At 46.5% G+C, this 113,030-nt stretch overlaps 6 protein-coding genes across 21 annotated transcripts; 3 read left to right on the forward strand and 3 right to left on the reverse strand.

Annotated features, from left to right (window-relative positions):
- Positions 1–8,090: 8,090 nt before the first annotated feature.
- LOC121145264 (dynein heavy chain domain-containing protein 1-like) lies at positions 8,091–18,490 on the reverse strand. Its single transcript, XM_040963994.1, has 7 exons — positions 18,209–18,490; positions 17,877–18,120; positions 14,199–14,356; positions 13,208–13,333; positions 12,840–13,116; positions 8,813–8,940; positions 8,091–8,711 (listed from the first exon to the last, which is right to left on the reverse strand). The coding sequence occupies exons 1-7, from the start codon at positions 18,488–18,490 to the stop codon at positions 8,328–8,330; spliced, it is 1,599 nt and encodes a 532-aa protein (XP_040819928.1). The 3' UTR covers positions 8,091–8,327.
- A 6,922-nt stretch (positions 18,491–25,412) lies between these two features.
- On the reverse strand, positions 25,413–49,485 carry DNHD1 (dynein heavy chain domain 1). The gene is made up of 8 exons (XM_040964311.1): positions 49,412–49,485; positions 48,333–49,176; positions 44,629–44,802; positions 39,029–39,232; positions 38,840–38,950; positions 36,766–36,922; positions 25,828–26,082; positions 25,413–25,722 (listed from the first exon to the last, which is right to left on the reverse strand). The coding sequence occupies exons 1-8, from the start codon at positions 49,476–49,478 to the stop codon at positions 25,567–25,569; spliced, it is 1,968 nt and encodes a 655-aa protein (XP_040820245.1). The 5' UTR covers positions 49,479–49,485; the 3' UTR covers positions 25,413–25,566.
- An 11,999-nt stretch (positions 49,486–61,484) lies between these two features.
- TIMM10B (translocase of inner mitochondrial membrane 10B) lies at positions 61,485–62,325 on the reverse strand. 3 transcript variants are annotated; one of them, XM_040963950.1, is made up of 3 exons: positions 62,242–62,325; positions 61,978–62,073; positions 61,485–61,800 (listed from the first exon to the last, which is right to left on the reverse strand). In XM_040963950.1, the coding sequence occupies exons 1-3, from the start codon at positions 62,278–62,280 to the stop codon at positions 61,624–61,626; spliced, it is 312 nt and encodes a 103-aa protein (XP_040819884.1). In that variant the 5' UTR covers positions 62,281–62,325; the 3' UTR covers positions 61,485–61,623. The 3 variants fall into 3 exon arrangements, with proteins under 3 accessions (XP_040819884.1, XP_040819885.1, XP_040819886.1); XM_040963951.1 differs by having other exon boundaries at positions 61,960–62,073; XM_040963952.1 differs by lacking the exon at positions 61,978–62,073 and having other exon boundaries at positions 62,242–62,280.
- A 59-nt stretch (positions 62,326–62,384) lies between these two features.
- ARFIP2 (ADP ribosylation factor interacting protein 2) lies at positions 62,385–67,316 on the forward strand. Of its 12 annotated transcripts, none has more exons than XM_040964230.1 (8): positions 62,478–62,578; positions 63,357–63,497; positions 63,750–63,846; positions 64,578–64,696; positions 64,873–65,094; positions 65,637–65,794; positions 65,921–66,095; positions 66,542–67,316. In XM_040964230.1, exons 2-8 carry the CDS (start codon positions 63,399–63,401, stop codon positions 66,695–66,697), a joined length of 1,026 nt encoding a protein of 341 aa, XP_040820164.1. In that variant the 5' UTR covers positions 62,478–62,578; positions 63,357–63,398; the 3' UTR covers positions 66,698–67,316. The 12 variants fall into 12 exon arrangements, with proteins under 12 accessions (XP_040820174.1, XP_040820164.1, XP_040820169.1 ...); XM_040964235.1 differs by having other exon boundaries at positions 66,548–67,316; XM_040964236.1 differs by having other exon boundaries at positions 65,637–65,779.
- Positions 67,317–69,464: 2,148 nt separating this feature from the next.
- On the forward strand, positions 69,465–92,465 carry TRIM3 (tripartite motif containing 3). Of its 3 annotated transcripts, none has more exons than XM_040964161.1 (12): positions 69,465–69,831; positions 78,564–78,729; positions 83,966–84,197; positions 84,420–84,571; positions 84,739–84,919; positions 85,168–85,900; positions 85,995–86,098; positions 89,824–89,991; positions 90,227–90,395; positions 90,609–90,679; positions 91,646–91,786; positions 91,882–92,465. In XM_040964161.1, exons 2-12 carry the CDS (start codon positions 78,599–78,601, stop codon positions 92,032–92,034), a joined length of 2,235 nt encoding a protein of 744 aa, XP_040820095.1. In that variant the 5' UTR covers positions 69,465–69,831; positions 78,564–78,598; the 3' UTR covers positions 92,035–92,465. The 3 variants fall into 3 exon arrangements, with proteins under 3 accessions (XP_040820095.1, XP_040820093.1, XP_040820094.1); XM_040964159.1 differs by having other exon boundaries at positions 69,465–69,657; XM_040964160.1 differs by having other exon boundaries at positions 69,465–69,631.
- Positions 92,466–101,379: 8,914 nt separating this feature from the next.
- Positions 101,380–109,605, forward strand: HPX (hemopexin). The gene is made up of 10 exons (XM_040964164.1): positions 101,380–101,492; positions 101,626–101,690; positions 101,779–101,850; positions 102,024–102,145; positions 103,801–103,951; positions 104,621–104,833; positions 105,087–105,203; positions 108,763–108,893; positions 108,977–109,139; positions 109,275–109,605. The coding sequence occupies exons 1-10, from the start codon at positions 101,416–101,418 to the stop codon at positions 109,532–109,534; spliced, it is 1,371 nt and encodes a 456-aa protein (XP_040820098.1). The 5' UTR covers positions 101,380–101,415; the 3' UTR covers positions 109,535–109,605.
- Positions 109,606–113,030: the final 3,425 nt, after the last annotated feature.

Here is a 113,030-nt window from a genome sequence, read left to right on the forward strand (position 1 = left end):
AGATGCGGGCCAGGTTGGTGACTTCAGCCACGCCTGGGCACACAGCCTGCTGCCCATGTACTTGCAGCAGAGAGTTGGCACCCTGTCGGCTGAGGAATTGGAGCGTTGCAGGCACCAGAACTTCAGCTAGGCGGTTGAGTTCAGTGATAGTCTTGAGCTGCAGACGGTACTCATGGGGCAGAGTGGCCATGAGGACAGTAAGCATGGACTGCCAAGTCTGCTCCCCACCACACCAGACTAGAGCACAACGGCCCACCAACGTAGGGGACATTCCTGATGTGTCTGCCAGTTCCATCAAGAGAAAGGTGCCTGGAGGTCGTGCCATCTGCTGGCCATTGGGGAGGCTAAGCTGGGGAGGGTCACTCAGGAGGCAAGTGATGGAGTCCAGCCAAGCAGCGCTGGAGGCCCCATCACACACTATCCAGTGCTGGATCCCTTTTGATTCCTCAGTCTTCCCTGTTGCAGTTAGGCTATTATACTGAGGAGTCATTCGAAGTAGTCTGGGGAAGACACCAGGATGCCAGCAAGGGCCCTCTAGCCATCCCAGGAACTCTTGGGAGCTGAGCACACTGGGGTACAAGTGGGTAATTTCCACAGATTGACAGCCCTGGGTTGCGGCGTTCTGTGTGGCTGTTAGCCGATTCTGGATCTTCAATAAGCTTTGCCAACAAGTTGTCTTGCCACTACCAGCAGGACCCAACAGCAAAATGCCTGAAGACCGGTTCAGGGCTTGGCTCAGCTGATCTAAGGATGCCAGAGTGTCAGGGCCAGGATTCAGACCTACCTGTCGCAGTTCCTCCACCATTAATGGTTTTATCAGCCTGTGAGCCACAGGCTCTGCCTGAACTTGGCTGGCATTAGGGAAAAGCCCGTGGAGCAGCTGTTGGAGGTTGTGCAGGCGAGCCCCATCAAGGATGTTGAAGAGTGGTGAACGCAACAGGGCATGCAGCAGGGCGGCCTCCTCAATGGCAGCTAGGCTTTGGGGCTGCTGGGACTGGAGTTCCACCTTGGACACATTTAGTGTTTGAATTGTGTCTTCTAATATTTGCTTGAGCAATGGCAAGCGGCCTGGCAGGGACCCAGACACAAGCTCACGCTCTAAAGAGAAGAATTTGGATAGGCGGGTAGCCATGCGGGAGGCATCCCGCAGCCCTGCACCCAGCAGTGTCAGCTCCGCCACTTGCTGTAGGTCTGGCAGTGCCAATGAAACAGGTCGTAGTAACAGGTGCAGGTTGGCAGGCACAGCAGGGCCTATGGTACGCAAGGCCAGAAGACAGCCATAGCCAAGGCATACAGACACATGGTGTTTCTCAAAGAAGCCACTGCCAAGTAGCTGGGGCTGGGTGGGGTCTATGGTCCCAATGTTTCGGGAGACCTCCTGGTAGAGAGGGGCATAGAGGTGGTGCAGTTCAGCCAGGCGCTGGCCCAAGGCAGAAAGCAAGCCAGGGGGCAGATGGTGAACTGCCTCCAACAGCAGCCAGGCACCACCCTGCAGGGCACCATTAAGGTAGTTGCTCAGGCATCGGGCCTCTATCTGAGGCAAGCAAGGCATCATCACCAGCTGGCGGCCCAGGACCCATGCTAAACCATTCACCAGAGCTGTCTTGCCCACACCTTCAGGGCCTACTAGGGTGCCACAAGCCACCTCCTCCAAGGCCAGTAACAGAACCAACACTGGCCGCTCAGGCAGCAGGATAGGTAGTGGTTCTAGTCTGGGACCTAGGTATTCATAATTGTACAGGAAGGACCGTCCTAGTACATCTACCCAACATGCAGGTGGTGACATAGAGAACTCTGGAGATGCAATAGTCTTAAGATTCTCCAGGGGGCTTTTGGGGATCAAGTGAGGTGAACCCAGTTGATACTTGAGTTGGCGGACCCAGTGGAAATCTGTTGGGTCACTTACTTGATGCTGTTCAAAGAGCTGTGCTATATCCCGGTGAGTCACTGCCATGACCAGCAGGGCACTAAGCAGGCTGGTCTGGCGGGGAGAGAGCAGGGGTTGTCCACCCTGGGAACCCCTCTGGGCCCGTAAAAATTGCACCAGTACTTCAAGCTTGTGCATATGCTCAGGGACTATGGCCAGGAGCCCACCCTCCAGCAGAGCCTCTTCCATCTCAGCCCACCACACCACCTTTTCTGCTATCAGCACGCACTGCCATGGGAAAGTCTGGACTAAATCTAGCCAGTGATGGATATACAGTTGTTGTGACAACTGGCTTTTTGGGTGCACCTTCTTGAAGGATTTGCCTAGGGATGGGCCATGAGCCAGGCGGGTGGCCACACAGTCCTGCAATGTATGCACCAGTGCCAAGCGCAGACACTTCTCCAGAGAGGCCAGCCACTTGGGAAGATCTAGATGTAGCCTAAGGGGCTTGCGCAACTTCACCTGCTCCCCACTGTCCCCTAGCACAGCAAACGCTTCTACCTGAGACTGTGTGCCTGGGCTTAACTCCTCATCGCCCGTAATTTTCTCTTCGGTTGAACTGGACCTGAGGCTCACAGCACGTACATGAGGAAAGCAGCGTTGTACCCACAGCTGGGTCTCGAAGGATTCTATAGGGGCAGCCAACAGGGCCACCAGCTCACTGTCACTGAGGAAGAAGAGGCGGGGGAAGTGAGCACACACTTCATACAGCACATTCTCCAGAGCCATGATGATACCCTCCAGCTCCATTGACCCAGTTTGCAGCAGTTGCTGCAGCTGCTGGCCTTGAAAGTGAGGGCTCCTCCTGGCACTGGGCACAATCAGTGACATCACCATGGGGTCAGCGACAGAGATGAACATCAAGGTTCGATACTGATCATCCATGGTCTTGAAACGAGAGTGCTGTGTCAAGGGAAGGGAGTAACAGTGAGGACCAACTGGAAGGGGCATTTCTGACTCTCTACCCTGAGGCCCACTGTTCAGGAGCACCTCGTCCCCCTCCCCTACCAGCTCAGCATTTGGAAACTGGATCTTCATTTCATGCAGAACTTTATGCAGAAAAATCCACTTCTGCTGGAAAGTCACCCACACATCCAGCAGGGCATCTGGGTAAACAGCCAGAAAAACACCAAAGGGCAATGCTAGGATTCTATTTTCTGCAAATGGTGGTCATGTGGTGGGGTTGGGGGGTGCATGGGGTATGGGTGAAATAATTCTGCTTCTGCCCTCTCAGGTACCCCACCTGTCCAACCAAAAATCAGCAAGACCCAGAGACTTTGTTAGGGGAAATAAAACTTTCACTTTAAATAAAGATGTGGCCACCTCATCCCAAGAAACAGTTCTGAAGGAGGTCCTCATTCTATCGTTCATATCTTGGTCCACTTAACTTTTACCTCTTACTCCCCAGATCTCATTCCCTCTGGGCCAACCTGCCTCAGGGTCCAGCCAAGTCACAAGCCTGCACTCACCCAAGTTATGCATGTTGGTCAGCCACTCCAAAGCCATTCTGTGTAAGTCTCCTGACTTTTGGGTGGCCAGGATGTTGAGCAATGTCTGGAGACATTCTTGGATGGAATCCTGTAGGCTTCTGTAGCCTAAGGAAGAAAAGGTTGAGTTGGCCATCAGATGGGACAAGGGCAGGGACCAGGAAAGAAAAGAACATGCCAGGGTGATTTTCCAGGGGAGGCAATTACACCATGATCCCAATTCCCTTTCTGTCATTGAGGACTGTACTGGAAAACAAAGTATAACCAGGAGAGCACAGTGGTGTCAAAAAGAAGTAGTTATGAGGAGGGCTTATGGTCAGCTGATTTCTCCAGCTAGATGCTAAGCATCCACTTAGTGCCACATGTATTCTTTGAAGAGCCACAACCACCAGCCTGGGCAGAAGATCCAGTGACTCCAGGTGCCTTTAAAATATTTCTGTAACAAGGATGCTCATTATGGAATGAAAGTATCTCCTGGTAGGAAAGCTGAGATTCACATTTTCTCTAATGGTCACATCAGTTGGCTCCCTGGTGCTGCTTCAAGATGTGTTCCACCACGCTACGGGAGGCTAGGACTGAAAGTGAAGTAGGAACATTAATTAGGGTGGAAATGAGAGAAAAAAGAATCCTGCTGTGCAGAAAATTCTCAATGCTTTGTCTTCGGAAAGAAAGAACTTCTCTAAAGAAACAGTGTTGGAGAAATATTTTCAGTTCCTCTGTCTAACCCCTTTACTTGCTCCTCCCCAAGAAAGGAGGTAAAAGACCCATCTCTTTTGCTCTAAGAAGTGTGAAGCAAGCAATAGTTCTCCACACAGTTCTCTAGGTAAGTACACTTTAAATTTCTTCTGCATATCCACACAGATTTCAAGATCTAAACTGATTTGGGGGGGAGGCTGTGAAGAGTTATTGCGAGGTCTCACTGGATGCTTGATCTAACTCCAAACTGACACCATAGTCTCTTCAAGCACAGTTTCTTGGAGATAATAACTATGATAGTGTATTTTTCTCTTCATCTATCTCCTCGTTCTGATTTGATTAAGAATCTAAGAGGGACAATTAATGATCAGTAGATATCTTCATTTCGGCAGAAACCTGCCCTCCTGGGGCAAAAAGTAAATACATAAGAAGTTTTATCATCTTGGGCTCATCTGGTAGACAAAGCCACTGAGTTCATGGTGTATGGCTGCCACAAAATGCAGTCTTTGGCTAACATGCCTGAATTTGACAAAAAAAAAAAAAAAGTTCGGTACAGAGAAAAGAGAGAACCCAGAGGGAGAATCCCTATCATACATGTGGTTGGTGCAAATGTCAGCTTGAAGGCAGAAGGGAAAACTGGAAGGGAGCGAAGGTGGGGAAGAACTGTGAACACGTCAGTAAAGACGTGGAGGATCCAGACTGGTGGATGAAGTTATGCCCAAAGACAGCAAAAACTGTCTGGGACCTGTTCTCTGCACTATGAATTCATACGTGTTACTTTTAGAAGAAGATGAATCTGAATACGGTGTAGAAAAGTGTTGAAAGTTAATTAGAAGCAATTCTGAAAAAAAAAAAAAACCAACAGAAATAGGGTTAGAGATGGCCAAAAGGAACTGCCTAAACTGTGCTCATAAAAATGTGGGAAGATATTGAGTTTTGGGTTATGGTGAAATGTTAACCAAAGACATTCAGATTTGTATCTGTCAGTCAACATCAGAAGAAATCTTAGGAATCCTTAATTAGAGAGAAATGAGTAAGGAGTCTGGGTGCCATTTATCAATGTGTTCCAAATGCTCGGGGAAGGCATCCTTAACAAAATATTGAACCCGACAAAAGGTGAAAAACATGAAGAGTTTGTGAGGTAAGGACTAACCATGCCAGCATACAAAGGACACACATTCTCCTCCCAGCAGAAGATGAACCAGTTGCACATCTTGCTCAGTTGGACTCCTATGCAGCTTGTACGTAGTGTGTGTCCACCCACTTTTTTCTTTCCCCCAATGTTATCATCCTAGTCTAGGACACTGTGACTTTTCATTCGCATTACACTATCTCTTAACTGACCTTCCAGTTCCCATTCTTTGTCTCCCTTCAATCTATCTCCATATTGAAACCAAGGTGATAGAGTTAATGAAAATCTGGTGTCATCCATCTCCTTAGAAAACATGTCAAGGCTATCCACTGTTTTCATGTCATTGAGTAAATTCCTAATTAAGCACAGAAGACATCCCATGTTCTCATCTCTACAGCTTCATTTACACCAATTCCTCTTCCATTACTCTCTGGGCTTGAGCTACAGCAAACTGAGTTCTTTTAGTAAAAGCTCTTCATTCTTACCATAAAACAGACTAATGCCCAAAAAACTCAAACCCACTGACAGAAACATTTAGCTTCTATGAGTTGAATTATGTGCCCACAAAAGACACAGTGTGTTTGAAAATCAATTTATATGAGTTATAATTGTACAGAAATTAATCTAATATTGTATTAACCATTGAAATAAGAGACAAGGATTGCTGTTTCTATGACAACTATGCAGGGTTTTGATAAAGGTGAGCTGATAAAAATATGCTATTAGGTTTAGGAAAGTCAACTTAAAAAAATAGTAAATAAAATTTGAGGGGTTGGCGAGGTAGTTCACCAGGCTAATCCTCCACGTGCAGGGCCCATGTATTCAATGAGCACTGGTTTGGCTCCTGGCTACTCTACTTCTGATCCAGCTCCCTGCTTATGTACTGGGAAAGCAAAAGAGAATGGCCCAAAGCCTTCAGTCCCTGCACCCATGTGTGAAACTCAGATGGAAGCTCTTGGCTCTCGGCTTTGGATTCGCTCAGCTTTGGCTATGGTGGCCATTTGGGGAGTGAATCAAAAAATGGAAGTTCGTTCTCTATCTCTCCTTCTCTCTATAAATCTGTTTTTCAAATAAAAATAAATGAAACTTTAAAAAAGTGGAGAACATTTCTGGCCCCAGGTAACTTTACATGTGTCTGTGTTGCTGTCCAACTTTGCAAAGAGTCCAAGTAGAAATAACAGATGCTGCATTAACACAAGAAAGGCAAAGAGGAACTATTAATGGACCCCAAATCAAAGAACTCTTATTCTTAGTTTAACAATTTAACAAATAAATGTATATGCTTATGGTTTAATCTAAAATAAAATTTGGGGCTATATATGCATCAACTTTTGTGATTTTATTATTTACTATCCTTGGACTCATTGCTTTGATTTCTGTGTCACACAAGACACTTTCTTCTCTGTTATTGAGTCCCCAACCTTATTGTCTTGGACGGTTGTACATACAAGTGTGCTGTTTTCTGTCTGGCATGTCCATCTTACCTTGCAAGCAAGGCAAACTTCTACCTATGTAGTCAGCATGAGGCCTCTGCCAAAAAGGTTTCTCTGATTCTCCCTGGTTCCTTGAGCTACTTCTCCTACCCTCATTAAAGTATTCCAACATTCACATACACTACTTTCTGTCCCTCACTGGTCAGGATCGGTGCCTATAAAACTCATGGTCTCTTGTATTTGGTACAGAAGAGGCAGGGACGGTGAATTTCAGGAGAGAATAAATAAATGAATGAATAATGCATAAAATCAGACAGCACAGGGCATTATAGAAGACAGAGTATGGAAAGGTAGAGAGAAGGGACTAAGAGGAATTTCTGAGGACAACCAGGAAGGGAAAGACCTTGACTGGAAGAGGTAGATATTGGGTGGGAAGAGTGGGGTTTGTATGGGGCAGGCTTCTGAGGTTAAGGAACTCATGGAAAACACTTCAGGGCTTGGTGGAGGTGATGCATAAAAATGGCCACTACTATGGGGTGTTCACTGGGTCACAAGGGCGGGATCTCACCTGACAGGACAAAGGTGCCACTATCCTTGTCCATGACCTCCAACTGGGAACTGTAGACCGCCTGCCTCTTGGAGTGCTCTGAGACTGGGGGCTTGTAGGGCACATGCAGGATGAAGTTGAGAAGGCGTAGCTGGCGCGTTTCCCAGTGGCGCTGTACCCGCTGTAGGCTCTCTTGGGCTTGAATTCGTTCATTTTCAGTTTGCCATACCTGGAATAGCTGGGTCTCAGCAACCAGGGCTGAGTAATGGCCCAGGAGATAACTTAGGAGCTGAAGCTTGGATGCTGAGTCTGAGATAGATGTCCAGGGCCATGGCTCAGGGGAGCGGAGGTGTCCGAGAAGAAGGGCAATGAGATCATCAGGATCCATACAGTTCACATCAGCAGCATCTAACTAAAGCCTCCGCCTTGAGACCATCCTTTTTTGCAAGACATTAGTTCAAAAGTCAGCATGTGGTTTTTTGGGACAGAGTGAGTGTTAGGGACAAGGATCATTGTGTGCTCACACTGTGAGACCGCTATTCTTCATCTTCCCTGGGGCGCTGGGGAGGGGTATTATCTTAATTACAGAGTCTGGAACCACTCATCATTCTTTACTGGAGACTTAAGGAGACAGGTCCTACCCCCCAGTCTGCAATGTCACACCCTCATTTTCTCACATGCCAATATCCACTGCCTCCTTAATTCAAGGAACTCCTGGGCCTGGTTTTATTATCAGTCATAGGCATGGCCCCCTCTTCCTCCTTCTACCCTTCCCTACCTTCTATCAGTCCCACCTGATAAATTCGATCTGTATATTCCAGCAATGGACAAGAGAGCAACTGGCCCAATGTAATGAGTTCCATACTCTGGACGCTGCCCAGTCCCAATGCTGGAGGTAGAACAGACAAGTCAGAATAACATGTTGTTTGCATGACAGTCCAGCCCATATTCCAGAGCTCAGTTCCCCCTGGAGCCCAGAGCCCAAATCTAGGACCCAGGGCCCATTCAAGCTTAAATCAGACTTCACACTACAGTTGTCAGAATACAACACAAAGCTGAGAACTCAGAATGCTCAACTGAAAACTCAGATGCTGGAGAATGCAGCTCAAGTCCAGCCCCTAACAGCAGAGAAGACCTGACACAGAGATGAAAAAGGCTGGTCCCTGTGGGAGAAAGTTATGGCATGTGGGGAAGGGGAAGGAACAACCAGAAGGGAGAGTGTTTCCAGCGGTAGTTGGGAATGGAGCTGTCCTTCCCCTTCCCTTCCTCTCTGACTCTCGGCAAACACACCTCGGAGAAGGGATTGGTAGCTGATGCTCTGCAGTGGGAGGCTGCTCAGCTTGAGGAGCAGTGGCAGGTAGCTGCGAAACTCTTCCAGCATGCGCATGCAGCGCTGCAGCACTGGGCTGTGCATCCCCAGGGTTGTGCTCATCCGTGCTGCCTCTGTCAGCCAGCCTTCTGTCTTCTCCTGGGCCATCGCCAGATTGAACTGCAGGGCAAAGGGTCCACTGTCAGCTTGAGATCCTTCCTCCCCTCCCCCTCCGCAATCCCCCACCCCCAGGAAAGAGCTCCAATGAAGTTTACCAGTACCTTAGCAAAAGCCATGCACTTCCACTCACTGATATTCTCAGAGATGACCCGGTACAGGTGCCAGATGCGCTGCTGCTGCACGATTGGACGGGTCCCACAAATGGGCAAAGGTAAAGGCTTCTCATCCCCTATGAAACAAACCTGACTGAGACCTGGGCTCAGCTCCCTGTTAAAGTACTTGGGAAAACAGTGGAAGACGACTCACTGCTTGGGCCCCTGCACTAACATGGGAGATGACCCAGATGGGGTTCCTGGGTCTTGACCTTGGCCTAGCCCAGCCTCTGCCTCATTCCAGCCATCTGGGGAATGAACTAGTGGAAGGAAGCTCTCTCTCTGTCTACCTCTCTGTAACTTTGCCTTTTAAATAAAGAAATCTTTTTCCAAAAGCTAAATTTTTAAAAAGATCTATTTATTTTTATTGGAATGGCAGATCTACAGAGAGAAGATATATAGAGAAATATCGTCTGTCTGCTGGTTCACTCCTCAAGTGGCCACAATGGCTGAAGAGTCCCAAGGCTTCAGGCCATCCTCTTCTGCTTTCCCAGGCCACAATCAGGGAGCTGGATGGGAAGCGGTGTGGCTGGGGCGTGAACTCATATGGAATCCTAGCACATGTACTGAACCATTGCACCAGTCCCAAAATATCAGGCCACATTCAAGGATATTACTATATGCCTGTCATTTTCATTCACCTGAATTCCAGTCTAGTCTCTTGAGTGACGTTAATTTTGATTACCTGGTCTGATTTTCCCACTAGCTAACTGATGTCTTTTTTTGCTTCCTTGTAACTAAGAAGTAATTTCTAAAGAAAGATTGTCCCGGATAGCACCAACATTCTGCTCCTCACTAAGTTTGTTCCATGTATTGGTGATTTTGACCTGATTCAAAGTTTGGACCTGATCCAAAATTTACTATGATGGCTATAAAAAAACTTTTTCTCTTCATCCCTCCCCCTACATTTAACATTCAGCCCTTGGCATTCCACTGAAAGCACAAGTTTTCACTTCTCTCTTATTAATTTATTTTTTTATTATTACTATGGCTGATAAATTCCTGGTTGGAATTTTTTCCTTTGTTTGTTTCTTTATTTTTTTTTTAACCGCACCTACCTTGGTATTCAAGTTATCCTAGATTTGGCCAGTTACCATTCCTTACATATCCTTGTGACATACTTCTTTCATCTTTTAAAGATTAATATTCCTTTACTTTCTGGCATTAAAGAAGAAACCTCTTGACTCATCTTGCACTTACTTTACCACAGCTCTAGCAGCATCCATTTATCAGAGGAATTTTGGTTCCTTGTACTAAGAAATGGTCTAGAAACCATGATCTGAGCTTAATGTGGCTTATTGCTGGGGCCAGTGTGGTGGTGTTGCACACAAATCCTCTACTTGCAATGTCAGCATCCCATACGGGCACTCGTTTGTGTCCCAGCTGCTCCACTTCTGATCCAGCTCCCTGCTTATGACCTGGTAAATCATCAGAGGAACGTCTGAGTCTTTGGACCCATACACCTTTGTGGGAGACCTGGAGGTGGCTCCTGGATCCCACATTTGGATTGTCTCAGATCCAGCCACTGAGGTAATTTGGGGAGTGAACCAACAGATAGTATATCCCTCTCTCTCCATCTCTTGTCTCTGTAACTCAGCTTTTCAAACAAAAATGAGTCTCTTACCCCTCTCTCTTTTTTATGTGGCTTCTTGCTACTGGGGATATTTTTGCTTCTTGTCTCTTTAATTTTTTAAAAAGATTTTCATTTTTTTTAAAGATTTATTTTTACTATTTTCTATTGGAAAGGCAGATATACAGAGAGGAGAGACAGAGAGGAAGATCTTCCGTCCGATGATTCACTCCCCAAGTGAGCACAATGGGCCGATGCTATGCCAATCCGAAGCCAGGAGCCTCTTCCGGGTCTCCCACATGGGTGCAGGGTCCCAAAGCCTTGGGCCGTCCTCGACTGCCTTCCCAGGCCACAGGCAGGGAGCTGGAAGGGAAGCGGGGCTGCCGGGATTAGAACCGGCGCCCATATGGGATCCCGGGCATGCAAGGGGAGGACTTAACCACTTGCGCCACCGCGCCGGGCCCGATTTTCATTTTTTGAAAAACAGAACTACAGAGAGAGGAGGAGAAATTGAGAGAGAGACTCTTCCACCTGCTGGTTCACTTCCTAAACAGCTGCAATGGCCAGGGCTGGGTCAGGCCAAGCCAAGAGATTGGAGCCTCTTTTGAGGTCTTTCCACGGATGCAGGAGTCCAAGCAGTTAGGCTATCCTCCACTGCCCGCCTCCTCAGGCACACCAGCAGGAAGCTGGATGGGAAGTGAAGCAGCCATGACTCAAACCAGCATCCACAGGGAATGTCCGCATTGCAGGCAGAGGCCTAGCCTGATATGCAACAACACTGTTACTACTTACCCTCTTCAGGAGAGAGAGAGAGAGAGATGCTTGCAAATGTATACATAAATGTATATTTCCAGGCATACACACATGCCTTAAAACACAATGGAAAAATGCCAGAGTAAATACCATAGAAAATGGAAGCTTGTTAGACAAGCTACAGATTCTTTTCCAGAACTTTGAGGGGAAAACACGAGCGATGATAGAGAAGACAAAAAAAGTTGAGAGAAAACCCAGTGAATCTATAGTTCATGTCAGAATACTGGAAGAAGAACAGAGAATACATAAAAGTCACTATCAAACAGTGGGTAAGATTAACTAGAAAAGAAAAAAATTTGATTTTAGTCTTGTCCAAAGTGCTAAGTATTAGAAAAAATGATACAATAGAAAAAAGTGTGTCTCCAGAATTCAATACTCAGATATAAAGACGTTAGAAAGCTCTAAGATGGTAACACCTCTAACTCCCTCTTAGAAAATAAAGTACTCAAAGAAATACTCTAGCTATTTGAATAAGGAATAAAAATAGTGAAAGCACGTACTTGAGAAAATGGTTGTAAATAAACAACTGGTACACCTCATATATCAAATTAGTTGCTAACATGATTATAAAATAAAGCAAATGTAAAACTAAAGAGTAAAACAGAAGATATACAATGAAAAATAAGGCACAGTAATTAGTCATTTGGATCTAAAATCCCTGATAACGTTAACAAAATCTGGGGGTTTGCTAAGGAGATAGGGATGGAGGAAGGAGGGAAGATCAATACTGGAAGCCTACAACCATGTGGTGCAACTTCCTTCCTCTGGCTATCACAAACATTGCCAACCCCTTGTAGGAAAGCCCAAGTCTATGGTTCATGTTCCTTAAGGTATCAACAACAACAACAAAAAAAAAAAAAAAGAGAGAGAGAGAGAGAGAAATCTTGACATGAAAACAGATCCAGTTTCCATTCCACCTAGCCATCCAGTAAAATGGTCCTGGGATTGGCAACATCCACAGGCAGATGGCAGTAGTTGGTATTTGGCCAAAGGGCAATTCAGATACAATGTGATGACATTTGAGAAAAGAAACTTGAGCTTACTAAGCTGTTTACGTGAAGTAAGGGAACCAGGCTAGCTATGCTACTGTACACAAGAGCTCAGATCAACAGTCCTGGCCTCTTCCTGAGGTGCAGTGAGCCCCTCAGAGCCCTCTTTACTCCTCATTGACTAGAGACAGTGGCTGCTGGGGCACTGAGCTCTACTCTTGTTTGGGGTTTTTGCCTGGTATAGTACTGTACTGAACAGAGCAACATAAAGATTAAGTTCTATATGAGGGCATCCTTACCTTTCCCTTGCACAGCTTTTAACCCCTGACTCCATCATATTCTAATGAAACATCCACTACTTGCCTTTCTTCCTGCACTGAGAAATCCCTCCACCTTTGTCCTAAACACAGCCTTTATCCTAAGCACAATATCTGACATATCCAGTATATGAAGACGTTGACTTACAATCTGCTTTTTTAAGAGACCAACAGAGGCATTATAGTCCTAAAACTTGTTTAGGATTGTGTGAGAACACAGTTCCAAGCAGAACCTCAGTGGGAGCATCTACCACCGGAGGATGGTGGAGAGGGCAGTGGTCTGGTACCAGTGAAGGCGGTGTAGGCGTAGTGCAGTTCATTGAGATGACTGACGGTGCTCTGGAATCGACGTTCCAGGGCGATGAGCTGCCGTTCAGTGCTCCTCTGCTCTTGCGTAGGGTCCATGAAAGGACCAGACAAAGCTTTTTCAATCAGGTTCTCCAGCTCTGCCAGCGCTGCAGCCATCAGCTGCTGCAGCTTGGGCACAATGACATGTCGCTTGCTAAGCAGGAACTCTGAGGCCTGGCTTTTTTCAGACTGAAATGACTCCCACACACTTAGAAGCTGTGGAGAAAGCAGAAGGCAGCAGAATAAATGTAGCTGTAAGAACAAGGGGACAGGGATGGCTGATCAATTCCCTGAATGGACCTCTCACCGAATTCTCCAGGGCCTCACTCTCAGCAGTAAAGAGGCTGAAGTGGATGCGGATGAGTTCATGGAGGGACTGGATGTATTCCACTCGCTCCTCCAAGTGAACGTACTGTTCATTGGCTTCATTCAGCTGCAGGGACAAAGCAGAACAGCACCCTGACAACCTAGCACATCTCTCTGGTGTTATCCCTTAAGGGCAGTGCCTCCCTTCTGGAACTGAGGGTCCAGACCCAGCTACAGCGTTTTCGTTGTTGTTGCTGCTGGGTTTTTTTTTTTTTTCTTAAGGTTTCTTTATTTTTATTTGAAAGGCAGATTTACAGAGAAGAGACAAAGATTTTCCATCCACTGGTTCACTCCCCAAGTGAATGCAATGCTGAGAGCTGAGCCGATCCGAAGCCAGGAGCCAGGAGTTTCTTCCAGGTTTTTCCACAAGGTTCTGGTCCATCCTCTACTGCTCTACCGGGACACAAACTGGGAGCTGGATGGGAAGTGGAGCAGCTAGAATATGAACCGGCACCCATATGGGATCCTGGTGCATATAAAGTGAGGATTTAGCAACTAGGCTATTGCACTGAGCCCAGCTACAGCATTTTAACTAGCTAAGATCAGGATCAAACTAGGAGTGGCTCCCCCTCTGGTCCTGCCTTTTTTTTTTTTTTTAAAAAAAAAGAAGATCTAGTACTCACTGGCCAGAATATTATCCTGAAGATGTGTCAATCTAACCTGTCTGTCACCAACAGGAAAACCACATCTTGCAAAGGAGGACTCTATCTCTCCCATCATATCAACTCTCCTCCCCTGACACCCTGCTGGATGAAGAAACTGGGGGCCATATGAACAGGGCAGGAATTTAAAAGGGCGAATCACTTATGTGAACACAGCTTAAGAGCATCCAGTCCCATTGAGAGCTGGACAGAAATCTGAAGACAATGTTCTGAGCTTCTGGGTAGGATTGGCCCTGGATAAGCTGGGAGGGATTGGTGAGGACAACCCACCTTTTGGGAGCACTGTGCAATGGTGTGAATGTCGGAGTTGATGGTTTGGAAGACCTGTATGAAATTTGTGAGCTCTGTCATGAGTTGCTGACTGCGGCTCCAGCACTCATTCTGCACCTGTGCAAAAATGTCCTTCCTCATGTGGTCTAGTTTGGATTCTAGAAATAACAGAAACAAGTGTTAGGGGACACATGAGAAAGAAAAGATGCTAAGGGCAGCATTGTGGGTCTAAAGTGAGAATGTGCTAAAGGGAAAGCCAGACCATGAATTCATTCTCTCTCTCACTAAACACTTACTTGACTTCCTCTGCTCGATGTCTAACAAGGTAATGTGTACTGGGTCTATGTTCTGTACCAGTAGACAAGAGCGAATGGAGGGAAAGTTTCCCAACCCTCAGAAGCTCACAGTAAATAGGATGGTACAGACAAATGGACAATCATACATTCTCTGTGTGTGTGTCCAAGAGCACTCGCACTGGAGGGGGCCTTAAGAGCCTGGGGAAAACTGCCTCAGAGAGGAAGAGATTGGAAGGCAGAGAAGCTGTTTGGATAACACTTTGAATAGATGAAAACATGTGTAGCTGCTATCATTGTGGTATAGAAAGTTAAACCAGCACTTGCGACATCTACATCTCCAGTTCAAGCACTGTTTCTGCATCCTAGCTGCTCCACTATTAATCCATCTTCCTGACAATGCATCTGTCAAATCAGTGCAGAAGGCCTAGATGCTGAGGCCCTGTTACCCACACAAGGCAGACTCAGATGGAGCTCCAGACTTTCGGCTTTGGCCCGGTCCAGGCCTGCCATTGTGGCCATTTGGGGAGTGAACCAGTTGACAGAAAATCTCTCTTTCTTGTTCTCTTCTTCCCTTTTTTTCTCTCTCTCTCTCCCCCTCCCTCTCTTCTCTCTTTTTCTCTGCTTTTCAAATAAATAAAGCAAAATTGCTTTAAAACTATGTGCACAGGCATGGAAATGGATATGTTCATGAAGAACAGATACCCTATCAGAGATGAGAGTGCTCTGCTGACTTTTTTTTAAGATTTATTTTTTATTGAAAAGTCAGATATACAAAGATGAGAAGAGACAGAGAGGAAGATCTTCCATCCACTAATTTACTCCCCAAGTGCCCTCAACGGCCAGAGCTGAGCCAACCCAAAGTCAGGAGCCTGGAGCTTCCTCTGGGTCTCCCATGCGGGTACAGGGTCCCAAGGCTTTATGCCATCCTTAACTGCTTTCCCAGGCCACAAGCAGGGAGCTGGATGGGAAGTGGGGCCACTGGGATTCTGGCACATGCAAGGTGAGGACTTTAGCCACTAAGTTACTGTGCCAGGCCCTCTGCTTACTCTGTTGTAGAAATTAGTAGAAGAGGCATCAAGCGGATTCAATCTGACATTTTTATTTTTGAAGATTTATTTATTTTTATTGGAAAGGCAGATTTGCAGAGAGAACGAGAGACAGAGACAAAGATCTTTCATCTGCTGGTTCATTCCCTAGATCACCACAATGACTATAGCTTAGCTAATTCAAAGTCAGGAGCCAGGAACTTCTTCTGGGAGCAGGATCCCAAGGCTTTGGGCCATCCTCCACTGCTTTCCCAGGCCACAAGTAGGGAGCTGGATGGGAAGTAGAGCAGCTGGGACGTAAATCGGTATTCATATGAGATCCAGGCATGTGCAAGCTGAGGATTTAGCCACTGAGCCATTATGCTGGTCCCTGCCTTTTGTTTGTAATGGTTAAAGGGCAGAAGCCTCAGGAGGATGTGAGGTCTGAATATATTCTTGGAAGCTGTCCTTTTATCAGGGGGCAGAAATCATACCGATATGATACTTCATCAAACCTCTGATTAATTGTAAGGAGCACCATTACTCCATATACAACTGGAAAAAAAAAAGGTGATGCCATCTGAACTCAGACATGTCATCAATCCGAAGAGAGTTCTTAAGTTCAGAGATATTACAAGCAAAATATTATTTATAAGATCTAAATATTAGTTGGAATACAGTATACTACCAAATGGAATAGAGAATATGTATTACACAACAGATAATGCTTTTGGGTACTTACATTAACACACATTATTCTCACAAATTTCCTTTGAGATAAATAATATTGCTGCCCTTACTTTGTATAAGTAGATTAAGGTTCATAGAGTTCACATAACTTAATGAATGCTACACTTTGGTGGATCAAGGATGCAAACTCAGGCAGTCTGTTCCGCCCCACTGCAGCTTAAGCTATAAACATAGACATTAAAATACACAGTTAAACTTTAAGAGGTCCCAAAGAGCGCAAGGAGTAAATGCCCCAAAAAGAGAGTATCTAAAAAGCTCACTGAAAGTATGTGTTATGAAAAAGCTATACATGGATTTCAAATTGATTTTAACAATAAGATTGTCCTTGAATTCTTCCATTTCCCATGGACTTTTTCAAGTCTCCCCTCCCTACACACACACACACACACACACACACACACAAAAGTGAGCGTGCGCACACACAATGTTATATGAAAAGTAAGTCGGCCTAACCCCTATTAGCATCTCCGCAACTGAAAAGTGAAACAAACAATGCCTGGACGGATGATCATGGCATTCTGTGTATGGTCCTTTCAGAGCCTTGGAGGAAGTAACAGAGAACGGGGTACCAACAGCTGAAACTGAAAAAATTCTATTGAGGGAACCTATCAGGATTGAACAGAACACAAAGATGTGTACCTGTTCTTTCTCAAATGACCCCTCTAGAAGTGAGGCCATTACCGCTGTTTTGGGAGCAGTTAAGCCAGATAAGAGTGCAACAGCGACACCATATGGCACAAAAAATGCAATGGAAGGGAAGCTGAAGATGGATGGGAAAATAGACTTGAGAGAATATTAGGAAGCAGAAGATTGAAAAGGATTTGCGGTGGGCTGGATAGAGTTAGGGACAGAGACTGGATGGAGGATTCACCAAAAGCCCAAGAGTCTTCCATGCCAGGAGCCATGGCAGCACAGAGTCAGTAAAGGAAGCCCCTTTGGCCTGCCACTAGGCCAAAGGCACACACCTCAGGCTGCACCAGCCCAGGACCCATCAGCAGCAGAAGGCAGCCAACTGGTCAGAGTGCCCTCGACCTCAGAAGCAAGCAAAGAGCTCAGACACAGGGGCCTTCTCTAGTGCCAGGCCCTTTGGGAAGGAAAATGGAATAGGAGGACACTGGAGAATAAGAAATCAGAAGCATAAATTTATAACTGACCAAATACTCAAAATAGACCGAGCTAGACCAAACATAGCTGCTTTAATCCAGAAAGTTATGTTCATCTTTCACCACCTGCCGACAGTAATTTTTCACACATGCAATTTCTGGTGTAATTTCTCATTCTGTTGCATGAGAATCTCTGCAAAGAGACTGAGCTCAGTATCCCTAGGAGCTGTTGCATTTGGTTTTAATTACTTCTATTTTACAGGAATAGGAAACGCCAGGCCATAGGAACAGGATGCCTAAGGAATATAGGGAATAAGCAGATTCAACCAGACAGGGTGTCTCCTTAGGAATTATCCCCTTTGTTGGAAAATAGAAGAGCTGTGACCTGGGGGCTTTGGGAGGTCCAACAGGGTCCAACAGGGCCCAAGAGGACATTCCAGGCTGGGTAGATTGGCACAACAAAGAAGGAAGGAAAAAGAGCACTGAAAGATGAATGGCACTTACTTAACTCTTCCTGCACATCATTGCAGCTCAGCAGCAGCAGCTTGCCTTTTGTGAGCAATTCGACAGGCATCGTGGAGACACGGGCCTGCCACGCGTTCAGGTGACTCACCAGCATCACATAATTCTTGACAGGACAGTCTTTCATGCCCTCCAGTTTCTGAGGTCCCCAGGCTTGTACAAACTCATAAATATCTGTTATCCAGTGATGCTCCTTGCAGAATTCCTGCACCTCCCACAGCATGCCCTGAGAGGAGAAAAGGTGCTAGCACTGGAGGTGGACATCTGTGATGGGAGTTGGTAGGCAGCATCCCTGCCTTCACCTCTGCTCTTACCTCCAGCAGTGCCTGCTGCGTAGCCAGTGCCTGCTGGATTCCACGATTGTTGTCCAGGTCCTCCTGTAGCTGCTTATAATTGGTGGGCCAATAATGGCCCCGAAGCTTGCACCCACGGACTACCAAATTATCATTAATTGAGTGAGCTTTCCACGGCCACACCAATCCTACATTTGGGCCACAAAAGATGCGTACTGCATCGCTGGGCTGGCTCTGGAACTTGGGTACCAGAAATTCTGTATCTTCCTCCTCCTCTTCTTCTTCTAGTGGAACAAATGCCATGATTGTCCATGAGCTTCTTCCAAAGTGCACATGCAAGTTTCATCTTACACACACATACAGCCCCACATGCACAAGGGAGTTCCCACACATATCTATATCACAACCATACACCAGACCCATGGAGGCTTAGGGGTTTCGATGCAGAAAGCATCATCTTCTGTAGCTGGCATATGCAGGAAGAGAAGTGAGAATTCTTACAAAATCTTAACTGAACTGTAGAATGATCAGAGAGCTGAAAAATAAAGAAAAAAACTAGACTGGGCAACTAGGACACTGTGCTGCCTGGCACACTGGGATGTCACTGCCACACTATCAGTGACAAACCACACTGTCTCTGCTGTCATCTGCACAATGACTAGGATGTGCTCCACCTCCATCCCCCACCCTCAACTCCAAACTCAAGTCTCATGTAGATCTGACGGGTGCAGCATAGATTGCACACGACACCCAGCTGCAGGGGGTACCAGGCCAATATCATTTACAGCAGAACACAGTAGGAGGTAGGAAATTTTATTGACATGACCAATTCTCAGAATCTGCCTGAAGAAATACCCTTGAACCTGGCCTGAAATATTTAGGAATTGGTTCAGTGTCACTTTGTTTTTGTGTTAAAACGTTGCACAGAGATGTTGAGAAATCATATCCACATTACTCTACACCATATGGCTTTGCCAGGGCTCAGACCTCTGATCCCTCCTCCATGTCACAGGACATCTCACCCAGATTTCCGACTCTAGGTATCATCACTCTTTTGCTCTTAAATTTATCAGCTGTTCATATTCCATGTTGAATTTTAATTCCAGTTAAAAAAAAACTGCCTACTCCGCATGTCTACTTGTATTTATGCTATGCTCTCAGATTCAACAGGGCCCAAAATTGGCTCTGATTTCCCTCTCCCTACCCCATCTTTGCCTTTTATTCCTTCTTGTCTTCTAACTTCAGTAAGTGGGAACTCCATTCTTCCAGTCAAAACCCATTTGAAAAAGTTACGGGGGCAGGAGAGAGATATCTTCCATCTACTAGCTCACTCCCCAAAGAGCCACAGATGCTTCAACTGAGCCAACGTGAAGCCAGATGCCAGGAGTTTCTACCAGATCTCCCACATAGCTACAGGGTCCAAGGATTTCAGCCATCATCTGCTGTTTCCCCAGGTCATAAGCAGAGAACTGGATTAGAAGTGGAGCAGCTTGGACACAAACCAGTGCTATATGCGATGCCAGCATCACAGGGAGAAGCTTAATCTACCATGCCACGGCACTGACCCCTTAAAATCTTTTTTTAAAAAGAGGTTTACTTATTTTTTTTTCATCCATTCATTCAAAAGTCAGAGTTACAGAGGAATAGAGAGATCTTCCATCTCCAGATTTACTCCCTAGACAGCCACAATGGCTAGCGCTGGCCCAAGTCAAAGCCAGGAGCCAGGAGCTACTTCAAGGTCTCCCACGTTGAGTGGCAGGCATCTAAGCAACTGAGTTATCCTTCACTGCCTTTCCCAGGCATCAAGCCATTAAAGGGAGCTGAATTGGAAGTGTAGCAACCAGGTCATGAATCTACACCCATATGGGATGTCAGTTTTGCAGCTGGTTGGTTTATCCGCTATACCATATACCTCTGGTCAAAATGTTTATTAGTCATCTTTCAATACTTTTTCACACATAAGACACCCAGTCATGACAAAATCACCCTAACTCTACATTTGAACTATATCCAGAATCCAATTAATTCTTACCACATCTATGAGTACCTTGCTTCCCCCCCCGCCCAGCCCAAACCACCATCATCTCTCCACTGTGTTACTACAATAACCTTCTAACTTTTGTCCCCACTTTGTCCCTTGCCTTTAAAGCTATAATCTCTGTTCCACACACGAACAAGAGGGGCAGGTATTGTGCAACAGTTAAGATACTGCTTGGCACATGAACAACCTATGTCAGGGTGTCCAGGTGCAAGTCCTTCTTTGTTTCTGACCCAGCTGCCTGATAATGTGCACCCTGGAAGACATCAGCTGATCGATTAGCTTGGTTCCTACCACCCACGTGAGAGACCCAAACAGCATTCCAGGCTCCTGACTTTGGCTTGGTCTGGTCTCACTGTTACAAGTATTTGGGGAGTGAACCAACAGACAGAAGACCTCTCTTTGTTGTTCTGACTCTTAAGTAAATAAAAAACCTAACAGAACAATCCATTAAAAATGCCTGAATTGATTCTGAGATGATGGTAGTGGCAGCACAGTTTTGAAATACCCCCCAAACTCCCATTAGATAGCAAAGCCAAAAACCCGATGATAGTGTTTTCACCAAAACAGGGACAGAAATCACTGCAAGTCCTAAACTCTAACCACCTCCAGCCTCCAGCTCCGTGATCAGTATTTATGAGACAGGGAGAAGAGGGAAGTGAGGCACTGAACAGATCTAATAACAAATAGCCAAAGGTTTTTACCATAAAGTGGAGGGCTTGTGTGCGCAGGGCAGGCAGAAGCAGAAGGGGTATTATCTGTTCCAGTAGCGGGTGAGGTAAGGTCTGCAGGAGCTTAGGCACTCTTTGTTCTATGAACTCTTGATACCAACAAGGAGCCCTATTGGGGCAAAGCCTGACACTTAGAAAATACTGCTAACAAGTGAAGGCTCAGTAGCATGGAAGCAACAGAGACAAAGAAAAGACCCAGATGAAGCTGGAGGAAGGACAGAAGCCAGGACAACCCGACCAACTAGCCACAGTTTCTTCACCAGCGCAGAAAAACAATGGAGAGCAAACCTGGGAGGTCAGACACTATTTGGAGTGGCCTTCTTTGGAAAGCTAAGAAAAGCTTTTTTTCTTGCTGTTGTTGTTTTGTTTTACAATACAAACAACTGAAAGAAGAGAAATGGAGAATGACTGCTAATATTATTTCCAGGACTAATGTGATAGCTCAAATGGCTAATCTTCTACTTCCAAGCGCCAGGATCCCATACAGGCACCAGTTAGTCTTGGCTGCTCCACTTCCCATCCAGCTCCCTGCTTGTGGTCTGGGAAAGCAGTTGAAGATGGATCAAAGCCTGGGGAACCAGTACCTACATGGGAGACCTGGAAGAAGCTCCTGGCTCCTGGCTCCAGATCGTCTCACCTCTGGCCATCTGGAGAGTGAACCAGCATGAGAGAACTTTCTGTCTTCTTCTCTCTGTAAAGCTGCCTTTTCAACAACAATGAAAAGTAAAAATAAATAATTTTTCCCTAGGTGATGAAAATGTTCTTAATATGATTGTAGTGATGGTCATGCAACTTTGAAAGCAGACAAAAAATTGGATTGTATATTTTAGAAAGTGAATTGTGTGATTTAAAATAAATTGTATGATTCAAAATAAACAATTATTTTGCCTATATTTAATTAGAACTACATTCTAATTAAAGCTATTTCTTAAAAAATGCAAAAACTGTCTTGAGAAGAAAAAAATATCTAAAAGTCCCTTTTGAAAGAATATTATTGAGAATCATGCCCTGGAATGTTAAATATGAAGGCATAATTTATTCAAATCATTGGACTTAAAAAATAAAGACTCTAGGCAAAAAAAATAGTAACTTTGTAAGGAAAGCAAAATTAAATTATCATTAGACTTTTTGATAGTAAATCAAAACTCCCAAAGAAAATGGGGTAACATACTCAAGATAGACAAAGAAAAATGCACGAGTCAATTACTCCAAATCTGGCTACACTAAACTCTCAGAAGGTGCAAATTATTATCGACATAGAAGAGCTTAAGAATTCTGGTTGCATAAGTCCTTGCTGAGGAACCTACTACTAGAGAATGAACTTAGGAGAAACAAAAGTAATAGAAAGTCATCAGCATAAAGACAGAGGTGAGCTTAAACAATGTTACCTGCAGAACTAAGCTTAAAGGAGAGCTGGAAGGGAAAAGAGTGGTACGAGATGACTTTGTAGAGAAGGCCCAGGCCTCTCTTGCGTGCCAAGTGGAGGCAGCCTATCTGAAGAATGGAACCCAGCCATGTTGGTTGGCTGCACAGCTGCTTTGCCCTGGATCCTGTGCCTGTGATGGTAGAGCCCATCTTCCACAAATGGCCATCAGCCATTTGACTTCCAGTCTTTCTTGCAGCTAAAGGTAGCCGCTCAATCTAGATTTTTGACAATAAGGTGTAAAAGTGAGTACGCTAGGAAGTTTAAGAAAAAAAAAAAATTTCCTTTCCTGGTCGAAAAAAATATTAGGGTCAGGAATAGAGTTTTTGATTAACCTTCCTCTTCTTTACTCCATGATTTTGACTGAATATCAGCTGCTGGGGAGTGCAGCCATGTCTTGCAACTATGAGACAAAGACAGGGCATGAAAAAGCACTGCATGCAGCCTCCGCCACCATACACATCCTCCTCAGAGGACTTACTCTTTCCTGAAGGTAAAAGCAAGAACGAGGAGGCGTGGCTTAGATGTCACTGTTACGCAGCAAACCAATCTTGGTAGCACCTCCCTCATTCTCTCTTTTATTGTTTAAGCCACTGTGGCTGAATCCAGCCCTACCTACCAATTTCTTGTTAATACGAGTCAATAATAAGTTCATTTTTTTGCTTACTCATTTCTGAGTTACGAATATGGAATCCAAAACCAACCCACATACTTGGGCCTAAGGGATACATAGATTAAAGCGTAAGTATAGCAAAAGAAATGCAACATTCTGCACCACACATGCCTTTCCAACAGGATCTGTCATTATCTCTAGCTACAACAAGTTAATTTGCACCATGACTCATTCTCCTTGCCATAGTTTATATGTCTGTAATTCAATCTGCAGGAAAGGCTGAATCAGTCACTACCCTAGTCTTGAGAATGTGAAATAAAGCAATCTCACATACAGGAAAACACAACTGAACGAACATGCAGAGTAAAGGAAAGGAGTTGGTGTCATAAAGCATTTCAAGTCATTTAAAAGAAGTTATAAAGGAGAAGACAGTACAAAGGAAACACAATGACCTCAAGAGCCAGGTTCTTGGGAAGATGCAGAGAACAGAGATGGAAGAACCGCGGTAACTTAAGAAGTGGAAACTCGTGCAGCTGGCATTGTGGCATAGCAGCTTAACCACTGGCTGAAGCCTTAGCTGTTCCACTTTCTTCTTCTTTTTAATGTGGGTCCTTCTTTTTAAATTTTTATTTATTTTTATTGGAAAGGCAGGTTTACAGAGAAGGAGAGACAGAAACAAAGATCTTCCATCCACCTAGTCACTCCCAAAGTGGCTGCAATGACCAGAGCTAATCTGATCTGAAGCCAGGAGCTTCTTTCAAGTCCTCCACACGGGCATAGAGTCCCCAGGCTTTAGGCCGTCCTCCATTGCTTTCCCAGGCCACAAGCAGGGAGCTGGAAGAGAAATGGAGCAGGCAGGATATAAACCAGTACCCATATGGGACCCCAGCACATGCAAGATGAGGACTTTCGCCACTAGGCTACTACGCTGGGCCCAAATTGGTCAGCTTTCAATTTCGCTCCCAGAAAATGTGCTCGGGAAAGTAGCAGAAGATAACCAGGTGTTTGAGCCCTGCACCCATGTGGGAAATTCAGATGCAGCTCCGGGCTCCTGGCTTTGGCCTGGCCCACTCCCAGTCACTCAGATCATTTGGGCAGTGAACCAGCAGATGGAGGATCACTCTTTCTCTCTGTAACTGTGTTTCAAATCCATGAAATAATTTTTTAAGAGAGAAAGAAGGAAAGAAAGAGAGAAAGAAAGAAAGAAAGAAGAAGGAAGAAAGAGAAATGGGAGCTCTTTTTTACTTTTTAGCTTTGATTTGATTTGTTTTTGATGCACCTAATGCACCTGCTTCATTTCTGCTTTTGAATTCAACAACTTTCAGTTTGAAAGCTCCAAAATACAAGACAAGATTTAAAAACACGACTCAAGGTGCCAAGATCAATGACACCACTTAGGCAGTATGATGAGACACAAAGTCAATTCAAGTGTGATTTCAAGCAATAGAAAGAAAAGTGATTCTATATTAAGGCAAATCGGTAAAAGACATATCCAACAAAATGAAGCAGAAATCACCAACACATTCAAGGCCAAAATAAGAGTGAAATGAAGTTCCTTATGATAACATATTTTTTGCCTACTAAATCAAAGAAACATAAGCTATATCTCATTTCTGAGGGATTTGGGGTTTCAGTTTAAATATATATAAATTATATGTTAAATCAAATATGAATTATATTTACATATCTATCAATCTCAGTAGAATGCATTTAAACTTCCAGAGTTGCACTTTTAAGTATCAATCCAAACTTTGAAAAGGCTAGAAGAAACAGAACTCTTTACTACCAGCTTCCTTGAAAGTGTGAATCAGATGTTTCACACCGAGCAAAGCTCCTGTCAGCCACCATACAGCTCTCCATCGCTTCACAGGTCCTTAAAGTGGCAAGGGAGAAAACCCTCTCCCTCCTTTTCAACTGTAAACTGACTCGCTGCCACACTGCTTCCCTCTGCACTTCCTCTTCCTGGTGTACCGTTCATACTTTACATTTTCAACAGAATTTCTATGACACAAGCAGGGGGAAAAAAGACTGGGGTAAAGCAAATATTCAGCAAGTAGAGTCCCTCAAACTATTGAAGATTAGCCATCGGATTCAACAGTAGACAAATGAAATCATGACACTGAAGGAAGAAAAACCTCACCGAGTTGCAGATGAACCAGGGAAAAGACAACATGTCTACACTCTTCTACATCGCGTCACGGCACACACATACACATGACTGTGAATCAGTGAGCAATAGCACTCCCACCACTCACAGCCCCAACACACCGTGTGCAATACTCAAGTTCCAGCTGCTACATTCCAGCCCAGGGTTTGACTCTACGGCTGGGACCTGCTGCTGGCTTCTCATGTCATTCACACTCTACACACATTCTTCCCCCTTCCTAGTCTTGCCAAGGTCTCCTTAAATACCTCCAGAAGGCAGAGAATCTTTGGGAGTCTTCAGGTCTTTAGTCTTGATCACCTTCAGGGAAAAGAAGGGGTGCAAGTGAGAGGATACCAAGCATGTCAAACTGGGCCAACAGCTTCTCATTACTCAGAGATTAGGAACTGGGAATTTCTCCAGCTTGTCCCCTATCCAGCACACAATACCTGCAGAGCAGAGGCCTTGATAGAGTGTAGACCCTCAGTTAGAATCCGGATCATATTTTCACCACAAGGCACATGAGACAGCTGGCCGCGATCATTAAAGACAAGTTGGGACAGGAGAAAGGGTTTCTGCCTTGGAGCCTATCAAAGAAGGGTGGGAAGAGATTGTGGGACAGACTTCGGTGTATACCCTTAATTTGTTCCTTGAATGCCACCCACATCTACACACCCCACCCACCACCTTACTTGCAGGATGTTGGACACAAAAGAAGTAATCTCATCTTCCAAGATAGAAACAAGGCTCTGACAAATCAGGTAGTTGACCAAACGGGCAAACTTTCCCATTTGCAGCAACCAGATCTCTGCTTGTTTCAGCTTCTTCTCCAGCTGTTGGCGCTGTACCCTCTGAAGGTAGATGGAGCCTTGGCCTATCCGGATCCGGTTGCAGTTCTGCACTCGCTCCTGCAGGCCCTGTTGCATGTGGTACGTGTCATCATGAACCTGTTGGTGTAGAGAGCAGGAGCTCATTGGAGACAGAGGATGGAGAGTAGACCAGCCCTACTCCCTGATCTGTACAAACTTCCAGGCCCTGGAGCCTGGAGTCTTAACCTAGATAAACACATGGTGAGGGCTCCTTCTAACCCTAGAAACATTCAAATGACTAAAGAGATGCAAAATAGAGAACTTACATTGAGAGCTCACAATATGCTAATGTGAGAGGTTAGGCCTGCTTATTGGATAGACTGCATATATTACAATACAAACCCCTTGGCAGGGGAGTTCTGCCACAACTTACTGCGTCTTTGTATTGTCTTATACAGCACATGGGATGGGTTTATAAGTAAAAACTTATAAAATAATGTATTACTTTACATTGAAAGGGTCTACTGAGTGCCAATCACAATGAAAATGACCCAAACAATAATAATCATTGTTCTAAAATATAAGCAATATATATTTTAAAACATTATCATTAGGATCAATAACTTATAAATAATCAAAAAATTTAAACTGGGAGTTCTGTATCTAGTGACAGTATAATCAAGGTTTAAGGATGAACATACATATTTTTATATATAAAAAGATCCAGAAAATTTATAATGTACACATTCTTCCTGAAAAAGCAAAATAAGAGGACATCTTCTATTTGTTAGTTCATATCCTGAGCCATCATGTGCTGCTTCCCAGGAAGCTGGACATGCAAACATGACTCTACCCTAAGCACTCCAATTCTGGTTGGGGGTATCCCAGCAACAGCTTAACCTGCAGTGCTGCAAAGTCTAGCCTAGCACATTTGGAGGTAAAAGAACTTGATGCCTATTACTTATTCTCAAGCAATCAAAAAAAAGTGTGCATGTTCAAAAACAAAGAGAAGGGGCAAAAATGGGCAAGTAAATGTGATAAAATAATAATCTGGATAAGATTTAATAGGGGTTTCTCATACTACCTTTTCATCTTTTTTTGATTTTAGAGAATTATTAATTTTTATTGGAAAGGCAGATTTACATTGAAAAAGAGAGACAGAGACCAAGATCTTCCATCTGTTGGTGCACTCTGCAAGTGGTTGCAATAGCCAGAGCTGAGCTGATCCAAAGTAGGATCCAGGAGCTTCTTCTGGGTCTCCCGTGGTGGTGCAGGGTCCCAGGGCTTTAGGCTGTCCCTTACTGCTTTCCCCGGCCACAAGCAGGGAGCTGGATGGAAGTGGAGCAGCTGGGACACAAACCAGTGTTCATATGGAATCCCAGCATGTACAAGGCCAAGATTTAGCCATTGCGCTGTTGCAACAAGCCCTTTCCTTTCCTAATTAGTTTGAAATTACAACAAATTATAGAAGAAAGGAAGAAAGGGAGGGAGGTAGGAAGGAAGAGAAGTAATTTATTCTAGTCATTTTAAGGTAGTCTAAAACTGAAAATTGCCACATTAATGGAAAAAAAAAAACTCACATCCACTTAAATAGAAGCAGAAAAAATTGTTAAGACAAAATTCAACATCCATTCATGATAAAAAAAAAAAACCTTTTAGCAAATGCATGAAAGGTATTACCAAACACCCACAATCAATGTCACATTTCTGATGTTTCAAATGTATTCTAGTTCTTGGTAATATCACATTTTAATGGGCAGCAAAAGCTTTTAATCATCACAATTTACAAGCTTGGTTCCGAGATAATTTTTTAGTTACCAGCTGCTGATTGATTACTGATTTCATCCCCCACACTTTCTTCCTACACGTGTTCCTTTGATGTGACTGTCAAGACGCACAGGTTCCATCCTGTTCCATACAGCTGTGTACAAAGTGACTCCATAGGTTGCATTTGTCTTTTCATTTGCAATGGTGTTTCCGTTACTAAAAATTAGCTTTAATAAAGATAAATGTGGGCCTGGCACAGTGGTCTAGTGGCTAAAGCCCTCACTTTGAATGTGCCAGGATCCTATATGGGCACCAGTTTTAATCCCAGCAGTCCCGTTTCCCAGCCAGTTCCCTGCTTGTAGCCTGAGAAATCAGTCAAGGATTACCCAAGGTCTTGGGACCCTGTACCCAGAAGAGTTCCTGACTCCTGGCTTCAGATCGGCACAGCTCCACCCATTGGAGAGTAAATTATCAGACAGAAGACCTTCCTTTCTGTCTTTCCTCCTTGCTAAATATATCTGACTTTATAGTAAAAATAAATAAATCTTTAAAAAATAAACAAAAGTTCATTGGTTTTTATAGTTTATCATTTTCACAGTTTTAAAAAGATACTCCTCTGAGTCTTTTAAAAAAAGATTTAATTTAATTTATTTATTTTATTGAAAAGTCAGATATACAGAGAGGAGCAATAGAGAAAGGAAAATCCTCCATCTGCTGATCCACTCCTCAAGTGGCTGCAATGGACAGAGCTACGCTGATCTGAAGCCAGAAACCAGGAGCCTCTTTCAGGTCTCCCACATGGGTGCAGGGTCCCAAGGCTTTGGGCCATCCTCAACTGCTTTCCCAGGCCACAAGTAGGGAGCTGGATGGCAAGTGGAGTAGTTGAAACATGAACCAGCACCCATATGGGATCCTGGTGCAGTCACGTGAGGTCTTTAGCTCCTAGGGTACTACATCAGGACCTGAATCTTGAGGTAATAAAAATGTCATTTTATTTTCTGGAAAATTTTGTTTCCTTTTACATTCATATCTTTTATTCATCATGTCTTTTTGTGTTTGGTGTAGCAAACATGAAACAATGTTTTTTAAAACCATTTACAATAGCAACAAAACTCACCAAATACATAGTAGCAAATCTAATGAAATGTGTTCAAGACTGCTACAGGAAACCTATACAATCTTGTAAAGCCAAAATTAAAAACCGCAAAAACAGATGAAGACATTAGTATCAATATATTATGAGATTAAACACTAAGCCATTCATTTTACCTAAATTCAACTAGAGAATCAAAATAAGTCCAATAAAAGCCCTAGTTGGTTATTTTATGGAAATTAACCAACTTATTCAAAACTTCAATGGAAACTTGAGTAACTTAAAATGCCAAGGCAATCCTGAAGAACAGAAAAAGCACAAGATTCATGACACCAGTTATTAATCTATTATAAATCTATAATAAACAAGACAGTGTATCATTGAAAACAAGACAGATAAACAAAATAAAGGAACAGAATACGGAAATAGAACCCACAAATATATAATTACTTAAGAAAGTGTCAGTATTACTTTTAAAAAGACTTATTTATTTTTACTTAAAAGGCAGATTTTAAACAGAATGAGAGACAGACAGAGGTCTTCCATTCATTGATTCACTCCCCAAATGGCCACAATGGCCAACGATGCGTTAACCCAAAGCCAGAATCCAGGAGCTTCCTCCTGGTCTCTCATGTGGGTGCAGGGACTCAAGGACTTGGGTCATCCTCCGGTGTTTTCCCAGGCCACAAGCAGAGAGCTAGATTGCAACTGGAGTAGCTGGGATATGAACCAGCCCAAATGGAATGTTGGGACCAGCAGCCCAATTATCATGCTTTACCACCACACCAGCCCCAAGATAATTATTAAGAGGGAATGAATAGGAAAATAAATCAAATAGAATAGGTAAAAATTAAGTAAAATGGATCATAGGCCTGAATTTTAAAGATAGTCAGAAAAAAATCTACCCCAACTGTAGACAGTGGCCTAGATTGTTGCACTGTACCTAGGCAAGTGTTACACCACTAGGAGAAAGCTAGCTAATATTTAGCGGGCATCCTGGGCCTGGTTAATGTGCGCCAGCATAGATGCCTATTCTATTGCTTTTTTTAAAAAAGATATGTGGGGGAGGCAGATGCCACACGACAACAAATAGGGTCTGTGGACCCACAGTCCAGTATGTGTGGTCCTTGAGTAGGCAGGCAGGTCCCCAGGTTTGCAGAGCACACTGCCAGAGGACCAGGCATAGGAGGCTGTGGATTGCTCAGGAAAGCAGGCCGGGAGATGTGTGGGAGGGAGGACTGCTGAGGGAGAATGTGACAGGTGAGGAGTGACTTCTGGGGGACTTCCACCAACCTGGTTACTACACTTGCAGGTAAATGAGGCGGCTGAGACAAGATGGTATAGAGGAGGGAAACTGGAGGACCTTTGGGGGCCAAATCAATGCACCCTCCCACGTGGGAAACCTGAGCTGGGATTGTTGGTATCAATTATCACCTATCAGCACACAAGAAAGCCATAGTTGTGGGGCCTGCTTGGCAGGGCTTGTCGGTAGTACCTGCCAGTGTACATTGATTGGGGTAGGGGGTTGACCATGTTAGGCTGGACCATGATACTAACCAACTCATGAAACAACTGCACCTGGGAGCAGATTATGATGGGGGGACCATAGGCTCACCCCATGGGACTTCTATACTGATTGGTTTGCTTGAGGGCTGGGAGTGGTAACGGGCTGAGCTAGGCATGACCACAGAACTTAAACACTCATGGGCACTGAGGCTGGGAATAGGCCAGGCTGGTCCAGGTTGCAGCACCAGGAAACTCACCTAAAAATTGCATGTAGGGCAGCAGGCCAGGCCACAAATCCACCAGCACACACAAAGGCCAACACTAAGGAGTATAATGCTGGATGAGGGCCTAGGACCATCTGGCAAGTGTGAGATCTGAGTCTGGGAGTGGGCTGGGTGGGGGAACTTTGGGAACTCCCCTGATGAGGCATAGCTCCTTAGGGTGAGCATGTGAGTCGGGACTGGGTATTGGTCAGGCTGGCCAGGGCTGCCTCACTTGTTGGCAGATGTGTGGGTTGGCTCTGTAGGGGGTAGAATAGTCAGGACCAGGCCAAACTATAGCACACTGGCATGTGCAGGAGCCAGGATGGGATGTGGGCCATGCTGAGCTAGGCTAGGCTATCACACCTACTGGTACTGGTTTGCATGAAAGCCAGGAATGTGGGAGGAAGGCTAGGCAGGGCTAGGCTGCAGCACCCACCAGCAAGAGTTGGGACTGGGGGCAAGCCAGGCCAGGCCAGGCCAGGCTACAGCATCAGATGGCAAGGGCCAAGCTGAGTGATAGGTTATGCCAAACTAGGTTGGAACAATCATTGGCATACACGAGATCTGTGGCTGCTTACTCACTTGGTCAGAGAGCTAAGGGGATGTCCTTACTGGGCTGCAGTTCCCACTACTGAGTGTGATAGCTGGAATCGGGGTGGCAGACTAGGCTGGACATGACTGTAGTGTCCCTTGGCATGGGTGTGGACTGGGACTGGGGTGTGCCAGACTGAATTAGGCTCCAACATCCGCTGGTGCTCACAAGAGTCAAGGTAGATGTAGGACAGGCTGGGCTAGGTCTCTGTACCTGCAGAACCACATGAAATCAGGGTCTGGGGGTGAACCAGGTGTGGCTGGGCTACAATACCTAACAGTAAGTGCCAGAAAAGGTATAAGCCAATTGGGTAAGGCCTCTGTTCCTCCTAGGACAGGAGGTAGACCAAGTCAGTCTGGGCCAAGGCCCCACCTGTGTGCACAAGATTTATGATGGGGAGGGCCTGGAGGCATGGCCTAGCGGCTAAAGTCCTCGCCTTGGGATCCCATATGGGCGCCGCTGGGATCCCATATAGGCACCAGTTCTAATCCTGGTGGCTCCACTTCCCATCCAGCTCCCTGCTTGTGGCCTGGGAAAGCAGTCGAGGATGGCCCAAAGCTTTGGGACCCTGCACCCGTGTGGGAGATCCGGAAGAAGTTCCTGGATCCTGGCTTCGGATCAGCATAGCATCGGCCGTTGCGCTCACTTGGGGAGTAAATCATCAGACGGAAAATCTTCCTCTCTGTCTCTCCTCCTTTCTGTATATCTGACTTTCCAATAAATAAATAAATCTTTTTTAAAAAATAAAAGATTTATGATGGGGAGATGTCATGATAGAGGAGCTTAGGGAACTCCTGTGTCAGGAAGCAGTCCCTGCAGGAGAGTACAAGAACTAAGATTGGGGGCAGCCCAGACCAAACCAGGTTACAGTACACAATGGCATATGTGTGGGTCAGGTCTGCGGGTGGGCCAGGTAGGGTCAGTTCACAGCGCCCACTGTAAATACCAACTCAGGGTCCAAGAGAGGCCAGGTTAGACCACAATGCCAGCTAGTTCACATTAGGGCTAGGACTAGGAGCTAGCTGGGCTGGGCTAGGCTGCAGCACCTGCCAGCATGAACTGGAACTGTAGACAGGTCGGACTGAGTCAGGTTCCAGCACTCTCTGGTGCATGCCAAGGTGAGGCAAACCATGACAGAACCCAGGGGCCAGGAGTTCATCCAGATCCTGCCTGGTTTAGCCCTGGCCATTGTGGCCACTTGGGAAGTATACCAGCAGATGGAAGATCTTTCTCTCTATCCCTTTTTCCCCACCTCTTTAACTCTCGCTTTCAAATAAAAAAAAATCTTAAAAAGAAAAGAGAAGAAAAGAAGCAGATATTCTAGTGTCCCAATTAACAGGGTTTTAGGAGCTTTTTCAGGAAAAAGAGAACAAAACTGCACTTTTCTGATAATTTCACAACCTCCAACAAATTAATAAGAAGCAAGACAACTCAACTAAAAATGAACAGGGACCTCGGGTATTTTATAGTACAGGATATATCTAGTATGTCCAAGGATACTTCAAAAAGTTCATGGAAAATGTGCATTATCTTTTCCATAACACATTTTATTTATAAGGCAGAGAGACAGAGTCGACAGACAGACAGACAAAGAGAGTATCCACCTGCTTCTTCATTCAAGCATTCCAGCATTGAAGCTGGAAATTCATTGTAGGTCTCTCATCTGGGTGGCAGAGAACAGCTACTGGGGTATCACCTGCTACCCTGCTAAGCAGGAAGCTGGAATCAGGAGCACGGCCAGGACTCAACATTATAGAAAGCCATCGCAAGCAGTCACTTAACTGCTAGAACACACGCACATTCCCCTTATCATCTTATAACTCCATTTTCCACAAAATTGTCTTAAGATTCACATTTTTTAAAAGATTTATTTATTTATTGGAAAGTCAGATATACAGAAAGGAGGAGAGACAGAGAGGAAGATCTTCCATCCAATGATTCACTCCCTAAGTGGGCGCAACGGCCGATGCTATGCTGATCCGAAGCCAGGATCCAGGAACTTCTTCCGGATCTCCCACGTGGGTGCAGGGTCCCATAGCTTTGGGCCATCCTCGACTGCTTTCCCAGGCCACAAGCGGGGAGCTGGATGGGAAGTGGAGCTGCCGGGATTAGAACCGGCACCCATATGGGATCCCGGCCAAGGTGAGGACTTTAGCCGCTAGGCCATGCCGCCGGACCCAAGATTCATATTTTTTAATTGGAAAGTCAGATATACAGAGAGAAGGAGAGACAGAAAGATCTTACATCTGCTGGTTCACTTCCCAAGTGACTACAACAGCCAGAGCTGAGCTAATCCAAAGCCAGGAGCCAGGAGTCTTCTCCAGGCCTCCCACACAGGTGCAGGTGCTCAAGGCTTGGGTCCATCCTCTATTGCTTTTCCCGATCATAAGCAGGGAGCTGGATGGGAAGGGAGACAGCCGGAATACAAACCAGTGTCCACATGGGATCTTGGCACATGCAAGGTGAGGACTTTAGCCACTAGGCTACCACATCAGGTCCTCCATAAACTTTTTGAAGCTTTCTGATTTATAAGAAAAGATGTTTAACATCATAAAAATACAAACTAAAATTACCTTGAGATACTACTGTATATCTGTCAGTCTGGACAACACTTAAAATCCTGATAATACAAAGTGTTGATGAGAATATGATGGGAATATAAACGAGTACAACCACTTTAGAAGACTTTTTGGCACTACAAAACACATATGTACTCTCTAATCCAGAAATTCAATTCTTAGAATATATATGACAAAGAACTAACTATTTATGGTCAACAAAAGACATGTACAAGAATTTTCATAGCAGCATTATCCACAATAGAGAAAGCTGTATTTAACTCAGATGCTAACCAATAGGAGGATAAATATATAAATTATGGTATATTCACACATAGCAATGAAATTGAGGCTCAAAGCAGTACCTTGAATACAAATGCTAGACAGCATTAGGCCCCAGTGCTAATCTCCCTCCCTAGGCTTAACATATCTTTGTCTTGCTTTTTGATCGCACTAAACTAGCTCACTAATTGAAGGAGTTATACAGTCTGCTCTATATAGGAGGTTCCAGTCACAATACTCACGAGGTAGTTTGCTTTTCAATAGATAGCACCCTTATGAGTGGAATTGTTTCGAGGGGTTTATTTAAGGGACATTCAGGTCTGAGCAGGGATAACTGCAGACCTCATGGCCATGATAAAAAATCTCCCGAAGAGCAGAGCATTGTTGACACATTAGGAGCCTGGACACAGACAGACATGTACTGGACCAAATAACCACTGTAACTTCCACCAGTCCCTTATTCCCTGGGTAGAGGCCAACATAACCGCTGTCTCTATCCTTTAGTCTTCTTATTCCTGACTCTCCCCTGTAGCTTTCTCAAACACCCTAACACATCCTCATTTAGCAGGATGATAGCTCTAGACACGAGTCTGTTACCTCTATATCCATCATTAGGCTAAACCTTCTTTCCTTTATCCTCAGTCTTTGATTTAGCACCATTGACAAGGACTGAGAATTAGTAGCAGCAACACAAAGGAGTGAAATCAATGCTACCTAAAATATTATGGGTCAATCTCACAAACATCATGTTGACAGAAAATGTCAGACAAGCAACAACATTTAGTGTTCAATTCTGTTTAGATGAAATTTAAAGTCAAACAAAATTAATCTTTGGTTAAAGTGACTGTTACCTTTGTGGTGTTATTAACAAGAAAAGCCCCAAGAAACTTGCTGAGGTGCTGGAAATATTCTCTGTTGATCAGGATATGGTTATATGGATACAAATGATGTACATGGATGTACAGATGCATGAAACATGCAGAGCCACTGGTAAGTTTGAAGGCTGAAACTGTGGAGCTACTACTGAACATCTTTCTACATACTGTTCTAGATTCCTGGTGTACTTCAGAAGGGAAAACAAAGATGTCCACCATCATAGAGGCTAGATTCTATCATGGAAAGATAACTTAAAAACACCAGATTATATGGCATTTTAGAAAATGAGAAGAAATATAGGAGCCAGTGGAGTAGCATGCTAGTCCTCTGCCTATGCCACTGGCCTCCCATATGGGCACTGGCTCATGTCCCAGCTACTCCACTTCTGATCCAGCTCCCTGCTAATGGCCTGGAAAAGCAGCAGAGGATGACCCAAGGCATTGGGTCCCTGAACCCAAGTTGGAGACCTGGAAGAAGCTCCTGGCTTCCAGCTCTGGCTGTTGTGGCCATCTGGGGAGTGAACCAATAGATAGAAGATCTCTCTCTCTGCCTTTCTCTCTCTCTGTCTTTATCTCTGTGTAGCTCCTTCCCTCTCTGTAATTCTTTCAAGTAAAATAAACACATTAAAAAATTTTTTATTACAAAGTCAAATATACAGACAGGAGGAGAGACAGAGAGGAAGATCTTCAGTCCAATGATTCGGACCTGATTCTTCCAGGTCTCCCACATGGGTGCTGGGTCCCAAGGCTTTGGGCCGTCCTCAACTGATTTCCCAGGCTACAAGCAGGGAGCTAGATGGGAAGTGGAGCTGCTGGGATTAGAACCGGCGCCCATGCGGGATCCTGGCACATTCAAGGTGAGGACTTCAGCCACTAGGCCACTGCGCCAGGCCCAATAAATATATTTTTTAAAGTGGTAGGAAATCTAGAAACAGATAAATGCTATTCTACTCTAAAACAGAATAAGATAAGGAAAATAGACAATTCTGGAAAGAAAACAGTATCTAATTATTTAAAATTCTTTTAAAGTGTTTTTCTTATAGACTTTATAAATATTTAAGATTCTGAGCAAAAGCAATCCTTAATAGACACTGCTTCCTCCTAGGAACAGAAATATTCTGCAGTCAAGGTTATCTTTGAGACTGCAAAATTCTGTCTTTGGTAATTAACCATCACTGATAAAGTTTAGAACAACACACAGAACCCCAAACCTGGAGCAAGCCAGACAATGTGGTCCTCCTTCACATTTGTTCTTACTTTTCATGAAATCTGAGTTATCCCTTTTTCCTACATTTGGACTATCTACATATGGTGACAGCTACATTCATGTGTGACATTCAGTCCCACCTGACAACAAATCATGGTTGTTTTAACAGACCACAAGCAAAAGACAAGTACATACTAGGGTCTCCCAAGGTTGCAGGCAGAGGACATGGGCCACAGATGTGACGTAGGCATAACTAGAAAGGACCATCATTGCAGCCTTCTCCCAACCAAAGTGACCTACCAATGGTGTAAGACAGGTATAAAGAGAAGCCTAGAAGCATGAGAGATCAGGATTCCATTTCTTAAATTCCCTCATGCCCTAATTCTCTAATGTCAGCACAAGTGAATAACAAAATAGACATTATTAGGTTTCTTCTCCTCCCTGCTCTCAGGGCAGGACAAACCCTTAGGGAATGTTTGAGACAGAGCCTCTGTTCTCTCGTCATAGATACATCCACTACAAAGCAGAGGTGCTGTTGTTGGGCAGGACAATGGCTTTTATCCAGGTACAGAGTCCAGGTCACACAGGGGATCCCAGGAGGGACACAACTGAAATTAAGCCTGGGTTCTAGGGAGCTCCGCTTGGAAGAAAAGTTCACAGTACACCAAAGCCTCTTACCAGATGAAGAACAGATGTACAAAGCTTCAGGCAGTGGCACAGCAGCCGGACAGCCTTGTGGTTCTGCTTGGCCAGAGCTTTCTGCAGGTCGATGAGCTCATAGGACGTATCTGGCTCCTGAGGTAGCCAGGACACAGAGCGTAGCTCCTGTAAAAGCCTAGGATTGAGGGCAAAGTTGGTCAGAGCTGGAATCCCAGCCCTGCTAAACTTCATTTATGATTTGTACTTCCTTGAGACCAGCTCACCTCAGTTTGGGCCAATGTTCAGAAAGATTTTGGTATTCCCAGCGACCAACTTCACCCCTTGACATTTCTCTGGAAGAGTCTGAGTCTAAAAAGTCATCAGCTGGGGAACTCTTCTGGAGAGGCTCAGGATATGTGCTAGAGTTTATACCTAGATACCCCTCTGCCACAAGGAGCCAAATCGGTCCTAAGGACTGACTTAGCGAGGGACAAAGTACAGGGGCCTCTTTCTTGGAATAGAGAAAACTGAAGACCACTAAAAACCTAAATAGGTGAGTTCTAAGGTCAGAGATAATAAGACTGCAACTTCTAAGGGCTGACCATCACTAAGGAAGCCTTCTGTTTTCCACAACGCTCACCTCTCATGAAAAAAAGATGAAAAATTCCCCAATAAGATCACTACAAGACACTGAATATCATACTTTGTATTTACAATCCCGTGTAATTCCCATTTCAGTTGTGTAGAAAAATCTTTATTGTGTTTTGCAGATCAGGAAACTGAGGTTTTGTAGCATAGTCCCTTGCTGATACACAGTGTCTAACTTCGGATATGTCCATCCTCCAAAACTTTGCCACCCCTGCCATCAATCTAGGAGACCGAGAAAAAGCTCTAGGCTCCTGGCTTTAGCCTGGCCCTGCCCTGGCCACTGCAGCCATCGGGGGAGTGAAGGGCTCTCTCTGAGTGGAAGATTCTCTCTCCCTTATTCTTACAAATAAATCAATATTCTTTAATAGGCTTATTCATTTGAAAAGCAAAGTTTCACACACAGAGAGAGATCTTCCATCTCTGGTTCACTTTCCAAATGGTCACAATGGCCAGAGCTAGGTCAGTCTGAAGCATGAAGCCAGAGGCCAGGAATTTCTTCCAGGCCTTTTATGCTTCCATGTGGGTGCAGGGACGCAAGTATTTGGGCCATCATTTCTATTTTCCCAGGCACATCAGTAGGAAACTGGGCTGGAAGCAGAGTAGCCAGGTCATGAATTGGCACCTGCATGGGATGCCAGCACTGCAGAATGCATCTTTATCTATCACATCATAGCACTAGCCCAATAAATACATCTTATTTTAAATTTAAAAAATTTTATTTTTAATTTTGTTTGCATAGTTAAGAAAATCTTTAAAAATAAATACTTGAGTCAACTAGTGAAAACTAAGAAATTTCACAACAAAATATAGGCTTTTAGGAAATCCTGAAAAATAAAACCATTAACTGTACTGGAGCAATATTCCCAAATGGCAACAAGTGGTTGAAAATGAGCATAAACTGTCCTCTTCAGATGCAATCTCCACACTACATTCTCTATGCTCCCTAACATCTCGCACCTAACTACTACGTTACTTTACTACATCCCGATTATGTCACTTGCAAATCCCAACATAGAACATACCTGTTGGTGCAGAGAAAGCCAGGAAGCACTGAAAAACAGGACTAATCAATCTGCCCTCCCTCCCCTTCCTGCCATTCAAGAATCCAAATAATATCACAGAAAGAGAAGAGAATTTGGGTTAAGATGCCTGAATTAGAACTCCAAACTTGGCAATTATGTTCTGGAGCATGGTGGTATACAAAAATGTTTAATCACATTGAGATATATTTGGAAACTATAATTCAGGGAAAAACAAGTTATTTAACAACATATAAATTAGGATCATATTTTGTCTTTGTAACAGGAAAATGCTAGAAGACAAAATTTTCATAGCAGTTATTCAGATCAGAATATTTCTCTTTATGGTGTGTTTGCATTGGCCATCTTTTCTACAATGAATAGGCTGTAACCTTAGGTAAATTAGCTTTAAAACATGGATGTCAGTCATGTTTTTAAGACCTAACCTGTTAATGTGGAGCAGCCCAGCACCAAAATGGGGCACAGCTGAGAGCAGATGATCCCCAATGACATTCTGGAGTTGATGCAGCTGCTGTAACCTCACATTCTTCTTCCAGCTACAAATGAAAGATCAGGGATCATACACTGCTTCTCCAGCCCAGTTCCACCCCAGATCACATCCCATCCTGACTCACCTGGCAAAGGCCTTACGTAAGAGACAATACTTAAAGAATGGAATGAACTGGAGCTGTTGCCAGAGAACAGAGTGGCGGTGCCAGGTACCCAGGGTCATTGTTTCACTGCCCTCCTCAGGGTGTATATGCAGGATCCCAAAGGGGGAGAAGATGTAGTGCTCAGGATTCACCTTGCTTGGTGGCACTACCTTCAGGTTGTAGGGCCTTTAAAAAAAAAAACTTTGATCAGTGGGAAACGTGGCAACTCGCACAGACTTCAAGAAGGGGTAACACAAGGATGGCAGATGTTGGGAAAAGAGGCAGAAAGGAAAGCAGAAGAAGGTGAAAAGAGGGGAAAGAGAGCAGAGCAATTTTCAGACTAGAAAGATGGAACATATAAACTGAAGTCAGTGATAGCTGGAAACACAGAAAAAGGCACCTGTCTAGCTCCAAGAAATTCTTCTATCCAGACCCTGACATCTTACATTTCATTAAATATAAGGCTATATGAAAACACTTAGTTTTAGGGAAAAAAGCAAGATTAAAAACTGCTTCCAATATGATACTTGATCCTTTTGTAAGATGCAGCACAATATCAGAGATGTTGAAATGTTAAAAAAAATGCTCATTTTAAAAACAATAAGATACATATACAACTAGGAGCTACAACAACGGGCACAGATCATCAGAGAATATTGTTTGAAGCAACCGAGTTTGGAAAAAAAGCAAGGGAGAGTGTAGAAAACCATAAACAGGCAAAAAACAAATGAAAACTGAAACCTAGCATCCTAGCATGCCAGCCAAGTAACTGCAGGGCAATCTTAAAGTCCAAACAGACCTTGGCCACTCCACCTTCAGAAAAATGCACCTGGACCCTGCATCAAAAGCAATTTACATGTAGCTATAGAATAGCTGTATCTAATTCCAGCAGACCAGTTAATAGAATGCTATACTTGATAACATTTAGTAAATAATTTATTTTTATTTTATAGTTTTCATAACTGATCTAGTCATCTTTTTAAAATATGCAGTTATTTATTTGAAACACAGAGTTACAGAGACTGTGGGAGACAGACATAGATCTTCCATATGCTGGTTCATTCAGCAAATGGCTACAATAGACAGAATTGGGCCAGGCCAAGATCAGGAGCAAGGAATTCCATCTGGGTCTCCCAGATGGGTACAGGGGCTTGAGAAATTGGGCTTTTTCACTGCTTTCCCAGGTATGTCAGCAGGGTGCTGGATGGGAATTGAGTAGCTAGAACTGGGATGGATGTCCACATGGGCTACTGTATTGCTAGTAGCAGCTGAATGAGCTGTACTCCAACACCAGGCCCCAGAACCTGTACTATTTTTTAGGCATTGTATAGATTTTTGAAATCTGTGTCCTAGGTTCTATGTCTATAATGCCTAAGAGGTAAAATGTTTCTCCTCTTCCTCTCATCTTTCTCAACTTTCTGGAGTATATGTTTAATCAAGTGATTTAAGACTTAGATAGGGTCCAGCTCTGTGGTGCAACATGCTCCTTGCTAATGTAGCTTGGAAGCACTGGAGAATGACCTGACTGTTTGGGCCCCTGCATTCACATGGGAAACCTGAGAAAAGCTCCTGGTTTCTATATTCAACCTGGCCAGCCCTGCCATTACACTCATCTAGGTATGACTTAGTGCATGGCAGAACTCTGGCCCTCCCTCTTCTCTGTAACTCTAACCTTCAAAATGGAGAAATAACTCGTTTTTAAAAAAATTTGCCCTGATAGAATTCTCATTCCCCTGGAAAAGAAAAAAAAAATGATAAGCATAATAGATGTTAGGGATGAGGGAAAAGAGCAGGAAAAGGGAGACTGCATGTGCCACAGGAGAAAAAAGTACAGTCTTTTAAAAAAATTCTTTATTTTTCATGATACAATTCCTTAGTCTCAGAGTTCCCTTCCACATTTAAATGGGGTGGTAAAGATAGAAAACTGAGCAAAGCCTCTTAGGGGCTGAATGAATAAATTTCCCCTTAAAGTGAATCAAAATCCAGGACAAACACACAGATTTTTAAGATAAGTCTAGGGCCCAGCAAGAGTGTAGCAGTTGAAGTCCTCATCTTGAACGCGCCAGGATCCCATGGGATGCTGGTTTTAATCCCGGCAGCTCTGCTTCCCATCCAGCTCCCTACCTGTGCCTGGGAAAACAGTCGAGGACGGCCCAAAGCTTTGGGAACCTGCACCTGCATGGGAGACCTGGAAGAGGCTCTGGGCTCCTGGCTTCAGATTGGCTCAGCTCAGGCTGTTGTGGCCACTTGGGGAGCAAACCATTGGATAGAAGATCTTCCTCTCTGTCTCTCCTCCTCTCTGTATATTTGCCTTTCCAATAAAAATAAACAAATCTAAAAAATTTTAAAGATAACATACAATAAGTCTAAATCTATTTTTAAAGGATTGATTTCTTTTCATTGCAAAAATATTTTCAGACAGAAGAAGAAACAGCAGAGATCTTCCATTAGCTGGTTCACCTCCCAAGTAGCCACAACAGCCAGAGCTGAGCTGATCTGAAGTTGGAAGCCAGGAGCTTTTCTGGGTCTCCTGCATGGGTACAGAGTCCCAATGACTTGGGCCATCCTTTACTGCATTCCCAGAGCAATAGCAGGGAGTTGGATGGCAGGTGACGCAGCTGGGAGATGAACTGGTGCTTATATGAGATGCCAGCGCTTGCAGGCAAAGGATCAGCCAGTAAAGCCATCACGTCAGTCCAAGTCTAAACATATTTTTATAAAGTCCATAGCATGGCAAATAAAACGAAGCCACAAGTGACAGGGTTCTCCTTCTACTCATGTTGCAAAGCTAAGCTAAATATCTGGGTAAAATGTAAAGTCTCCGCTTGAACATCTCAGAGAACCCACACATAAAATCCTCTGAGTTTTAGGTTGGAATCTTAAATGGTTACAACACAAAAACAATGTAGGGGCCAGAGTGGTGACTCAACAGTTAATCCTCTACCTTGCAGTGCTGGCATCCCATATGGGTGTTGGATAGGCTGCTCTGTTTCCTATCCAACTCCCTGCTTATGACCTGGGACAGCACTGCCTCAAGTATTTGGGCCCTTGTACCCTCATGCAAGACATGAAAGAAATGCCTGGCTTCCAGCTATCAGCTCAGCTCCAGTCTCTGCAGCAATTTTGGGAGTGAATCAGCGAATGGAAGACCTCTCTGTCTCTCCTTCTTTCTGTAAATCTGCCTTTCAAATAAAACTAAATAATTTTTTAAAAAGAGTAATGTAGAATCCAAAATAAACCTTTCCCTTAGGTAGAATCTGAATTGAAATTTGCCCGTTTGGTTCCCTGAATCTGTAAAAAGCTTGGTTCCTCTTCTCGGTCTTTCAGGAACGTGTAGTAAAATTGACATACATCTACCTCTACTAGAATTGACAAGTACTTTAGTTTGGCAAAGTGTCAACTCAGTCCTCTGGGCTTCCTTCCTCAGTAGATCTGTCAAGCTCTAATCACAGGCCCAGTACTTAGTCTGTTCCCTTTGAGTTCTTATGTTTCTTTCTTCTTTATAGGTCTTGTCATTTTTTATTGTAATGCATCTCTATTATAATTGATGCTGATAAACTAAAGCCTAAGCTTGTCATGTGCTTTCTGTAACTCTGACACTATATCGTGGACATCCATCCCACACTGTTATCATTGCTATTGTTATTGCTCTGAGGATCAACTGTAACAGACTCTAGCTATCAGTAGTTAAGTCATCACATTCAACCTGAAGTGATGCAGCTACATGTTGTGTATCACCAGAATCCTATTGCCCATTAGCAAGCAACTTAATATTATTCAAAGCCAAAGGCACTACCAAACCAACATGAGAATCTCCCATTTGGGGATTGTTTCCTGGGCCCTCTTACGATACCCAATACTGCATGTGGGGTCTACTCAGGAAGACAGGAATCACTGCAGACATTTCAACAAAGTAAATTTCATAAAGTGTTTTGATTTGGTTTGTTTTGCTTTAAAAAAAAGTCTTGGGGTTGACAATATAGCTCAAGTGGCTGATCCTCTAACCTGCAAGCACCTACATCACATATGGGTGCCAAACCATGTTCTGGCTGCTCCACTTCCCATACAGCTCCCTGTTTGTGGTCTAGAAAGCAGTGGAGGATGACCCAAAGCCTTGGGACCCTGCACTGTGATGCTGGCATCCCATATGACCACTGGTTCTAGACCCAGCTGTTCCATTTCTGATTCAGTTCCTCCTAGCATACTACTTAAGGGAGTAGGGGACAGAGCAATACATAGGCTCCTGTCACCCGCACGGGAGCTCTGAGTGGAGCTTCTAGGATCCTGGCTTCAGTCTGGCCAGCTACTGCAGCCATTTGGGGATTGAATTAATGGATTGAAAATATCTCTTTCCCTCTCCTTCTCTCCCTCTCTTCCTCTCTGTTAACTCCGCATTTCAAATAAAAATAAATAAATCTTTCTAAAAGTTTATTAACTTCTCCATACTTAGTCTCCACATCTCATATGAATGAAAATAACAGCACCTACTGGTAGGAGAGGATTAAATAACACAGCACATTGTCAATAACAAATGCCTGGTAAGTAAAATAATGTGGCTGATGGGAATCATTAGTATTATTTCTGGGAAGAGTAAGATTTGAAACAATTTTAAAAACAGGAGACAGTGAGCAGCCAGTGCTATAGCCCAATGGGTTAATCTTCTACCTGCTAAACACAGCATCCCACATGGGCACTAGTTTGTACCCCAGCTGCTCTACTTCCCATCCAGCTCCCTGCTTGTGGCCTGGGAAAGCAGTAGAGGATGGTCCAAAGCCTTGGGATCCTGCACTGTGAGGAAGACCTGGAGGAAAGTCCTTGCTCCTAGATTCAGATTGGCTCAGCTCAGGCCACTGTGGCCATTTGGGAAGTGAACCAGCAAATGAAAGATCTTTCTCTCTTTCACTGTCTCATATATATATATATATACACACACACATATATGGCATTTATATTAAATATATATATAATTCATATGAGATGTGTAGAGTAAGTATGGAGAGGTTAAATAACACATATAAATATAAATTATATATATTATATATATACACATATACATGAGAGGTTAAATAACACACACATATAAATTATATATATATTATATACAAACCCACACATATACATGAGTGACAGTGAAATAAATGCACCTTGAGTCATATGGGAGAAAATTTGCTTTTAAAATCTTATAGATAAATGTAGGACCAGGAGGTAGATGTTATACGTAGATTTTCAGTCAGCCTAATGAATAGAAAAATAAGCTTCCCCAGCACTGCAAAGACTGAAACACCTGATTCTTGCACGAGAGTTAGAAGAAATAACCATTAAATCCCTCTGAGACTATTACTAAATGTTTCCATCATTGTAAAACAGAGGAAAAAGTATGAAAAGGGTGACTAAGCCAAAAGGCTATGAGAGCAAAGGGAAGCAAAAAGGAGGTGGGGAGCAGAGGAGAATGGTGTGGGTAATGGAAGACAGGGGAGGATTCGGTGGAGAAAGGACTGGGGGTGGGGATGGAGAGGGAGCGCTATCACGGAAGGAAATCGGGGAGTGGGAGACACAGAAGAGGCCTGGACACAGGCTCTTACCTAAAGTAGCGGCTGGGTGCCACATTAAGATAGAGGAAATGGATCTTCTTCAGATATTTCTCTGTCTTTAGAATGTTTACCACTTCTCTGCCCTGGGCAGAAACCTTAGGTAGATAACCAGTGGTTTTTTTGGTGAAGGTCTTCTTCATAGGGACTTTATGGACTGGCTGAGACCTATATGACAATAGGAGGGAAAAGGCAGAGCAAAGAGGTCAGGTAGCTAGAGATGGGTCTTGCCATGTAGAACAGTGAAGGAAGGGGCTAGATCAAATCCCCGAGAGGATTCAGTGAGGCTTTGTCAGAGTTTGTCTATTACTTAATCCAAAGATGTCACAAAATGAGCAAATACAGTCCACTAAACAACAGTTAGGTGATTGTATTATGTGGACAAATGCAAGAACATCTCTTTTTCTGATAAATGAATCATTCTGGATTTATTGTGATTACTCTGAAGTCAGTAATGCATAATACTCCACACAAGTAATAGGAAGATTTTGTTTTTCTAACTTACTAGTCCTGAATTTTTCCTTTAAACCTTCTTAACTTTCTAGATCTGATTTTGTATCTTTGCTCTCATTTTACCTGGCTTCCAACTCTACGTTCTCCCCAAATCATGTTTGCTCCCATGATAATTTTTGTTCTGCTCCCATAATCATGCAAACTCTTTGCTTCATATCATTTCCTTTCCAGTGAAGATCCAATGGTGCATTCTTCAAATCTCCTAACCGTATACTATAACTCTCATCTTCTTACTCTCCCACCACAGCAAACTTGGCAGGAAAAGTATAAGAATCCAGAAGATGAATATTTTTGCTTGGAATGATCTCACAGCACACACGTGCTAGCAATAATTTAATTTAGACTTAACCAAAGTATAATTGATTGATCCAAACTTAGATCAACAGGATAAGTTATCCTTGAGATAACAGTGCAATCCTATTCTAGAGTTCATATCAACAATCAGATTTATTATGGCTTTGATGTTGAATCAAAGTGTATCTTAAGTGGTATAACAATCATTATGGGTCTATTTCCTCAATAGGGTCCCTCATATCACAGAACTAGGAATACTGGCTCCTTTGTCAGTCCTTGTCCAATCGCAGCCGGGGGCTTAATCTGTTCTGATGACTTAGTGCAAGTTCCCAGGAAACTACCCTGCTCAAGTCCCTAGCTTGTCCCTATCAAGCTCCTAGATTAATATTGTTCTCTGCTTGCTTCCCTGTTCAGGGAAATTCACATGCTAAGTCATGACCTAACTCATTCAATTATAGTTGCTTTCCCACATCATTATCTGACCCTCAGTTTGAGCGGTAAGGGTATGCATTCTTTTCTACAAAGCTAATTCCTCCCTCTGTCTCTGAAACCCTTGACCTCCCTCTAAGATGTATTTTTAATCTCCTTACCTTAATGTGCTTATTTGTTCAGTCTACAGATAATTATTTATCTAGTACCTACTTTTGAAGCACTGCCTCGAGGGCTGTAAACATTTCCCTATCTTTAAGACAGTCCCAAAAAAAGGAGCCCAAAAAAGGCACCAAAATGCTTTCAAGCTACTGTCTCACTATCTCTTTCCCTTTCCATTCCTGAATGTATTATAAGGGGCTTCCTCTCCACAAAACTAATGAATCTGCTCTCACCAACCATTTCCTTGTTACTAACTCATGATCTTTTAAGACACTTGCATACAACATCACTTGTTTCCTTCTCTTTTAAATTCTTATTTCATCTCCTAAACAAAAGATAAATTGCTAACCTAATCTTGATCCAAACTCCTCCAATAGGCTTCCTCCTAAGCATACAACACACACACACACACACACACACACACACACACACACACACACACACACACCAGGGAAATAGCCAGGCCACCAGGTAGTGTTATTTTACAGAATTTATTAAAATTTGCAATTATATGTTCCTTGCATCAATTAATTCATATATCCTTACTTACAAAGTCACAAATTGAGGAATTAGCTGGTTCTGGAGAACTTAACAGGAAATGATTCATATTCAAATTTACTACTTTTTAAAAAAGATTTATTTATTTTTATTGGAAAGTCAGATATACAGAAAGGAGGAGAAAAAGAGAGAGGAAGATCTTCCATCTGCTGACTCACTCCCAAAGTGTCCAGAATGGACGAAGCTGAGCTTACCTGAAGCCAGGAGCCAGGAGCTTCTTTCCGGGTCTCCCACACAGATGCACAAGGCTCTGGGCCATCCTCAACTGCTTTCCCAGGCCACAAGCAGAAAGCTGGATGAGCAGCAGGGCAGCCAGGACTAGTACTAGTGCTGTTACGGGATCCCAGCACATGTAAGGCAAGGAATTTAGCCACTAGGCTACTGTGCGGAGCCCAGATTTACTACTATTTTCAAAGAGGGCAGAGAACAGATCAGTCCATTATCATTTCAATTAAGTTCCCTCAGGAAAGGAAGCTGCATGCGGAGTAAAAAGTAACTTTGAAAAAGTAGGCGCAGCATTTTGGTGTATCATATTAAGCTGCTGCCTGTGACACTGGCATTCCAAAAGGACATGGTTCAAGTCTTGGATGCTCTACCTCCAAACCAACTCTGCTAATGCCCTGGGAATAGCAGTGGAAAATAGGCCAAGTGTTTTGAGCTCTTGCCATTCACTTGGGAAACATGGAAGAAGATCCTGACTCTTGCCTTTGGCCTGGCATGGCTCAGCCCTGATTGTTGTGGGCATCTGGGAAGTGAACCAGTAGATGCAAAATTGAGCTCTCTTTTTCTTTGACTTTCAAATAAATAAATCTTAAGCAAAAGGAAAAGTATTGCCTAGTGTTCACTCCAGGAACCTGACTATCAGGAAGGACTCCAAAGCTTTCAGGGAAAACTTCACCCAGTCATAACTTTGGAACAAAAATTGAGGGAGCTAAGTTGGATTAAAGGTAAAACCAGCCTTTTCCCTAGACAGCAAATATGCCTTAGACAAGCTACAAAGCATCCAGAAAATCATGCCACAGGGTGAAGGAAACCCCAACATTAAAGAACTCTCAGGACAGGAGGCCTCCATAGGCATTCTGACATCCTAAAGAGAGTAACAGCTGTTAACTCTGCTTTTCAAATAAATATTTAAAAAGAAAGAAAACTATTGGATTCGAAAGAGATGTTACCCAGCAGCATTGCCTACTCAACTCTGCCCTGGAGCTAAATTCGCTCAGATGTGTGAGCAGCACCCAGACAGGCGCTCACCACCCCTGTACCAGCCTGTAGGATACACTGCAGGTGGGCAACAGGCACTCACCACCCCTGTACCGGCCTGTAGGATACACTGCAGGTGGGCAACAGGCACTCACCACCCCTGTACCAGCCTGTAGGATACACTGCAAGGTGGGCAGAGAGGCAAGACTCTAGTGATTATGAATGCATGAGAAAGAGAACTAAAGAGGCTTCTGGCATTATCTGAGAAAGAAGTGTGCTAACTGTCGAATGTCAAGTTGTTTTCTGAAACTGTGGCTTCTTCATGGCTGATTTTTTATTTTCCTCAATTTCTGCATTCACCTATGGGGATTCACAGTGAAACACTGGGTTTATTTTGAAGACAAAAAGGAAAAAAACAGCAGCCTCACAGGAGCTCAGCACGTGGTCAGGTGAAGCCCTCTAATCAATAAGGAACTGACTCCAGAGGCACCACAAACAGGCTCTGATCTCTGCTCAAAACCCCAGGCAAGCCCCTCACTCACCTCTTGTCTCTTCCTTCAGCAGGCTCTCCCACTGCTCTGTTGGTATCAACCTTTTCATACTGTATGGGGATGTCCGTTGCCAGTGCCAAGGGCAGGAGACCAAGACCATCCATCCAATGGGCCTCTTCTAGGGCCACCTCAGCACCAACGATGCCCAAGCAGTGCTGAAGTTCAGGTAAAGTCAGTGGTCGCAGCCAGGTGGCCAACTTGTCCCTTACTTGCTGCCCACCCCATCGGGCCTGCACCAAAGGGCAGACTGGGCAGGGGTGCTTATGATAGAACTTCTTTCGGGGGCCACAGTCAACATGGGAGGCACTGTCTAACAAAGAGTAGTCTGGGGGAAAGGCCTGATCTATGGCAGTTAGCAGGTCTAGCTGGAGGTGGCACTGGACCCAGGGTGCCCAGCAGTACAGCTGCTCCAGGAAGGGCAGTAAATCCAGGTGACCAACAAGTAACTCACGGTACGGAGGCAGCAGACCCAGTACTGCATGCAGGTAGCGCCAAGCTGCGGGGCTGCGGTCCTGAAGCGTGGCTGAGAACAGAGCTTTGAGCTCAGCTAGCAGGAGTTCCAGTACTGTGGGCTGCTCTGTCTCAGGCACCGCCTGGAGGAACTGCCTCTGTTTTTTCTGGCGAGCCTCGGGCTGCTCTTTGCTGCGCAGGACACATATGGACTGCCAAGACTCAATGGCATCGGATAATGTTTCACCAGGAGACGTACCTACCCACTCCTCCTCCTTGACCAAGAGGAGCTGGGCTTGCAACTGCTGCCGAAGTGACCTTGCCCACAGTTCAGGATTCAACTGCCAGTTCCAGGCTCTCGCCGGCCGAGCCTCACCTGCGGAACCTGGCCCAAGAGAGGAATAGGAGAAGGGCTCTCGGGCTTTGGGCAAGGGGCCGGCGGAGTCCACCAGCTTTGTGGGGGAACAGCGAGGAAGGGACTGAAGGGAGATGGCTGCAAGTGCAGGGCAGAGCCAGACCAGCAGAGGGCTTTTCCTGAGAGTCCTCTCCAGAGCCCCTCGCAGAAGCAGCAGCCCCAGGTCTGAGGCAGGGACCCCCTTCCAGGACCCAGCTCCCCTCACCTGGCTCCAGGGGGACAGGAGGCACGGGAAGGGAAGACAGCCTGGTCTGCTGCTGCTGAGGTTGCATAGTGAGGGAGTGCCTGCTGGAGAAGTGAAGGAACTCAGACTTGGGTGTTAAACACAGGCTCACACACACACAGGCACATGAAAACACACACACACACACACACACACACACACACCTGTAGTCAGTGGAACAAGCAAACTGGCACCCCGACAGGACCGGGAGAACCCAGTGAACCTCACTCAGTATGAGGGCAGGCAATCCGCCTGAAGTGGGGGGAACCGAGGAAGCCGCAAAACTCAGTCCCGTGACGTCTTCGCCCACAGGCTGAGGAGGTCTGCAGGACAGAAATTGGAGGGGGCGGCTCAGCTGAAGAACCCCTCGGTGGGGAAGCTGGGTGGGGGACGCCGCCGAGGGGAAGAAGGGACAAAGGAGCCGGCTGAGGAGCGGGGAGGAGGCGGCCCCGAGGGGGAGGGGCCTTCCTAAAGGGCAGAGCTGGTCCTGGGGCACAAAAGAAGGCGGATCCTGAGCACAGGTCCCCCTCGCACCTCCCGGCTGTTAGAACGGTTACCACACGCTCACAGGCCCGAGCCTCGGCAGCTCCAAGGGGGCGGGGCCAGGCCGAGCGTGGGCGGGGCCAGCCCGGGATCCCCGCCAGGAGGGGCGGGGCCCGCGCCCACCCTGAGGAGCTGCCAGCCGGGGGAGACTGGCGGAGGACCTAGGGGTGCGGAGGACCTGGGGGTGCGTGAGGTCCAGGGACTTAGCAATCCTGACAGGGGATCGGGGAGAGCAGCTGTCATCCCGGTACTTCGTTTTTCCTTGAGTCGAAGTTAAATCCAGTATTCCACCCCGCACCATCCCACCTCCTAAGATGAGGTCTGAGGAACACAAAACCCTTCATCTCAAGAAACTCAAAATAGGGGAATGAGGGTATGTGGGAGGAGTGTGACTGATTTTCAAATTTTAGCTGAATAATTAAAACAAACAACTCGTTCAGGCTTATCTCTCCTCAGAAATCTTGATTTGTATATCCCACTGTGTACTTGATGTTTCCGCTTGGATATCTGTAAGTATTTCAAATTTGAAAACTTCACAGGTCCCAGACCAGACTCCTAACTAACTCCCTCCTCAAAAAGAAACCTTGTTCACTGTCGTCCCAACTTCAGGAAGTGGCAAGTCTGTTTTTCTAGTTGCTTACACTAAAACTTTGGTGTCATCTGTGTCCTATTCTCTGTTTTTACACACACACACACACACACACACACACACACACACACACACACACACACGTGCCTTTGAGGAAATCCTGTTGACCATATCTTCAAAGTAGATACAGATGCAACTATTTCTTGCCACTTGAGGTACTATAGCTCTGGTTTAAAGTGATACTATCTATCAGTTGGAATCTCCCAGGGCTTCCTGACTAACACCCTGTCTTGTAGCTTTCAGGGAGCATCCAAGGACCCTTTTCAAGTATAGTTGTTCCTATCACTCTTCTGCTCAAAACTCACTAACACTGCTTCGTCTCATTCCCACAGGGAAAAGCCGGAGTCCTGCCAAGGCTTGTGAGTTGCTGTTCCATGGCTTTGTGGCTCCATCCGTAGTCACTCGTGCTGAATCATGCAGTGACACTCTCACCGAGGAGCCTCCATACCTACTGTGAGCTGTGCTTGCATACCTGTTAGGAGATATGCAAGTTGTGATGTTATGATGGCTAATGTTCTATCAACTTGACGTGGCTAAGAGATATACATAGCTGCTAAAACGTTGTTCCTATGTGTGTCCATGAGAACTTTCTGAGGAGAATTTGGAACAGCCTGAGCAAAGTTCACTCCCACCAAGGTAGCCAGAGGCTCCACACCGTCCAGCATCCGAATAGAAAGGCAGAGGAATGGTGATTTTACTGTTTGAGCTGAGATACTCATCTTTGCCTGTCCCAGATACCAATGCTCCTGGGGTTCAGGCCTTCAAATTAGAGTTCTCCAGTATGCAGACAGTGAATTGTAGGACTTCTCAGCCTGTTGGTTGTTTGGAGAACCTGTACAAACACACACTTTTCTGTAGCCCTAAGTTATCATAGTTAAACAGCTTAAAACCAAGACCAGTGTGCTAGATCACAGATCAGTGTGGTCTTTACCCAGGGTGCCATAAACCTGAAATCAACGTGCTGAGCAGGCTGAGCTCTCACCCAGAGGCTCTGGGGAAGAAATCCACCACTCCTCACATTCCTTTTATTGGCAGAACTCGGTTCCTACAGGTGCAGGACATGAAGTTCCTGCTCTTTTCTGGCCATTCCACACAAGGCGCTTTCAGCTCCTGCAGGCTGCCTCCTTCCTCATCGCATGCTCCTCCCTTCTTCAAGACAGCAAGTGTCTCAAATCCTTCTATTTCAGATTTTTCTGATACCCTCTTTTACACCAGCCAAAAAAAAAAAAAAAACAAACAACTCCCTGCTTTTAAAGGGCTTGTTTGGCTAAGCCAATTTCCCTTTCATTTTTAAAGTTTTATTTAATTTTTATTGGAAAGGCAGGTATAGAGAGAGGAGAAGAGACAGAGAGGAAGATCTCCTGTCGGATGATTTACTCCCCAAGTGTCCGGAACAGCAAGAGCTGAGCCGATCCAAAGCCAGGAGCCAGGACTTCTTTCTGGGACTCCCATGCGGGCACAGAGTCCCAAAGCTTTGGGCTGTCCTCTGCTGCTTTCCCAGGCACAAGCAGGGAGCTGGATGAGAAGTGGGGCTACCGGGATTAAAACCATGGTCCACATGGGATCCCAGTGCATGCAAGGTGAGGACTTTAGCCAGCAGGCTACCACGCTGGGCCCTCAGTTTCCCTTTCTTATGGGCTACTATGCCGAATGATACAACCTAAAATCTATCATATTCAGAGTGCACCATGTGCACCAAAGGGCAGGAAATCTTAGAGATAATTTTAAATTGTACCTACCACACCAGGCTATACTTATCATTCAAACACACACACACACTCACACGTGGACAATGACCAAAAAGATGAAAGCAGCTTATTTTTTTTTCTCTTACATAACTGTCCAAGCACAAGTACTCTGTATGGTAGCTTTTTAATTATCGTTTAGTTATTCCACTATCTCCAAGGAAATAGTCCTTGTTTTTAAGATCCAAGAATTTACAACCACATCTGCTAAAGCTCATGTCAGTAAGATAGGGAGAAAGAAAAAGAAGGTATACCTTTCCCTTTTATGAAGAACATAACATGACAATTGCATCCATTACTCAATCATATGGCCACATCAAGTGATAAGGAGCTATAAGGAAAGCTACAGAGAAACTCAGTACTTATTTTCAGCGATCCTCTGCTCAGATAAAATTTGTGAAGATCAAGGATGCCAGGGACAACTGGTGGCTTACACTCTCAGGTGAACAGAGAAGTAAATACTCTTCTTCTTTAAAAAAAAAAAAAAAAGGATTTATTGACTTATTTTTAGTGAAAGGCAGATTTACAAACAGAAGGAGACACAGAGGAAGATCTTCTGTCTGTTGGCTCACTCCCCAAGTGGCTGCAATGGCCAGAGCTAAGCTGATCCAAAGCCAGGAGCCAGGAGCTTCTTTAGGGTGGGAAGTGGAGCATCTGGGACACAAACTGACACCCATATGGGATTCCAGCATGTGCAAGGCAAGGATTTAGCCAGTAGGCCCTCATACCGGGCCCAACACTTTTCTATCAAATGTCCACAAGAAGACCCCATGATTTCAAATTTCTGCTTAAATTCCTCCTTACAAGTGAGGAGGAATATCCAATAGAAAATGGCAACACGTTCTTCAATATTCTTGCCTTTCTTTTTTTTTTTTTTTTAGATTTTATTTATTTTTTATTGGAAAGGCAGATATACAGAGAAGAGGAAAGACAGAGAGGAAGATCTTCTGTCTGATGGTTCACTCCCCAAGCGGTTGCAATGGCTGGAGCTGAGCCAATCCGAAGCCAGGAGCCGAGAGCTCTTTCCAGGTCTCCCAAGGCCTTAGGCCATCCTCTACTGCTTTCCCAGGCCACAAGCAGGGATCTGGATAGGAAGTGGGACCACCGGGATTAGAACCAGCACCCATATGGGATCCCAGCAGGTGCAAAGGACTTAAACTTCTATGCTATCACGCGGGCCCTATTCTTACCTCTCTTATTATTTTTCTCCATAGCACATGCTCATTTATTTACTTATTGTCTATTTCCCCTGAAGAGAATGCAAGGATCCTCTACAAAGTTCATGGAAAATAGGATTAAAATATGTGTATTTGGGAGGGCAGTGCTGTGATGTTGTATGTTAAGCCTCAGCCTGAGATGCTGGCTCAAGTTTGGGCACTGGTTTGTATTCTAGCTGCTCCACTTCTGATCTAGCTCCCTGCTTATCATTTGGAAAAGCAGAAGAGGATAGCTTAAGTCCTTGGGCCTTTCCACCCTGTGGTAGACCTTGAGAAGGCTTCTTTTTCCTGGCTTCAGCTCAGTCCAGCTCCAGCTATTACAACCATTTGGAGTGTGAACCAGGGAATGGAAGATCTCTTTCTCTAATTCTGCCTTTAAAATAAAAATAAAATAAATCTTCAAGCAAATTTAAAATGTATGTTTCTGCAAAAAAAAAAAACTGTATGCATTTCAAGAGTCTTCAAAAAGCTCATGGGAAGTATATATCATGAAAAAAAACTATGCATGGATTTTAAAACTCTTTTTCTACTAAAATAAATGTTTAATCCCATTTTTCTACAAGCTTTAAAAATACTCTTATTCTCATTCTTTCTCCCTCTCATTCTTTGTAAAATCCAACACATAGCATATGTCCTGGATATCTACCACAGATAAAGCCTTAACTAAAAGGAGGTAAAGTAGAGAGGGCTCTGAAACTGCTTCCCTTGGGCCTGGCGCTATGAAGCAATAACTAAATCCTCTCCTTGCAAGGACTGGGATCCCATGTGGGTGCTGGTTCATGTCCCAGCTGCTCTGCTTCTCATTCAGCTCCCAGCTTATGCCCTTAGGAAAGCAGTGGAGGATGGCCCAAGGCCTTGGGACTCTACACCCACATGAGAGATCTGAAGGAGGCTCCTGACTCCTGGCTTGAAATGACTTGAAAATTAAAACAATACCATCTAATTTATAGTTGTTGTGAGGATGATTTATGGGTCATCGTAGCTAGGCTACAGAATTATTATTAAATCAAACACTTGATATAACTGATGCATGTTTATTGGGCTTATTTTGACCTAATGATGAGTAAGACAGAATAGGGATCAGTGAGAGAGCATGAGGACATGGACAACCATTCCTGGACAGGGTTAAGAGTCTCCAGGCCTGGTACAATGGCTCAACTGGCTAATCCTCTACCTCCAAACACCACAATCCTGTATGTGTGCAGTTCATGTCCCAGATGTTCCACTTCCCACCCAACTCCCTGCTTATTGCCTGGGAAATCAGTAGAGGATGGTCCAATGCCTTCAGACACTACACCCATGCGGGGGAGCCAGAAGCTTCTGGCTTCAGATCAACTCAGTTTTGGCCATTGTGGCCATTTGGACCTTTCTTGCTCCTTTGCTCTGCAAAATCTGCCTTTCAAATAAACAAAACCTGCCTTTCAAAACAAAACAAAAACCTCTTGGGGTGAGCATTGTGGTACAGCAAGTCAGGATGATGGTACATCAGTGTCAGTTCAAGTCCCACCTACTCTGCTTGCAATTCAGCCTTCTGCTAATATATCCTAGGAGACAGCAGAGGATGGCTCAATTGCTTAGGCATCTAACTTTCACAAGGAAACCCACATGGAGTTCTGGGATACTGGCCTAGTCCTGACCGTTGCAAGCATTTGGGGAGTGAGCTGTCAGATGAAAGATGTCTTCCCCTACCCTTGCCCCTGACCTTTCTTCGAAAACCACTTTTAAAAGCCTAATAAAAATTCTCTAAATACTGAGTCAAAACTCCAATTAAATCTGCTCCCATACATCCCCTGCTTTCTGTTACCAATTAGGGAGGTGTGTGCCTCCTCTCTCAGAGCCACACTCCATACCTTTGAACTGGGACCAGTGTCTTTTGCCTCCAAAACCATCAAAAAAAAAATTTACCGAGCATCAGTTGTATCATGCACTACTTCTGGCATTTGGCTTCCCAGTGTACAAAACAGTAACAGCGATTGACTTGTGGAGCTAGGGTTTTTAGCATGGGGGATATAAAATCAACAACAAATAAAATGGGTGGTAAATTCTATGAAAAAGAAAAACAGTAAGATAAGGGGAATAAGAAAAGCCTGATGGGAGCAGGGGTTGCAATTTTAAATAGGGTTATCAGGGCAGGCCTTAGTGAAAAGTGACATATGAGACATGGAAAAAAAGAGTAGTTTTTCCTTTATCTTTTTTGTCCAGTTAATTGAAATTCATCCGTTGCATCTCAGCTTCAAAATACTTCTTTAGAGAAACTCTCCTTCCCCTGCTTTATCCTTCACATGCAGGCTAAGTTTGAACTACAATACATTCTTTTCTTCTTCGTAGCATTCTTAATAGTTGTGGTTATTTTCCTCTGCTGACCTTCACACATTGTTTGGTTTCAAGAGGATAAGATTTTCTCTCTCACAAGCATCTCGGTCTTCAGGGCTTACCTTAGTGTTGGTAAATGAAGTCCCTGAAATATCTGTAGATTATGTGAATACAGATAAATGTGGGACACACCCAAGAAAGTTAGAACAGCCCAGAATTAGCAATGTGTCCAAGCAGTATAAATAGAGTGATCTTTCATAACCAAGGACAAGAGAATAATCAAAAGGCAAAGAGAGAAGGTTGAAGATGAGGTCAAAGATGTCAGCCAGAACCTGAGAGAAAAACCTCAGTCACAGAGGGCTCTAAGTAGATGATGGTCATGATTAAATTTAAATTTTAGAACAATCGCTTTGGCCAATGTGGAAAATAGAGTAGTAGATATCTCCCAATAGCCTTTCTCCTCTTCTTTTTTAGTAACCGAACCCCAGTGTTTAGCTGGACAAATGACTGGTAAGAATAAAAATTGCATTTCCAGACTCCCTTGTAACATGCCACAAATCTCTGATGTGTCACTTCAGTGCTTGTCCTTCAAGGGAAGCAGATTACCCCTTCACCAGCACTTCCTGCTCTATCTTGGCCCCTGGAGACACCAGCTTTGTCCCAGAATTTTACTTCAAAGAGAAACAGAAGTTAGTTATTTTGAGCCTCTGTTACATATAACTGAGTTAAATTCTAACTGAACAAAAGGGGAGCCATACTCAAGATAAAATCTCTAGGGAACTGCTGCTGCAATCTGCGTAATAGCTGATGAAAGTCTGATGAAGGAGCTGACCAGGAGATGGAGCAAAGGAAAGGATCCAAGTGGAACTACAAAACAGAAATTGATTGAAAACTTGAAATGACACAAAGATTGGCTTCAGCGGAGGCCTTTCAGATGATAACTCTCATGTGATTACTAAGGGTAAAATACTACCCCATGAGATAAAATGAAAATAAAAATCAGTCTAAATCTTTGGCAAATTAAATGTGTAGGCTCAGGCCTGGAACGGTAGCCTAGTGGCTAGTCCCCACCTTGCAAGTGTCCTGATCCCATACGGGCACCGGTTCTAATCCTGGTGGCCCCGCTTCCCATCCAGGCTTGTGGCCTGGGAAAGCAGTCAAGAATGGCCCAAAGCCTTGGGACACTGCACCCACGTGGGAGACCTGGAGGAAGTTCCCGGCTCGTGGCTTTGGATCGGCGCAGCACTGGCCACTGCAGTCACTTGGGGAGTGAACCAGAGGATGCAAGAGCTTTCTCAGCCTCTTCTTCTCTTGTAAATTTGACTTTTTTTTTTCTTCTTTATTGTTTCCTTTTCTTGTAAATCTGACTTTCTAGTAAAAATAATTTTTGAAAGAAAAAAAAAGCACACACATCAAAAAACTAAGTATCTGCTGAGTATCTACTATATGCCAGGCATTTTATTTAACAATGGTAAGCAACAGACATTGAGTCTGCACCCATGAGGTATAAAACTACATATTGTTAACATTTTTACGTATAAAAAAATTGGAAATTACAGCAGCTAAAATCTGAGAAGGGACCCCTGAACTAAAACCTTAAGATTAAGTCAGTTAAAAAGGAAACTATTGCAAACCAGAAAGTAAAAAGGCCCTGAGATGTAGTATGGTAGGTTAGAGAAAAGGCAGCCCATGTGGTTATAGCATCCAGAGAGCACATGAAGTATGATGCAAGTCAATTTAACAAAAAGTATTCACATAATGCTAGAGACAGGCAAAAGCTAGATCATGCAGAGCTTAGGGCATATTTAGAATCTGAATTTTACTCCAAGAATGGCACACTACTGCAAAACTTTAAGCATCAGTTTGTTTTCTGGCTGGTGAGTGGGAAGTAATACTTTCAGTATATAAAAGTGAGCATGAGTCCCTGCTTGTGGCCTGGGAAATCAGTCGTGGATGGCCCAAGGCCTTGGACCCTGCACCCGTGTGGGAGACCCGGAGGAGGTTCCTAGTTCCTGGCTTCGGATCGGTGCAGTACCGGCCGTTGCGCTCACTTAGGGAGTGAGTTGCCGGACGGAGGACCTTCCTCTCTGTCTCTCCTCCTCTCTGTATATCTGACTTTGTAATGAAAAATAAATAAATCTTAAAAAAATAAAGAATAACTCTTCCTAATCATATCTCCTTTAAAAAAAAAAAGTGAGCATGAGGAAAAGCAACAGGGTGTCTCTTACTCCCCTTTTGAGAGGCACCCCGCCTCATGGATTTCTCCTTAGAGGTGTGTTCCCCTTCCCTGCTCACCCAGTCCCTTCGTAAACAAACTTTTCTGTCTGCAAAAAAAAAAAAGTAACAATTGCAATAATAATAAATGAAGACAAATAAAAGCAGATATTCTAAAGGGCACAGGATAAGTAGAAATGCAAACTGAAGGAACTTGGCAAATGAGTGAAGGTATGAGAATAAAGGAAGTGTCTAGGTTTCCAGTCTCTGCAACTGGATGAATACCAGACAGGACGCGTTCCTAATGAAACATGCAGGCTTGAGATTCCTTTGATACCTAAGTGGAGCTGTCAAGTAGCTTGGAGACCTGGGAGTCATCAGCAACAAAATGAAAAATAACAGGACCTACCTAGAGAAGCCTAAGAGTCAAAGGCTAGAGGGAAGGCGAGCCAACAAAGGAGGCTAAGAACCTGTACTCAAATCAATAGTTAGTGGTAAAAGTTTTAGTGATGTCAGACACCAAAGAACGTCAAAGATGCAGAAACAGAAAATAGCATTAAATGTTACCGAGAAGTGAATTAAGCTAAGGACTATGAAACAACCACCGGATTCTGGGAGAGTACCGTTAGTTAAGAACTGTTTCAATGGAATTGAATTTCCAATAGTGGTTTCTTTGTGTAGTATTTAGCTTTTCAAATGCAGGCACAGGCCCATGTTTCACTTTATCCCAAAGTCAAAAAACAAAAAAACAAAACAAAACAAAAAAAACAAAAGAGGTGAAAGGCAAGGGATTCAGCCTATTCCAACAAAAATCACCAGTCAAAACTAGTTGGGGATCTAAAGCAGAAAGGTATTAATAGAAGAAAGGCAGAAGCATTGGCCTGAATGCTGCATTACAAGCAAACAGTAACAGTAGAGAATGGCTCAAGAAATTAAGTGCCACTGAATAAAATACTAATAATAGCATTTTGGAGATAGAGAAGAGTTTGGGGTGATTACAACAGCCCAGAATATAAAGGACCAGGTGGTTAAGGCAGGGTGGAAACTACTGAAAATTGGGTCTAAAACCAAAACATTCAATGGATTATCTATATAAACACTGAGGAACTAAAGGAGTGGATAGCAAGATCAAGCACGAGATATTTAGAGGAAAATAACAAGAGGAGAGTTGTTAGTAAGAATGGTAGGACAAGTTATCAGAGGGTTCTATGAATGAGTAGCTTCAAAGGAGCGGGAAGTTCTAAAGAACCCAGACAGGATTAAAAACACAAGAAACTGGTGGATCAGCTTGAGGGACATTTGTTTTCCTATGCCTAGAAGCAGGGTAGAGACGAATGAGCAAGCGGTCCAGAAGGTTTTAGGCAGAGAAATCTATGTTCTTGGCCCTGTGCCAGCAATTAGTATGTTGCAGGCAAAGAGGAACAGACAATTGATGAGAATTTATTACAAATGTTGGTGGGGAGGATTTGTCCATCTGCAGCATGGTATTTCAGGATCCCATTCATTATCCTTCTCTAGGAGAGAATTTTATTGGATAAACATAAAGCAATTCAAGTTCTTGGCTAGCAAGTTTTAACTTTCTTGGCACTCTTTTCTCCATTGGTAAATGTGTATAAGGGCTTCTGAATTCTTGCTATCCTCATCTGTTAAGTGGGGATAAGACCACTCACTTGCAGGATTGTTGTAAAGATTAACTAGGACGGGCCTGGCAGCGTGGCCTAGCAGCTAAAGTCATCGCCTTGAACGTCCTGGGATCTCATATGGGCGCCGGTTCTAATCCCAGCAGCTCCACTTCCCATCCAGCTCCCTGTTTGTGGCCTGGGAAAACAGTCGAGGACAGCCCAAAGCTTTGGGACCCTGCACCCGTGTGGGATACCTGGAAGTTCCTGGATCCTGGCTTCAGATTGGCATAGCATCAGCCGTTGTGCTCACTTGCGGAGTGAATCATCGGATGGAAGATCTTCCTCTCTGTCTATCCTCCTCTCTGTATATCTGCCTTTCCAATAAATAAATAAATCTTAAAAAAAAAAAAAGACTAGGACAAAGCATGGTATCAACCAACACCAGAACACATACACAGTGCATGCTCAAAAAATACTGAGAGGCACGTAGGTGCAGTAAAAAGGAAATGGACTAGCAAGACAGCTCTGCTTTTGATGCAAATTTGGTCTGCTCTTTGAGAATCTGAATTTTCTGATTTGTAGATGAAAAACACTGCTCTGTGGGTCATGGTAGTTTTTTTCTTTATAAATTGTCGCGAGAGCAAATTTTAGGAGCATCAAATAAAAGAAAGGCACCTGGGGAGGGATGGTTGAGGATGCAATTTATTAACAGAGATGTAAAGCAACTGCACGGTGATTAGGAGAGAGAACGGACCAGGAAGCCACTAAGGATTGTGTGTCAAAGATGGCTTGGCTGAGGCTGGAAACTTTTGACTATGTGGTGGTATTCATTACACAGCTGTTTTTCTCAACAAGTCTGAGTAGAGAAATAGACTAGATCAAACATATGGGATGCTGATAGCAAGAAAACAAGGTGGCGGATAATGTCACTCAGACTGTTGCATCCAGAAGAAAAGGTATTTGAGAGGGGGAATGGTAAGATAGACAAGAATGGAACCAGAAAACACAAAGCAGGACACAAAGTTTCTACTGGACAGAGCTGGAGAGAGCTTATCAACAAGCCCTCAATGGTCAGGGAGCATTCAAAAGGCCCTAACGATTTTATTTTATCCCCTTTCTTCATAACCACCACCACTTACTTGTTTTCCATTTTCATTTTTTCCAAAGCTTGGCTGCATCACAGAATATGGTCCCCAAGTTTGACCCTTCAAGATTGTATCCAAAGAGAAGCAAACAGACATTGTTTGGTTTAAGATTTTACTGCTCAATCCAGAAAAGCAGCAAACACTAAGAAAGTAAAAATCTGGAGAAATTCCAAAACACCCCAGAAGTCCTAAACATTCATTCCTCTTGGTAGTTCCTGACTCCCAAGGAGGCAGTTCCTAATATCACTGTGGGTTTCAGATCTGTGGCTTATTGCTATCTCATTTCCCTGGATCAGCAGGATTAACACTCAGTCCATAAAAAGTTACACACCAATGCACTATTGATCACACATGAGCCATTCAAATCCAACAGGCTACGGACGGCCGGGCAGGACTCGCGTTTTGTCTTCTGGGCAGAAAGCATTTCTCTTGCAGCTACCAACCTTAATACTGTCCCTACAAAGTTGGACTGAAGCAGCTGCCTGGGCACAGGGAAGCTTTCCTTTCAAATACAGAAAGCGACTTCTCTGTCTTCAGGGTTGAAGTGAGAAGGTACACACTAAATGACAGAAACGGGGCTGGTGCCAACAGTGCCCAGTAAACCAAACAGGGTAAAAGGTGGGTTTATTGGCTCCAGGAAAACGAGCTTCGTTGCCCAATTTTCAAGCTCACCAAGCCCAAATCCAAATCGGGTCCTTCAATCTGAGGGAGCCCATCCAAGGCCTTGCCTTAGAAGTTGGGGTTGGTCAGCTGCCAGACGGCGAGACTGGCGGCTGTTGGGTGGCGACACCTGGCACGGCTGAGGCAGCCTCGTAGTCTGCAATGCGGCGCTGCACCAGGGCAGGCATGAGCTGCACGTAGGCAGCCATGAGGCGGTGGTTGGAGTGGATGAGCTTCCCGGCACAGTTGTGCAGACAGGCCTCCTGCAGGGGGGAGAGGAGGGAAGGGGGAGGACAAGAGAGTATTCTCAGACCCGGCTCCATCCTTCCCCGTCCGCTGGCTACGGGTGAGGGTGGTGCAAGGACCAGGGCCAGGCAGCTAGGGAAGGGGGCGAGGGAGGTGGTCGGTCACTAAGTGAGGACAGAGGGTGACGGCCCCACCTCCTCCGCGTCCAGGGCTCGGTGGTGTAGGCTGGGAACACAGCGCTGAAAACAGAGCTCTGTCATCCGATTGTACACCAACAGGAAGTCCCGCAGCTGCAAGAGAAGGGGACCAGAACTCGGCCACAAGAACTCCGCACCTCGAGGCCCCCGCTGCCCGGAGGTTCCCAACCTGCTGTTCCCAGCCCGGTTTTCCGCAGCTGCTGCAACGACCACAGGATCGCCAGCTCACTGCTGGCCCTGCGCGGTTCAGCCCTCACTCACGTTCCGCAGCTGCTGCTGGTGAAGCTGCTGTTGCTCCATCACTCCAGGCGCACACGCCTCGCATCACTTCCGCTACAGGGTTTTGGGGACCGCCCCGGAAGCAGTCTCTTGCCGCTCCCCCAAGGACTAAAGGGTTGGCTCCAGGATAGCCCTGCCCCCGGGTGACACGTCACATCCGCCCTTAGAATCGGCGACGTGGCCGGCTTCTTCTGCCCGGAGAGGACGTCACTTCCGCCGAGTAGCTGACCTGCTGCTAGGATCGCGACGGGAACTGGAACCTGAGGTCCCCGCGCCGCTCGGGCCTGGCGCCCTGAGGGGAACAGCTCCCCTGCCCGAGGTAAGAGGGATGTGCTTGGGAAAGGGGAAGTTGAATGCATGAACCTGTCCAGAGGCAAGATGCCCCTGAGGAATAGGCAAGGATGAGGACACACCTGATGCCCAGGTGTATGGGGGCGATGGGGGGAGGAAGGGACTCACACACCTGAGAGCCGCAACTGACTTTGAAAGGGGTCACCCGTGTCCGAAGGAAGAGACTTTTGCCAGCGACCAAGCATGTACACTAGCTGGTTCAGCCAAGGCCTGATGGAGAGGGCCCCAGGAAGAGGAGATGCATGAGATGGGGGTGGTGGTGGGAAGGCCACCTGAAGGAAGGAGAAAGAACATTTAGGGGTGTGAAAGGCGGAGCAGTAAAAGAGCTTACCTGAGTGGGGCGGAAGCGCCCAAGCCCTGGAGAGGAGTTGCCTCCTGGTGGGAGTAAACGCACCTGTCCGGGGATAAGCACCAGGGATTGATTGCAGGCCTTATCGCTCTCACTTCCAACAAGTGCCTGTCACGTGTAGGCACTCGTCAAGGGGAATGAGTGAGTGGATGAATGATCACCCAAGTCCAGGCGAGGTTGAGGGAGGGGAGGTGATGAGAAGACACCTGAGGCTTGGGTACTGTGTGTTAAAATATGTACCTGGGTAGAGGGAAATACGTATACCTGAGGAAGGGGGTGATGGCTGAACGCCAGAACACTCAGGCTCTTACCTTTAGAACCTGAGACATCGCAGTAGAGGACTGGCTCTTCCAGAGTGCTGGCCGGTTTCCAGAACTGTGTGTGTTGGGCTTTGCAGGGTGCTGGGGTGGAGGCCTTGGCTGCAGCCCCTTCCCTAGCCATGACGGACGGGATCCTAGGGAAGGCAGCTACCATGGAGATCCCCATCCACGGGAACGGCGAAGCTGGGCAGCTTCCTGAAGATGATGGGCTGGAGCAGGTGCTTCTCTTTGGTTCTTCTAGTCTGAATTGAGGAATCCCACTCGATAAACCCTGGGCTCTCATCCCTCTTGCAGAAACCACCCTGAATTTATGTACCTCCCGTCATTCTTTTCACAAATTTCCATTCTGATTCTGTGCAGACCTCTCTAGTGTGCTCCCTCTGTGATGCTTCACTCCAAGCTTGTTCCCAACCCCACCATGCCTCAGCTGCCCCTGTGTTCCTGAAGCCCCCCTCTTCTCTGGCCTATAGGACCTCCAGCAGGTGATGGTGTCAGGACCCAACCTCAATGAAACCAGCATTGTGTCTGGGGGCTATGGGGGCTCTGGTGATGGACTCATACCCACAGGTATGAATGGTCAGAGGCAGGAAGCTTGAGGGGGGCGGGCAGGAGTGGTTTGGAAGAGCTTAGTAGATAAGTAGATCTTGGAAAGCTTGGGAACTTCTGTTGACATGAATCTGGCAGAGTCCTCAGCCCAAGGCCAGTCCCCCTTCCAACCCCCCCCCCCCAGTTGTCTGCTTTCCGTTTCCATCTGGTCCCTGACAGGGTGTTTTTGACTCCTCTCTGCTTCCACCATCTGAGTCAAGTAAAGACTTTTGGTTCACAGGAGTTCTGCTCTATAGTTTAAGGTTAATTTGGAACTTTGTGAGGCTTTTCAGAGTTTTACTTTAGACTCTAAACTTCAGAGGAACAAACAGTCCCATATGTCCTACTAACTGAGATTCCATATGGAAATATCAACCAGATTTCCTGTTGCCATGAACCACTATTTTTGATATCCTACCCCCAACTCAGTGTATCTTCTTGTCCCTGCACTGTAACCAGCCACTCTTTGTTCTGCTCCTGGTGACCACCCCCTAACACACACACACACACACACACACACACACGGCCAGGTGTATATTGGGATATGGTTCTCAGGGCATTAGATCCATGTTCTTTGTGAGCAGGAAGATTCATTTGTCTCAAGCTTCTTCAGGGGAATTATTTTCTTGTGCTGGGAGGAAAGCCTGTGTGGGACCACAGAGGTGTCTGCTTGTAGCTGAGAGCAGCTGGTGTCAGAGAACTTGGTCCTTTAGGGTCTGGCCGCCATCCATCTCATAGTACCACTCCTGCTGGCCCTGGAGATGAAGTGGCTCGGGGCATCGCTGGAGAGAAGTTTGACATTGTCAAAAAATGGGGCATCAACACATATAAGGTGGGATTTAGTACCTCTTCCTTCCCCTAAACTTCCCCCTGGGTTATTTTTTCTCAAATCTTAATATCCCAGCTATGGCTGAGACTAGGAGGCTGGGGGTGCTGGAGTTTGGGGGATCTATTGGGAGGGAGGCGGGGTGCTAGGGTTTCTGACTAATTCCCTCACTTCCTAATCAGTGCACAAAGCAGCTATTATCAGAACGATTTGGCCGAGGCTCCCGGACGGTGGACCTGGAGCTAGAGCTGCAGATTGAGTTGCTGCGTGAGACGAAGCGCAAGTATGAGAGTGTCCTTCAGTTGGGCCGGGCACTGACAGCCCACCTCTACAGTCTGCTGCAGACCCAACATGCACTAGGTGACGCCTTTGCTGACCTCAGCCAGAAGTCCCCAGAACTTCAGGTGCCTCAACCAGACCAAAGAGGGTTGGGGGACTGGGCCCTGGCCCTTCCAGACAGTCACTCCTCAGCCTCCCTCCCTCCCTCCTGCAGCCCACAGGGAGAACCCCTCCAGGGTGGGCCCAGCCCTGCCCCCAGCAGCACTCACCTATGGAGGCAGCCTAAGGGTTTGTACGGAGGTCCAGAAGTTGGAAGGGGTGGGGGAGGGGGCACACCAGGTGCCTCACGAGTAACCCCTCTGTAGGTTGTCAAAAATGCCTTTGGCACTCAGCCTAATCGGAGCACCCCCTTGCCTGCTGCAATAGCTATGTGAACTTATCTGAGACCCACCCACCCCCATTTGCCCATGCCTCTACATCCTACCCAGGTGTCCCCAGGGTTGCCCTACTAATTTGCTGGCTAAGAGAGCCTTGCTGAAGGCAGACATCCTTGGTTGTTCCAGTTTTGATGGCTGTTTCCTACCTGGGGAGGAGGGAAATGAAAGGCTTTAAGTTCTATTCACTTAGCGGCTGTTGCTGAAGGCTGGTCTCTCTCTTCTGCCCCCAGGAGGAGTTTGGCTACAATGCAGAGACGCAGAAGCTGTTGTGCAAGAATGGGGAAACATTGCTGGGGGCTGTGAACTTCTTTGTCTCTAGCATCAACACATTGGTCACCAAGACCATGGAAGATACACTCATGACTGTCAAACAGTATGAGGCTGCCAGGTGTGGGCACTGGCAGAGCCTAGGTTTGGGAATTTGGCTGGCATGGGTGGAAGTTTGGGCATTATAAAGGAGAGTGTGTGTTGAGGACAAAGGGATGGAGACCAGCCTCTGTCATCCCCTCCCTAGGCTGGAATATGATGCGTACCGAACAGACTTAGAAGAGCTGAGCCTAGGTCCCCGGGATGCGGGAACACGTGGTCGACTCGAGAGTGCCCAGGCCACTTTCCAGGCCCATCGGGACAAGTATGAGAAGCTGCGGGGAGATGTGGCCATCAAACTCAAGTTCCTGGAAGAAAACAAGGTGCTAACCCCACTCCCTTGATCCTAGCCCACCTTCCCAGCTAGGACAACACCTCAGAGCCTCTGTATCACTAGATGGGGGAATGCAGGCTAGGTGCAGGTGATTTGTGTTCCTTCAGCCCCTTCAGGCCCTGGCCCTTCTAGGTCGCCCTCCCTTTGATCTCCGACCTTTTCTGGTGGAGGATCTGGCTGCTGGCCCAGGAACATAACAGGGCAAGGTCATGCCCTAGGCCGGGGGTACCAGGATCCTAGACTCAACAAATCAAGTCTGGTTTCCTCCATCAGAGTGACCCTTCTCCTTTGACTCCCTGGGTAACATCCAGCCCCCAGGCCAAAAACAATTCAGAGCTGAGTCTGTGTACCCTGGGTCTGTGTGCAGGCTCAGGCTCACAGCCCCTTGGGAAGGGCTCCTGAGTCTACCCTTACCTGATCCTGCTGGACCCCCAGATCAAGGTGATGCATAAGCAGCTGCTGCTCTTCCACAATGCTGTGTCCGCCTACTTTGCTGGGAATCAGAAACAACTGGAGCAGACCCTGCAGCAGTTCAACATCAAGCTACGGCCTCCGGGAGCTGAGAAGCCCTCCTGGCTAGAGGAGCAGTGAATCGCTCCTAGCCCAACTTGGTTGTCAAGAAGGACATTGGGAGAGGCAGCCCCAGGGTAGGAGAGATTGGACACGGGGAAATCCCTTGCCCTCTGACTTGGGCTCCCTTTCCCTGGCTGCAGCCTGATACCAGTTTTGCCCACACTGCTGTGATGGGAAGAGGGCTTGAAGGCCCAGAAGCTGCTGTCCTGTCCTTTTATCTTCCTGATCATGGGCCCTCATTCCCACATCTTTTCCTTTCACTCCACAGCCAAAGGCTATGACAGAAAGCACTCCTTGGCCAATGGCATCACTCCTCAGGCCTATCCTCAGCTCCTGGGGTATGCCCCCCTCTCTCCCCTGACCAACAACAGAGCCTCAAAAGGCCTTGTCAGCCAAATGGCAGCTCTTTTTGGGCTCCCCTGGGCCAATGATGTTGCCTCCAGAACCCTTTGTCCCCCCTCTATGCATGTCCATTGCAGAGAAGGGGACTGGGACCAAAGGGGTAGGGAAAATGGGGAACCCCATTTCTGGCCCTGCTTCTGGATGGGCCCCACCTACCCCATCCACCACCCCATTTAATTGTGCTTAGAGCCCAGGGGGATTGGGATCTAGCACTAGGAATAAACCTTTCATAAAAGCAGGCCCAGTGAGGTCGATTTCTGGGGGACTCTAGGAGGGTGGTCTGGGTGGAGAAATGTTCAGTCACATTGTGCACCAAAACCTTACCAAGTCAGAGGAACTACAGCTGGGGAGCTAAAGCCAGGGCTCAGGGATGATCTGAAGACCCAGCCTCTTACCTCTGCCCCAGCTGAAGCCAGTTTTGTTTGTCCTTCAGGCTAGTACCAAGAGAGCTAGGAATCTTGAGAGCAAACAGTCAAGAGGGGGTTGGGTTTGCTGAACTTCATCATGTATTCATTCATACAGCAAATATTGACTGAGTGCTTTTATTTGCCAGGCTCTGCGTTGGGCCCTAGGGAAACATCAGTGAATAAAGCACAGTCCCTTCCCACAGTGCTAAGGGCCTAGCGGGGGATAGAGACAAGTAACCAGGCAACTACAACACAGTGATAAGTACCAGGAAACAAGTCAGGGCTCCCTGGGAGCAGAGGAGGGCCATCAGCTCTGACTAGGGTAGAGACTGGGATGTCAACTAGAAAGCTGAGAATGAGAGTGGCCAAAGAGGCCAACATACATGAAGGCTCTGAGCTGGCACGGGGAGGATTTCCGTTTGGAATGAAAGTACAGGAAGACTGTAAAGTTGGTTAAGGGCTTTACCCTTTGAACAAAGGGGAGCCAGAAAAGCGTTTAAACATAGCTTTGACAGCATGAAAGAAGTCTAGGTTGAGGAGAGTCCTACAGAGACCCAAAATGGTGTCATTAAGACCCCACTTCCCTCTTGTGGAATCATTTAGTAGCTCTAGCTAAAAGCCAAGCATGAACCAGCTTTCACAAGGAAATAGGCTGGTTGAGAAGCTGCGAACTCCTGTTCCACCCAACTCCTGACACAAATCCGAAACTTCTTGTGTGAGAAATTAAAGCTCTGGTTTTAGTCAGCCCAGATGTCATCACCTCTGCTGCCCATTGTCGGGAAGCTTCCAGATGCAACAGTCTCCTCACTTAACAGGGCTGGAGAGAGGACGACTCAACAGATTGTCTCAGCGCTAGGATCCACTGAATTTGTTCATTGTCCCCAATCCTACAAGCGCCCAGGCAAGCTTCTCAAGCTTTGGTCAGTCTGCAATCAACTGATGGGAACTTGATCATTAGAAGGTGGTCCTCGTTGCTAAGCCCCCAGGTTAAGGGCCACTGGAGTTTTCAACATGAAAGGTACTGCCTTCCTAAGTGATGGAAGGCAGGACTAAAACCATAACTCAGATTCAGCTGAGTGATGAGAGTAAATGCCCATAGAGGCTGGAACCCTGTTCCTTCCATTATAAAACGAGGGTAATAAAAGCAGCTATCTGTTATGGTTGCTCGTGTTAAATGAGACACTATGTGTATAGTGATTAGCTCTGATGGCACATAACAAGCAGGTGGCCTCAGCAACCGGCTGGGAGTTGGGAACTCAACCCAGGTCTCACCTTGGTGGCAGGATTCCAATGAGCCATCAGTGGAGTGTCCCAGGTTCCGCACTGGCAGGAAGCCGAGGTCAGGAGCCAGAGACAGGTACTGAACACAAGTACTCCCACCGCGAGTCAGCGTCTTCACTGCTAAGCCAAATGCCCTCCCCTAACTTTGCTTATGTGTCCCCTGGGGCAGCTTTTCACCATAACACAGTGACTGAGAATTGCTCTGAGTCGTAATTTCCTTCAGGGCTTCTAAGCCACCTAAAGCCCAAGAAATCTCTTCTCCCAGAGCTCCTGGAGTGCTGTGCGACGTACTCCTGGCAGTCCCTGCCTCTCAGAGTAGCACCATTGGAGACCCTCCTAAAGGAAGCCGGAGAGGGCACCCCCAAGAAGCAGCCTGGGTAGGCTCCTGCTGCCCCAAACTGCCTGTTCGGAACAGTGTCTGAGATCAACTGCACCGCCCTTCTCAGGAGCTGGAGGCAGCTGGCGGAGATCCGGGATCGAGATCCGGGAGCCGGCTGGCCAGCTCCGCAGTCGCGCCGCGGAGGCAGCGCCCGCAGGAGCCGCAGGAGCTCCGGCGGGCGGGGGGAGCAGGGCGGTGCGGGAGGAGGTGGGACCTCCGCGTCGGCGGGCGGGACGTGGGTGGATCTTCAGCCCTGGAGTCGCCCCCTCCCCCGGCTGGTCCGCAGCCCCGCCCCGGCCCCTCCCTCCGGCCTGTGCGGCTGGTCCGGCGGCGGCGCCGGCGCGGGGACTAGCGGAGGCGCGGGACGTGGGGCGGCGCCGCGGGCAGGGCCGGGCGGACGGGCGCTGGCAGCTCAGGGCTGCGCCGCGGGCCCCTCGGAGTGGCCGCAGTCCGGGCCTTGCCCTCGCATCCTGCTCCAAAGCCGTGAGTGCGACGGGCGGGCCCCAAGGGTGCGTTCGTGTTCCTGTCGGTCCGGGTCCGAGCGGCCGTGTGTCTGTCCGAGCGTTTGTGGGTGGGGGCGCGGATGCATTTCAAAAGCTGTTCCCGTCTCTGTCCACGTGAGGTGTGTCCGTGTCCGTGAGAGCAGCGGGGGGGATTCTTTGGGCTGTGGCTGCTCACGTGAGGTCCATGTTTCAGGGGGGAGGCGCGGGTGGATGGGTGATGGCTCCGTGGAGGAGCGCGGGTTTGGGGACCTTGTGTGTTGGCGGATGGTGCTGAAGGCTGCGGTGGGGGATTTGGGTGGGGGGGTTACAGGGTGGGGCTGCTGAGCAGGACTCTGGAACCTTGTGGCCCAGCTTGTCTGAAGGATTCCTTTCTCCCTGGTGCAGACTCCTCCACCCCTTGCTGCCTCCTTCATCCTCCTGAGGCACCCAGAGCCCCCCCACCCCCCACCGGGATGGAAGGACTGCCTTCCTTCCTCCGGCACTGCCCGCTGGCCAGGAAGCCTCTGCAGAAGCTGTTTGTTGTAGGAAAAGGACCCCCTTTGGTTTCCCTGCAGCCTGGGCCCCACCTGGAGGATCCCAGGCTCCTCCCTGGGCCTGATAAACCTCCCTCCTGGATTTGGCTTCAGATCCAGGGTTGCAAACCTGCAGGGACAGATGGTTGCAGGCTGGAGAGGTCAGTCTGACTACAGGCGGACCCTGGGCTTGTGGCTGTGGCCGAGGTCCCCGATGGGGACAACAGAAACCCAGGACTGGCCACAGCAGGAATATCAGAGGAGGCACAGAGATTTTTCTTCCCAGGTCTCCCCCGCCAGTCTGTCCAGCTCAAGAATGCCCATTCATCCCCCAAGCAAGGCTCGCAATTGCTGCAGAATGGGGATCAGAGCCGCAGGACTGACAGGTGCCCTGCCTCTCTTGGCTTGCGTGCCTCCAGTGACAGAACACTTACTACCTCATGCCATGGGAAAGCTTCTTTATGCTAAGTGCAGCTCTCTCACCTGGGACTTGATCTCAGCACTGTCGTGCTATTGCCTTTCCTTTATCAGCTATTTGACGAAGGAGAAATGCAGAGATTTGAACCTGGCCCACATGTTCCCCAGGTATACAGAGTACTTTCTGTGGGCCAGGTGGCATCATAGTCACTTAGGGGACAGTGGTATTTTTGCTTAGAGAACTTAAGAGCAGCGCCCATAGTTGAAACAGTATGTTCTGTATTCAGGTAAAGCAGAAAATCCTATGGCTAGAGCAGAAGGCGCCTGGAGGAAGTATCATATGTGACTTGATGTCAGAAAATATGTATATTGGAAGGAGGGGTGGGGACAGCTTTGACCACCCTCTAGCACAGCTAGCCTTACAGGCAGACAAGGTATAGTTTAACCATGGGAGCATATTAGAATCTGCAGGGGTGCTTGGCTTGAAAGGGAACCTTAGGGATCTCAGATTTTGAGAACAAAAAAAACCACACCCTGCCCAGTTTACAAGTAAGGAGATGGAGGAGATGGGGTAGGAACTTGGCCTCGAGTCTTACCTTGGGTTGCTGGAGTTAGTGACACAGTCAGTACAAGATCCTAGATCTGACTTTTTAAAGGTAGACACATTACAAGGGCAGAATCAAAGCTAGAGGCATAGTAGGTATCTGAAAGGTGAAAGAAATGGTGCCACTAATATAGCCAGGGTTCTGGCTGAAGTAACTAGGTGAATGGTGGTCCTTTTACTGAGATGAGAAGCACTGCAAGAAGAGTTGATCAGGGGAAACTGAATTCAGTTTTGTACTAGTCCTTCTATGTCATGCAGGTGGAGATGTCCACAGTACAGTGGGAGATCTACTGCTGGTGTCCAATGAAACTTGAAGCACAGGAGATGTGGCTTTGGGAGTTCCTAGCGCTGAATAGGTGCTGAAAACGTGGGAGACAATGAGATTGCTCAGAAAGACTATGGCAAGTGAAAGAAGAGGTCCTGAAAACAAAACTCATGGAATTAAGTGTTTAGAGCAGCACCAAAGAAACAAGTGTAGGACCATGTTGAGAAGACAGTAGAAGCCTGCCTACAGCCTCTTCCCATCCAGTCCTGCTGTCTTGCCCAATTAGTCAGTGTTTCTTTATCATTCAAGTTCACTCAGTGCTTTTCCTCTGTACCAGTCAATCTCTTATTTGTCCCCTAAGACTCAGTTCAAACATCCCTTCCTCTGGAAGCCGCCTTTATTCTCTGCCTCTTTCAGAGTTAGCAACTTATGGCCGTAGCAGTCTTGAACATGGTTGTATTGCGGTACTTATCAGATTGTCATTATGTACAAGTGTTTCCTGATCTGTCTCCCACATGAGGCTCAAAAACTTAAGAAAGATAAGGAGTGCCAATGGTTCAGCTTTGTGTCTCTGCTTCCCAGCTGGAGGGCCTGGCTGAACATATGCCCAGGGAGGTCTGGTTGAATGTCTCATTCATCTGCTCAGCCTGGAACATGGTTCTTGGCGGTTTATCACTTTTCCTGCCATGTTATCGAAAAGCTCCTTGCTTTGAGGACTTTACCTCACCCGAGGATGCTTCTGTTACCAAGAAAGCTGAAACCCACAATCATTTGTCATTTTGCTGAGGTCTCCAGTGATCAAATACATCTCAAGGCAAGTGAGTAGGACTGAGTCATTTTGGCAAGCAAGTGAGCCGAACTGACCTCGCGTGCCTTGATCATCACTCATGGCTCTTTAAATCATGGAACCTGGAGATCATGTGAAGTTGTAGGGGAATGTCATAGGGGAACTTAGGTGCTGTGTGAGAACTTGGAGAAGCTAAAAAGCCTTGGAACATACCCTTTGCAGACGTAAGGGATCTAGTGGCGTGAGCACTGGCTGACCTCATCTCTTCACAGTTGTCATCCTCCTTAGCCCCTTGGATCTGGCCTCTTCTCTGAGGTCAATGTTTCGGGGTATTTCTATAACATTTCAAAAAATATTCCGCCCCCCCCCCCCTTGTTCAGGAACCCCTTTGTTCTCTCTCAGCTGTCACAGCATCTGTCTTTCCTGCTCTGAGCCTCTCTGGTCATACCTTCTCAGTCTTTGTAGACTTAGCTTTCCAAGTTTGATCCTTAAATGTGGAGTCCTAAGTGGCTCAGTTACAGTCCTTCACCCCATCCTACTTTCCATTCCTCTGAATCATGTCACCTACTTCCATGATTTCAGGAACCATTTCTCTACCACCAACGTTCAAATCTTTGTCTCTGCTCTAAACTTCTTCCCTAAGCTTCAGTCTGTATTTCCAGGTGTGCCTCTCTGCTTGAACCCACTGGTATTCTGAAAGCATCATGTAAGCACTGAACTTAACACCTGGTTTACAAACCGCACTTCTTTCAGAGTTGCCACACTTTAGAAAAGTAGGAATCATCTCTAACCCCTGACCCTGCATATAAAGCCCAACAAGTCACCAAATTCCATTGGTTCCTCCCAACGAAACCCACTTCTTTCAACCCTACTTTTTCACTTTCTTAGTCGAGGCAGTCTCATCTCTTAATCTTCTACATTTGATCTCTCTAAACTACTTCCCATGTATCAGTCAAAACTGCTATTGTCACTTTGTACTTAATCCCCTTCCCCACCAAAGTTTTCCTCTGCTCTTTGGATAAAATCCTTATTCTCTATCCTTAAAGAGTGAAGTCTAAACTCCTTAATTAGGCCAAGAAAGCCTATGTGGCAGAGCTCCTGCCTGCCTGCATTTTGTCTTTTCATCTTCTTGCATCCTGTGATGATAGGAGCCAGCCTCCAGATGCAGAAGGCACCCAGCTCCTCCCATAGGGAGTGGGAATGTAACTTTCTTTCAGAGAACACCCCTAACCTCCACATTCTTGTCCCATTGTTGTCCCTGATGCAAGTCAGGTAACCTCTGTGATACTGAAGCAGTCTGTGCTTTCTCATCACCACCTCACCACCGTGCACTGCACTCATCACATCTTACGTTGTGGAATCCATGAAGGCCGAGAGCTGTGATTGTTTATCTTTGCATTCCCAGGCCTGGCAGAGCCGTTGAGTAAATGCCGAATGAGGGCCTTTAGAACTGAGCCACAAAGGATGAGTGGGGAAGATGATGCAGAGATGACAGAATGCAGCCTGAGGAAGGAGTGAGTGCAAAAATCTAGCTGAATCTAAGCTCCTTCGTGGCAGCTGCGATAAGCAGTCCACTTGAACCATTGCCTAAAGGACCCTAGAGGAAGATCCCCAGAGCACAGTCGGGTGGGAGAGATGGGAAGAGGAACCTAGGAAAGGAAGGGAGTTTTAGATTCAGGCTGTAGTGTGGTCTCAGAGGCTGTAAGCAACCCAGTTAAGTCTGGGTGGGGAACTGAAGCAGGAAGGGGAAGGGAGGGAGGAGCTGTCCGTCCTTGGATGGAGCCCAATTCCCTCCCCTGTGTGACAGGCTGGAAGAGTCCCTAGGGCTCGGAGGTGGAGCTTGACATTCAGCTGCCCAACAGGGCCCAGTAGACCACTCCTACTCTTCTACCCAGCCCTGCTCTAACCAGATGGAAGCTGCAGTCTGCCTTGTCCTCAGGGTCCTTTTGCCAACCTTCAATCTGCTCTCCACCCTGCTCTGCTGTTGTCCTGGTGCTCAATGAACACATGTGGAGGGAGTACCTCGGGATCCCTGGGGCTGTATCCTAGGGGCTGCCCTCAGCCATGCCCTTCCTACTCACCCGGGCCAGCCTCCCAGCCTCACATAAACACAAAGCAGGTGCAGCTCAGGAATTCTCCTACTCCTCCTTAAACCTGGAAATGACCCTAGACTGGCCCCCTGACATTCGTTCAGTCACTTATTCATTGCCATCTGAGCGGTATGTGATGTGTCTAGCTGGACATAGCCAGTTACTGCATGTTGTGGACTAGTCTCGCTACTTTCCTACTCCCCTTCATGTCCACATTTCTGTTATGAATTGTTTACATCTTCTGTGTTAGTTTCATTTCCCATTCCTTATTCAGTCACTCTGGCTTCTGTTTATTTATTTGAAAGGAAGTTTTAGAGAGAGAAGGAGAGACACAAGAGAAAAATCTGCCATCTGCTAGTTCACTCTCTGAATGGCCACAATGGCCAGGGCTGGGCTAGGCCAAAGCCAGGAGCCTGGAGTCTCTTCAAGTCTACCACTAGATGGGGCTCCAGGCACTTGGGTCATCTTTTGCTGCTTTCCCAGGCATACTGGCAGGGTGCTGGTTTGGAACAGGAGCAGCTGGGACTAGAACCAACACCCAAATGGGATGCCAGCATTGCAGACAGAGCCTTGGCTGGCTCCGCCACAACACTGGCTGCTTCACTCTGGCCTCTGCCCTGCACACTCCACCAACGCTAAGTCTGGTGGAGACTCTTTAGTCCTCATCTCACACCCCCTTTGTTTTCTCTGAGACCCTCTCCCTTGACTTCTTTTTTTTTTTTTCCAAATATTTATTTTATTTTTATCACAAAGTCACATATACAGAGAGCAGAAGCTACAGAGAGAAAGATCTTCCATCCGATGATTCACTCCCCAAGTGAGCACAATGGCCAGTGCTGTGCTGATCCAGAGCCAGGAGCCAGGGACTTTCTCCAGGTATCCCATGTGGGTCCCAAGGCTTTGGGCCATCCTCGACTGCTTTCCCAGGCCACAAGCAGGGAGCTGGATGGGAAGTGGAACTGCCGGGATAAGAACCGGTGCCCATATGGGATCCTGGTACATTCAAGGCAAGAACTTTAGCCGCTAGGCCACTGTGCTGGGCCCTCCCTTGACTGCTTTGATTTCACACTGTCTTTGAGTTCTTCTGTACATTGGCCTCCCATGTTCAGGGGCCTTTCCTTATTGCTTTCAGTTTGGTGTCCCAAGATAATCTCATTCATTCTTATTCATTGCTTTAAATGCATTTAATATGCCAGTGATTCCTAATCAATAACCCCCTCAAACCTGTCTTGTATTCTGTTCCTGGTTTGACGGCTGTACCTGGACATTACAAGACACTTAGCATGTCTAGAAAAGAATGCCCCCAAACAGACTGATGGAATTGATTCCTTGTGAAGGACTATACTGTTGTAGCAACATGGGGAAAATCTGTTGGGGGTCAGAGTTTGGGGTGGGGGGCGGATCCTAGTAAATTGTACCACGAAATTTTAAAAATTCAAAATAAAAATATAACAACAACAACAAAAAGATAAGAATGGCCAAAGTCAGCTTCCCCTCCACTTTTGGTGTCTTTGTTCCTGGCCCATCATTTGCTCAGGTGAGAAACCTGGGAGCCCTTATTGACATTCCTTTCTCCCTCTGACATCCAGTCCATCATGATGCCCTTTGGTTCTGCCTTGTGTATGCTTCTGAAATCAGTCCAGCTTTTTGCCTGCTGCTCTCCTGGTATGGAACATGACCTGACCTGAACAACTGTGGTGACCTTGTAACTAGTCTCCCTAGTCCCGCGATTGCGTCTGTTCGCCTTCGGTTCTCAAAGTTAACAGGGTAGTGTTCTAATTTTTTTGTAAGCTGCATAGTCTCCCTGCTCAATGTTCTGCTTTCTGCGTAAGAGTAAAATGAAATTGCTTTTTTAAAAATTTATTTTCACTTGATTTAAAAGCAGAGAGATAGATAAGACAGCCATAGATAGACAGAGAGATAGATAAGACAGTTTGTCCACTGGTTTGCTTTCCCAAGTAGTTACAAAACCCAGGGCTGGCCAGCCCGAAGCAGGTGATAGCAGGGGCCCAAGCCCTTGAGGCGTCGCTTGCTGCCTGAGTAGGAGGCTGGAATCAGAAATGGAGCAGGAAACTCAGACCGAGCACTCTACAATAAGGTGTAAATGTCCCAAGCAGCTTCAAATGCCCTCTCCGTCACGATCTCCCTGGTGGCTTTCTAAACTCACCTCTTACTTTTTAAATATATGTGATTTACTCTGAAACACAGAGAAATTGAGAAAGAGAAAAGTATTTTCTTTATTGATTCATCGCACAAATGCCCAAAATAGCTGGGGTTGGGCCAGGCCAAGTCTGGGAGATGAGAACTGATTTGGGTGCTAGGGACCCATCTACTTAACCATCACCCGCTGCCTGTTAGAGTGTACACTAGCAGGAAGCTGGAGTCAGGAGCTGAGGCAGAATTCCAGCTCAGGAACTCGGGTATGAGATGTGGGTATGTCACGCAGTGACTTGTTAACCTCTGCCCCAAACACCCAGCCTTCCTCTTGCTGTGCTGCAGCAAGCCGTTCTGAAAGGCTTCACCATGCCGTTGCTATTCTTTCAGCAAAAAGGGTTTCCCTCCCTCCCTGGTTTTTTTTTCCCCGTCTCTCACCCTCAGCTTTGCAACTTTTCTCTCATGCTTCAGAGCTCTGTTTCACAAATACCTATATACATAGCCCTCCTTTGGTTAATCAGAAGTTTTCTTATAGGATTCCCTTGTTTAATATTTATTTTTATTTGAATGGCAGATTTACAGAGAGAAGGACAGAGAGCTCTTCCATCTGCTGGCTCATGACCCAAATGGTTGCAATGGCCAGAGCTGAGTCGGTCCAAAGCTGGGAGCCCAGAGCTTGTTCTAGGTCTCCCATGTGGATGCAGGGACCCAAGGATTTGAGCCATCCTCTGATGCTTTCCCAGGCTATAAGCAGGGAGCTGGATGGGCAGTGGAGCAGCCGGGACATGAACTGTACACATGTGGGATACTGGTGCTAGCAGGTGGAGGACTAGCTTGTTGAGCCACTGTGCTGGCCCCAGGATTCCCCTTTTCTTTATAGTACTCCATTGGCACCAATCTGTGATTATGTCTTTACCTTTTTCCTCCCCATGAGGAAAGCAGCTAAGTAACAAAAAATTACGGTATAGTATAGAAGAGCTAAGGGAAAGGAATTCGTGGTGCAAGTTGCTGAGAAACACAATGGCAAAGCACTTCGCTTGGACTTGGGGAGTCAGGGATGGTTTTCTGAAGGAAGTGACATTTCCATGGCAGACCTGAAAGATAAGTGGGCATTGGTGGACGTCAGCCAGGCAAGAGGATCTCAGTGGATGGAACATGTGATTTCGCAGAAGCCAAAGAGGACGAAGGGTTTTCCGAGAGCCAGAGCAGCCTCTCCGATGATCGAATCACAAGCAGTTGCAAAGAGTGTATTGGAAGATGTGAACTTGTTCAGTTTAAGGAGTTTAGACTTCATTTGGTACACAGTAGAGAACTGTTGAAGGAATTTAAGTGGGGAGTAGTGACAAGAACAAGTCTGTGTTTCAGAAATCTCATTCTTGCTACCAGAGTTGTAAGAGATGGATGAGAAGGTCCAAGTGAGGAGACGGGGACAGTAAGGAGATGATGCCATATTCCAAGAGATTAGTGGTGGCCTGAATTGGAGGCAGCAGCAGCTTTGTAGCTGGAGAAAAGGGGATAAGATATTTGGGCAACAGTCCTGACATCAATACTGATTAAATATGGAAGAGAGTGCAATCCCAGACAAATGTGTTAAGAGGTGAGTCAGGGCCAAGATGGAAGAGCTGCAAGTAGACAGGAGATGCCCTGTGTGGGAAGGTTTCCTGGAAAAAGATTTGGGGGAGGCAGAGGAAATGAAGGGTGTGTCTGAATGTAGGCATCCCTGTTCCATGCACTTGACCTGAACTGTTTTAGATTCTCCAAGTAACCATTTGAGGTAGGAATTATTACTCCCATAATTACAAATTAGGAAACTGAGACTCAGAGATTGTATGAATTGTTCAAAGGCACATGGCTGGGGAGAGGTGGAGCCATGTTTGAAACTTGATCTAATCCCAATCCTGTGCTTCTAAACAGAGCACTCTGCTCAGGGGTCAGTCTACCAACTTGCTCCTCCCAGTCACTACTCTACCTGACCCCTAGCAAGGGTGACAGTGGGGGGGCAGGTCACCGAGAGACATGTGACAAGTTGGGTGGAGGCAGGGAATGTGGCCCTTCCTGCTGCTGACCATCTCTTTGTCCGCAGGCCGCTGTAAGCAGCAGGAACCATTTGTGAGCACCATGGCAAAGAGGGAGGACAGCCCTGGCCCAGAGGTCCAGCCAATGGACAAGCAGTTCCTGGTGTGCAGCATCTGCCTGGATCGGTACCGGTGTCCCAAGGTTCTGCCTTGCCTGCATACCTTCTGTGAGAGGTGAGGAGCCAGTGTGCTGGGGAGGATGAATATGTCACACCCCACACCCTCAGAGGGGCATGGCGTATGTCAGTCTGAAATAGATAAGGGAAATATGCATGAAATACGCATGTGTGGGAGAGGAGTAGGTGAACCCTAGCCTCCAGGAGATAAGGCTTTGGGGTGCAAGAATTGTGAGAGGACCAGGACCTTTACACTGGACATGGTCCCTGCCTAGAAAAGGGTCTTCTCTGGTTCTTCCCAACTCCTAAAACAGAGACTTGGAGAGTGTTGGAACTCTCAGCCAGCTGTTTGACCAGCAGAGTTTGTGACTAGTGGAAGGATATTTGAAGCCAGATCTGTTCTTCCCCAGCTACTCTCATTGTTATCCTTAGTCACAGAGTGAAAGGCAACCCTTCCCTACCCTCAGGCTTCTATCCATCATTCATTAATTCAACAAATGTTTATTTGATGAGCAGCTATTATGTGCCCGAGCCTGTCACAGGCAGCTGGATATGCAGTGATGAGCAAGTCCAGATAGGATCCTTATTCTTAAAAATCTTGCAGTGTGGTGAAGAAGAAAGAAACCAAGTAACCTAAGGCCAAATTATAGACTACTACAATATGGTACTCTTAGGAAGGGTTGCAAACGAAGTGCTAAGCTGTGAGAGCTTCACATAGGAGATCTGCTATAGTTTAGAGAATAGGGGAAGGCTTCTGTGAGGTCCTAGTCAGAGAACAAGTTGTAGTTAACTGAGTAAATGGGTTGGAAGCACCTAGGCAGAATAACATGAGGGAATATGCTAGGTTGGAGGGTCTAGCGAAAGCCTGGCTGGTGAGTGGCTGGTGTTTCAAGGCATGCCTGAGAAATTACAATACCAATAGCTACCATGTATTGATCAGTTGCTCACTGTTTTCCGGACTTTCTAAGTGATTTACATGGCCCTCACAACAGTATTTTATTATCCTTGTTTTAAAGAGGAGGAAACTAAGGTTCAGGATCATTAAGTAATTAAGGAATATTTCCAAGGCAACACAGTAAACAAATAACTGTGGTCTGAATCCAGGTTTGAGTGCAGAGTCTTCCCTACTAACCAGCACTTAACCATTAATCCCTTGGTCCAGGCTTTCAAAGAGGTTATGCTTGAGTGGACAATGACTAATGGTAAGCAAGCAAACAGACAAGAGGAAGTAGCTTATGCTAAGTGTTTGTCAGGAAATATACAGAGGGTAAGTGGACCCAAAGCTGGTCCACACTGTCATCAAGGAGGGCTTCCCAGAGATGGTGACATTTAAAAAAAAAAAAAAAAAGATGTATTTATTTTTATCGGAAAGTCAGATTTAGAGGGAGAAGGAGAGACAGTGAGAAATATCTTCTGTCTGCTAGTTCACTCCCCAGGTGGCTGCCATGGCTGGAGCTGAGCTGATCCAAAGCCAAGAGCCAGGAGCTTCTTCCAAGTCGGTGCAGGGTCCCAAGGCCTTTGGCCATCCTCAGCTGCCTTCCCAGGCCACAAGCAGGGGGCTGGATGGGAAGTGGAGTAGCTGGGACTTGGATCGGCACCTATATGGGGTGCTGACACATACAAAGTAAGGCTTTAGCAACTAGGCTACCACACTGGGCTCAGATGGTGACATTTAATTTGAGTCCTGAAAATGAGGAAGAAATAGACATGGCATGTTGTTTCAAGCAATGAGAATTCTGCAGAATGGTCTGAAGGAATAGGTGACCAAGATGTGCTAAGAAACCAGACAAGTAGCCAGTGTGTGTGGCTCACTGAAGTGTAAAGTGGGGTGAGGGTAGCTGAGAATGTTGGACAGTTCACTGGGGAGCTTAGAAGCTTTTCAAGAGCGTTTGGCTTATACTGCAATGGAAAATCATTGGAGGATTTTGTTTTTTAAGGTGTATTTGTTTATTTGAAAGGCAGTTTATAGCAAGAGACAGAGCAACAAAGAACTATCTTTTATCCACTGGTTTACTCCCCAGATGGCTACAGTGACCAGGGTGGGACCAGGCTGAAGTGGGGAGCCTGGAACTTCAACTGCATCCTGCACTTGGGTGGCATACTTCCAAGTACTTGAGCCACTTGCTGCTGCTGCCAGGTGCACAGCAGGGAGCTGGATCAGAAGTGGAGCACCCAGGACTCAAACCAGTTCTCATTTGGGATATTGACATTGCAGGTGGCAGTTTAACCTGCTTGCTTGCCCCAGGATTTTACTTCTCCAAACAAGGCACACATCTGTTTTTAAAGCTTGCTCTAGCTGTTGTTTGGAGTGGATGATAGAGGAGTGAGAGAGGCAACAGGAGGCCAGTAAGGAAGCTGTTGCAAGGCAGGCACTTCTAAGAAACAGAAGAAGGTGTTGATGAGTTCCAAGATGTTTGCAGGGGAAATGCTAGATTCACTGATCCAGGAGAGCTGCCTGGGACTTGAGTGGGAACTCAGATTTCAGATTTGGTGAAGTAGCACTGGTTGTGAAATGGGCAGTGACAGGAGCACAGGAGTGGACAGTTGCAGGAGAGAGTGTTGGAGGTAAAGAGGTCAAAGAATTGTAGAATCACGTTGGTGGGTGGGCCGTCTTGTGTGTTCACAGATCCTGAGAGTGATGGCAGGATGTTTTTGTGTGTGAAGGTGGGGAGGTACAGAAGAAGGGAGAACCACTAGAAAAATACCAGCTACGGGGGAGCAACTGGTAGTTCCCTGGAGACCATAACAAGGAGGCATGGTCTAGACAGAGCAGGCACTTTGAAAGAGCTGAAGACGAAGTGTTCAGACACGTTCCAGTTAGGAGGAGGGGGAGGAAACCATCCTACCTTCTGGCCCTAAGGAATGCGCAATATGAGGGAAAACCACTCTCCCCTTCAGAGGACTGCAGGGGAAACTAGGTCACAGTTAACGAACTTCATATTTGCAAAGCACTTAGGATGGAGCCTGGCACATAGTGTTTGTTAAATTTTAATTAATTAAGATCAGAAGGTACAGGGAACATTAAGAGACTGCCGATAGGCAAGAGTGCACAGTGCAGATCTTCCCTCCACAGATTTGCATCTCCAAACACAGCTGCCTTTAGCTCTCATGACTGTTTCTAGGAAGCATCCTCTCCCCCTCCCTCCAGTGACTGATCCCAGCCATCACCATCCCTCTTTGCAGTCCTCCAAGTGAGGTGCTTTCTTCCCCAGCTGCTTTCCCCTTCTCATTGCTCAGAGGTTGGGGGCTATCCACTCTTTATCTTTCAGCCAGCTGGATCCATCCCCTGGCCCCAGACCTTGTCCTGTCTTCTAGTCTTTTCCACTCCTCCCCCTCTACTGGTTCCTTCTCAATTTATAAACATGCTCAAAACTCCCATTGCAAGTGGATAAAAACCCTTTGTCCCCTTGTCCTGCTCTAGCACCATCCGCCCCCTCAGTCTTCTTTCATTCAAGCTCACATTCCCTACCACTCCCTGTACTGTTTCCCTAGCAGACAAATGTACCCTCACATTTACCACGTTCAGTGGGTGTGTTCTAATCCTCACCCTGCTTCACCTCAGCTTCTTTCTTAGGTGACTACTCCTCACTCTGTCTGCAAATGGCACTGCTCTCTTTGCTGCCCACATCCCGTCATTCTTCCCACCTCTCTGTCCGTTCTCTCTTCATTATTTGCTGAGTGCTTTGTCCCTGTCTCCCATTACTGTCTACTTCTTGGCTGATCTCATCTTTTGTCATGACTATAGAGATCATCGAAATTGGGTGGCACCCCACTTTGGTCTCTTACCTGCTGCTGTCTCCCCAACTGCCTACTGGTCCCCTCCACCTGGATATGACACTGTTATAGTAAATCCAACCAGGTCAAGGCTGAATTTGCACCATGCTTCTCATCTTAGGGAATTTCACCTCTGTTATCCAGTTAGCTAAGCTGAGAAGCTGTGAATCAACCAAGCATCCTCTTTCACCCTCTGCATCTAACAGAAAATACCTCCCTACCTGCTGTACTTCTTAAATACTTCTCAAATTTGTTCCTACCTCCAATAATCTCCATTGCTGTGGGCTAAGTCCAGGTTCAGAAAAAGCAGATGGTCCAAGGCAACAAAGCTACTGAGAACTGGAACCTGGATTTCAGTGCAAAGCAAAGTACTTGCCTAAACAGTAGACTCTAGCAGCTATCTAGGCCAGAGAGACAGAGGCCTGGGTTATTCATAGTATAGAAAGTATAAAGCATCATGCCCAGCACACAGGTGCTCATACAGTATAACAATGACAGTGGTAGTGTTGGCCATCTCAGTCCCTTCAAGTTCGTCCCCCATCCTCCATCCTCCATCCGGAGGTGGTGAGGAGAAGCTTAGTGAGCTGTGAACCTTGCCCTAATGCCCTGTTCCTTATATTCTCTCACCATTGCTTACCTTGGACTTTGTCTCTAGCCATATTTAATTGCATATACTTTCCTGCCCACGCCATGCTTTTTTGTGATGCTTTCTATACTGGGAACACCCTTCCTCCTCTTCCTACACCTTTATTTCATCGGGCTGACAATAATTTACCCATGAAGATGCAGTTTATGTCACCATCACCTCCTCTGAAGTCTTTCCTGACCACCTTCTCCACTCATCCTGAGCTGATGTTTTCCTTGTCACTGCATCTAACTGGAATTCTTATACTAGGATAAGTAATATTAGTAGCCAGCCATATGCATTCTACATTTAATTTTCTTTAAATGTAAAAAAGCACTTTACATTTAATCCTTTAATACCCTGGGAAGTCTGTGCTTTGTCCATCTTCTAGAGAGCCTTTGGCTCATAAAAGTTGACTAACTTGTGAGGGGCGACTCATAAGTAGCTTGTCACTTGGGAGCTGACCCTGGAGTATCCTGGCACCAGGATCTATTCTTTTGTTATACCATTCACTTCTCTGGAATCTGTGTAATGCACTGGGTTTTATTTTTTTATCCCCAGAAGTTGGCACAAGTTTGACTGCCTAGTTGCTAAATGTTTAATGAGTTAAGTGTATGTGTGTGTGTGGTGGGGGCTGGTTGCACATTCTCTATGGGAAGGGTTTGTCAACACTTGTGAAATGTGAACCTGCATGTCTGCCCGCTGTGAGGAATGCAGGTCTATCTGTTCTGAGAGAGGTCGTGAGAGGTGAGTCCTTGTACACCTGCTGGCAGATGAGATGTGCATCTCAGCCAGAGATTCCAAAACCAAGTGAAGGGGGGTCAACACCCATGGGAAGTGTAAATAAGGGATGCTAATGTTTGTCCCCCTCCGCTATCCCCTCCTGCCTGGTCAGATGCCTCCAGAACTACATCCCTGCTCAGAGCTTGACGCTGTCCTGTCCAGTGTGCCGGCAGACGTCCATCCTCCCGGAACAGGGCGTCTCGGCACTGCAGAACAACTTCTTCATCAGCAGCCTCATGGAGGCCATGCAGCAGGCACCTGATGGGGCCCATGACCCTGAGGACCCCCACCCCCTCAGTGCAGTGGCTGGCCGCCCTCTCTCCTGCCCCAACCATGAAGGCAAGGTGGGCCCAAGCGAGGCCCAGTGAGGCCAGGACTTAGGGTGGGAGGAGGAGGAGGAAAGGTGGTGGATGGGCTGTGTGGCTGTAGGTAGGAAGGGTGTATCTCTGGGGACATGGTCCGGGTGCTAGGTATATTTGGTGAGAGGCAAGAAGGACAGATGGGAGGGGTGGTACAAAAAAGGGTGATGTGTAGCTGTTACCTAACTGGAGCCCTTGTACCACCAGACGATGGAGTTCTATTGTGAGGCCTGTGAGACTGCCATGTGTGGTGAGTGCCGTGCAGGGGAACACCGGGAGCATGGCACCGTGCTGCTGCGAGATGTGGTGGAGCAGCACAAGGCAGCCCTACAGCGCCAGCTCGAGGCTGTGCGTGGCAGGTAGGCACTGGGCAGAAACCTGGGCTGGGAGGGCTGTGTCTCAGACCTGGGGGAGGGAGAGGGAGAGAAAAGGGTCAGGAAGGGTACCCAAAGGGTACCGAGGGGCAGAAAGTGGTTTAGTGAGGGCATCCCCAGCCAGTCTAGTATGAACTGTTTTCTCTCCCAAGATTGCCACAGCTGTCAGCAGCTATCGCCTTAGTAGGGGGCATCAGCCAGCAGCTACAGGAGCGCAAGGCAGAGGCCCTGGCCCAGATCAGTGCAGCCTTTGAGGACCTGGAACAGGCCCTGCAGCAGCGCAAGCAGGCTCTGGTCAGTGACCTGGAGACCATTTGTGGAGCCAAGCAGAAGGTGGGTCTGCTCACCCTCCCCCACCCTGCTTCCCTAGATGATCTCATTGCCTTCATTGCATTTCTGCCTTGCCCCAGCCCATCTTTTGCTTCCTGTGTGGCCCGAAGGTGCCACAGGCATCTGTGTCTCTTGTCCTCCCGCACTGTCGTGTATTTCTTCCATGCCACAGCACCACAAGTTCATCAGTAATCGCAGAGACTGTGTCTGCGCCAGCCTGCTCACTCACCCTTCCCCTTCGCCCTGCTCAGGTGTTACAGTCCCAGTTAGATACCCTGCGCCAGGGGCAGGAGCACATCGGCAGCAGCTGCAGCTTCGCGGAGCAGGCCCTGCGCCTGGGCTCAGCTCCAGAGGTGTTGCTGGTGCGGAAGCACATGAGAGAGCGACTGGCAGCGCTGGCCGCCCAGGCCTTCCCAGAACGGCCGCATGAGAATGCACAGCTGGAACTGGTTCTTGAGGTTGACGGGCTGCGGCGCTCAGTGCTCAACTTGGGCGCCTTGCTCACTACCAGTGCCACTGCACACGAGACAGTGGCCACAGGCGAGGGCCTGCGCCAGGCACTGGTGGGCCAGCCCGCCTCGCTCACGGTCACGACCAAAGACAAAGATGGACGGCTGGTGCGCACTGGCAGTGCCGAGCTGCGTGCCGAGATCACAGGCCCTGATGGCACTCGCCTTCCTGTGCCTGTGGTGGACCACAAGAATGGCACATATGAGCTAGTGTACACTGCGCGCGCCGAAGGTGAGCTGCTGCTCTCAGTGCTGCTCTACGGACAGCCGGTGCGAGGCAGCCCCTTCCGCGTTCGTGCCCTGCGCCCAGGGGACCTGCCACCTTCACCAGATGATGTGAAGCGCCGAGTCAAGTCCCCCGGTGGACCAGGCAGTCATGTGCGCCAGAAGGCGGTGCGTCGGCCCAGCTCCATGTACAGCACAGGCGGCAAACGGAAGGACAACCCCATTGAGGATGAGCTCGTCTTCCGTGTCGGTACAGAGGGCCCAGGGCCAAATGCAATGGGGATGGGTGGTTCTGAGTGACCTCAGGGTAAAGTCTTGTTTTCTCTCCCATACCTTTATCACAGGCAGTCGTGGAAGGGAAAAAGGTGAATTTACCAATTTACAAGGGGTGTCAGCAGCTAGCAGTGGCCGCATAGTGGTAGCAGACAGCAACAACCAATGTATCCAGGTAAGCCCGTGTACAGGCCACTCCAGAGATGAAACCCTGTACATGGTACCATTCCTTAAAAAGTATAAGGTCAGTGCACCACCTGTCACCTACCCCGACATGCCACAGGAGTGCCCAGCACTTTCAGTAAAGACCTGAGGTTTCATAGCCTCCATCTGCCAGGCTTTGGCCTCCAAAGATCTCATTCCCTGAGCCTCCAGCAGCTGGCTTACTTCCTCCATACTTTTCTTGTAGCCCAGATGTAAGCCTGCCCTCCGCTGCTGTCTTGCAATATAGCACTTACCTACTTGGCTTTAGAATGCATGTTGTCTCCTTAGAATCTCTGCAGTCATCTGGTTGGCTGGACAGTCACATGGGGTAACTTGACCAAAAGGGGTGTGCAAGCCTCCTTAGTCCCTCACTTACGTGGTTAGGGCATTCGTCAGACCGAGTGAACTTAGGCTGTGTTGCACTGGGAACTCTGATCTTAGAACCAGGAAATGTGGCAGCTTTTTCTCTATTCCTTGTAGTTAAGCTCACAGCCCTGTAGGCACAGCACGGTGGTAGACAGCATAGCAGTAGAAGCCCAGGCTTTGAAACCGGACACCTGGAGTTGAATCTTGGCTCTCTCATGGACCTCTCTGAGCGTCAGTTACCTCATTTGTCAAGTTAGGAAAAGCATACCTCATGGGGTGGCTGGGAATATTAGATGACATAATGTATTGTACCTGACACTTTATAAACCTTCTAATGTTAGCCCTTGTTTAAAAAAATGTCATTATCATTGTTCATGTGGGAGCTGTAACCAAAGGCAAGGGAGTGAAAAAATGCTGGAGAAAATGCCAGGGACTTGGAAAGATCCCAGTAGATCTAGAGGGATGTTCCTATTAGGATCAGGGAAGCCTAGGTCAGGTGGGGGACCATTTCTAATCAACATACACTTCAGTTCTTGGCAGCCTTGTATTGGCTAGCAGCCCTTCCCTGGAATTCCTTAGCATCTCTGCACTGGGATGTACTGATCCTGCCTGAGCAACCCTGTCATGTTGCAGCTATCCTAAGGTCGCCCACCTCAGTGCCAGCTCCTCCTTAGTCCCTGTTTTTCACTTGGCAGGCTAATAATGCCGGGCACTCTTCTCTAGCCAGATTCCCTGTCCAGCCCAGCCTGCCTTTATTCCTATCCTATCCTTTAGAGCAGAGGAATGGAGGGCCCCCATATAGCACAGAGAGATCATTGGACCCAGCTTGAATGGTTAGCAGATCCACTGGAGGTTGCAGGGTAGGAGGTGGTGCCGAGACCCTACTCCAACACGTCTTCCACCATACCCGCTCCTTTCCTTCCCTGTGGACTGGGGAGATGGGCACAGACGTTGAAATCTGAGACAGCTTCTCTATTGTACAGACTCAAGTGGATGCTCAGGTGCAGAGATACAGGAACTGCTTTATCGCCCCCTGGTGAGGTCTGTGCTTGCGCATTGTTTCTTGGTGGGGTATTAAGAGGGAGGCCTGGCATAGCCCTCGCCTCCCCCCAAACATCTGCTGTTCTGATGGCTGTCTTCCTTCTTGCCTCTACTCCCGCCCACACCCCAGTGTCTTCACTGCCAGGAACCCGGCTGGTATATTCCAAAGCTGAGTTTCTGCTTTTCTTACTCTGGGATCCTCAGGGCCAGTGTGGCTGTAACCCTCCTCCTCTCAGTCCATGAAGATTGGAATCTTTGTGAACTTTTCCTTGTTTGGACTTTTCCTTGTTTTCTTCTGTGATGAAGAGTGAGGCGAGTCCCCACTCTGAGCAAAACTACCATTAACTGACTTAAGACAAAAAGCATTTTGTGATTTTTGAATGAAGAATATGACTTGTATATCTTCCCTCAGCCTTTTATACTTCCTATACATTAGTGGAATCATTGGTTGCTTTTTGTTTTTGTCTGGTTTGGTGTGGTTTTGGTCTCTGTCTGCCACTAGATTCAGATTCCTAAAATCAGGGATCTACCTCTTGTCACTCTGGTAGAGAAGAGAGATGTTAGGGACCATTAGGATACCACCAAACTCTAGCAGTATTAAAAAACAAAACAAACAAACAAAAAAACCCAACAGGAGATTTTGATGAACCCTCAGATGTCAAGGAAGAGGGTGTGATGAAGAATGCCAGAAGTTGGTATTAACTGTGCAGATGGTGCTGCCAATTCTGGGGCTGCCTGGGGATAAAATGAAGAGTTTGTTGTGTCACATGTTGAGCTTGAGATGACTCTGTGGCATCCAAGGGGCGATGTCCACTGCATTTTGTGTGTCACATGCTACACCGGGGCTGCAGATGCAGCAGCAGACAAAACAGGTGCAATCCCTGTCCCAGGCAATCCTTCCATCCTTAGAAGAGACATAGAGCTCTAGCAGTTACTTAGCTGTAAAGTAACAGATGTTAGGGAGAAAGTTATAGAGGCTATATCCTGGGAACATAACGTGGTGGGGAGCTGGTCATTAAAGGCCTCTCTGAAGAGGTAACCTGGGAACTTTGAGAACTGAGAGATGAGTAGGACTTGGCCTAGATGTAAACGTTGGGAGAGGAAAGGATAAGAACAAGCCCTCCCCAAACCTCAGTGTTAATCCTGGATCTGAAATGCTTAGATTGGAGGATCCAGAATGGGTCTGTCGCCTTAGGGTAACCTCACGTGGTCTCCCTCATTTGGACTTTTTAGTCCTTGGTCTCTTTTTGCTCTTGTTGGCAAGTGCTGTTCTGCTACAGGGAACCAGTGTAGTGTCCAAGATCTGTGCTGCCTGGCCAGATGAGAGCTTACTGGAGGGTCCTGCATTAGGAGGAGGTGAAATCTGTTGGTAGGATTCTTTCAGTCAGTCCTGCAGGCCTAAGACATGAGCAAGGATCCCAGTCCCCTAAAGAAGGGAGTAGGTCTGGATTAAAGAGCAGTGTAAGGCCCACAACTTGAGTTCTCCAAGGCTGCTGCTGGTGCTGATTCATTTTGTGTCCCCAGGGCCTGTGTCAAGGCAAAGTGTATGAGATTTAAGCAGTGAGCAATGTTTTGGTTGAAAGGAAAAGCATGAAAGCTTAGCTAGAGGACTAGAAGAGCTGTTTCTAGGATGGGGAGTCCTGATTATGTAGGGTGGCAGAGGAGAAGGAGCTAAGAGGAGGGCAGGTTGAAAGACCACTCTGTCCACGTGGAAGATTTCCTTGTCAGCCCCATAGCCTGAGTGGACTAGTTCTTATATATGTTCTTATCTCAGCTGCCCCTTTCTGATCTACCCCAAAATCCTATTGAGTCTCCCTCCCATGTGTCCATCTAGCCAGTTTCCATTATCCAAGCCATCACCATGAACTGCTGTCTGACTGGTTGGTAAGCTTTCGGTCCTGACTTCTTCCTGTGGCCAGTGTGTGCTTTCTTAAAAGCAGATTCAACTGGTAACTCCTGCCCAGGAGTTTTCAGTGATTCCTCATAGCTGGGGCCAAAGCTATGCCTTCTGTGCCTATTCCCTTTCTGTCCTGACAGACTTTGGGTGCTCATTGGGCATCCTCGTTAGGCTGTTAGCTCAGACATTCCCCACCTCCCATCCATACCCGTGCTGCATGTTCCTGAAGGTCTGTCACCATGTTTGACTCTTCCCTCCTGGGCGTGCTGGTGCTTGTGTCATGACTGAAGAGATGATGGGGGCGGTCTCCTCCCTCAGGATCCTACTCCCTTCCCTCTGTGCCCACAGTGTCCACCCTCCTCCCCGCTCCCTCCCTTGCTCCTCTGCTCCAGGTTTTCTCCAATGAGGGCCAGTTCAAGTTTCGTTTTGGGGTGCGAGGACGCTCACCTGGGCAGCTGCAGCGCCCCACAGGTGTGGCAGTGGACACCAATGGAGACATTATTGTGGCAGATTACGACAACCGTTGGGTCAGCATCTTCTCCCCTGAGGGAAAGTTCAAGGTGAGAATTCTACCGTCATATAGTCCCTACTCCTCATGACCGACTGAGATGAGCATCCTACTGCCTCCTGGTTGTCAGGGCCTGGACTTCCTCAATCCTGCCTGCTTATGCTCTGTAGCCCATTCCTAGCTCAGAGTTCTGTTTTGATGCCAGACAGAACTAGCCCCCATGAACCCCTTTCCCCCGATCCCAGAAGCCAGGAAAAATCCCTTAATGGGTATCCTTCTCCCTCCAGACCAAGATTGGAGCTGGCCGCCTCATGGGCCCCAAGGGAGTGGCTGTGGACCGGAACGGACATATCATCGTAGTTGACAACAAGTCTTGCTGCGTCTTTACCTTCCAGCCCAACGGCAAGCTGGTTGGCCGTTTTGGTGGCCGTGGGGCCACTGACCGCCACTTTGCAGGTATGGGGGATATGTCCAAGGTGTTTGAATAACTCTGCCCCAGGTAACTACCCTGAAAACCCGCCTCCTGTGTCCTGGCCCTAAACATCTCCTTTCCCTAACCCTTACTCGTCATCCCAGCCTTCTCCTAGCATCCTAGCTTTATCCTTGCTGCCTTCCCCATCCCACCAAAAATCTACACTTCCTGTCCTAAAGGCCACTTTTCATTTTCAGGGCCCCATTTTGTAGCTGTGAACAATAAGAATGAGATTGTAGTAACGGATTTCCATAACCATTCAGTGAAGGTCAGTGTCCTCCCCTGCATGTCCCCACATTCCTTACTCTTTCAGAAGATTCCTGTCTCCTTCTCCTCTTTTTGTTCATTGAAACATTGGGTGTTTATGGCCTGGCCACTTCATCTTGGGATACAGTGATGATGATGATGAGCAAGCAGACACCTTGCCTGTCTTCTTGGTTGTGGTGTACTAAGGAAGAGAGAAGGGAAATTAGGACATTAAGACAGTACGCTGAGATCAGTTTCCTAGTAGGGAGGCACAGGGACCTATGGAGGCATAGTTGGAGCATCTGATCTAGGGAGACTATTCAAGGAAGCTCTGAGGCATTAATTGGAATTTAGCCAGCAGGCAGAGGAGGATAGTGTTTGAGGCAAAAAGGACAAAGGGAAAGCCAAGGATGGCAGGGGGAGGGTATTATAGGATGTTCAAAAAGCCTGCAGTGGATCTGAGTAGGCTTGAGGAGAAGGTGAGGGCTGTGCACCATGTAAGGGGCTTGCTGTTTCCCCAAGGCTGTAGGTAGAAGAGTGAGACAATCATGTGTCATTAGGACAGGCCTGGGGTAAGGTGAGAGACAGGGAAATTCCATTTTCTGTGGTGATCTGATTGTGAAGTGGTAAGAACCCAGACCAGAATAAAGAAATGCAGCGTGCAGGTTTGAGGTAGACGTCAGTTCTTAAGCAGAGATGGAAGTCAAGAACAACTCATAACTGACTGGGTGGTGCCAGTCACTGAGATAGACAGCTCAGAGCAACTGTTTTCATAGCAGGGCGGATGAGCTGTTCATTTGATTTGTCCAAAAGCAGCAGCTGGAGATGTGCTGTAGGTAAGGGGTACATGAATGTGAAGCTGAGGAAAAAGATCTGGACAACAGCTGTCTGGGAGTTTTCAGCCCTGGGGGCTTCCTCATGTCCTCCCCCAAGGCCCTGCCTCCTTCCAGAGGCCAAATCCCCAGTCCTCAGCCCCTTCCCCCGCCAGGTGTACAGTGCCGATGGAGAGTTCCTCTTCAAGTTTGGTTCCCACGGCGAGGGCAATGGGCAATTCAATGCCCCCACAGGGGTAGCTGTGGACTCCAACGGGAACATCATCGTAGCTGACTGGGGCAACAGCCGTATCCAGGTGAGTAAGGCCCAGGGATGACATGAGGGGAGGTTTCCTGCCAATCTGTCGTCTGCCTGATTTCACCTCTCCTTCCATTCTTCCTCCTTTCCCAGGTATTTGACAGCTCTGGCTCCTTCCTGTCCTATATCAACACATCTGCAGAGCCACTGTATGGTCCACAGGGCCTGGCACTGACCTCAGATGGCCACGTGGTGGTAGCTGATGCTGGCAACCACTGTTTTAAAGCCTATCGCTACCTCCAGTAGCTGCACAGGGGCGCTGCCTGGCTCATGAAGGGATGGACATAGGGGTGATTGGACAAGAGGGTCTGGCTGGGAGGTGGACCAGACCTGGCAGCACTGAATGTGGGCTATGGGCATGGGTATGCCCTGTGCCCTCCCTATCCCCCCCTCCTTCCCCTATGACCCCACAGTTGCACTTTATTTATTCGGTTCTTGCTTTGGTGAGTGGGTGGGCCTGGACTGTGGTCCCAAGGATGTGTGCAGAGCTTCACCCTCCCCGCCTTTCACACCTCCCCTATCACCCTCAGTCTGCTCCCTGCCCCCCAGCCTGGGGCCAGAACAGCCTCTTATTCCAGGGCAGAAGTCCCTCTGGTTGTCTCCCTACCACCCTATACACACTGACAGAGACAGCAATACCCCCACCCCCCCATATTAAATAAATGTCTTTGCCAAGGTGTTTCTGCTGGGTTCTTATGGGGTGGGGCTATGAGGGAATGAGTTGGTGGGACTAGCTCTTGACTAGAAGATCAGCAAGCAGGCAGGCAGCAGAGCTAAGCTTTCCAAACTGGTCCTGAGGTTTTGAAACTTCGGGAGAAGATTCTCCAGGATCTTAAATCACCTTCCAGATCCCCATTCCCCAGGCCCTGCAGAAATGGGCAGGTTTTGTCTCCTCGGAGGCTGGTGTGGTACAGGAGGGATGACCCAGCTCAAAAAATGCCAGCAGCTGCAGGGTGGGGGTGCTCCATGGCTGAGTTGAAAACTTTACCTGAAGGCCTGGAGCCCTATGGATCTCTTGCCCCTCTGTTCCAAGGTTACTGCCCTTTTCCCACAGTGGGATGACTGGGTCCAGTCCTGCCAGAGTTCAGTTGCCAAGTCTAGAGATAATGAAAACTGGAATCCAGTGGTCTGGGAGGTAGGGACTATGATTCCTTATTCTCCACAAAAGACAGAAGCACAGAGGAATGGGTTATATAGCTGGTGAAGGGCAGAGCCCAGACTTGAGCCTGTGGCTGCCTTACTCACCCATGGTAAGTGATAGCACCTTCCACATCCTTGTCTGGGTGCACTTAGTGTGGTGAGTGGCAGAGAGGGCCCCCGGGGAGATTTGGGGAGTTGGGGAGTAATGGATCTGGGGTGGTTTGCTCTGGGAGATTACAAGTTAGATCAAGACACTATCCTAGTATGGCACTGTTGCTGGGGCCATCTGTAGACCTGTGGAAGACTGGGAGATCCAAGGAACATCACTTGGATCATGTGTAAGCCTTGTTATACTTAGCTCTCTAACACTGCTTGGGATCTGGTAGGTAGCAAAGGGATAGAAAGGCCCCTGAACATTCTAGTACAGGTGTTCTCACAGGGCCTGTACTTGGCTCTAATTATGAGTGGCATTGCCTAAAACCTGACCTCATGCCCTGGCCAGCAGAGATGGTGTGCTGGATTATCAGTCACTTGGCATCAGTGGAATGTTCTGTGAGAGCTCTTAGATGTTGGTCCAGGACTCTGCTGCTCTCCCATGTTTACCAGAGCACCAACAGTGATACAGAATGGAATCTCCAAATTCCTAGCTCCCAACTGCCACATGCATACAGTAGGAACACCTAAAGGTAGCTGGGGAATAACATGGCATAAGAATGAGCTTCCTTGGGTGAAGAGCCCTGGATGGCTCCCCTACCAGCCCAGGAACTGACCTCCAGGGCTGATTTTCATGGATACCAGATTAGGTAGTATCCATGTATCTTCCTAAGTCATGCAAAAGGTATCTCAAAATAGTATCACTCAGTTTCTCCCAGCCTTTTTTTTTTTTTTTTTTTAGTTGAGGATTTGGGTTCAGGTAGGTGGTAGTGGTGCCTGACAATAGAAACCCTGCTTTGGCTGAATTGGTGTTATGTCTTGAATGAGCTTCACAGACTTCAGGTTTACAATAAGGCTTCAACTGGACCAGATCAAAGAGTAGTTTTGTGGTCCTCAAAGGACTCACACCTTTTTTCAAAGGGAGCTATCTGGTGTTCAGAACACTCTGACCAAATAGGGCCTTCAACAAATACTGAAGTACTTACTATTGGTGAGAGAATGATCCCTGCCCTCAACTGGGAAGGAAGACAAGTAAACAAAATGAGGAACTAAATGTTCATGATAGCTGAAGTTCAAGCAATGAAGAAATGAATAGACTGCAGAGATAGAGAATACAGTGTTTATGAGGGTGGACCAGGAAGGGCTTTTGAAACAGTGGCATTCAGCTTTGGAATTTGGGCAGCTGATTACTGTGTTAAGAAGAGGTGGGGCCTGGTACAGTGGCTCAATTGACTGATCCTCTGCCAATAAGTGCCAGTATCCCATATGGGCCTGGCTCATGTCCTAGTGGCTCCACCTCCCATCCAGCTACCTGCTTGTGGCCTGAGAAAGCAGCAGAGGATGGTCCAAAGTCCTTGAGACCCTGCAACCATGTAGGAGTCTCCTGGCTTCAGATTAGCTCAGCTCCGGACACTGTAGACACTTGGAGAGTGAGCCAGCAGGTGGAGGATCTTTCTCTGTTTCTCCTCTGTGTAAAATCTGCCTTTCCAGTAGTAGATAAATCTTCAGAAAGGAAGAAATAGATAGAGGGAAGAAAGTGGGTAGGAAGGGAGGGATGAACTTCCAGGACAATGAAGAACAGGCACAGGGATCCGAAAGGGTGGAGATCTTGGGTCTTGGAGGACTTGAAATGGAAGGAGGGTGGAGGGAGAGGAAGGGAAAAAGTAGAGATTGAAACCTGAGTTGAATCATTTAACATAGGCTTAGAGTTTGGGTTTGATTTGGAGTATAATAGTGCTAAAAATTCAGTGAAAGTGATGAGAGCAATGTCCTAAGTAAGAAATTGATGAGTATCTTGTGACCCTGGCTAGGATAGTAAGAAATTAGAATGAAAAACAGAGTACTCTTCCATCTCTATAAACTTATCTTAAAGACTACAGGTTCCTTGAAACTAGTCTCCCAATTCCAGGAATATGTTCTCTTTTTAAAATATTTACTTATTTATTTGAATAAAAGACAAGTTTTTAAAAGACAGATTTTCAGTGTGCTGATTCACTCCCCCAGTGGCCTCAGAAGCTGAAACTGGGGCAGTCCAAAGCCAGGATCCAGGAGATTTCTTCCAGGTCTCCCACATAGGTACAGAGATTCAAGCATATGGACCACTTTCATTGCTTTCCCTTGCACATTAGCAGAGAGCTGGATCAGAAGTGGAGCAACCAGACTTGAATTAGCACTCCATATGGGATGCTAGTGCCAAGGCCAATTGGCTTTACCTGCTATACAAAAAAGGGGTGTGCATCAATAGTAATCACAGCTTTATGAAGAAAAAGGTACGGGAAAACCTCAGTATCCATCATCAGGGAATAGCTGATACAGAATTTTCCTTAAACCTATAGCAGATTTTTTTTTTTTTTAAGTTGGAAAGGCAGATTCACAGAAGGAGATACAGAGAGAAAGATTGTCTCCATCCACAGGGGATCACTCTCCAGGCTGCCAAAATGGCTGGGGCTGAGTCGATCCAAAGCTAGGAGCCAGGAGAGTTTCCTGGATCTCCAACATGGCTGCAGGGGCCCAAGGTTTTGGGCCATTCTCTGCTGTTTTCTCAGGCCATAAGCAGGGAGCTGGATGGGAAGTGAGAGCAGCCAAGACACAAACTAATGCCTGTATGGGACCTAGGCCTGTGCAAGGCAAGGATTTAGCCACTGAGCCATCATGCCCGGCCAAAACCTGTAGCAGAATTACGTGCACCCAAATTGAAATTGCTGATGTCTGAGATACACTGTTAAGAAAAAAGAAAGTGTTATAAATCATTTCTTCATTTTAGGAAGCACATATGAATAGAAAGGGCTGTGATTATGAAAGTTCGTAATGATGTTTAATGATTAGTAAAATTAAAACTGATTTTTCAAGCAAAAAATGGTTTAGGCAAGAACTTGAGGTGATCTTAGATATTTTTAAGGTTCACCATGGTTGTTAGAAGGATATGTGGTAAGGGGGCAGGAGGAGCAGGGAGGCAATTTCAGTGGTCATGTGAGAAGATAGAGGAGCAGACTTCATGGAAAATGAAAGTTTAAAAAAATTTTTGGTGCATTTTTAAATTCAAGAGTTCATAGAAAATGAATATGAAAAGATTTCATAATCTTTGCACCAAAATTTGTTTCAATTCCATTTTCCATAAAAAATTTTAAGTACCCTCCGTGTTTGTGCTAAGGAGGTGAAGAGAAATGGACAGACTGTATATATAATATGAAGCAGGAACAGCAGAATTCAGTCCTTATTAAATTACAGTGTTTCAGAAATCGTTCTAGTTGTTCAAGATACAGCAGTGAAGAAAGCAGATAAAGTCCTTGTCTTGTAAATGGCACAGTGAGTGCTGGAGCTGGTTCATGCAGGCCCATGAGAGGTCACTTTAAAAAAAATGGCTTATTTCTTATTAGAAATGCAGATATACAGAGATAAGGAGATACAGAGAGAAAGATCTTCTGTCTACTGGTTAACTCCCCAGGTGGTCGCAGTGGGCCAGGCTGAGCCAATCTGAAGCCAGGAGCCTCCTCCGGGTCTCCCACTCAGATGCAGAATCCCATGGCTTTGGGCCATCTTCGACTGCTTTCCCAGGCCACAAGCAGGGAGCTGGAGGGAAAGTGGAGCATCCAGGACATGAAGCAGCACCCGTATGGGATCCTGATGGTTGCAAGGCGAGGATTTAGCCACTAGGCTACCACGCTGGGCTCCAATGGTCATATTATAAGAATGCTGAGAGCTATTTTTAAAAATACAGCTGTGTAAACTTAAATTTGTAGAGGAGTATCAAAAGAAATTCCTGCCTAATTGTTTTACTGTTGCTCTGGGGTTATCTAGGTCTATGATATCTGTGCAGTGGGGATAGCATGAAGTAGCAGTACATTATAGCACTTTGAGTAGTACAGTAGAGAGTGGTATGTAACAGTGTGTGTCTTCATTGACTCTATGCCTGGTTACATCTCAACCTGAAGAGGGCAGGGGTAGGAACATTCACGCCACAGAAGGTAGCCCATGTCAGAGATCATTTCCCCTCCAGAGCAGCTGTTGGGTATTTCCCAGCATGCTCACATCCTCAAGAGTCAGGCAGCCAGCGTTTACATGAGGGCACTACCACTTGTTAACAATGTGAATCAGCTAATGCATTAGTCAGCTTGTAATCACTACCAAAAAGAGCTTGCAAAGAAAAAAGGCTATTTTGGCTCACAAGTTTCAAGTGCTCCATTGGCCTGACTGACATCTGGAGAGACTGGCAGGTAGCAGCAGAGGAATGGTATAGAGGAAAGATTTTGTGGTATGCTAGGATGCAGTGTGCTGGACCTACCCAACACCCTATTCCCCAGGCAGCTCCCCTCCAGGCAAGGACCTCCACCAACTCTGGGGCCTCCCGCCAGTCCCCACCTTCCTGGAATTCCATCATCTCCTTAGAGCTCCCTCAGGGCTACTGACATGCAAACCTGTGTTCAGATTTCCTCAGAGAATGAGACTGATAAGATTACTATTTTAGTCTGTGCTGCTGTAACAAAACACCTGAAGCCACTAGGTAAAGAACAGTTATTTATTTCTGATACTTCTGGAGGGTGGAAAGTCAGGGATGGAGGCACCTGCAGGCCCTCTGGGAAGAACGTGGTCTTTGCTTCCAAGGTGGTACCTTGAGTGTTGCACCTGCTGGCAGAGAAGGAGAAAAGAAAAAAAAACCCACTCCCATACACCTGCTTTATGGCAAACATTCACCCAAGTACCTCTCATTGGGCCCCCACAAGGAATGCTGCGACACTGGAGGTTAAGTCTCCAACAAATGAATTTGGAAGGGTATATATTTAAACCACAGCAAGTAATATATGCACTTATGTATGTATATACTTGAGATAATCCAAGTCAAGAGCTTAAAACAGAGCCAGACATAGCTGCCCAAGAGATAGCAGCAAATTGTTTACTTATTAACAGAGAAACAAGAATGGACTATGTTGGAGCCAATGAACTCTTACTGACTGCCTGAAACTTTGTCCTTAAGCTTTAGCTCCCAGGGTAATAGGGGGAAATCCGGCCTCTTTTCCCTGGAATGCATATGCATGGGCATCAGACCCAGTGCACCCAATGCTCAGTGAAAGAAGAAATGATGACAGAGAACTCTGAGTAGTGGGGTGGCTGGACATAGTCATTCCAAAGGCTAGTGGGTCAATATATAACTTAAACAGTCCTCAGGCAATGTAGCATCAAAGCATTTGCAAGACTACATTTTTCAAATACCCTCTGGAGACATCAGAAAGCTGACAGACTGCATGGAAAAGGAAATAGTTGCATTTTTAGGGCTTGAATTCACCAGGAAATCAAGCAAGAGACTGAAGTCCCAGACTTGCTCCAGGCAGTGAAAGTCTACAGAGGAAGAGAAAGGAACACTGAAGGGAGTGTGCCCCCAAGGCTGCATGGAGCGGCTAAGAGGAGGGAGAGGAAAGCTAAGGAGAAAAGCTGGACTTCGGCCTCGGGGAAAGGATGGGATGCAGTGTTTACTTCAAGCCTTTAGGGGGCGCCCACGCCTAGAGGAAGAACAACAGAAACCGCCTCCCCAAGTGAAAACAGACGCAAAGGCAACTCTACCTTGTGTATTCTGAGAATTGCCTTCTTCACTGTGAGAAGAATCAAAGTGCCCAACGTGCCCACAGCCCTGGGTTCCCAGCTGCAGTTGGTTCTCTGCTCCTTCAGCTTTGCCTGCCTCTGCTTCAGAAGACTAGCTCCCTGGGGAACTGGAGAGAGGGAGAGAGAGGAAGGAGAAAGGGGAGAACAGTCAGATAATGGTATCTAAACCATGCTAGGTAGACAAATTAGTTAGGAACCAGCAGCCAAAAAGGAGCCCATGAGGCACCAGGGTGGGTTAATGCATCCAGGGGTTCTGGGCTGGGGAGCACAGCTTTATGGGAAAGACACCAAGCTGAAAAACTCTGGTGTATGTGCTGTGTCTCCTCCAGGAGCCCTGCTGGGATCCTGAGACCTGCAGGGCAGGGGCAAGACCCCCCGAGCAGAGGACGGTTGAGGAGCTTCACTCTGGGTTTTCAGAGGGGCGGGCGAGGGGTGCCCCTGATGTAGTATGAGAGCTTCCATTTCCTCTGTGTGGACTCAATGAGATCTCTAGGGTATATGGACAGGCCTCTGGCAGCCCGAGACATGTTGTCGAGATTACTGCTGGCAGGGTCACTACCTGCTCAGAAGGGGAGAATCCCAGGTCTAGGGCCTACGGTTTTAGAGGCAGAACGGAAGGAGAAAGTGAGGGGAGTGCAGCTGCAGTCCCATGTGCCCAAAACCCAACAGCTGGGCTGGAGCAGTCCAGCCAGAGATGCCCTGAAATCAGGAGGAGGGGGTCAAGCAACGTCCAGAGGAGCCATGGCATTGCTCATGCTGCCTAGGACTTGCAAGTCCAGCTTTGCAACCATGTCCACAGCACACATGTTTTCATTTGCAGTTCAGGAGAGGACTTGAAGGCAGAGGGCAGAAGCTTGTCACATGTTTCCCTAGAGGTCCTGCAAGTCAGTGTCCTCCATTGGAAAGGAACCTTTACGGGAAAGACCAGGGATCTGAGACCTCTGCTAAGGCCGCATTAGGGGCCATCAAGAGCATGGAGACATCAGAAAGGGTTCTAGGCCCTTTGAGGCTTGGCAAGAGAAAAGGAGTCTTGGAACCTCAGACTGGCCCCTAGCGGATTCTTCCTACAATTCTTTGTTCACCTAGCTTTCATATGTCAGGTGGAAATGGGACAGATGTTGGGAGTGGCCCCAGAGGGTACAAGGATAGATAAGATGGAAGATAACAGATGAGATTCCAGGAAGAAAGAATAGATCTGGGGCATTGAGAAGCAGGACTATCAGATAAGAGACAATGATGAGCCTTTGGTGACATGACATGTCCCTAGCTCCCCAAATTCCCCTTGCCTGAGAAGGGGGAAACTGTTAAGAAATTTGACTGCAACAACAAGCAACATCAGTCAACCCTAAAAATGTATTTTTTTAACCCAGCAAATATTTATTGAGTAATTACTATTCACGAGGTTCTACTTGAGGTGGCAGGGACACATGGTAAACGAGGAAGTTAACAAGATATTACCCCCCCACACACATACATACATAATGATAGGCAGATAAAATAATTTCAAATTCTAGTAATTAATGTAAAGGAATCTGGCAAGATTCTGAAATTGCTGGGTAGCGTGGTCAAGAAAGGCTTCACTGAGAAGGTAGCATTTAAGCAGGAATCAGCTGTAAATATTGTGAAACCCCAGCTACAGTTCTGTTTGTTCTGTGATGGGTAAATAAAGCATTTCACCCTTTAAGCTGGAAACTACTAAGAAAGACTAATTACCGGCAGTGGCAGTGTTCTCTGGGAAAGAGACACCTCCTCTTCCTGCCCCATTGCTGTCAGCTCTTCTCTCCAGGCAGCTTTTTAAAAAATATATTTATTTTATTTTTATTGGAAAATCAGATATACAGAAGAGGAGAGATAGTCAGGGAGATCTTCCATCTGTTGATTCACTCCCCAAGCAGCTGCAATGGCCGGAGCTCTGCCAATCTGAAGTCCAGCCAGGAACTTCCTCCAGGTGTTCCACGCAGGTGCAGGAACCCTAGGCTTTGGCCCATCCTCGACTGGTTTCCCAGGCCACAAGCAGAGAGCTGGATGGAAGTAGGGCCGCCAGGATTAGAACCCATATGGAATCCTGGTGTGTACAAGGCAAGGACTTTAGCCACTAGGCTACTGTGTTGCCCAGCCCCGTCCAGCCCCCCAGGCAGCTTTTGCAAGGCTCTTGCTAACAAGGACTGAGGGGTTTGGGATTGTCCCCAATCACTTGTCCATCAGTAAAACTGAAACGGCTTGAAAATTCTCCAGAAAGCCCTCTGATGGGGCCTGGAAAGAGCTGTTATCTGAGCATATCTAAGCTTATATGCATATAGGGTTACTAAGTGCATATACATTTCAGTGTCTGCGTTACAACAGGCTTGACACTTAGGACACAAAAAAAGTTAGTTCTCTCCTTCACTGTTGCAGAGATAAACTTGCCCACAGAGAGGTGATCCTCAGGCTACCCTCTTCCCTGACTGTGGACACCTAGACCCCATTGCCCTTGGGATGCTAACACCACGGGATAATCCCTGCCAGAAAGTTGTTGAGGGGGATGGGGTCACTGCCGGGAAGAGAGAATCTTGGACTCAGATTTCTGTCCAGACCCTGACCTTGTTTGCAGTGATATCATCAGCCAATATTGGCATAATCCCAGGAGACAGCTCTTTCCCAGCGGGGTTAGAAGCGGGGGTGGGGCTCCTGCTAACACTATATAAGGAGTTCAATCAGGTGTCCAGAGTTGTCCTGTGACATCTCCAGCTCAGCATAGTTATGGCATCGGGGATACCTGTTGCATTAGGGGTCTTGGCCCTGTGCTGGTCTCTGGCCACCGTCAATCCTCTTCCTCTGTAAGTAGAGCTGGGACTAGGGACAGAGGATTGGGGGCTGGACTACTGTAAGATAGGGCTAGTTTGTGGGTCAGGAGTTAGCAATGACTAATGGGTCCCAATGGACCTATACAGCTACCTGTGTTCTCTCCAGGGCTGGCACCCACGGGAATGCTGCTGAAGGTGGGAGTGAGACCAAGCTGGACACAAATGTGATTGGTGAGGCCCTAACTCCCAGAGTCAGTTTGTCTGAATGTGCTTCTGCATTCTATCCTCTCACTGGTCTCTCTCCCCACCTTCACCCTAGAACACTGTTCAGATGGCTGGAGCTTTGATGCCACCACTCTTGATGACAATGGGACAATGCTGTTTTTTAAAGGTATGACGGGGAACTAGGATCAGGTCTTTTGAGACCTCAGCCCTTCATGGGAGGCATCTCTAGCAGTGGAAAATCTCAGGAAGGATCTAAAGGTGTCTTGGATAATTTCTCTGTAACCATCTCAGTAGAGCAAAGGACTTTTCTGGGTTCTTCAGCAAGTATGGCTTTTTCAGGTGAGTTCGTGTGGAAGGGTCATAAAGCAGTCCGGGAGTTGATCTCAGAGAGGTGGAAGAATTTCACCAGTTCTGTGGATGCTGCCTTCCGCCATGGTCACAACAATGTCTTCCTGATCAAGGTACTGCTGGGCCATGAACAGAATCAAAAAAAGTGCTGGAATCAACATTAGAGGCCCTCGACCAAGAGTTCCTGACATGAAGCCCATACTAATGGGCATTGAGTTGATTCTCCCTCTGCATTCCTTTCCTGAAAAAGCTCAGGGTGCAGGAATGTGTGCGCATGGCAGCCTGGCAGGTATGTCATCCAGTGACTATCCTTCAGTCCGGATTCTAGTTTTAGGTTGCTCTGCTACATTGCTTGCTCTTGGTCACCATTTCCTTCCTGGAAGTGTCTTTCCTTGTCTTCCGTGACTCAGCAGCAGGTGTTCATGTGGCAGAGCAGGCTGCTCCAACACAATGGCACCTGGATGAAGTGGTGAATATGGGATGAAATTCACCCTACTGTGCTCATCAGGCCTTTTGCCCTGGCCCAGGCTGTGTCTGTGAAGAAGAAAGTGGACCAGCTCCTAACTTGCCACAGGTGCTGTGTGATTGGGGCAGCCTTTCCACCAGCCTATTTCCCCTCGCTTCCTGTCCCTCCTTTTTCAGGAGTTCTATCCTCATCCAGTTCTGAAATATTCCCTGCGGTTCCAACGCAGCCCTTCTGTGGGTGATCTCAGCCACTGCCAGGCTCTGAGGACTCTAGATACTGAAGACACCAGACCTAGATCTTTCTCCTGAGTTTCACACGTCTCTTTCTAATTTCCTGTAGGGAAAAAATTCCTTAGATCTTCCACAGCCATCTCAAATCCAGCGTCCCCAAACTGAATTTAGCATCTTTCTTAGAAACTAACCCCTCCACCTGTGTTCCTGGTTTCTATAACAGCATCACCAGGTGCCTGGGTACTGCAAGCAGGTGTTTCTGGGGGTCTGCTGACCTAGATCTTGTATATCTTTTCAGGTTTGTCCTCTCCCTTGCCACAAGTGCTAGCTACTTGGATTACATAAGGTGTTCAGGGCACACTGTCCTTTCTCATTTTTGAGCTTTGCATGCTGCTCCCTCTGCTGGTAATATGCTTTCTTCTCTTCACTTGTCCACCTGAAAAATTCCTGTTCATCTTTCAAGTCTTCATGCCAAATGCTTCCTTTTCACTGTGAAGTCTTCTGGAGCCTTTCAGTGCATACCCAGATGCTTTCTTCATGGGCCCAGTTCCACTTGACATGCTTTCCACTGTGGTGGTTGCATGGCTGGTTTTGTTGGAATCCTTTTTTTTTTTTTTTTTTGTACAGTGAACTCCTTGAAGTCAAAGCCAGGATTTTAGCATTCCTGATTCCCAGTGTGTGCCTGACATACAGTGATTATTCAGGAACCATTTCTTGAATGAATCAGAAATAAATAAACATGATGGATAAAGGGTGATTGTAGGATGAGTATTTGTGGGGGTAATGACCAAGCTAATGGTGTCACAGTGCCATGAAAGCGTCTGGTTGTTCATAGCTCTGTGTGTGTGTGTGTGTGTGTGTGTGTGTTATGGTTATAAGGATTGGATTTTCACAAACTGATGATATGCTCTGTGTAAGAGGATACTGCACACTGATATCCACTGATGGAGTGAGGGTGTATGGGACTGCAGGAGGATATTGGGTCAATGCACCAAAGCAAAAATGTTGTATGCAAATGTAGAGTGGCAGTATCAGGGACACAAAATCAATAAGAATCTTCTTTTGGATGTAGGGGGACAAAGTCTGGGCATATACATCTGAAAAGGAGAAAGGTTATCCAAAGCCACTCCAAGATGAATTTCCTGGAATCCCATTCCCATTGGATGCAGCTGTGGAATGTCACCGTGGAGAATGTCAGGATGAAGGCATCCTCTTCTTCAAAGGTCAGTAGGAGCCAGTATCTTGGGTATTGGAAAGTTGGTGGTGATGGAGTAATGGTACACACAGTGATGGTAGTGTTGTGATGGTGATACTGATTCTGATTGAATGGCTATTCAAGGAAGAACAATGGAAAACCCAGTTATGATCTAGAGGTCAAGTAGTCATTTCAGTGAAGGTAACTAAATATAATTCTTTCAGTCCTCATTCCCCAGGACCCTCAGGACAAATATACACTCCTCAGTGTCACCTGTGTGGGCCTCCTTGACCAAACCTCTCTTGATCCTCCAGTTTGGTTACTGCCATACCTTTACCCTGAATTGTAAACTTCAGGAACTTATGCTATAACCTGTTCCCTCTTTTGTCTTCATGTTTCAGGTTTTTTCCTTGTCTCTGGGGTTCCATCTCTCCCTGGTATTGTAACTCCTACTTTAAACTTCAGTTTAAGTATCACTTACCCTGGGGAGTTTTCCTTGATTCTCCCCGCTGTGCTGGTGAGCTGATCTCGTGCTCCTTGCTTCCAAATGTTATTGTCTGGTCACTCTCAACTGTCTACTTTCTGAGCTGTGAGCTGCTTGTGGCCAGTACCATGTGTGACCTGTGAGAGGGCTACACACACACACAAAAGTGCATAACCCAGCCTCACTGTATGCTTGTTGATTGATTGAACAAAGGTAATCGCAAGTGGTTCTGGGACTTTGCTACGGGAACCAAAAAGGAGCGTTTCTGGCCGGCAGTTGGCAACTGCACTTCAGCCCTGCGATGGCTCGGCCGCTACTATTGCTTCCAAGGCAACCAGTTCCTCCGCTTTGATCCTGTGTCAGGAGAGGTGCCTCCTAGTTACCCTCTGGATGTCCGAGACTACTTCATATCCTGCCCTGGCAGAGGTAAGAAAGCTGTAATTCCTGGAACCTGCTGGAATGCTTCTATCTTCTTTGAGCCTACGGACCCTGACTCTCCATTTGTCTCTGTGTTGTAATACCTCAGCCCCTACCTTAGCCCAATTTTCATTTGGGTTCTTCCTATTGGCCTGATGTTGGGAAGCCCCCTGCCCCACTAGCCCTAGCAATAACTTCACCTCAGATCTTGCTCTGACCTTGGGTCTTCCTCTCTGTGCCTCTGACCTATTTTTCTCCCTAGGACATGCACCACGCCACAGGAACAGTACCCAACATGGACAGAACACACACTGCAGGCAAGACCTAGTCTTTTCTGCACTAGTGTCTGACAACCATGGTGCCACTTACGTCTTCAGTGGTGAGAGATACCTGCACATCCCCATCTCTGCCCCCTCTCGGTTCCCTGCTATCTCTGATACATTTCCTCTACTTTCTTGACTGCATCCCTCATTTTGCCCCCTTTGTCTCCCATTATAACCCCCACCCTTTCATCCCTTATCTCCTCTGATGTGTATTTTTCAGTCTAGTCTCCCAATGCCCACCTGTTTATTGTCCAGCACCATCTCCTGCATCTGTGGGGACTTTTTTAGGCCCCCATAACTCCTCATGTCCTCCTTGCTCATGGATCTGTTTTACCAATCACAGACCCCTTTCTCTTGCACATCTTTCTGAGTCTCCTGGTTCCCACTGGATTTGGGCTTAGGAAAACCATCTTTTCCCAGGTGTCTAGTTTCCATGTCCAGGCTCCTGGGTGCATTAGAGCCAGGGGATATCTCCAAGATAGGGATTGAGCAGTGACATTATGCCCAGTGATTAAATACAAAAGGAAGATAGTAGCAGGAATATGGAATATTGAGAATATTCGTTTGCTGCTAACTTCTGAACAACTCTAATCAGTTATGAGTGCCTTGCTGTATTGAAAAAGGCACAGCCATGTGAAGGGCATATTCCCTTAGTGAGAATGCACACTGTAGTGAGAACATAGAGGCTTGGTGAAGCACACTTCTGCAATTAAGTACAGGAATATACTGAGAACATAGGCCACGGTGACCACACACTGCACTGACAAGAGTGTGAGACATACACATACACCAGCAGAGAAAGAGAGAGGCGGGGAGGGGGGAGAAGGAGAAAGAGGGAGAGACACTGAGAAAACAACGCAACAGAAACCACCCAGATATATAGAGAGAATATAACCAGAGGGATCATAGAAATTCAAGGCCATGTGGCCATTGAGAGAATGCAGTTAACTTGCTAAATGAAGTGGTCTTTCCTGCTAGGAGAGCAGGCAGCCAAGGAAAGAATACTACTATGTCAAAAACAAACTGAACCAAGGTGAGAACTCACTGTCTTGGTGAAAACATCACAGTGGCCCAGCTATTCAGCATGAGATTGGTTGTCCCTGACAACTTTTTCTGCTTTCTGTGCGTGTGCCATTGTGTCTTCCCCTTATCTCCACTTCATGATTTTGTTGAATGCGTGGTTGAGGCTCCTGTGCCCCCTCTCCCCTCAACTCTCTTCCATTACACGTCAGTGTCCATCCTCCATGGAAATTGTCCTGAGCCAGGTCACCAGTACCCTCCAACTTGCCACTTCTAATGGTCAATTCTGTGTCTTCAGCTGACTGCTCAGTACTTCCTTCTCCAAATACTTTCTTCATACCTTGGCTTCTGCAATACCATGCTCTGCTCGTGCTACTTTTTCCCTCAGGGCCTCTTTTTTCCCTCAGGGACCCTAACTCCTTTGTTGGTCCCACCTAGTCCTGGAGCTTTAAATACCTTTGATATGCTCGTAACTTCTAGCCTTGCCCCTTCAGCTTCAGTTTTCTACTCCTTTGAGCTTCAGGCTGCAGCTGGACTGACTACCTGATGTGCTCAGTTGGGGCAACAAAGTACCAAATGCTTAACCTGTCCAAATCATTTCTGCCCCTGTTGAACACCCCCCCAAGACAGAACAAACAAAACAAACCCCCTCTCCTCCCTAGTCTTTCTGAGTCTTAGAAAGAACCAGCAGTCACTCAGTTTCCTGGTTCCCAAAAGCTAAATTCTTCATAAAATCTCTCTCTTACCTTCCCAACCTGACAAGAATCCAGTCTATCAGCTTATGCTGTTAGTTATTTTTCCTAGCTATCTCATGGTGACCCCTCAGCACCTATGCTGTTTATCATCTTAATCCATGCAGTTTTCACCTCTGGCCTGGCTGGATTCCCTTACTTGAACAAGTGTAACTTCCTGTGGTGCTCTGCAAAAAAACCACAATGACCTTATAAAAAATGAGTTAGAGCATATCACAGCCCTGCTGAATATTTATCTTTGCTTCCTTTTGTAGTTGGAAATCCTTCCCAGGCCTGTATAACCTGTCCTCTGCTGCTCTTTCAAACCACTTATCTGCTCTTTGTATTCCAGTGACACCCACCTTCTTTTTTGATTCCTGGAAGTACTGGATGTTCACCCTCCCTAAAAAGCTCTGTGTGACTAATCTCCTTTTCATCACTAGAGTCTTAGCTCAAGAATCATCTCTTCAGTAGAAGGGTGCCTCAAATTTCCTCACCACTGATCCATTATACTGTCTTATTTTCTTTATAGCTTTTAATTCTGCCTGACATCATTATCTTTCTTTCACTTTCTGATTGTCTCCTCTCCCTCCAACAGACTTATGAGGGAGGTGACTTGTCTACCACATTGTCTATTGGAAAGGCAGGTTTTACAGAGAGGAAAGACAATGGGAAAGATCTTTCATCCACTGGTTCACTCCCCAAATGGCCACACCAGCCAGAAATGAGCTGATCTTAAGGCAGGAGCCAGGAGCTTCTTCTGGGTCTCCCACGTGGATGCAAAGTTCCAAAGACTTGGTCCACCCTCTGCTGCCTTCTCAAACCATAACCAAGGAGCTGGATGGGAAATGGAACAGCTGGAACACAAACCAGTGCCCATACGGGATTCCAGTGCTTGAAGGTGGAGGATTAGCCAGTTGAGCCTTTGTGCCAGACCACTTCCCGTACCCACACCCACATTGACTATTAAATCTTGATGCCTGGAACAACAATCAGTATCTCTAAGGTGCTCAATAAATATTAAGTAAATATCTTATGGCAGTGACCACAAACTCTCTTTATAGCTGTGTGGGTGTAGGGTCCCAAGCACTTTTCCAGGTCATAAGTAAGGAGCTGGATGGGAAGTAGAGCAGCTGAGATACAAACTGGTGCCCATATGGGATTCTGGCACTTGCTTGTAGAGGATTAACCAGTTGAGCCATTGCACTAGTCCCAATGTGTGCCTTTTGAAGGCAGCAGATGATGACTCAAATAGTTATACCTCTGCCTTCCACAGAGAGAGACTTAGGCTGAGTTCCTGGCTCCTGGCTCAGGCCTGATAGCCCAACCCTCACTGTTGCAAACACACTCTCTCCATTTCAAATAAATAAATATTAACTAAAAATAAAAGAAAAGGGGAGAACAAAACTGTGATGCTGGTCTGGTGACTCCCCCACCCTCCTGCCACCTCCCAGAGATTGTGGAACACAACAAGAATGAGAATACTCAGTGGAAACTTTTGGTGATTCTTTCCTTTTAACTTCTGACCACCTTATCTCATCACCTGTAAGCCTATCTTGGTTCATGGACACCTGAGATACAGAAGGAGCCCCCACCAAGCCTGAAGATGTTGATGTTACCTGGATACTTGACCACTGTTCCGCATGCTTGTCTCCCTATCAGATGTCTACTGATTCTAATTCAACTGGTCCTCTATGCCCCATGTTGCTGACCAAGTCTTGCTGGTGTCTTCCTTTATGGTCTCTGAATATATTCTCTCACTCTTCATGATGCATCCCTAAATCTTTTCCTAGCCTCTTCTTTGCCTGGGCTTTTACCACCAGCCCTAGAGCTACTAATAAATAATACCTATAATACCTCACAGGATCCCACTACTGGCGTCTGGATACCCACCGGGATGGGTGGCATAGCTGGCCTATTGCTCATCAGTGGCCACAGGGTCCTGCAACGGTGGATGCAGCCTTCTCCTGGGAGGATAAACTCTATCTGATCCAGGTGTGTATTGGGAGAGAGACTTAGGGTAGAAAGTAGAACAAGAATATCCAGCTTTGTACTGATTGTTGTTCTTTATCTTCCAGGACACCAAGGTGTACGTCTTCCTGACAAAAGGAGGCTATACCCTCGTAGCTGGTTATCCAAAGCGGCTGGAGAAAGAATTTGGAAGCCCTCCTGGGATCAGCCTTGAGTCTGTAGATGCAGCTTTTGTCTGTCCTGGGTCTTCTCGGCTCCATGTCATGGCAGGTGAGAGGATTCTGAGTGCTAATGGGTGGCTTGTTCTACTTCCTGTCTGGATACAGATTTCCATTAGGACACAAGATAGAGTAGATCAGGATATCTGATATGGAAGTCATTTTATGTTTGATTAATTCTTCCTAGGACGGCACCTGTGGTGGCTGGACCTGAAGTCGGGAGTTCAAGCCACATGGACAGAACTTCCTTGGCCTCATGACAAGGTTGACGGGGCCCTGTGTACAGATAAGCCCCTGGGCCCCTATTCATGTTCTACCAATGGTCCCAGCTTGTATCTCATCCATGGCCCCAATCTGTATTGCTACAGTGATGTGGAGAAACTGAACGCAGCCAAGAGCCTGCCCCAGCCCCAGACAGTGTTGAGACTCCTGGGCTGTACTCACTGAGGGGCTTGGTGACATGCGTTTGGCCTAGTCCTACCTCCCTGATTTCCTCACAATAAAGCCACATTCTTTTTTTCAGTAGAATCCAGGTGCAATGACTGTTGAACAATCTTCATTTTTTCTTTGACTTGCAAATGTTAGTGACACAGGGCTGGCACATTGACTGAACTAGCCAGTCCTCCAGCTCCAAGTGCCAGCATCCCATATGAGTGCTGGTTCATGTCCTGGCTGCTCCACTTCCCATCCATCTCCCTGCTTGTGGCATGGGAAAAAAGTTAGAGGATGGTCCAAAGCCTTTGACCCTGCACCCGTGTGGGAGAATTGCAGACCAGAAGTTTAAGTTGCTTTGCCACAATGCCATTCCTGTGACTTCTCTTTTGAAGCTCTGCAAGTTTAAATAGGGTTTATGAAATAAAGAAGAGGAGGAATAAAGGATGAGTGTCATTTCTGTTAGTGATAGCTTCCAATGGCTGGTTCACATCCTAGATACCTGCAAGGGTTGGGGACCTCAAACCCAAGAACCAGGACCTCAATCCTGCCACATGGGTGGCAAAATCTAATCACTTGAGCCATTGTACTGTTTCCTATGGGCTTTGTTAGCATGACTCTGGAGGCAGGAGCCAGGAGGCAAGCGCCAGGAATTAAACCCATGTACTAGAGTTTGGGATGCAGGTATCCTAACTAATGACTTAATTGTTAGCACAAACACTTGCCCCATGCACAGCTGTTTCTCAAATCCAGATTACAGACTGGCATTTCCCAAACTATGTACACAAAGTGGAGAAAAAGGGAGCCAGAATAGGAAGACAAACTGCTGAGTTTACACAGCAGGAAGCAGAACTAGGACTCTGACCCAATCAGCTAATAATTGACCATGACTTGGCCCCAAGGTATCTGAAATCTTAGGGCAGGGACAGCTCTGCGTGTGCAAAATAAATTGGTTCAGAGTTGCTGTGCAGGAGGTTCTAGCTGGTTCTAGCTGGTTCAGGCAACACCACATAAAAGACAGGCTTTGCTTGTCATGAGTTAGGCATAACACGGGAGTGAAGTAGAGGTGGGGAAACAAACACAACAACTCAGTGTCAAAGGCAAGTTGTAGAGAAGAAAGAAGGACCGAGTTAGGGAAGTGCTACCATGAAATACATTGGCATAAAATACATTATAGGGACTGGGCATGGGTGAGGTGGGTGTGGGGTTGACAGATACTTCTGTTGGAGCCTCAAGAGCTCTTTTGGCAAAGAGAATCTGGCCTTCTCTTTTCATAAACTGACCGAGGACTGGGTCTGAGCTGAGATCCTTCCCTTCTTCAACTTTCCAACTCAGTTGAAACTGGAAGTTGATTTGTCTAAGGCTTAAAAACAATTAGCCTAAAGAGACTGACTTAGAGCTTTCATGTCCTAACTTCAACTACCTCTCTTATAAAATGGCTCCAGCTCATCTCATCTTCCAATGACAATGAATGTGGACTCAAATCCACCTCAGGAAGAGCATCAGGAAGGAACCTTGTCAGTAACCTCAGAATGTGGAGCGCAGACTCATTGGTTTAGGCCTCGTCAGGAGGGTTTTGGCGGATATCAGACTCCAAGCTCCGACTTGTCAGTTATGCACTGGGAATCCAAGCCTTACCCTGGTTCCAGCCTTAAGAGCCAGGAGCAGGGTGAGTGTGAATAAATCTGAGCCTCTATGGTTAGTATTCACTTACGAAGTTGCTTGCGGCTGAGTATAGAGTTTAGGTGCTGGGCAGCATGGATGAGAGATCTACTCTCAGGCAGGGTCTTGAGATTCCCCCTTCTTCTCTGTGGTGTCTGGATGGTTTTCTCTATGGAGCTGGCAGCCAGTCTGAGAATGGAAATAAAGCAGGAGTCTTAGATTTGGGCCTCATTAAGTCTGTGAGGTCACCTGAGGCCACCATTGTAATTCTTCCAGGATATCAAGACTTGCTGGTACTCAAGATTTGCTCTCTCCTCCCTATTGATGGGGTGGTATTAAGTCTCCTCTTTCTTCTCTGCTCCTACCTGTTCCCTTTCAGGAAGCCTCAGGTTTTCTAGAGTAACTCCCAGAAAAGACCTGTCTCAGTCCTTTTAGGCTGCTACATTGAAATAATTTACACTGAACAATTTGTAAGTTTAAAAATGTGTTCCTCACAGTTATGGAGGCTAAAAAGTCCAAAATTAAGGCTCCAGCAGATTCAGTATTTGATAAGGACCCTGAGCTTCAAAGATAGCGGTTTGTTGCCACATGTTTCCATGGTTGCTATGTCCTTACAAGGTAGAATGGAGACAAGTAAATCCCGTTAGAATCTTTTGTAGGGGTACTAATGCCATTCATGTTAATGCTCTTGCGATGTAATCACTTTCCCAAAGCCAACACATTAATCCCATCACATTGAGTGCCAGGTGCCAATATATACATCTAGGAAACTTACTCTACCATTCTGAGCTGTGTGTGTGTGTGTGTGTGTGTGTGTGTGTGTGTGTGTGTGTGTGTGTGTGTGTAGCTGTGCTTGCAAAGTGAGAATGTGTGCATTGTATAAATTTCTGATCCATAAGAATATGGAGAACCATTCTAGGTGTTCCAAGTAGGGGAGGATTTAATGCTAGGAACTTGTTTTAAAGTTGTAAGATTTGGAGACACAGAGGAAGAAAAGCATAATTACCAACAATCAGAAAGATACTGCCAATGTCAGCTGTGCAGAAGAGACAAAGGCACTGCCCAAAGATCAAGTTATTGGAGCCCACAAATCTGCACTAGTCACTGGAACCACCTCTGCTTTTGCTAGGGAAGAATGATTGCTACTGATACTGTCAAAGGTGTCGCCCAAAACAGAAAGGTTTCTTCCTTCCTCCCACCTTCAGAACCAACGAAAACCAGGCTAACAGGTGAGTCTGACAAATGGGGTTTTTAGATTGTCAGCCCTGGTAGAACACGGGAGAGGACAGAAGAGTGGATGTGGAAATTAGTCCCAATCAACAATATCTGTCCCATATATTAATTAATATTTAATATAACTTGGTTTCAAGTGGTAAAACCCAACTGAAGGGTATAAGTAAAAATGCAATTTTATTGATTTACATAACTGAAAAATCTACCACTGGCTTCAAGTAGAGTATTAGGAAACATTATCTACATCGCTGAGCTCTGCCTTCCTTGAGATGGCTACATTCTCTGGAGGGCCTATCCTTCCTAAGGTAAGATGTCTACACGGCTCACAAAAGTATCTCTTGCCCAAAAATGCCAGGCAATTTCATGGATACGATTCTCACTTGCAGAGAGAGACAGAGAGAGAAAGGGGAGAGAGAGAAAAACTCCCTTCTGCTGATTCACTTCCCCAAAGCCTTCAGTGACTAGGGCTGGGCTGAGAACTAAGAACTCAATCCCCATCACCCATGTGGGTGACAAGGACCCAATTTTTTGATTCATTACCTGCTGCCTTCTAGGATCCACACTGGCAGGAAGCTGGAACCAGGAGTCTGGGCCAGGAATTAAACACAGCATATGA

Source organism: Ochotona curzoniae, unplaced genomic scaffold, assembly GCF_017591425.1.
Source record: "Ochotona curzoniae isolate NIBS_2020 unplaced genomic scaffold, NIBS_Ocur_1.0 scaffold_3223, whole genome shotgun sequence".
Taxonomy (NCBI): domain Eukaryota; kingdom Metazoa; phylum Chordata; class Mammalia; order Lagomorpha; family Ochotonidae; genus Ochotona; species Ochotona curzoniae.

Coding starts and splice junctions, on each gene's coding strand:
- LOC121145264 (XM_040963994.1), bottom strand. CDS start 18,490: ATGGCATTTGTTCCACTAGAAGAAGAAGAGGAGGAGGAAGATACAGAA. Junction 18,121..18,208: donor CGCAGCAGGCACTGCTGGAG/GTAAGAGCAGAG, acceptor TTCTCCTCTCAG/GGCATGCTGTGGGAGGTGCA. Junction 13,117..13,207: donor GTGAGGCCCTGGAGAATTCG/GTGAGAGGTCCA, acceptor CTTTCTCCACAG/CTTCTAAGTGTGTGGGAGTC.
- DNHD1 (XM_040964311.1), bottom strand. CDS start 49,478: ATGCAACCTCAGCAGCAGCAGACCAGGCTGTCTTCCCTTCCCGTGCCT. Junction 36,923..38,839: donor GGGCTGCTCCACATTAACAG/GTTAGGTCTTAA, acceptor CCTCAATCCTAG/GCTTTTACAGGAGCTACGCT. Junction 25,723..25,827: donor TTGTGTCCAACATCCTGCAA/GTAAGGTGGTGG, acceptor CTTCTTTGATAG/GCTCCAAGGCAGAAACCCTT.
- TIMM10B (XM_040963951.1), bottom strand. CDS start 62,280: ATGGAGCAACAGCAGCTTCACCAGCAGCAGCTGCGGAAC. Junction 62,074..62,241: donor ACCAGCAGCAGCTGCGGAAC/GTGAGTGAGGGC, acceptor CTTCTCTTGCAG/CTGCGGGACTTCCTGTTGGT. Junction 61,801..61,959: donor AGGTGGGGCCGTCACCCTCT/GTCCTCACTTAG, acceptor TCCCCCCTGCAG/GAGGCCTGTCTGCACAACTG.
- ARFIP2 (XM_040964230.1), top strand. CDS start 63,399: ATGACGGACGGGATCCTAGGGAAGGCAGCTACCATGGAGATCCCCATC. Junction 63,498..63,749: donor AAGATGATGGGCTGGAGCAG/GTGCTTCTCTTT, acceptor TCTGGCCTATAG/GACCTCCAGCAGGTGATGGT. Junction 66,096..66,541: donor AGTTCCTGGAAGAAAACAAG/GTGCTAACCCCA, acceptor CTGGACCCCCAG/ATCAAGGTGATGCATAAGCA.
- TRIM3 (XM_040964161.1), top strand. CDS start 78,599: ATGGCAAAGAGGGAGGACAGCCCTGGCCCAGAGGTCCAGCCAATGGAC. Junction 84,920..85,167: donor TTTGTGGAGCCAAGCAGAAG/GTGGGTCTGCTC, acceptor CGCCCTGCTCAG/GTGTTACAGTCCCAGTTAGA. Junction 91,787..91,881: donor GGGGCAACAGCCGTATCCAG/GTGAGTAAGGCC, acceptor CTCCTTTCCCAG/GTATTTGACAGCTCTGGCTC.
- HPX (XM_040964164.1), top strand. CDS start 101,416: ATGGCATCGGGGATACCTGTTGCATTAGGGGTCTTGGCCCTGTGCTGG. Junction 102,146..103,800: donor ACAATGTCTTCCTGATCAAG/GTACTGCTGGGC, acceptor TTTTGGATGTAG/GGGGACAAAGTCTGGGCATA. Junction 105,204..108,762: donor TGCCACTTACGTCTTCAGTG/GTGAGAGATACC, acceptor AATACCTCACAG/GATCCCACTACTGGCGTCTG.